The sequence below is a fragment of the Aplidium turbinatum genome, chromosome 7 (genome assembly GCF_918807975.1).
Source record: "Aplidium turbinatum chromosome 7, kaAplTurb1.1, whole genome shotgun sequence".
In the NCBI taxonomy this organism is placed as follows: domain Eukaryota; kingdom Metazoa; phylum Chordata; class Ascidiacea; order Aplousobranchia; family Polyclinidae; genus Aplidium; species Aplidium turbinatum.
Genome location: NC_137478.1, coordinates 22,982,472 through 23,120,007, shown reverse-complemented (window position 1 = coordinate 23,120,007; position 137,536 = coordinate 22,982,472). Strand labels below are relative to the sequence as shown.

The following is a 137,536-nucleotide window of genomic DNA, read 5'->3' as shown; positions in this document are numbered from 1 at the left end:
ATATCACGATAAAAATAAAGACCTTGTGGGAAATTTTCGAGAATCATAACACGGTGCAAATACCATAAACGCGTAGTTTGCATGCTGCTCTAAGCTGGCCGGTAACTACAAAGGTAGACAATACAGACAGTTTATAATTCGATAACAGCGTAATAAACATTATAAATACATAGACCGACAATTTTTTTTTACAAACGTTTTACGTCTAATAGTAAATTTTCCCCAACAATTTTTGTGAAGCGCTTGCAAACCACGGTTTTGTAAAATAATTCATTATTATTATTTTTTACTTCTCGGATGTTGTAAAACGTCATCAGCAAAATCACTATAAAACATTTCATTACTTCAATGTAGTAGGCCTATGAATTTTTTATAGAATTGTAGCCACGTTGTTTCAACAAAGAATCCATTATTTGGAAATATAAAGTTATAGAAAATAATTTGCAATCATGCAAATGTTTGGAAAGAATCTTGGAAGTCTTCTCACAATCTGGCACAAAATGATTATGTTTATTGTATCTCTGCAACATTTTTTACGACAAACTTTGAAGCTTCGTTATAATCATTTTTATCTTTGAAGTCAAAAGTTAATTTTTTTTTTGGCCAGAAACATATTCGCTACCTTGCTGATGTTGTCGGCTTTAGGCGTATTTTTTGTGCTTCAAACAATAAGGACCCAGTCACTCAGCAATCCAGTCCTTTTACATTGAAATTCAACATTTGTAAACGTTAAATTTATGTAGATTTGCTGACTGTGGGTTATTTCACATTTCTTTTGTTTACGCATGATCCTCAATTCGCTGTTGCATTGTTTCGACGCTGGCGGACTAAAAATGTATTTTCAAATTGATTGACAGAATCTTCAATAAAAAGTGAGCTTCGAACTTAGCTTTGTTGATGTAAATGCTGTATTTTTTGTGGATGTAATTTATGAGTCATGTTTATAAACAACCGTAAGCGAAATGACTTATGATGCAGCCTGCATGATATTTGTGATGCGACTTGACACAAATCCACAATTTCAAAAGCACCTAATTTGAACTTAGAAATTTCAGATAATTTCAACAACTTGTTCAATCGTCTTCTCTCTACTAAAAATATTCATACCACAAACTCAATTGTAGACCTAAAATACACAAACGAAGATGTAAACAGCTATTCAAGCAGGCTAAGGTGTTACGTATGAGAAGTTTTGTTCCCTAAAACTAGAAGCTAGCCATGAGTTTTGGAAAGCATTAGTTTAGGACAAAAATGTAAAAGAACAAACGCAGTTTTTTTTTTCAAATTCGTGTAACAATATTACTCTGATTGTAACTATTTTAGAATCAATGAGTAGCCTACAATAAGATTTGCTCGCAAGGCGTAAATCTTTATCAATGCAATGATTCGGCACACCGCACACACACTTCCGTGCGGTTGATCGAGCTCTTTGTTATTCAGAACTTTGCATGAAATCGGATTAGCATGGTAATTAAGCAGCGGCAAGATAAATCAAAATTGTCGTTTTTGGGTACCTTTGCAAAAATTGAAATATTAAGTTTAACATAATAAAATTTTGAAATAAAGATTTTTCAAACTTATAAACAAATGATTTTTTTTCATACCAGCGCAACTTCTGTTGAAATAGCACCAGCGGATAACACGTAACAACTGATTGAATTTGATCCAAAAACGGCCCCCCCTTGAGCAGTTAACTTCCAAAAAAAGGTTGAAAATCAAAGGGTTAAGTTTGTTGCATTTTCTAGTGTTAAAAACGGCAAATAAACGTATTTTCTATTTTATTGTTGAATCATCGTTTCAAAATATTGAAAGAGCTTAATACATGAGAATGAAATTAGTTGTTTTAGAAAATCGTTTGCATTACTTTTCAGCGCTGTGAACAAAGAGCGATGTTTATGTGTTTTTAACGTTGTTTTATAGTAGTCCACGTGTTGGTTGATCTCATCACGCATTGTATTACTGTTAACCACTGACCAGCCCTGTGCGGAGAGATAGCATGTAGGCGATTCTCTGTTCTAACAAACTCAACCAACTCATGAAAGTTCAAAGTTTCCTGAGACAATAAGTGACATATTATTCGATTGTCTTTTACAAATATTGTAATCAATGTATTGACTGAATTGTCATTGTTTTGTATTTCAATCGCATTTCCAAGGTTTTATCAAGCGAATTATTATAGCCTACTTACTGAAGCGCACCCGAAGAAATTATTCATATCGCTGTGTTACATTTTGTTGTGCATGTTTCTCAAAACAAATGAATGCAGGCAGATATTTCCAACACAAAAATATTTCCAACACCAAAAAAAATCAATATCCAATGTTGATCGTCTAGTAGTCCTGTAGAATTTGGTCTAAAAATGGGTCAACCTAGAAAAAATTCTTATAAAGACGAATGATATACCAATGGAAAGACAATTTTATCAGCTTTTCAGTGGTGGATTTTGTCATTTTTTTTACCTTGGGGAAAAAAAGTTACGACCAAAAACGTGTCAGGGGTGTAAAATTGAAATTAGGGAAAAGAAATTAAAAAAAAAATATTTATATTCTTATCTTTCCTATAATGGGTGAACAAAAGGCTAGAAACTAATAAATTATCAACAGAAAAGCAGGATATAGATGCAAAAGGTATAAATAAAAATAGAATTATTGGCCACACCTGTTTCAGGGGGTAAGAGTGAGAAAGACAGGGGGGCACCAGTAGAACTGTCGTTGTTCATTATAACTTCGTTATGTTATTGTTTACTTACTGCGGTCAGTTTTATTTCCCTTGCTTGCTTTTCAGATAAAGCTTAGTAAAGTAGTGTGATACATTGTAGATCAGGGGCTCTTAAACTGGGGTCCGTGGCCCCCAAGAGGTCCGCGGACTAGCTTTAGGGTGTCCATGAAGATCCAATGGAAATCTTAGTGTATAATTTCAAAAATGGAATAAATTTTTCAAACGAAAAGAGATTAAGTTCAAACAGCGCTGATGATTTCTAGTTTGGCGTTTCCAGATAATTGTTATCGCATTGTAGGCCTACTGTTTTTTCTTACGTACGTACATTAGGCTATGTCACTTTCCACATTGTTTTTTGCCGCTATTTGAACATTGCAAAATTTTACCAGTTGCAGCTAAGCTAGACATCAGCTAGGCTAGGTTAAGATTGTGAAAGGTTTCGGCATATCCTCTTTTGGTAAAGAGAGCCATGGCTGCTATAATCCCTTTTGCGGCTACATATTTATGGGAGTCAGGATTTTCATCCTTGGTAACTATCAAAACAAAGAGGCGAAATCGGTTGGATGCAAAGGATGACATGCGTGTTAACCTATTAAAGACGAAGCCACAGTTTCATGCTCTTATTGAAGACAAACAGCAGCATCCTTCACAATGAAAATAATCGAAGATATTGAAAAACAATCTGCATTCGCTATTTCTTAAATTTGATAAAACGTAAGTTTTGTTACCTCAATCAAATATAGTTAGGCCTACTACTCTCTAAACCTTTGACAACCTGTTTCATCCTAAAAGGAGGATCATCAGAAGGTCCTTATTCAAATAAAAATAAATTATGTTACCAATTCATTGTAATTTTATTGCGTTATGTCCTATTCATGTTGATTAAAAAAGTTTCTTAGACTAGGCCATAAAGGGGGTCCACGCAAACCAAAAATTTTTTTAAGGAGTCTGCGTTAAAAAAAGTTTAAGAACCCCTGTTGTAGATGGATTCAAGTCAAGAAGAAAAAGCAATTTGTGTTAAGTGTTACGTAGACAAGGCTATCGGACTGGTGATTCACTGTGTCATGTTGGAGCTTATTTCTGCGAGAGTGATAGTATCACACACTCTTTGGACACTATAATTGGTCATGCTTTGAAACTGGATTGTGAAACGCTGGTCGCAACTCTGCAGAAAAAAAAGAAAATGGCCATATTACGTACACCCATACATCATGTCATAAGTTCTTGAGAAACCATGCGAGATCCAAGAAATGTCCAGCCTCAAGCAATGAACAATCCAGTAGCAAGAGAGTATCGACCCGGTCAGATGAACAGTCGTTCAACTTTAAAAAGCAGTGTTTATACTGTGGATATATTGTTGTACGTTTGATGAACGGCACCCTGACCGAAATAAATTTGAAGAGGTGCGGACAAAATCGTCAGGAATATATTACGTAACACTTGCTTTATACCAAAGTAGAGGAGACGATGAACTTGCTAAAACTGTTCAGAAACGAATGCTTAGTGCACACGACCTGGTGGCTGCTGAAGCCAGATACTATGCAGAAAAAGGTTTGAAAATGATGCTCAGTGTTCAACACCTGGTCGTCCAACATCCATTGAAAAAATGACATTGTTTAATGCTGCATGTAAAAAACTGGAAGATTATAATATGGACTTGTACAGTTGTACACCGTTGCAGAGTTTCATTCCATGATGCAGGAACGTCCGCCCCGTTAGCTCAGTGGTTACGCGCCCGGCTCAAGATCATGCAGCGCAAGTTCGACTCTCGGGGTGTGCGCTTCAGCAACGCACTGTCAGGACTGCTCTCCATTCAGCGCCACCTAGTGAACGGAGTAATTCCCCGGCAACAACAATCGAATAACTTCACTCTGCCAATCTCGGTAACCGGCCCTACGTTAAGTACGGTATGCGAAGCTACCAGGAATAACCAGTCAAGGCTTTGTCAGTCCGAGGATAAAAATTCAAAAACCAAACCAACTTGGGATAATATATATTCATTGAAGATGACCCAAATAAAAGAAAAGTATGGAAATTCACTGCGCTTAGTCGAAAGAAATGGCAAGAGTAAAATTATTCTCCTTGACAGTGTGAGTGGAATTGTAAGTAAAAAATGGTATCAGGAAAAAGACAGCAATGTATCTCAGGAAACTGAGCGCATTGTTAAAACTGCAGCAAAACTCGTAAAGGATGCCATAAAAAATCATGAACACGAAAGCCGTACGTATCCTTCAGTTGAAGATATTCTTGGCACAGAAAATCCCCATGAACCTGAATTGCTGAAAGTATTCATGAACGAATTGGTTATGGCCCCAGTTAAACAGGTAACATTATCACAAGCCTTGTATTACTATTATACAGTAACCGTTGAGGAAGAGATATGCTGCTCACCTGCGTTAGCTTTTGATTAAGTGTCATTATGGCATTAAGGTCAAGTATTAGTAAGTCGATGCAAAACTTCAAGGAATTTTAGGGAAATGTGCTTCCCCTTAATGCAGATATAGTCAGTCACTACTTTGACTTGAAGAAGAAAGTAGCTGAAACTAATCCTAAGTTTTTGAAGAAAACACCCCATTTCAAAGATTTGAAAGATGAACTGCTGAAAGATGTAGTGTGCATATGGAATAAAGCTGGTCTTCCAGTGCTTAGCAAACAGAGAATTGAAGCGAAGTTAAAAGACGTGACAAAGAAGTACAATACAGCAAGAAAGAAGGAAATGAAACGAAGAGGTAATGAGGTAATCAAGAATGGTTACAGAACTTGTTCGATATATGTGCATGCAAGTATTTGATCTCCGAAAATCCGGTTGTTTTTCAAAAGAAACTCTCTTGCAGCTGTGAACTTGAAAACAGTAGGCTACAGGAGAAAGAAATCGCTTTCTTGAAAGATCAGCAAAAAATGTTTATCGGTGGCATAGATGTCGCCCATGTAGAAAAGGCTTTGGAACGGGAAAATCATAAAAGGAGGTGGGAAACGAGCAGTAAAGTTGAACAACCGAGCACTTGTGGCATACAATCTGCCAAATCATCGGCACTACTATGTTCGAAACAGAGAAAAACAAATGAAGCAGTTAGACATCTATGTACACGTTATAGACTCTGATTGGAATATGAATCGGGAAGATGATGAGGAATACGAGCCTCTGAAACAAGCTGTTGGGGGAAAAATGTACAAGAAAGTACATTCTTTTTCAATAAATGATAGAAGTTGTGTACTTGCTGATCGTAGCATGACTTCGGTACGCCAGCAGTCAGATCTTATGAGGCCGGTTCTTGGAAAAGATCAAATATCTGCATCACCTTCGACAGTATACCACCAACGACAAAAATCTTTGATGGAAAGTGAGAACCTTCTCAACTCAGCTTCTGCCATGCAGTTATATTATGATGGGCGCGTTGTCGATAAAATAGATCGATACGTTTTCTTGGGTCAACTTGTTGATGGTAATGACATATGAAACACGAAAGTGCGCTTGTTGTTAAATCTTTTCCCAAAATTGTGTCGATCATTGCAGAACTGATTTTTGACACCATCATTAGGGTGGATCGTTTTTCAACTTTTTTTCTTAATCGCTTATTAATAGTGCGGAAAAGTTGTGCACTGACATTGTAAGCACAACACAAAAAAAAATTTTCAAAAATTTTAATTTAAGTTGAAATATTGAAAAAAGTGGAAAATTTCCAAAAATTTTATCTTTTGTTGTTGTTTTTAATCGCTTTTTAAGAGCGCGGAAAAGTTGTCTATGATTGTGCTCTGACATTGTAAGCACAATCAAATAAAAAAAAAATTTCAAAAATTTTAATATCTTAGGATGCCCCAAAGAAGTTGAAATATTAGAAAAAGTGGAAAATTTTCAAAATTTTTATTTTTTGCTTTAATTTTTAACCGCGTATTATGAGCGCGGAAAAGTTGTGCACTGACATTGTAAACACAACGCAAAAATAAATTTCAAAAAAAATTAATATCTTGGCATGCCCCAACAAAGTTTAAAATTCAAAAAAGAATTGCAAATTTTTTAAAAATTCCATTTTTACACATTTGTAACTGCACTTCCTCCCGCGAATCATTGTAAATTACGCAGAAAATCAATATTTACAAGTAGAATTATGGTACAAGTACATGTAAGATACGCAAACCTTTTAAGAACATGATCTAAAATCTTGTTTTGTATTGAGACGGGGCATGTATGTGCTGGACTGTAGCCGACTTCTGATGAATCCAACGCGGTTAGCGGCACCACATACTGCAACAGAGGCCTCCGTGACAACCTTGACACCTCGCTCGACTGCTTGCGTGTGGCAGGGGAAATTGAGAGAATGTTGGCTTGTATTGATGTTTTTGAACGACCACAGTTCTCTGTTGTCATTTTCATAGTTATTGGAGGTTCGGTTTTGTCGTTATCGGTTTGCCAGCATATCATATCAACATAACTGACAGAATTAAAATTGAATTTTGGCAGTTTGAAGCGCCGGATTTCAGTGCAAACGGGAGTTTCTCGTGCAAGCAGTATACGGTGTATTCCCAGCTCACGCTCATGTGATTCTTTGTCAAACAGCATTGAGAAAAATCTGTTTTCGCTGTGGCCAAAAATTCATTTTTTTGAATAACAGGGTAGACAATGGCCTTTAGTTTATCCGACAGGTAGCAAGATTTGCTGATGGTTTGCCATAGATGAAAAGCACCTCTGATACAGAGTACATTGCACTTTATTTCGAACCACATAGGAGCATATACCTTCATGACAAAGGTAGCCAACGTTTTTAAATTATCAGAGGGTTCTGTGGTCCCTATATACAACCGCAGAATGCGATTCCCCGCAGTTAGCCAGCGTGAGTGATTAAGCTTACCTGGACTTCTTGTGGCGAGTGAACTGGGAATTTCTCCTGTACAAACGCAATGACAAATGTCCCGGAGGTATCTTTGGTCTGTGCTTAAATCGGTCACACCCATTTGAGGAAAATTACTTGGTATTGATTCAAATCGTCGGATAGGCATTTTATCACATGTAAGTAAAGCCTTTCCAATCTGTCCGGAATACCCACGAGGACCAGTTGTACTGCCATCCAAAAACTCAAAAAGATGCGGCAGGGGTAATTCGTTTGCGTGGAATTGACATACCAACCATTGCAGCGGTTTTTAAAACTCTAATTCCAACAGTCGGATAACACCGCCTGCATGACCCGTATTTACCACAGTACCATCACACCCCACGGCTGTTATTAAGCTGGTGTCTGTTCCTCTATCATGAACTGCTGATATTATGGAGTCGGCAATGCTTCTGGCTGTTCCCGCGGTTGGACTTACCTGGCCAAAATACTGAGATCCAGGTTCGGCGATAATAATACACACATGCTCTTCAACAACAGATCTTCTATGAGACACCCCATGATCGTCTACTTCAATCTTTAGTGTCTTGTCTTTTCTGCCCTCAAAATACAAACCGTGTAAAACGTCCGACCTGGACTCTTGCAATTCTTCTCGATTTCTACTTCTTGATCTCCGAATGGCATAGCGATCCCACATCAGTGCCATCGAACGCATCGCCACAGGTCTGGTGGTCTAGTATGGTGGGATGCAATTAGAGTCATGGTCGTCGTCATGAGATCGATTTGCGATCCGTGTAGCTGCGTGAGAGAGATACAGCTTGAAACCTGCAGTAGCTGCCCGAGAGAGATACAGTTTGAAACCTGCAGTAGCTGCCCGAGAGAAATACAGCTTGAAACTTGCAGAAAGTCAAGTGCTGTGTTGCCTACACATAACACACAAAAGGTCCGCACTAAGGGGAAGGAAGCAAACGTTGGTGAATGTTCATGTTATTAAACAGGATACAGACAACCATGACATCAGCAATGCGAAGTAAATATTGATTTTCGGAAATTTTCTGAAGCGGTTCAAAACTAAAAACAAAAAATAAAATTTTTGGAAATTTTCCACTTTTTCTGATATTTCAACTTCTTTGGGGCACCCCAAGATATTAAAATTTTGAAAATTTTTTTTTGTGTTGTGCTTACAATGTCAATGCACAACTTTTCCGCACTATTAATAAGCGTTTAAGAAAAAAAGTTGAAAAACGATCCACCCTAACCATCATCCAGGAGGCTTGCAGAGTTCACCTATCCCAAGTATAATCAGTCATGGCTGGTACGACTGCTCTCAACACAGGAAAAAAGTCCAGAGTCAATACTCGACATCAATTATTTTAATGATGAAGTTGGTCATGATATTCATACCTTAGAATGCATGTTCCACATAAACAAAATATATCTTTCCCATGTCATTTCTTTTGAGAACGGCGTCAAAAGGGTCCTGGAGCAATGCAAGATGAGGCTTTGCTTAACCAAATAGCAAGACGAGACATTAGACAAGCCAAGTACTGAAACTACACCAACTGATCAGTTAAACGTTCCAGTAACAAGAATAGCTGCTGTGCATTTAAAAGCTAAGCTGGAATGGTTCTCGCAGCAAAATTGATTGTTGATACTTTAAAAAGCACAATCGCCAGAAATACAGATAAGACTTGCAGTTACGGGACGTAGGTTACGTAAAAAAGCCGATAATTTTGCCAAAAAACTAGTATTTTTAAATACATTTTTTTCCGAAGAATGTAGACCTTAATATTCTCTACATCAGGTATATATAGGAAACCGACCCTTCTGCGCATTTTGACACTAATCAATCATTTTATTTTTCGTCATTAACGCGTCCGGACGAAAAAGATACTAACTACAAAAATCGATACAGACCTACCAGTGTTAATCGCTTTGTGGGCCCCTGGGCCAGAATAATTTTGGGCCATCTATCGTCAAGCAGACCTATAGTATTGTGCATGGCCTACTTTCACTGCACTGATATGGATATGTGGTTCACTTCAATAGACTTTCTCACCAGTTTAGAAAACAACACAAGTGTAAGTAATCGCAAACACAGGTCTATCATTTCTTAGCTACACCTTTGCTCGGAATGAAAGCCAAAAGTGTTAACAATTTCTAATAAAAAAAATACTGGCAATGGAGTGTAGTCACGACGCGGTAATACCACCGTACCGTGCAGAATTTTGACTGTTTGAACTTTGCGTCGCGGTACCGGAATAAAATCTGGGGATAAAACCGAAACTGAAGAAATTATTAATTTTCAATCAGATTTGGTCATTTGTCTGGTAACATTATTGTTTTTCATCATTTCTATGGTTTATCTGGCAACACTACTTGTTCAGTCAAGCAAGGTAAAGCATTATAATTGTGATTGTAAATTTTTATTTGTAAACAAAAACAGTGTCAAGAGTTTTGAGAATCAAGTGTTTAATTATTTTTATTTAACATTATTTCATTCCAAGGCAATGCTTTCATTATTTTATGCAGGCATTTAAGTTAATTAAAGTTTTTAGGGTATGGTAGCCTTGGTTAGTGTCAAAAATAAACACTTAAACAGGTCACTTGTGAAAGAATGATTTTTATTTTGGATCAAAGCAATTTCAGTGGGCTACCATACAACATGTGATATGCCAGGTCTATAAGGTATTTGAAAATAAGCGAAATTTCATGTGCATATATTCAGAAAAAAGTAAATACAGAAGAACGTTTCTACTAAAAGTATCCAGCATTCAATAAAAAGCAACTCAGATGAGCTATAAAAGGTGGATAACAAGTGGTGCAAGTTCCTCAATTGCCTAAATAGGCCCTAAATTTTTTCCCAAATTTGCTTTTGTTTAATAGATTCCCTTGTATTTGATGTGCACTTGCACAAGTGCACTCTTATTCTTCATGGTGCAGACTGCAGAGGCAGTATGACATTTCGAGATGTTTTGCGTTGTAGTGTATGGGAAGACATGTGCATTGTGCAGTGCGGCAGCGGACAGGTTTTTTCTGCTCATGACATCACTAGTCAAGGATATTTATGATTACGGTATTGTAAATGTTCAAAATGAAATGATAAATCATAAAATAAATTGAATATATAGATATGTGAATTCACTAAGGGCCCAACTCAATTTTTTGTTTCATTTCACTTTTGTGCTTTCCGATTTCTTTCAATCAAAAGAACTTGAATACCAGTTGAGTAGGCTATGTGAATTCAAAAAGGGCCCTCTAGTATTTTTTTCATTTCACTATTTGTGCTTTCCAATTTCTTTCAATGTATTGCAAATTATACTAAAAAAACAGCCAAATTTTTCAAACATATTGGTAAACACATAAAAAAATGCCCTATCAATATTTCCATTGATTTTGAAATGGGCCCAACTACATCAATTACACTTCAACTTCTAAATAGTTTCTCCACAGAATCTTCAACGAGTGAACTTATTAGGTATGATGCTTCTTACCAGTAAGCATAAAATCATTATCGAAGTTTCACCACAAAAGTAAATGACCAAAACAATTAAAACGGTTGTGCAAAAACACTGTGTGGCAATTGGGCCCATCTTGAATTCAATTGCATCCCACCTGTTATACAATATGTTAAATATATTTCTGCAGATCATGTTACCTGAACTAACGTTATCGCATTTTAACTTTCTTTTAAGATAGTAATGGTGTTTTTAGAGATGTTTCAGTGTAGTAAGGGCCCAAATTTGAGATGTTTTAATACAATAAGACCTAAATCATCTTTATAATGGACAAGTACACGCAGTAAACTTTAGAAAATCAAAAAAACTTCACTGAAACGCAAATGTTTGTTATTTGTGGGCCACCTGAGATGGTGGGCCCGGGGGCCGGGCCCCCCTTGGCCCTCCCCTTAACACAGCACTGGTCACCTACCAGCACGTTAATGAACGGGAAAAGGTGGCAAAACCGTGAAAGGTTTAAAACGTGCCTGAATGGATAATCATGTAGTAGGCTATATATTAGTAGTTAGCAAGGCCACAAAACCCCAAAAAAAAAACAAATAGCAAAAAATAAAACAAAAACAGAGAGAAGCACACATGTAGTAATGAATGACAGCCTAATGAAAAAGTGCTGTGGATTGAATTTGCCAGTTCCAATATTGATGTGGATGAGCAGTCATAATAATAATAATAGGAGAAAGAAAATCGGACATAAAAGAAACCCATCCTCAGGCAAAAGCTCGTTTCGATGTGGCCCAGGAGAGCAGGTGTTGAGCTCTTTCTATGGTCAGACTGCACATCACACAGTAGCCTAAGACGATCTATGATGAATGGTTCCGGAGATACGGCCAAATTTTGAGATTTTGAGGCCTAAAAATTTCAAACCTTAAGGACCACCTCAATATGACGTCATAATTAAAAAAATTGGGGTGTAAACTTTTTACCCCAAATACCACCAATGGGACCCCGGGCATTTGAATTTCAAAAATGGCGAAAAAATGAAACACCCTAGTATTGAGGCTATATTTTATTAGAACTTAAAAATTTAAATGTCGGTTTTACATCTTTACGCCTAAGCTACAGCTGGTTTAACCCTAGCAAGACCGGGCTTTTTGGCACTCCAAGACTGGGGGGAAGAGGAGAACAGATTGTTTTGGTATTTTTGTAACAAAATACCCTATGAAAGAGCATATTAACTAAAAACTTCTTCACTACCTCTTAGATAGCTTTTATTTGTTGCTTACATGTCCTTGCTTATACAAGAAAACCTTTTATATCGGTGAAATCTCTCCTACTATCTCCGTCTAGGTCAGCTTTTACCCCCTTAAACGTGTGATATATACCTCTTAATTAAGTTACCGTATATATGTTTTTATTTTTTGCTTTCCGATTGTTAGTTTGCTTTGCTGATAGTAATATTCCAATTTATGATGTTGTATTTTGTTACGAAGATATCGTATTTTAGCTTATAATTGTATCATAATGTTGGGCAAATTAGTGTTTTACCTCCTGGCACGTTTTTGGTCGTAGCTTTTTTCCCCTAAGGTAAAAAAATTACAAAACCCATCATCTAAAAATTGATAAATTTTCTTTCCAACAGTATATACTACGTTTTTGTAAGAATTTTTCTGGGTTGACCAAAAATTCTACAGGGGGCAAATTAGTGTTTCACCCCCTGGCACGTTTTTGGTCCTAACTTTTTTTCCCCAAGATAAAAAAAATGACAAAACCCATCATTGAAAAGCTGATAAAATTATCTTTCCAACGGAATATCATACGTCTTTATAAGAATTTTTTCTATGTTGACCAAAAATTCTACAGGGCTATAGTCGTGCTATCTTTATAAGAAGTAGCTCTGAGCTGCTATCCGGAATTTATGTATCTAGTTGCGGATAGATTGCTTATCCGCCGTTACTATGAGGAAACATTCTTCAAAAGATCCATCACAAGACTATGCTAAGACGACTGGTTGGTTTAGCTGGGGCGCTGTAGTAGTCACCTTGCGCACTGCTACCACAGCGATGCCTGACCGTGCTGTGGGATAATGTTCGCCTGCTTAAAACTGCTGTGCTCACTGCAATCAAAATAAATTGTTCTTTGATTCTCTTACTGAAAGAAATGTACGTAATACTGTTTAGGCCAGTGGTTCCCAACCTTTTTCATCCGGTGGACCCTTTTAGTCAATATTTTAATCTAAATTTCCCCCTATAAATTTAGTTTGTTAAAAACTCGTTTAAATTAATATTTTAATTTAAGTCTTGTAAGACTAAGCTAAACTAAATTTTCACTAGTAATAAGCTTTTTAGCCTGTAATATTCCTTTTCATACTAAAATAATTTAATTGCGGTAATGAAGAACGTTGCTAAAAAGTATTTTATTCAAAGAAAAAAAAAAAAGAGAGATACAAAGACCAGCTGAAAGTCTCCCTCAACCATGCAAACATCGCTCTGGATTCATGGGAACAACTTGCTAGTGACAGGTCAACTCTGGAGAAAAAAAACTAAGAAAAGCACGAAAATTTTCGAAAAAAGCAAGATACAAAAGGCCCATGAAAAATGAAACACTAGAAATGAAAAGCTAAAACTACCACGTCCCCCACATCCATACAATGTGATTTTTCCCACGTCCTTCCCATCATAGACTGGGCCTCCAAAGCCACATATGACATCACCGTCCAAAGCCAAATTCGATCGGACACGAGCTGGAGCCAACGACATTCAAAATATAAGAGTCAATGCATAACAGTCTGTGTGAAGCTTGTGGTTTTTTTGTTTCGACAACTCGACAACAACAAAATGTAACTTAGTAGAAGAGTATTCAAAAGAGCATAACGAATATCATTCTCCACGTCTAATCTGTTTCTCTGTTTTCTTTTCATCTGCAAGAGTTGAAAAACCTGATTCGCATAGATAAGTGAAAGAAAAAGGGAGGATACTTCGAATAGCTTTCTCTGCCACTTTGGGATAGGAATTACACATTAATGGCCAAAATCCAGTGATTGAATTTTTTTCTGAATAAGTCTCTTGTGCAAGAATCCGTTTTGAGTTCTAAAAATTCATTCTGCAATTTATCGGGAAGTTTTTTCATCAACAATGTGAATGAATTTCGTATTAAATCAAGCTCATCGTCATAAATTTCAGGAAAATATCGAATGAATTCCAATTCTAATGCTGTGAGATGTGACAAAATCAATTCTTTTCCTACTCTGGAAGAACCTGTTCTTTGCCGTCAACAACCAACACCAATGATAGTTTTTTAAATATGGTGACATGTTCAATTGTTCATTCTAACTTTTCTCTTTCAATCATCAAGCTTGCTAGTGAAAGCTTCCAAAGCATCTTTAAATGCTGAGCGGTACAGGCATTTGCTCCTGGAAAGGCCACCCAAGCCAGGCTGGTCGGAAGGTAGAGGCCAGACAAAACGTAGTCTCCCGCGATCAGGACAGCAGAGCCTTCTAGTACCTTAAGACAATCTTCTAATGACAGTGACATAAATCAATCACTCTCTTCCAACCTGCCTTGAGCCAGCATGGAAGCAGTAGCCTACAGTTTGTAAATTCACATGGGATCAATATGTCAATGGCGCATGGATACAGATAACCCATGTTGATGCGCAATCTGCTTCAAACGGAGATGGCGATTGAATAGCCTATATACCGTATGTATAGTGGCGTTTTTCCCTTGCATTTTCAGATTTAGTTTAGTCAATGAACCAAACATATTAACCAAATAAGCAAGAAATCTAATCCATCTGTCAACATTCAGCAATGAAACAAATTCAAATTTTATTTAAAGGTCAAAAAATAATTTAAGTTTGTCTCTGAGCTCAAACACTCGCTTGGTTACGTTTCCTCTTGAAAGCCATCGAGTATTTGCATGAAAGAGAAGTAGGCCTACGTGATGGTTTGCATCCATGTCAGTGCACAGTTGCTTAAATAATCGGGAGTTAAGGCTCCTCCTTAGCGCTTTAAAGCTCTGGTCTTGGCCAACTTACTAGGCTTAAAATGCTTTACAATCCTAAAACCAAATTCCCCCCTGAAAATAAATTCCCCCCTAGTGGGGAATTCCCCCCCGGTTGGGAACCACTGGTTTAGGCCTATAACTAATCGAAACTTGTGGGCTATCTGATATTTCTACTTCTTTTTCGTATATTCTATCATCAACTCATCAGTGTAATCAAAGTTTTGAAGATAATCATCAAGTTCAACCACTTACACGTTCCAGTATTGGGGTGGTTTACACGTATTTTTAATTTGAATTATTTGCTTTTTGCTTGATGGTCACTTTAACTTGAATGTTTGGTGTTGACCTTGCAATAGAACAAGTCTGCATGGTATAAAAGAGATACAGTAGCTATACGGTTACCAGAATATTTGCACGATTCCTTGATATCGGCTTGTAAATCCTTTTCAACAGGAGGATTCGAGGACATAGAGCGACACCGTTTTTCGTCGTGTCCAGGTTTACACGCGATGGTTTAAGATTTAAATGAAGTAGACGGGAAGGTGCGGAACTCTTTCGAGTGTCGTACCAGGGCTCTCACCACTCGGCAATGCTGCCGACAGCGACATCGGTGAAAGGTTGTCATCAGTTGAACGATTCGATCCACGGAAGCAAGCGTGGTCCCATTTTGCTGATATGAACGTTGGAAGACGAAACTACAACAACTGTGTTTTAAGCAAATTATTTGAGGGATTCTATTAAAACTTATGTTGTGGCAGGCAATATGTAGAATAAGACGTAGTAGAGAATGTGAACCATGACAGAGCCTGAAGCTTAATTTTACGACGTAACAAGTTACAAATACCAAAGGATTTCAGCAAACGTAGGCCTATTTCAATATGCTAATATCATATTTTCGAACTGAAGTTTGTACAGGGCACCAATATGCTTGAGCTGTTTTAAATTAAACTGTTTCATGAAGAATTTCGTTTTGGACCAGACAAAGTTTGTTTCAAGCAGTCCTAGTGCATGCATATGAAGAGTAATGAGCGACATGGAAAACACACAAAAAATTGAAACCAGCACAAAACTTTTCAGTATACAGTATACTAATACTATGCATCTTATATTCGGTGTATCCAACTCACTACAACGTAATGAGACAGGCAAGAAAAACCACATAAACAAATGGCCTTGCAGTGCAACAACTGTAAGCTAGCGACAAAAAATTGTAAAAGCAAATCTCAAGAAAATGAAAACGAATTACTCGCAAAACGTTTACACGCTAGTTAAACCGTTCAGTGACTTTTCATTGCTTTTTGCTCACATTGCCGCTTTGCCCCACCTTTTAATTCGAAAAATTGTAGTCCCGTTCTTTCCATGATTTTTTTTTAATGCAGCTGAAATTATTTGTGGGCTAAGCGTCCCGAATAAATCTTAAATTCTTCATCAAGTTCAAGTCCTTACATATCCTGTGTAGCATAGTGATTCCTAAATTTTCTTAAATGTCTTAAATATCGCATGTAGCAATAATTGTTATTTCTAAATTTTGTGTTGAATTGAGCTGATGAGGGCTGTGGAAGTGGAGTCGGAAAGTTTGTGAGGTATCTGGAGTCGGAATCGGTAGAAAAGCACGGTTTCGACTCTGGCTTGTTATATATTGGTTCCATGATTTGACAGATTCAAACGGTAAAAATCTAAATGCAAAACATGTTTGCTGAATATGAAGAAACTTGACGCATAGGGCTCTTCAGCATTATTCAATTCTTTGATGACTTCAATAGCGGTTTCTGTAAATGTAAACATCATCAACATTATCAGTATATAATTTTGTGATGTTTGGAAAAGCGCTTTTCGTCATTACCATCTTGCATTACAAAATGATGAAGAGTCACTTAGTTTATCTATTGTTTCAGCTCCAAGTTGTTTATTTGTAACATTAGCAATTTTGCTCGTAAAGCCAATGTAGAAGTATGTAGAAAACTAGTTTTCAAATAGCCTGGCTATCTTTGGATGTAAAACTGAGATGACTGACGCAAAAAGAAATATCATATTTTTGTTAAAATGAAATAGACAGATTTGAAAATGCGGTACCAAATAATCGTTGTAATTGAATAATGAATAACCAAAAATGATGCTATAAATGCAATCTTGGTACATTAGCAAAAGTGCTGAAGCCCTATTGTAGGTTCAGATCTAACGCAATCTACATGAAAATACACTCAGGACTGTCTCAGGTAATGCTTTTATGCACGGTCTCGGCATATCTCAATAAACAGATGTCTCTAGGTGTCCTTCGGAGATCTCAGATCATAGCGATATCTCATATTGACAGATTTGATTTTGAACGTGGTTTAAACATTTAGATGTGATGTTGAGAACCTATTCAGTTTTATTCAATCTTTTCTACTCCCAAGATCGCGCGAGGGTAGTTTCCTATTTGAGGAGTATGCAGTGTTGTACCAGTGCCGGTCTCTTAGGGTATTGCGGGCCCTGTGCGGAATATGTTTTGCGGGCCCCAAGGACAATGATCCAATTCAGTAACGTATTTAGAAACGGGAGGGGGTGTTGACGGCCGGCAGGCGAAGCCTGACGGCGTGCTCGCCGAAGGCGACACCCAGCGGCGGGGGGTCTGGGGGGCCTCCCCAAAAATTTTTGAAAAATTACTTTGAATTTGGTGCATTCTGAGAGCATGTTCAACAAAAACTTGGGTATGAATATTACTGTAAAATGGTGCTGTCCGGTGGCATAGCAAAACGATAAGATCATGTTTTCTTGGGCATTTTTCAGAAATAAAGCTAAGTCTCTATGTTTTCTTGTTGCTAATTCCTGGCTAAGATATTTGAATGTTTGGTAACTAGCTCTTTTAATGTAGTTTCATTTAAAATTAGGCAAACTTTGTTTTAGAGACATAGGTTGATCGCTTTTTTGCCAGATTATTACAGTTTTATTATTGATTAATTTTGTCCTTGGTTGATCAAAAACGATCTTATTCCAGTAAGCCACTAACTTTTGCGCTTTAAAGTTAACCCAAAGTTTAGAAAATGTAAACAGACGTCATACATCTCGATGAGTATCAGACAAAAAGCTTTAAGACAGTGAACTTACTTCATTTCTGATATATTCAAGTTTTGTATAACGAACCACTGTAATCAGCTATATATATATATATATAAAAGATCAGTGCAATTTTTCACAGCTGTGGATATTGCAGTGTTTCCATGGACTGTACGAGTTAGCGGCAGACTACTATGGATACTAAACAGCTGTAGAGCATTCTAGATCCTATACCATACTAATTTAGTGTTGATTAGAAAGCACAAAACACTGAAAGCATAATTTTCAATATCGTGACATCACACGCGTTCCAAGGGGGGGGGGTAACTCCCAAACTCTCACTTGGCAACGCTACTGATCCAATTTGATTTAAGAAAATCGGTTTACTTTTACTTGGTTGCATAAATATGCATACAAAGCATGAATGAAAACACATCAAACACACAATGCTCAACTTTCATGAAATGTGTGCATATTGTCTTATGGGAATATTTAAGCATGAAATATAACAATGCAAAAGAAACAAACCCAACCAAATGTACCTGTGCAGCAACCAGCAAGGACTCCTTATTATGCTTAAATTGGTCGGAATCCATCTGAACTCAGAAGTAGGTACCTAGATTGAAGTTGTTTGAAATGCTTGCAAAATGTCCAGCAGGTTCACTTCAGAAAACGTTTTTACTAAAACTGCTGGCTGCCAAACTCAAAGTAACCCTGCAACTGAAGATGGGCAATATTCTCTGTCAGAGTCAGTTTCTATACAGTGGCAGAGCAGCATTTAATTAAATTGTTTGCCTCATTCCTGCAAATGCAAGTTAAAACATAATCAAGCAGGCTAGAAATGGATTCGTACATGAAACTGAGCCACAACAGGCAGGGCAACAAGGGGAAATTTTGAAGACGAGTGAAGGTGTTATTATTGAAGACATCATGCATCAAGTACGTAAACCATGCAATCATGCATCTTAATACTTTGCGGTGAAATACCTCATGTTATACAAACATATTGAAAAATAAATACAGCTACTCAATCCAAGGAAAAAAGCACAGTGAGATGTATATCTCAATAAGTTAAATATGAAGTATCATAATATGATATAAAAAAAATGAAAACCACTGCACTTGCTATTTGCATGCCACATCTAGTAGCTCAGAGTAAAGACATGTTGTAAAACAATTTTAAGGTTATATATATGGTATAGCGCACACTAAGCATGCCATGTAGTTCATTAGGGCTATATTGTGAATGATGTAAAATACATGCAAAAATGCTATGGCCAGGGCCGTTTGAGAAAATATTTATGTGGGATTTCTTATCATCAACACCAAATTTAACTGAATAGACATTTTGTACGCACACTAGCTCTTCGAGCAAAGACTTGGCGTTTAGGTCATTTGGGTAAAAATTAGCCAGCACATCACATTTAGAGGAAATCGAGCATTTCTGCTATTGATCTAACATCATTGCAAGCAGCTGGAGTTTGAATAAGGCAAAGCTGACCTCAGAATTTTGTGAAATTAATCTGTTACCACCAGTAGTGACATCATTTAAGATGTTGTCAAAGAAGTAGATTCACTGGCGTCATTACTGCAACTAGTATATTTTAAAAACTTAGAAACTGAAGAATGCTTTGTATAATTGCTCAACAACTCTTTTTTTAAATCCTTTTTTTCTTTGCTCCACTTTTACAATGATTAGGTTTAGGTATATATAGCTAATGGATAAATCACTAATGGTACTCTATCATTGAGTTCAACAACCTTTGCTGGTACAAAAATTACATTGGTATATCATCAATCTTCTTCTTCTTGCTTATGAGGCAGCAATTCAGGTATCACAGGATTATATTACTATTCAGTGAAAAAAATCCAAGCAATGAATAAGTGTACAATGTAGCCTACTGCACAAACTGTACATATCTAAATACAATAACAAGTAGCCTATATTAAGATTTAAAAATTATTTAGGTTGGGTACTACAGAGTAATCAACTTGAAACAATTTGAAAAGATCCGGGCCCCTAAATGTTATTTTTCAACCCATGGAATAACAATGACATTTTAGTACCGTATTGTACTGGAAGTAACATGTATCTAAACACAGTTGCCACAAGATTGAAAATTTTAGTTTCTGTTGTCACTGAGCAATGTTAAACATTTGGTAGCCTACATGGCGTTTTGAAAAAACCTGGGCCCCTCAATATTAGATTTTAAAAATTACATGCATAGGGCATAATAATGATAGTTTAATACTGGAAGTAACATGCATTTAAATTTTCACAAGAGTGAAGTTTTCTGAATTCATAGAATATTAAGTGATTTGATACATGGCGTTTTAAAAATCCGGGCCCTTTAACCCTTTATCCTGTGACGTATTTTGGCCAGTTGACTTGCGGACGGGGGGGTCGGTTCGACACTATCACTTTGAGCTCGTGTAACTCAAAAACTACGCAAGATAGATCAATCAAATTTTCACATGGTGTAGATAATTTATCTGACAACATAACATCGAAACTCTTTTGCAATTTGTTCAACAGCGCAACTTGAAAAATCAAATAATTTGATGGTTGGTCATATTTTTTTATTTGACTTGAGAAATTGCTTCTTAATTAACTTATAATTGAGTGTGACGGGTTAATTCTATTGTGTAGATTTTAATCTCTTACGCGGAGACGTCGTCCACGCTTCAATGAAATCGTAATTGGCGTCCGACTTGCGTTTGCTTGTTGTTTTGCCGGAGGCATTGCAAAACAAATTTGCTTTGTTTCAACATTTGCAGAGAATGAGACATAATCACCGCAAAAAAACTATTTCAAGTGCTTTTTGAGCCACATGTTTATAGTCTACACTTTTTCAAACGTACTGTCATTACTTGATATTGGAACTAAATCAAGCAAATTTTTTTTCACATTCACACTGTCGAATTTGGTTATGTATGATCAAGAAACACTTTGCATTTCACAGCACATCTCAGGAAGCTATTTATTCGTTTTTAACATTATTTCAACGTCTAAAGAGGTTGAATCGATGTAAAAAGTGTCTGATTTGCTGTCTGGGTAGCGATTGAATACAGAAAAGTAAGGTAGCCTGATGGTGTCACGTGGTATTTGAACAACAACCTATCCAAAGGTAGTGACTTCCTTCGATAGGAGCTTGTTCCATTTTAGGCCATCATGCACTCCAAAAACAAAGAGCGTCTAAAACTCCTGACTGATAAACTATGTCACGATGCATTCCAAAGTGATATGTTTCAATACTTACCAACAATGATCACTTTGAATGAAACAATTTTGCAAACAGCTGTGACAAAATGTAGTGATAATAATCGTTTAGTCAAATCGTGTTGGTAGGTTATAGAAGAGGTCGTTTGCCAAATGGAACTCCCGTTCTGCGTAACAAACTCAAAGTCGTGACATAACGATACAAAAAATAGAAAAAAAATCTTTTTCAGGCCGAGTGCTTTTGTCGTAAAAAAACAAAAAAACACTAAAGTGTTGACTTTTTCCTTGGGCAAAATTGAAGGTTGTTGATATTTTAAAAATGCACGTTTGTGTCAAAATGATTGAAGTGTTTTTTTTCATGTTGTTAACTAGATTTGCAAAATAACGTTTTCTACATTTTTTGTCTATTTTGTTGGACATGCATTTTGTGTCAAGTTATTTATTACGCATGAGAAGATTTCTTTTTGTTCAAATTTTGAAATAGCATTTTAGATGCAGTTTGCGGTTGATGGCGTTACTGCAAAAGCCATCTTTTGTAATTGACACACATCTAAAAACAAAAGACGCATAAACTACTGCTGGCTGATAGACCACGTCACAATACATCATAATGATGTTTTTCCGAACCGAAGACCCAGAAAACCAATTTCGTCGTATATTAGTTTAGACGTCTGCAGACGTTGAACCAATGACAAAAAGTGATTTGCTGATTTGAAACAAAGTGATTGCTGTTTCCAATGTGCAAACATTTTGATAAAAAGTAATCAAGTTTTGGCTATCAGCTTTCTGGTCCATTTAGGCTACTCTGGTCAATCGACTCACGTTGCAAATAACTTGTTTTGTGTAAGGTCTTGCTTGTGAAAAAATCGAAGTAAAAACACAAAAATGAAGTAAGCTATATTTACAAAGTGTTATATTCTTGAATGAGCCATAGTTTTTAAAAAAAATAGTTTGAACAGGTTTCACCTGATAGAAACTATAATTGATATCATCGCGAAGAATCAAATAGCTGCGAAAATCACTTCAAGCAATTCTTTGGGGTGATTTTCATTATGCAAACCAAGGTGAACTTCAATACACATATTTTTATGCCAAACGATAAAAATCGTTCTTTTCTTTTTTTCAAGGATAAAGAAAACGATCCGTATAAAATATAATTCAATTCAACATATCTTCCTTATTTTGTCAGATATGCATTTTGTGTAACAATGCTTTAGAAAAATTGCTGAGTATGGTATAGCGTTTGAGATGCAGTCAGAGAATACAACTGTATGGTTGATGGCGTTATTACAAAAGCCAATCTTTTGTCAGGGAAGTGTATTCGAAAACAAAAAGGCACAAAAGCGCTGACTGATAGATTACGTTACGATACGTTACTAAAACGAGGCATTGATTTCAGATTCTTTCAACCCAACAAACAACTTTGCTCCAAATGACACAAACGTCCAAATTTATGGAGAAAAAGATATAGGCCGACACCGTTTTGTGAAAATAAGTTTTTGTAGACCAACATTTGAATGAAAAGTTTGAAATTATTGAGTTGGTCCTGATAGTGTTTCTGCTGAGATATATCAAAACTTTTCAATCCTCGTATAAAAAAATAATTTTGTAATCTCTCAAGCAACTGCAAAATTACCATTTAGGCAAAGATTCAGTGATGATACAATATGCACAATGCTTGTCAAAGCACAATAATTTAGCTGCGCGTGTTTTTCCACAAAAGCCAAGCAGTTTAGATAGTCTGTGTCAAGTTCTTTTCAGTATCCTTCAATCTCTCGTTTTCATAAAACATTTTCACAACATCCATAAATATTCATGTGAATATAAGTGTACACTGTACAGGTACATGCAAAAGTTTATTGGCGGGTCAAGAACGCACTCCTTGCTTTCCGACAAGAAATCAAGAAACTTACCACATCAGTATGTTTGTTTTATGAGATAAACAGAGTTTTGTCAAGAACTTTCCTACTGCTTTTTGTTAGAAGTTAGAAACAAAATGTATTCGCCCTAGAAAGCAACGTAAAATTACATTTTTTTCAGCATAGCTTATCCGATGCTCTCTGATAATTTCAAAGCAACTCAGATGTAATTAAAAGATTAATCAAAGCAACTCAAAACTCGAGTTTGCAAACAAAAGGCGGAATCATTACGGTTGAATGCTTTACAACAAAACCAAATCATGAGATATCTGCGTCGCAGTTCCACGCACGGCGGCGCTCAGTAATCCTATTAATCCGTATAATTTGAAAACAAAAGGGCTAGCTAAAATATCAGAGTATGTTATGAAAATCATGCCATATCTCTAAAACTATAGACAATAGCAACGTCATTTAAAGCGGAATAAATACTTGAATAATTTTTAGGAAAAGTCAAGAAATTTCAGAGCTGTGGATCGCGTAGTTCTTTAATGATATTGCTTTGAAAAGTACCAAGTCCCAACCGACCCCCCCCCCACAGGAAATAGGGTTAAATGATTAGTTTTAAAACTACATATCATATATATGGCATAATAACAATGGTTTTGTATAGAAACTAACATGTATTCTATTTAAATGCAATTGTCACAAAACGAAATTCTGTTGTTACACTGCCATGTTAACTATTTGGCACATGGTGAAATGTCGTGGGGGGCCTAAAAGCATGTAAAGGTGGCCTGACGCGACAATTTCAGTACTTGCCTCACCCTAAAGCCGCAACTGACTTCAAGGATACCGGTACTTGCTTGGGAATCGAATTGAATTTTTTCCATTGGACATGACAAAAATTACTGCATTTTCTGAGTAAATTGCGGGCCCCCTAATTTGCGGGCCCTGTGCGATCGCACGGTTCGCACACCCCAAAGACCGGCACTGGTTGTACATTGACGCCGTCAATTTATTTTTTAGTTGACGGAAGTGATAGCGCCGTCAACTATTTTGCCGATTTTAAGCGTCAAGCGCTATGCGTCATTTTTTGCTTACATGGAAAAGCTCGTTTCACAATGAAAGTTTCACAATGTATTCTGGCCAGCGCGACTCATCCGAATTACCGGGTTTCGCGTTGGTTGGAATGGCTACCTGGAATACAAGCGGAAGAAGTTCGCCAAATGGTGATCACTCATACCGTGAGCAGTAGCCTATCGAGAACGAGGGATCAGAGAGAGAAAGCAAAAAATCAATAAATGTCATCGCGGAGGTTGAAGATACTTTATTTAAAGAGCTCTATGCACCTGAAAAGAGCGATGTTGGTGCAGTGGACCTCGTTAAAATAATATTTATACATGCTAAACCATCACAGTACGCTTGGAACAGTGATACCTTTCCGAGTAAACGTTTTCAAGACTTGTTTTAAAATACAACACACCAATACCATTCAGCGCTGCTGTGGGACGCATGTTTGCGCTTGGATAGGACAAAATACGTCCCAAACACAGCAGATTGTCCGACAAACGTTTTGAAATGCTTGTGTTTCAACAAAGAAATAACCTAACTATTAAGCTAAAGCAGCTAATTACAATACAGTTTCAAAACATAAAACATGGTCTTTATTTATAGCTATTCTTAGCCTAAATTTGGTAAGGCGAAATACTTCCGTTTTGTGAGACCCTGGCTAAAATAGCGCTAGAAATTAGCGCTGATGCTGACGACGTCAATTTCTTTAAGAGCTGACGCAGTACTTTACGCCGTAAAGTTTTTAGGCAATTCGCGCTGACGCCGCCGGTTTATTTCATTGACGCGTACAACACTGGGAGTATGTATCTGCTATTAATGATTGCTAAATGTTTCCATTATATGAAGTCACTCATTGGGTCTTTGCATAAAGTGCTCAACTTGTTTTTTTGAATTACATTTATTTGCTTATCAAATTGCTTTCAATTTTTCTGTTTGTGAGAAGAAGCAAGTTTTTTTTTGTTTCTGAACCAGATCTAAATCGTTCACGTATCAAGGCTGATGATAATCTTATACTTTATGTGCTATATAGCCTAGTTTACGTGCATTTGGCTTATCTTGAGTTATATTTTTAGTATAAACATTGCATCAAAACAAATTTGAAAAAAAGACATGTATTTAATGATACAATCAGCAATAAGAGCAAAGTGCTCTTTTTAGATAAATTACGAACTTTAATGCTTGTGAACGTTAATGCTTGCAGGAGTGGCCGTGTGGTTAGCGCGTTGGGCTCGCAGTCGAGAGCCTGCGTGTTCGACTCCAGCCACCCGCACTTGCTGTTGTTTCTCTGGGCAAGAAACTTTACGATAATTGCCTCTACCCAGTAATCGATTTCGAGTAATGGGTAGTACCAAATTTAAGTCATAAATAGAGTAGACAACCGGAAACAGACATTGCAGTCGGCTGCAGCGTGGGTCAGGTGTACGTCGGAAGGCGTACACCGATGCATAGCGCTCAAGTCCGCTTTCCCGCAATGCAGGATAAAGATAATACAACAAAACAAAACAAACATTCCAGTGCAACAAAATAAGAACTTTCAAAAGCGGCTTTTACTCTGATCACAACCAACGCAAGTTGATCCACATGTTGGCAGTATTGTGGCAAGTGGCACCTTGCACTCACATGAGGACGGTTAAATTGGCAATTCCATTAATCAGGTTGAATTTCGGTGTAGGCTACGAGTTGACGACTAAACAAACTTCGTTCTGTTTTGCACCAGCCTTCGAATCGTTGCGTATTCGTTTTGTCTGTTGCTTGAACAAAAGTTGTTATTTATATTCTGAGCAACCATAAGCTGGTGATCAGGACGAATATAAAATGACGTTGCCAACGTTCACTGAGTCGTTTTAATTTTTAATCCATCACGGTGACATGAAGTTGCCACATGGCGAATAAAAGTAGTTTGCATCCATCGTAAAGTTAGATTTAAAACTTGTAAAATGTTGTTGCTGAGCGATTGCAACCAAACAGGGTTTGTTCAAGTCTATTAATGGATGAATGGATTTAAAGTATGTCAAAATGTTGTTGCTGAGCATATCCAACCAATTATGGTTTGTTCAAGTCTGTTAACGGTTGAATAGATTTAAAATATGTTTGTGGTGTCAGGGTTTATGTTGGCTTTGCTTTGCGTGTGATCAGCTTAGTTTTCTTTGGTGCCGCGCTATTCTCGCACTGCAGCAACTCGAAGAATTGTAAAATAAGATTGACTTCAAGTCAAACTCATAAGCGCTGTCAAGAAAACTTGTGACAGCAAAGGCTGTCGCGAATTCGCACCAGCATTGTTCTAAACGAATTGGGCAAAACAAAATTTCATTACAACATTTTGTTGTTTCGAGCAACTCTAATTGCAAACGAAACATTTTGTGTGAATATTTTTTGCTATGATAAGTTGTTTACAGGTATTGGTACGTTGGTAGGTAGCTGCAGTTAACGGAAAGTTATCATGTTCCCTCCAGTCAGTGGCTTATGAAATTTCATTTTTTAAGTTAGTTGTATACAGTAGCCTATATAGAATAGCTTTTAAAACGATATTTTTCTTCAATTCAACATTTAATTCTTTGATCCTCTTTCATTTCAAAATTGTAACAATTTTGTTTTTTTATGGGTTCCAAATAGAAGTAAAATGCATGAGAATATTAAAATGCAAAATTGTCCTGATGTACAAAATGAGCGGCCTTGGTCAACTTTTATTAAATTTCTCTAGAAAGTGTTTTGCACGTCATTCAATGTGTATCTAAATTTTTTTTTGTGTTCAGTTCAATTCAGCAGACCATAGGCCTATACGAAGGGCCATAGACGTTTCGTTCTAGAGCAGTGTACTGTTCATAACCATGAATAAAATCAAGGGATATAGTCGAAGAGGTGCCATTCCTCAATTGATGGCATGGATTTAAGTGTCTTGCCAAAGACACAGCCACATGCTCGAGTGGTGTCGAACCGGCGCTCTATCGAACATCAAACTAAGGCTTTTGCCACTCGGATATCTAGCAATTCCTTTTAGGTTAAGTTTGTTACAGTGTTAAAAAAATGTCTTCCACTGATTTGTTTAAAGTATCTCTATTTTATTTAGATTTGATCACATTTCATCAAAATTATTCAACTTTTTTTAGGAAAATATCACCAACTTGTAGAACAACACGGACCAACTTAATTTTGTTTTCAGTCGTTTAAAGTTGTATGATTTCGAAAAGATGTTTCCTCAAATTAACGCTATAATAATATAAAAAAATTCTTTGTCATCCTGTGTATGATGTGACATCCATTGTCAAGTTATCAATAAATTTGTGATATTCACAGAATTTATAGACATATTTCTATTATCATTGACCTTTTTTTTGGTGTTAAGTAAGCTAATAGGGACACTGCATTACGGGATGCACAGCTCCGCCTTTCCAGCAACATTAAAATGATCAAGTGCTAATTTGTCAATTTATAACTGGGACCTGAAGTGTCAACACAGTTTAAATTACTAACACAGTAATGTTGTGTAGATTTATTGAACAGAAATCTTATTAAGGAATGGGTTGTATGGTTTTTTTATCAAATCCAACTTTAGCCCTTGTTTTAAGACACAACAGTAGACTAGGTTATATTCCAAGACCTCTAGTAAACAAAAATTAAAATTTTCATTCAAACCAGTTCAATATAGTTCAATATAGGCGACTACAAAATGCCATTAAAATACGTGAAAAAGACAAATAGATCTTTCGATCTCCACCGATTAAGCAACCATCATGAGTTTACAGGAATCATTGCTTACTTTTTGTAAGTGAGTAATTTTTGATCCCGTTTTTTTTAAAGCAATTGATCTAATCCTGGTTATGTCAGCAAGAAGCTGAGCGAAGATCAAGTTTTATTGCGCAAACGGCCAGGACTAAATGTTCCAGTGAGCGGAGAGCCGCAGCTTGAAAACGGCAAACCACACCTTGTACGAGCTTATTGATTCGCATTGTAGGCTATCAATTAGGAACATGTGTGGAAGAGAAAAAAGCAGCATGCCAACGAAAAGACAAAGAACTATCTAAAATGGGAGTTTTCACTTAGCATATTTCTGTTTAAAAATAAAGTTAAAGTTTTAGATAGCCAACAATACAAGAACAGTAGTTCAAAATATTTTGCATTGTTAGGTTGTATGATGTTCACAAGCGAATCTATTCGATTTAAATAATTTAGCCTTAACAGGATAGTTCACAAGTAACCTAATTGTAAGTTTCAAAAGGCGTTGATTTTTTGCAACCTCACCTGTTTACCTAAAGACTGCAAATTTCATCTACTTTTACTGAAATTACATCTGAGGTAAGTGAAGCTGCTGTTGTTGATTCTTACAAAAAATAAAAACTTTTAAATGTTTAGCTACTTGTACTTCTGCACAGAAGGGATCATAGCAAAGTGAAACATTGAGTTGTCATTCAGATTACTGTTCTGTTGTAATAACCAAACATTTCATTACAATCACCATCGATTATTTGCATTGCTTCACAATTTGCTGATCTGCGTTTTTTCATTCCTTGTTTGTAAGTTTATCATGATGCAATTTTAGGATGACTTATTGCAACATGGTGAGGTTTCGCCGCTCACTCTGCACTTGTTGGGTGTGTACGCCACTAGCCTAGGTACTCAGATTGAACATGCGCAGTTATAGACTTAGCTTAATCTTAAATACAGAGAGACTGTTCACTAGGCATTTGATAAATAAAATGACTTGCGTTCTTCTGGTGATCATACTGGGTTACCATCTGATGTTAATATTGATGTCCAGCTTTTATATCCGACGTTTCGTCGTTCAGCACGACTGACTTTATCAAAGGGGTTGAAACAGATAAACACTAAGCTACGTGTTCAGCAGCAAATTGCACAACACAAAAACATACTGACAAAATGAATAAAGTAGCAAGAACCCAGCGCCGTAGCCAGACCGCAGAGCAAGGGGGGCCAACTTTTTGTTAGGGGGGGCCAAAAAAATTTAAATGATTTTGGCATTTTAACCTCTTAAATACCGGTATCCACAAAAATTGCAATATATCAGATTAGTGTTAATACCAACACTGGTCTCTTATTTTATCTGTTAGTTAAATCACGGCAACCATATTACAATGACCAACATAACACAGCAATTGTTGACTTGTGGTATAAATAGCGATACTTGTTATGAGCAAAAACTTTAACTGGCTCGAAGCAGCTAGTGCCAAGGATTTTGATATATGTGATTGCATTCCGCCTATAGCCTACACCCGTGAGCTAGTCTATTGCAATTGCAGTCGCGGATGTTTGGATGCAAACCGTCTCACAAACAAGTCTAAATCGATAGATTTTGATACAAAATGTTCAAAGGCCATAAGCATCAAGTTTGCCTGTCTTGGTTGTAACATGCTCCGTCTAGGGCAGTGGTTCCCAACCTTTTTGTTGTCACAGACCCCTTTAGACAAATTATTAATTCTGCGGACCCCTACCTAAATTTTGCATGAAACTCAATTAACATACAATTGACTATTGCAAAGAAATTTATATTCACACGAGTCAGTTCAATCACAGTACTATTGACTATTGTAATAATTATGCTACTCAACTACTGTACGGTACGGTATCATATTGCATTGCCGTTATGACTCCTGCGGCAAATATCAGGTTAAACAGTTGCTCAAATAAGAAAATGAATGAATTGTTCAAGAAATATCAGCAGTATTTGAATATTAAGGTGACCCAAAGTGCCATGTCGAAACTTTTTCAACGTAAATAAATTTAATGAGATGGTTGTTGTTGCCTTTCCTGGACTAAACGACTGAACTGCGGTTGAACACGCATGTCATCTTCAACGTCCACTGTCCAGTCGATTTCGATGTTGTTTTTATTGTAACAAGAGCTGAGAATCCTGCCTCGCAAAGGTTAAGTGGTTATGAATGGTAACAAAACAATAATCGCTTGCTTTGCCAAGATAGTAGGTTTGCAGTTGTGAGCACCAAAATTCTTCCACAGTTTTTGAATGAAACTCAATGCGTAATAACTCTTTTGATCTCAAATCAATTAGGTCATCTTTACCGAGATCGTCATCGCTAATGTTGTTCAAGTCAAAAAGAAAAGGATTTCGAATCCATGTTTCAACTTCGTTCGGCAGGTGTTCTAAATTAAAATAACGTTGAAATGAGATTTGCAGGGTTTCAACTGTGCGCAAAATTTTTCTCTCATAGAGATCAAAAGAGTACATTCTCTTTGAGTTTCATCCATCAAGATAAGATCTTCTAACATTGGAAAGTTAGCGTAATTACCTGCTTCCAATCTGCATTTCCAAACCGGCAACTTGGCTAAAAACGCTTTCAGTTTTTTAGCTGCATCAATTATTGTCACACCTGGTCCTTGAATGCCACGATTAACATTGTTAATATGACCGAAAAGATCGGCTAAGTAGGCCATGCCGTATAGAAAACTTTTACTCTCGAACAATTTTGAGAGGGGATTTCCTTTTCCTTTCAAAAGAGTGGATACCTCATTTTTTAGCTGCTTCAGAATGATACAAAAGTAGGCTACTTCATAATCTGACCCTACTTCTTGACAAAGCGCTTTAAAAGTACGGTGGTTTACAGCTCTGCTTTGATAAAATTAACGACTTTCACGCAATTCGTCAGAATTTCTTTGAGACTTGCTAGTAAAGTTTTTGCTGCTAAGGCGTACCTGTGCAAGAAGCAATGGGTAACAACCACACGAGGAGCTTCGTTTTTTACTAAAGCAGCAAATCCCGATTTGTTCCGGAGCATAGCTGGTGCTCTATCCGTGCATATAGAACAAAGTTTTTTTTTTTCTCCAAAATTCATCAAGGTAGTCACGGACCTCCAAATGCTTTCTCATGGACCCCCAAGGGGTCCGCGAACCCCAGGTTGGGAACCACTGGTCTAGGGGGAGCGTCAACCCTTGTTAACACTGAGAATCCACACTCACAAACGGCAGTGCTAGATCTAAATGTAGCAATATCTGCTGCAATGTTGAACACTTCACAGATCAGAAAACTAGAAACAGAAACTTTAACTTTATTTACACTGATTGGATTGAAGAGAAAAAATAAACACTGCTTAAAAGATTAAGGGTTTATATTTTGTATGCGTTGTCTTCAAAAACCACTTGCTTTACCACTGCACATTTTGCGATTTATCACTGCACAAATTTGGTTTATCACTGCACAAATTGGTTATCACTGACCCTTAGAATTAGGTATGGTACCGAGAATAGCGACAGCTGATATCAAATAGCCTAATTTGTACCGGTTTGTAGGCCTGCTGGAAAACCATTCCCTCTTTGTTAGGTTATCATTCTTTCCCAAAACACTTTCATTTTGCACAGTTTCAAACAAGTTTTCTACCAACCTAACACGTGTTGGCCTTGGTTGAATTGAACATGTTGAGGTTGCCAAAGGAAGGAGTAGGGGGGGGGGGCGAAATTGTTTAATCATCTTGGCTGTTAACTAAACAAAACAATTGTAGTTAATCGGGCCTAGGTTGGAGCTCTGCAACGGGAAAGATGAGCAAAATCATTATAATTGTAGCTGTTGCTCGATAATGTTGGGATTTTTCCAGGGGGGCGAGGCCCCCCCTGGCCCCCGGCTGGCTACGGGCCTGCAAGAACCAGAGATAAAAAACGCAACAAAATTTCCACAATTCAATTGACACGCAGTGATGCCTAAAACAGTAAGCTACTATGCGGCAGCGTAAATTTATCTATCTCTTTATCAATGTTACTCTCAATGTTACTTTTTGAAAACAAAAGGGAAAGCTTTGGCCATCATTCTGATTGAGAACACGTGCCTTTTGGTTAATGTACCAACTTTCTGAAAACAATTTTTTAGTATAACACTTTTCAATTTTAAGAATAGTAGCGTTTGTCCAAATAATTTTATGGTCTAAAGTTATAGACAAATTAATAGAGTATTTGCAAAAAGAGGATTTCTCTGGACGTTGAAATTTGAAAGCTCTTTGGTGCTCGTTGATTTAAGATTACGTTTTGTTTGTCCAATGTATATTAAATAACATTCATGACACAAAACTTGATAGATCAACCCAGAAACTTCATCCTTCTTCACAGGGCCGTTTGTAACTTGGTCTTTGGTAACCTAGTATATTCACCAGAAGAAAGCAAGTCATTTTAATTACCTTAATCTGTTAAAAAACATTTCTATTTAAAATTAAATTCCATTGTGTTGATAAAATATACATTTTGAACTTTAAAGATGGCTTTGGAATAAAAAAGTTTGGCGAAGAAAATTAAAGCAAATGTGAGTGACAGTGCTTTGTTAAGTGGCAACCATGTACTGAAAAACAATCATAGTCAATGTTTATTATATGTTGCAGAAAAATCATAAAAAAATGCGATTCAAGCAATTTAAAAGCACGCACATGGAAGACATCATGCACAAACTGAACGCGTAAATACGTTTCTTTATATTTTTTCATTTGTGCACAGTGGTTTATTGTGGTGATATTTGTGACAACTCAGTGAAACAAAAATGGAATTGAATTGCTTGTTGTTTCAAATTGAAGCTGTTTCAATTTACATTATGATATTTATATGATATCAATCGCAAACATTTAACAATTTAATGATTCTGTTTTTTATGTTCATCTTGGATTTGATGTATAACGTTGACACGGTACAAGAAATTGTAGGCATTGAACTGACACTTTACCAAACTTATATACAGTATAATGGTAAATAAAATGGCAGAAACTGTTTGCTCTGGTTTCAGTTTTTTCGTATTCGTCACACTTAACCTTGCTGATTTGACTACTTATATTTCAAATAAGTTGTCTGGTTTGAACATAATCCTATATGCATCGGGAGTTTGTTTTTACTTAAATATTCGTACTTTGTACTAAAAGTGAATAAAACAACTTTTTGTTCGGGCCAAATAAAACTTTAGAAGATTTAAGGCAGTTGGATATTAAAATGGAGACAAATAAGTGTTGCATTGAAATAAAATCTTAATCAACTTATTTAAAAATTTTCAACTCATAAATTTCAAGAATACTTTGGTTTCTATGAATTTTCACAGCAGTTGTCTACATTGTAATAAAGTTGTGTTGATGGATATTTCTTGACATGAATCTAGTCTACTGACCTTGAAAAATAAGATTAATATTTGAATTTGTTGAAAATAGAGAAAGGAAATCTGGAAATGGTTATTGTGACGTCACTTTGACTGTGGGAGATGATGAATTTTTCAGCCACAAATGTATCCTTGGAGCATTTTCGTCCTTTTATCGAAAGCTTTTTTCTTCTGAGGTGAGTTTTGTTAATACCTTATTTGTTTCTTTGTTGATGGAGAAGGGAAACTGGTTACACATAAATCTCTAACTACAACACAAAGTTTGTTCGGTTCTTTACTTAAAATGTTGAAGTTTTGCGAAAAAGTGCAAAAGCATTTTTTGGTTATCATTTGAACCAAATTTGGTAATCAACACTTTTATATTTTGTAGATAATTTAGAATTTTAATCTGTCATCGTTTATTTTCACAATACAATGTATTGATGTTTTCATGTAGCCTAAAGAAGTTGTTTTTCATATTACAGCTAAATAACCTACTAGAATACCTTAAGTCTGAACACATAGAACTACTATAAAAAACAATTAATGAAATAATTTAAAAAGAAAAAGGTTTTATGAAGATTTGCTGAATTATAAAACATTGAGCAATGCGGATATTACTTTTTTTAAAACTATTCAATCACAAAATACATGACAGTTGTATATTAGGGTCTAGGGCAAGGCCTTGCATAGAAACGATAACACGCTTCTGGACATTTTGTTCTGCAAGCTACTTTATACAACAAGTACATTGACTGCAGACAGAGACACACCACTGTTTAGACCTTAAAGTCTTCTTTTTGCAATAAACGTAGGTGTAGATTTGAGAGCATTGTTAGAAAAACAAAATTCACCAGATTAAACGTAATAACGTAAATTAAAAAATTTTTCACTTGAAATTTGAACAGAGATGACATTATTAGTTAAGCTGAAAGGTATTTTTATCTTTGTTCAGCTCTCAATTGTTTATTTGTACAACCTCATTTATTAGGCACGTCATCAACATCATAATCTTGGTAAACGCGTAATGCTGTGACTCAGCTTTGTTCGTTTTGTGAATTGTTAGATGAAGGAGAAATATGAAAGTAAAGCGAATATTCACGGAGTGAAAGAGGATACTATGGAAGTTGTTTTAAACTTCATGTATACTTGTGAAGTGGTGGTCACAAGTGAAAACGTATACGATTTGCTTGAAGCTACAAATTATTTGCAAATTCTAAGTAAGTGTCAACGAAGAATAAATTAATCTTTTTTTGTGTTCTGCGAATGTGAGGAAACGTTTGTCACAACAGCTTATGATAACTTTAATTGTTTAAAACAATCAGGTTTTTGAACATTTTTTGTTTTAGATTGTGACGAAGATGTCAATACAACGGCAGAAGTTATAATTTTTAACTTTTTGATGAATAATTTTGAAGCAATTTTTATTGTACTTGTTCATTAGTGTTGGTTTATTTCCTGAGCTCCTTTTTTCGGTCACAGTCGGCGAGGTTAACTCGAAACATTAGCAAACAATCATTGTTTTGAGTTTTCAAATTTCCTAGCAAAGATACCATGGCAGGAATTGGGAATTTTTATGAATTCATAATTTTTTCAACATGTTTCATTGTACAATAAAGTTTTTCATTGGTGTTGGTTGTTGTTTAGATCTCAAGCAATATTGCATCGAATTTCTTCTTGATGAAATTGATGTGACGAATTGCTTAACAATTCAAGCATATTCGAAAATGTATGATTTGGACCAAGTTGTGGCAAAAGCTAACATTGTCATTGCTGAGAACTTTGAATCAGTCATTGATGAAAAGAGTTAAAAGAGCTAACACCAGACGTGATGTTTGAAGTGATGCAAGTGGAAAAGAAAAAGGTTTGTAGGCCTATTTCAAATTAAGACTACAAACAGAATTCGACAATCACAAATACCACAAACAAAATTGAACCAGACTCTTCGCCAGTTATTTGATTTGTGAGCATTGTACATGTTCTTGGGCCAGTCACATAATCAAGGCAAGTGCGACCTGTGGGTGCGAAGGAATGTAGACGGCAAGTCACATACGAGCAATAATTGCCCGTTCATTGTGCAAACCATCAGTGATATCAAATACTTGTTCTCCATGGTAAACACACAGTAAGCAATATCTAATTGGGAAGTGCCTAAATAGTTAATACGAGACAAAATATCGATGTTTACATAATTTATGAAAGCTCAATAAGTGATTTCTACTTCAATGTAAGTCGATTTGAACCTGCACAGAACAGCAACTTTGAAGCTAGTAATGCTGACACTTACAGAAAAGTTAAAATTTGTGACTGCCGTTCACATTCAAAAGTGTAAAAAATGTTCGCAAGAACTGGATTTAACATTCTGGTAAATTGTTGACTTGGCCATTATCTGCTTCCCATTCATGAACCGAGCAGAAGAATTTGAAGTCGACATTTCATATCTTGTTGTTCTGTGGCGTAATACTCATTTGTGATGAAGTGCAGTAATAATTGAGGTCGTCATTCAGGTATCTTCCGAGGAAAATGTTTTTCATGCGCTCATAAGTTGGGTCAAACATGACGTCGCCACACGTAAGAAACACATGGTTAAACTTTTCAGTTTTGTTAAACTTGGAAAGCTATCCTGGAATTTCTTGCAAAATGTTGCATTGAAAGAGGTAAATCTGACAAATATTACAATTAGTAATCACTATCCAATATGTATTAACAGTGAGCATATGTTGTTGCTGATGATATTTCTTATATGTTTGTAACTGGCATGGTTATGCTCGGAACAATACTGTAGATGAGTGGAATTTAATCCTTTGAAGGTTGGGGGGGGGCTGTCAATTCAACTTTTTTGTATCAACAGTTGTATCTTTAAAACCACTGAGGCTGCGACTATGAGACTTCTTGACTTTTCCTAACTTTTATTCACCTCTATTGAGCTAAATTTTGAGCGAATAAAGGTTATAAATTGAGAGATATAAGGCATTTTTCAGCACATCCCCTGAAATATTTCATATTCTATTGATCAAAATTTTCCCACCAGCTGGATGAAAGTAATTAAATTGGCCTTGTTAATCAAATGATTCAAATTGAGATTATGTAAAAAAATTTAATCACAACATTGCAATACATGTTCTTCATTACTCTACCAAAAATTACCAAATAACCCAAACGTCATAAGTCACCTCAACATTTCAACATATATGAGCAGTTCTAAAACTCACATAGTTTTAATTTTCGGATATGCTCAGCGTGAATAATTTTACAAAGTGATTCCCAAGTTTTGAAACCTTGCTTTAAAAAATAACAGAGATATCAATCCTAAAGCATAAGAAGAATCGACAGCCCCCCCCCCCCCCCCCAAACTGAGCAAGACTCCAGAGAGCCCAATCTTCTAAGGGTTAAGAAAATATCATGAAAACTGTGCTGCCCCATGCCTATTCACTATAGCCATATGTATGATCACTTTGAAAGTTTGTAGGAGATAGCATGATGTACTGCAGTATATACCTGTACAAGCATAAGTCTAAACAAGATTGTTCAACAATAAGTAAGTGAAATTGTAAGAAGTTTAACATTTAGCTAACCATAGCAATGGGAAACGTAATACGAATTACAACAGTAACAAGAAGTTTTGGAATACAACGTTATAAAACAGTAAACTAAGGTACTGAAGTACTCAATATAAACTAAGAAAAAATGGCTCCACTCCAGCATACGGCTTCTGTTGTGGAGAAGGACTTGAGCATTTTTATCTGCAATCATTCGTTAATTTTGGTGCCGAAATCTAATTCACAAATGATTTTATGTGAATTTATGAAACCGACGTTACAACAAACAACAACTACTGTATCTGATAAATAATGAAATATTGACACTAAACTTGTGCGTGTAAATTTGCTAATAATATTTCTTTCAATTCATCAGGAATTGATTATGACTTCAGTGGAATGTGCAAATATTTTACTTCAATCTGCAATTCCACGTGCTGCTGCAAGTGAAGTTCTTTCCGCTCCTGTAACAAAGGAAGGTTTGGACAACTTTTTTAGTTTAAAATTTTTGTTCTGCATGTAAGAGTTGTTCATTGAGTCACAATGTCCAACAGTGTTTATGACCCACAAAGTTTGTGTCGCATTATTGATAAAAGTCGTTCAAAGCGGAGTCAAATGATTCAATTCGTTTGTTTATGAACGCGTAATTAAAGATTTTGAATCCAATCAAAGATTTTGTTAGGAAAATATACGAGGAGTCATTTTTGGTACTGCTATTTTGCATTTATCAAATGCAGGCGTTTGCACAACAATCTAACATCTTAGTGTAATTTATTAAGAATCGATTTCGCTATAGTAATAGCATCTTCAGCTAGCACATGTATACAAGAAAATTTGAAAAATACTGAAAACAAACATATAAAACAAACTCTGATATTATCAACACGCATAAAAATACTATTTTAAATAAATGGTTACATAAAATTAAAATCAAAAGCTGCAAGCCTAAATCTTAAAATGATGTTCTGCCACGATTTCCAACAATATAGCCTACTGGTACAAAAATTTAAGAAATACGTGAACAACTGAACATTATAATCCATCAAATAAATTACAACAGTTCAACAAGACGAATAAAAAGAAAAACACTATTTAGTTTACAATCCATTGCCATAAGTTTACATTGATATAAAGTCAAAAAGGAATAAAGTATGAATGAGCATGGTTGAAGAATCTGCACTACAGAGGTCGGAGGTTGCTGATGACAAGGGAGTAACAAAACAGACTAAGTGGTTGGTCGAATCAGTTTCTGTATGTCGTGGCTTTGATTTTATGTATCCATTTATCTTCAGCGATGTCTAAATATTGTTTGTTGGGTTATTCGACAAAAGTAACGACAAAGCAGTCTGCCAGAGTTGGTTTCTTTTTCAGTGCAATGTTGTGGAATTTTGCACAATGTTTCAATAATGCTCCTTTGTCACCGGATTTCTCAGAGTAATTAAAACTGTTCCAAATGGATCTATGCGTGGCCTAACGTGTGAAAAACTTTGGCATGGTTTATCTTACATAGTGTTTGTGACATATAGTGCACGTAGCAATGTATATCCCGTAATTTTGGCAAGTTAATTTATGTTTGACACTGAAATTTTTGTTGGGTTTACATTTAATAGAAATACATTCTTTTGTGCACTCCATGGTTACCGCATAGTGCACATTTGCCGCATGGTTTGGAGTAGCCATCGGTTGATGTTTCTATATTCATGGTATTTTTTTTTTGTATTTTGTAAGTAAATTTGCCAGCGTGCTTGGCTTTTTATATGTAATCATTTGATTAGGCTGTGGTTTTTTTTTCTGTGTTGGTGGTCTTGAGTAAACTAGGATTTGATATAGGCTAGGCCAGATTATACTCTGTTGGCTTTGGTCCCATTTTTTTCCTGGGTTTTGATAATAATCGTTTTGTCCATTTTTCAGCAAGTTGAATTTTTTCTTTGGTAATTTTAAAAGTTTGCTTTCAAAGCTTTGTTTTTTAGTTGTTCAAGTGCTGCAGTATAGTCGTATTGTGTTTCTTTCAATCTCCTGAGTCGTAATGCTTCTCCATGTATGATTGCCTTGAATGTAGATGTGAGGTGGCGTAATTTACTGTCATTTTTTTCTACGTATCATCACCAACTTTAAACATTGATTCTGCGCAAATTTAGGAAGGTTATACAATTTGAATAGTCTGTTCAGTGACTCCAAACGTCTAAAAATATCTGTGTGATTTTTCTAAAGGTTAATAAATCCAATAAATCAATAATTATTGTCCAATCAATTTTGCCATGGATCTAGTGCAGTGCTTCCCAACCTTTTTCAGTTCGCGACCCACTTTTAATGCAAGTTTTATACAGGGATATCTAAAGAAGATATCCCTGTATCTCTGCATCCCTGTATCTCTATCCTCCCTGTATCCCTGAAGATATCCCCTTCTTTAGATATCCCTTGTTTTATAGTGCGACCCACAATGAAATATGACATCTTTATTATGGTATCTTTAATACTGGCGTAGCCTACCTACTGAAATAGTTAATGCGACACAACACATGTAATTGATACATTGTTGCATAATTGTTATGTGATGATAATGAAATAATTTCCCGATCTAATAGAAAGCAGGGTGCATAATTCATGAAAATGGAAAGTCAAAAAATGAAGTGAAGATAAGAGTAGCGATAGCGAAGGCGCAGTATACTGTTCAAGACCAAACTGCGGCTTGTGAGATCCATAGAAATGTCGATATTTTTTTAGAAAATTTTAACATTCAGTAACATTTAGCAATGCTTCGGGACCCACCTGAAATAGCTTCGCCACCCACCAATGGGTCGCGACCCACCAGTTGGTAAGCACTGATCTAGTGCTAACCAACGCCCACTACTAGCTGTAACATGGTCCTAAAACAGGGGTGTCTGAAGTCCGGCCCGCAATACGTAGGCCTATTTGTATGGCCCGCGCCTGTTGCTTCACAATGTGTTACTTTTGACACGCATACCTACAGAAATCGTATCAATTCAACTTGCATTATTAAAGAATTATTGCGTACTGCATTTTCTTACAGATAAAAGCCGGCGAGATAAGTTAAAATCATTATTGCGTCATAATTGCGAAATAAACTATAGTCCTGAAGGGCAAAGTAATGAGTGATAGACGAGCATTCATTCATTTCCTTGCTACCGAATTCAACAAACGGCATTCGAAATTTTTTTGAATCGAAACGAATTGACCCCCATTTGCTAATAATACCCACTAAGTCATATTGTGTAAGATTAGCTTACCATACTCAGCTTGCATTGACGATAATTTTTTAGTCTGCTGCAACTAGTTTAATTATTTATATAGATTTTGTATTGAAAACAAAAAAATGTGAAGTAATACTCACATGTAATGTTTTACGTAGACGACATAGTTAGCTTTCTCAACCCAATGAATCACGCGTGTTGAGGGTACGTCCAGTGGCGGATGCAGAATATTCTTTCTGGCAGAGGGAGGCGTTCGATATATCGTAATTTGATATTTTTGTATCAAGAATAACCTAATGCTACTTTATAGTTTTTCTAAGATTTAAAATAGCCGAGGCTATATGTTAGTGAAATATATACTCTCACGGTCTTTGCGTATGTCTCTGTAGGCCTACTTTTGGATTAAATTATTAGATATGTAAATATGAAATACGCTGAGTTGAATGCAAAACATCCTATTTAAACAAGGTAGCCTAGTTACAATAAAATTTGGCGACGTGGATTTTCCTTCAGTATGCAACCCCTCCTCCTAAAGAGTTTTTAAATTAAAGAAATCATCTCGAATGCAAAAGTAGCCTATGTGGTGGATAGTCCCTTTCGTTTCACGAACATTTAATTTTGGACAAGTCTTATGCTATCAACCGTAGATAGATATTTACCAAGAAAGCGAGAAGCGTAGTCATAGGCGCCGACTTTTCAAAAAACCTTGGGGGGCGAGAAAGGTGATGACGTCATAACCATAACGCTATTTTACTCAATTAAAATAGTCTTTGATTAAGCTTACCGTCTTGTTTATATTGACACCTAGGTCGCAAACCGAATTTATTAGAACCGCTGCTTGAAACGATTAGTTTTACGCATACAGTACGCCTAGTCGTAATAATTTTGATATTATTAGCTCATAATCGGAAAAGTTGGAAAACAAGCCGATTCATTTCCTTTTTGTGCGAGTGAAATAAAACGCATAGAATCATGATCTCAAGCAGAGTGGAAACGCGCTATCAGTTTTATTAACTTCGTTTTGCTAATTACTTACCTTCAAAGCGTTAACGGCGAAGTGTTTTCTCTTATGTTTTTTATCGAAAGTCTTTATAGTCTTTTATCGAATACCGTATATACTCGAGTATAGGTCGAGATTTTCGCAAGTGATTTTCACCTCAAAAAGCCAGGTTCAACTTATACACGGGACAAGCTGTTGTCCCCAGCTCGGCAGTTTTCAAAATTAACGCATTTTTGCTGCGGCAAAATCATTGCCGACGTAGATTACGGAAGATGAAATGGCGTCGGCCGAAGGAAAAGTTTTGAATACGTTTATTTGCAGTGATTCGAACTTAATTTTCAAATTTAATGATTTCTTGTCAATTCTAAACTTTATGCACTTGTTGAGCAATATGCAAAGCTCACTAGACAAAACAGCAAAAAGAGCTGTTTTAAGAGATCAATTTTTTTTATTTTTGCGTGTACGATGTAATCGTTCTTATTATGTAACATTCCATGATCGTTGAAGTTGATGTCAAACCTTAGCAGTCGCATAAAACAATGATGTCAGGTTGGCTAGGTGATAATAGCGATAAGAGACGTCGTTAATGCAGGCAATATCTGCGACCAAGACCATTAACCACCTTTTCTTTTATCGGTTTTCGATTTAATTCTCACACATTGCGAACAAAACAATGCGTTCTGTGGAATCATAATTGAATCTCACAGCGGGAAGACCTCGTTGAAAATAAATCGTCTAATTTAGCTGGTTTACGTAATACTGCAGTGAATAGTTAGGTGACTATTCCAGCAGCGTAAGTTACTCTACGCTCTACTTTGAAACTTCCATACGGTATGATTTCCAAGCTGTATTCACGTAATTGTTCGGTGTGTCGTAGTTTCAACTCGATAGAGTTTGCTAAAATCGATTTCATGTTTGAAGTCACAAAAAATCTAACGGACGTTTGGATAACTCATGAAATGAGAATAATTATTCAACCTCGCATTCGCATTTTCGCTACCACACGTTTGGACTTTGAAGTTGCTCCTCACGCGCGGGAAGATAAGCAATGTGTGACTGTGAGCGTGCGTGCGGTGCGCATCTCAGTAGTAATTCACGTTCCAGAGAAAGCCATGTGATCAGCCGCTGTTTTGCGGGCAAGAGCAACGCAGGCTGTTTTTCGCTTTCGGCATTCTCTAAGTCCGTTTAAATGATCTAAATCTCTCGCAAAGTATTTTATCTTTGAAACACCACTTGTAATGGCCACTTTTGTTGCCCTTCAACCATAAATTTACGGGGGTCGCCACCCCCCGGCCCCCCCGGGAGTCGGCGCGTATGAGCGTAGTATTATCTTTTCTGAAAACTCCAACAAAATAACTTTGATTTACTGGTTTCGCTTATTTTAAAGAGTTATTCCGAATGATCATCAACAATACAAAAGAGACAGATGCAGTCTAAGCCATAAAGTGTCGAGTTTTTGTAATATTATTGTCATATTGTTTATATGAAATTACCGAAAAACGTTGCACCAACTAAATATGAATATAAGTGGGCCCCTAAACAGAGATGTGGGCCCACTAACTGAGGTTTTTGAACCGGTATATAGAGTAGGGTGGATCGTTTTTCAACTTTTTTTTTAATCGCTTATTAATAGTGCGGAAAACTTGTGCACTGACATTGTAAGCACAACACAAAAAAAATTTCAAAAATTTTTAATATCTTGGCTTGCCACAAAGAAGTTGAAATATTGGAAAAAGAGGAAAATTTCCAAAAATTTTATTTTTTGTTTTAGTTTTTAATCGCTTTTTAAGAGTGCGAAAAACTTGTGCACTGACATTGTAAGCACAACACAAAAAAAAAATTTCAAAAATTTTAATACCTTGGGGTGCCCCAAAGAAGTTGAAATATTAGAAAAAGTGGAAAATTTCCAAAAATTTTATTTTTTGCTTTAATTTTTAATCGCGTATTACGAGCGCGGAAAAGTTGTGCACTGACATTGTAAGCACAACTCAAAAATAAATTTCCAAAAAAATTTATATCTTGGGGTGCCCCAACAAAGTTTAAAATTTAAAAAAGAATATTGCAAAGTTTTAAAAATTCCATTTTTACACATTTGTAACTGCACTGCCTCCCGCGAATCATAGTAAATTAAGCAGAAAATCAATATTTACAAGTAGAATTATGGTACAAGTACATGTAAGATACGCAAACCTTTTAAGAAAATAATCTAAAATCTTGTTTTGTATTGAGACGGGGCATGTCTTTGCTGGACTGTAGCCGACTTCTGATGAATTCAACGCGGTTAGCGGCACTACATACTGCAACAGAGGCCTCCGTGACAACCTTGACACCTCGCTCGACTGCTTGCGTGTGGCAGAGGATATTGAGAGAATGTTGGCTTGTGTTGATGTTTTTGAACAGCCACGGTTCTCTGTTGTCATTTTCTGTTGGCAGTTTGAAGCGCCGGATTTCAGTGTAAACGGGAGTTTCTCGTGTAAGCAGTATACGGCGTATTTCCAGCTCACGCACATGTGATTCTTTGTCAAACAGCATTGATAAAAGTCTGTTTTTCGCTGTGGCCAAAAAATCCATTTCTTTGAATAACAGGGTCGACAATGGCCTTTAGTTTATCCGACAGGTAGCAAGATTTGCTGATGGTTTGCCATAGATGAAAAGCACCGCTGATACAGAGTAAATTGCACTTTATTTCGAACCACATAGGAGCATATACCTTCATGACAAAGGTAGCCAGCGTTTTTGAATTATCAGAGGGTTCTGTGGTCCCTATATACAACCGCAAAATGCGATTCCCCACAGTTAGCCAGCGTGAGTGATTAAGCTTACCTGGACTTCTTGTGGCGAGTGAACTGGGAATTTCTCCTGTACAAACGCAATGACAAATGTCCCGGAGGTATCTTTGGTCTGTGCTTAAATCAGTCACACCCATATGAGGAAAATTACTTGGTATTGATTCAAATCGTCGGATAGGCATTTTATCACATGTAAGTAAAGCTTTTCCAATCTGTCTGGAATACTCACGAGGACCAGTTGTACTGCCATCCAAAAACTCAAAAAGATGCGGCAGGGGTAATTCGTTTGCGTGGAGTTGACATACCAACCATTGCAGCGGTTTTCGAAACTCTAATTCCAACAGTCGGATAACACTGCCTGCATGACCCGTATTTACCACAGTACCATCACACCCCACGGATGTTATTAAGCTGGTGTCTGTTCCTCTATCATGAACTGCTGATATTATGGAGTCGGCAAAGCTGGCTGTTCCCGCGGTTGGACTTACCTGGCCAAAATACTGAGATCCAGGTTCGGCGATAATAATACACACATGCTCTTCAACAACAGATCTTCTATGAGACACCCCATGATCGTCTACTTTAATCTTTAGTGTCTTGTCTTTTCTACCATCACAATACAAACCATGTAAAACGTCCGACCTGGACTCTTGCAATTCTTCTCAATTTCTACTTCTTGATCTCCGAACTTTGTTTCTATCAATAAAAGGCTACCAGTTTTATCAGCACTAACCATTACCATACCTACTTTGTGCAATGCAGCAAACGCTACAGCGGCCGCTGTTCGATCAGAGATGGCATAGCGATCCCACATAAGTGCCATCGAACGCATCGCCACAGGTCTGGTGGTCTAGTATGGTGGGACAAAATTAGAGTCATGGTCGTCATCATGAGATCGATTTGCGATCCGTGTAGCTGCGTGAGAGATATACAGCTTGAAACCTGCAGTAAGTCAAGTGAGTGCTGTGTTTCCTACACATAACACACAAAAGGCCCGCACTAAGGGGAAGGAAGCAAACGTTGGGGAATGTTCATGTTATTAAACACGATACAGACAACCATGACATCAGCAATGCGAAGTAAATATTGATTTTCGGAAATTTTCTGAAGCGGTTAAAAACTAAAAACAAAAAATAAAATTTTTGGAAATTTTCCACTTTTTCCAATATTTCAACTTCTTTGGGGCAACCCAAGATATTAAAAATTTTGAAATTTTTTTTGTATTGTGCTTACAATGTCAATGCAGAACTTTTCCGCACTCTTAATAAACGATTAAGAAAAAAAGTTGAAAAACGATTATGTAGAGCCTTGCTTGATTTAAGCTATTGAATATCGAGCTTCTGTAGTAGCATTTACAATTTTTTTCATTTCAAATAGCTAAAGAAAACATTAAACAGACTGAAATGAGTGGGTCCCTAAATAGTCGTGTCCCCGGGGTACTAGGACAGTTAATATGGCTTTGCTACCCAAGACCAATCTTGAACAATAACATGTTTGCATTACACAATCACAAAAACGCAAACAAATATCAACATTTTTGAAGAAAGGGGGTAGGCTACTGCCCAATGGCCGCCCTCAGCGTACGCCACTGGCAGTGAACATGAGTATTTGCAGTGAGACATGCGACCGCTTGCAGACAATCGCTAGTACGTCAAACTATCACTGATTGTTTGTAGACCTACAACAACAAGGATATGCCACCGCTCTCTAAAAATAACACAAGATCCTCTATTTTGAAGTGGATAGACGATAAAGATCGCAAAGTAAAAAAGCGCCAAAAGCAAGCAAGCAAGAATGGTTTGCAAAAGTTTTTAAAAAGGTACAAAGGTACGATTTCAGAGGAAACAAAAACAATTCAACTCAAATTTTGAGAAAGTTAAGTTCCTCTTTCCTGCATAACATAATATACAATGTACATTGACATGACATCGGTTTCTTGATAACTAATCTTAACTAACCTATAGTTGTCTTGCCACAAACCTCTTTTGAGTTTTTCAAAGTTGTTCTTAACCCTATCTTAATATGAGCTGTTTTCGCACGCGGAAAGCACGTCACGGGTTATCTTAGCCCTGTGCTAATTAATCGCTAATAACCGGAGCTATGAAAATCACAGAGTCAAAATATTTTACAAGATAATAGCCATGTGTTCTGTGCGTCTAGAAATTAAATTTGTACCCAACAAATTTATTGAAACAAGTTGTTTGAGATGAAAAAACGTCAGAAAGTCGGTTTTTATTTTAATTTCCCAAAAATAGCTTCAAAATTGAAATTTTTGAATTGTAACATAAAGTAATGCTCAACTAAACAAAAAATTACATTTGCTCATAATTATAAGGCATTTATTTTCGGGCGTTTTTACATTTCAAAGTAATTGCACTAACATTTATATTGCACTAACATTAAAATATATATATCTAGCATTGCACGAAAATGTCTAGCCACTTGAGATGAAATGTTTATTGTGAAGGGCAGGAAGGTAGAAGAATTACCAGTGTAGGTTTAAAAAGTTTGCAAAGAATAAAAACTAAAAGCCAAAAAATTTCACATTTCTAGCATATTTCCTTCTGAGAAATATTTCACTACTTATAGAGTGGGGCGTCCTCGTGAAACCTCGTGTCGCTACACATACACATAGCCTACTATACACACATAAATTTTTTTAAATTCTTTTTTCAATATATTTTTTTAAATCATTTTTTAATATTTTTCATCTGTTTTACTTTTACTTATCAAAGGGCAACTTGATTGGTTATTATCGCCTCTCTTCAGTTTTCAAAAAAAAAAAAACAATTGGATTTTGCACAATAGCCTAAATGATATTGATGAATAACAAGCAAAACCAAGAGCGATTTGACCGGAAAATCCACTTTTGCTTAAGTTTGCAATTTCTTAGTTTTTATGCCAAATGGTATTATGTAACCGTTTTCTTAGAAAATGTGCAGTGATAAGAATTCCTTAGGATTCGGTATACAAGTTAGTATCTTTTTCGTCCCGGACGCGTTAATGACGAAAAATAAAATGATTGATTGATTGAAGCGCGGACTTGCAATCTTGCGCGTAATGAAAAGTCGTTTACCACCAGTTGATAATGTGTGAATGAAAGTCTTTAACTTTCCATCTCTGTCCAAGCTTGCGGGTACTAGCACTGTACCTGCTGTAAAAATCATATAGACACGCTGATTAATATTAAGTATTTTTAACTTATTCCTTTTTTGTTTGTTTCAGAATCGAGGAATCAATTGCTTGTGTTTCAGAATAAGAACGTGTGGAAGTATGACGTAAGAAAGAAAGAAGCAACTGACTTCTTGGTAAAACATTAAAAGTTTTTGGATACACTGTTACTCGGATCAGTGCATTTATTGTTTGATGGGATGTGCTAAAAAAATATTGTTTTACTATGAGTTTTGAGCTTCAAGCTGATAATATTTAAATGTTTTTGTGTTTGTAATATCTTGTTCTTCATCAAATACATCACATGCAGTTGCAATGATTGCACTCGACGTTTCACAATTGATGTGAAATTGTGACGTTGTTGATCTTACGCATTTTTAACAATCTATGTTTCTTTAGAACACAAACTTTAAACACTTGAACGGATCAGCTGTTTGTCAGAAAAGTGAGGTTTTTGTTATCAGTGGATATAAAACTAAAGTGGTTGAAAGATTCAAGTTAAATGATGAGGAATCTGGTTGGATTCAACTTGCTTCCACAAATGTTTTTAGATGGGCAGCTGCTTCTGTGATTTGCAATGGTAAGAAACCATTTGAGTTTAGATTCAATGTAAGTTGGTTCCACAACAAGCAGATAAACTCATGTTTGTGACAAAGTGATGAATATTAGCAACGATTAGCGCCGAGTGCGCATGTGACGCGCATCACACAAGTTTACCCAGGAGTGTCACATCCTTGGTAATGTTTCACCTTCATTTCACTCGCTCAACAATTTTTTACGCAAATTTTGCTGTCGATCGTTTATGTTTGATAGGTTGATGTTTGATGAGATTACTTTGGTTTGTTTGGAAGTTTGGTCCGGAATGCCACATGCTCGCCAATGTTTGCGTTGATTTAATTTTTCAAGTTTGATGTTTGATGATTTTTTTTCATTGATAACGACATTAGCGTGATAGCCACTTTTTCATATCTCGTTCGATCTTATTTTTTAAACAAGGTAGGCCTAAATTTGACTTTACAAAATTTGCACAACTTTAAAAGTTATTATTTTGCGCACTTTTTGAATAACATGCTTTCAAACAAAGTTTTAAAATGGCTTTAAAAATTTGTTGCCTTTTGCATTAAATAATGCTGAAAATAAGCATTGCAATGCTCTTGTATTTATTTAAATTAATCTCTAAAATACGTTTCAGCACGCAGTAAAAATGCGGGAAAGAATTTTCTTCTGACAGAAATCATATCTACAATAGCGTTGGATGAAAAACAACCTGGCAACATGTTGCGATATAAAATGACTTACACTTGCACGAGTCAGTTCAATCATGTTCACTGAGCTCGACAAGTTGACACTGAAACTTATTAGTTACATATGAAGATTATATGATTGGAAGTCCTCTGAGCGCGGTTGCGTTTGTCCTTAGGAAACTTACTACGTCGCTTCCTTTCCTCTTTCTGCTGAAAGTTATTCTACATCAAAATCGCCACTATTATTTCATTTAATGTCACAAAAAGTTCATCAAAATCTATTTGAAGTAGTGATTGCGAATGTCTTCACCTAATAACAGAAAAGAGGGCTGAGTGGTATCATGACAAACTAAACTAATGAAGGACGCTGACTTTCTCAACGATTTTCATAAGCCTGTTATATTTTTTGCAGAGATGCTAATCAAATTATGACGTCACGACCTGGTAAACTCTGTAATAACATAAATTGACATTGCAGGCCATTTAGCTTTCAGAACAATGTTATACGTGCTAGATACGCTGGCTTGGTGGCGTAGTCTTTGTCGGCAGCAGTAGCCGAGTGGTTAGCGCATTGGCTCACAGTCGAGAGCCTGCGTGTTCGACTCCAGCCACCGGCACCTGCTGTTGTTTCTCTGGGCAAGAAACTTTACGATAATTGCCTCTACCCAGTGATCGATTTCGAGTAATGGGTAGTTCCAAATTTAAGTCATAAGCAAAGTAGACAACCGGAAACAGACATTGTCGTCGGCTGCAGCGTGGGTCAGGTGTACGTCGGAAGGCGTACACCGATGCATAACGCTCAAGTCCGCTTTCCCGCAATGCAGCATAAAGATAAACAAACAAACAAACAAAATGTCTGCAAATGTTGAATGTTGTTGAATCAGATGTAGTGAACAGAACGCCCACCTCTTGATCGGTAGACGTGAGTTCTATACCTTGTCGGGTCGTGTCTGAGATGTTATAAAATTAGCACTAAACTTTGTCCTTACTTAGCACTAAGCATTGAAGAAATGGATTTGGTGCAACAATGTACTTGTCCGTACGGCTGCGATCGCAAAGCGCTGAGAATAGCGCATAGGACCTAATACGCACATTGATCTATCAACAATAAAGTGCAGAGTTTTATATGTCTATGTCACTTCATAAAAATTATCTGAATGATTGTAGCGAGCATCATCAATGTTGTCGTCTCCATCCCACGTTTGATTAGTGGTTTTGTCTTCCTTTAATGGCGACGTATTAGGATGGGTGTTCATTTCAGATGTAACATTGAAAGTCCATCATTCTGTGGTAACAAATTAAACGTGAGCAAAATTCACATTGTGTAGAGGTGGGATGGGCGTTGGGCAACTTCTGACTAACTAGGTGAACACGATGTTTTCAAATTTTTGTGAAACCTTTCCTCTTTTTCCAGCCACTTTCTCCCAAATATGGTTCATTATTTTGGAACGTTTGTTTGCTCAATTTTGTGTTTAAACGCATTGACATTCCACGCACTTTTCACTAACTTTTATTTGAACATTCACATAAATTATCTGTGTAGTTAAAATGATATTTCATATGTTTAGTGGCGTACAGAGAAAGTTTTCATCGGAAGCGGTTTGAAAAAAAAAGTTTTTCCTCTGGCTAAGCGAAAGTATGCTAACCTACTTTTACATGGCAGAAACAAAAGTAGGTCTGTGATACGTTAAGAAAGGTAGTTCTGTAATTGTACTGATCATCAAGGCTTCAATATGTCAAGTCAGATTCACCAACATTACAATTTTTGGTTAAAAATTTCTAAATATGTTGGTTTATATCTGATGCAAATCTGGTAAAGGAATTTCTTGAAATGAAAAGTTTAACTCGAATGGAGACCAAGGCAAAGGATTGTTTTACAAACGGAAAAAATTTTGAAGTACCGGTAGGTTACTTTGTGTGTTGCTTAAACCACCCTTGAGCAAAACAAGTTTATATACATTGACCAAGCACTTCATACACAAAACGACGTACTTTTCATTTCATGAGGCTTTCTGGGTTGTAAGATTCTAATGCATTTTATATTTGTTTCGAGCCCATAACGAAACCAAATTTCTACAAAAGAAAATATTTTTTGTCAAAATTAAACAAATTTTGTTTTAAAAACTTTTCAACATAGAACAAAACCAGGTTATTTTTTTTCAGTAATCGAGTGTAGCAAGAATTGACAGCGACAGACGCCAGTGTTTCCTCCATGTGGCTGGGCGTTTTTGCCTTTCAATCCATCGCACTTCTGAGGACGCTTATGCATATATATCTTCATGTGCAATACTTGGGTGATTGAACAATGAAAAGTTAAAAATGTTAAGAAAAGTTCAATTGTAATCCTGCTCATTAAACATTAGGCTACACTTTCCTAACCAACCCATGTGTTGAAAAGGTCGCTGCACACTAGCATAGAGGGCGAGGACGTGGTTTATTTACATTTTATTTTTATTTTTGAAAAACTGCTGGCTATATATTCCTCATCTAAATATCTTTTTCAAGAGAAGTAAGTAAGAATATTCTACACCATAAATTAGTAAAAATCTATAATTACGTAGCTTATTTTTTTATTTTTTTCTCGCTTTTCGTTTTTATTTTTGAAAAACCTTGTGCCATCGCTCATTTTTTTCCTCAAGGAAATTTTTTCTATAATGTATATATTCACACGTAGCGTTGAATGAATATTGAATAACATTCTGGTAACGAGGTGTCCACTTACCTCAATGAGTTTCTATTTCTACTTCCAAAGAATTATCAAGTTTAATTTATGTGAAAATGGTTGAATCAATAAGAATAGCAACAGAAATTGCTGTTCTGTTTTCATTCGCGTATACTACTTATTATGATTGTTATGTAATACAAACTGACAAAACTGTTAATTATGCTTTAATTCTGGCGTTTACACACCACAATTTTTATTTGCATTGTTTTACAGTATATGAAATTTGTATTATTTTAGGCAACAATTTTAGGCAGCAATTTTAGGCAATTATTTTAGGCAACAACAACAACAGCAGAGTCTCCAGTTTGAGACTCTGCTATCAAAGCTCAAATTAAAAGACTTCAGTGAAGTCCTCCAATTAGACAGACTGAGATGGCTTGGTCACGTAGAGCGCAGCTCAAGCTGGATCTCACAGGTCAGATGTGTCAACATCGCAGCACAGCGGGGTCAAGGTAGACCAAAACTTTCTTGGGAGGAACTTGTGAAGCGTGACCTTGTAGCCCTGAACATGGACTCTGCCAACTCAATAAATCGCGAGGTGTGGAGGGGAAGACTTCGTTCTCGACAGACAGGTCACACCCTCGACATGAGGATTAATTCATGGCCTGTATAATCAAAAGTGGTTGATGATGATGATGATGATGATGAATTATGAAAATGATTAAATATCTTTATTTAATTTTTTATTATTTATTTAATCTATTAATTCTAAACAAAATTACCATTGAAGAGAACCTTTGTTTATACATGGACAGATTCCATATTCACTGTTGGTGGCACGGAAGACGTTTCAACTGGTTTGGCTTCATGTGAAAGTTACAACATTGTTGAAGACAAATGGTACAACAGCGTTGATATGAATGAAGGTCGTTGTGGTCATGCTTTGGCTTCCACTGGAGGTTTGAACTTTGTTCAAAAATTAAATACGTGTAATCAGTGTGTTGTGATGAAGTAATTCATAGATGGTGCCAACACTGTTATACAGTAAAACTCATTTATTAAAGCTATAAGCAAATATTATGAGCACAGAACAATCCAATATCTCATAATTTCATTGGTTTTACTAAGAATTCTTTATTCTATTGAGAACAACAACATGATCACAATTCCATTCGATTCATGGTGGGATTGATCAATCTCATCAAATCGAATGCTTTCAAAGTGTAATTATTGCACAGTTAGTTGACTGTTGTGTCGCACGAACCGTTATTGCACAATGTTCAAGTCCTTCCGTCGTTTAAACCTCTTGCCTCGACGGAACTGCGTTTAGTTCAAAAAATAAGAAAACATAATTATCGTCCGTCATCATTTTTCACCAAATAATTCTTTTTTTTCGTTCCTTACAGCGAATTATACTGCTTAACAAGTTTAAAATAATGGACTTTACAGAATTCAGGTTTAAAAGATAATTTTTGAATCCTGATATTACACATTATGTCCGATGTTTTCTATGAGTTTGAAACGAAAACGCAAATTGAACGTTTGAAACGAAAATCTCTGTCCAAAAATAGCATGCTTTGAATGATTTTTCGCCATTTCATTCAAACTTAAATGATTAACACAAAATGAAATAATTGATAACTACCCTGAGCTCCTTTCTTTGTTCGTTATAATCATATTATTGGTTATCGACTACGTGCCTGAAAGGTGAGAACGCTTGCACGATGTTGATGACGTCAGTTCGACACTTATCCATTGTGCCTTGGCACACACAATGGCATTCTTGAAGGTGGACACGAAGGTTGGCTTTCTTGTCTTCACGCCCACTTAATCTAAATCTTCAATGACAGAGCATAAGTCTGGATATGACAAAACTGCTCACTTGGGTTTCAAGCAAATATAAAAAAAGACAAATAGTAGGAAAAAGTACCAGCTGGAAATGTTTAGAATGAACTGCAACAGTTTTGGAAACCAAGTTGATACATACAAACTAATGTCCATTGAATTAAATATTGATTTTAATATTGTTCTGAATTTCAAAACTTTTTGTGGACAGCAAAAGAAAAAATCTCATTGTGTGACGTGTTGCAGCCTTCCGTAAGGAGAAAGGAGAAGTTAGATTACAAACATTATTCTATCGGTATAAGATCTTTATTGGGTACAAGGATAATAACAATTAAGAACTCATATCATATTTTCGAATATTTGTACATGACACCATAATACTTGAACAGTTTTTAATGCCCTCTAAACAACCAAGCAGATATTAGCTTATATTTTTGGGATATTGTATTGCTTATGAAAATTATTTCCTTAAAATTAAACTTTTTTAGCTTACCTTACGCTTTTTGGAAGTCGTCACTCAGTTTGTATTTTTTTAGATATATTTTAACTTCAATGGTATTTCAATCAATATTGTTCCAAAGTGAGTTTCATTACTCTTTGTTATTGAAGCAAACTGTGGAAGTTTTCATTAATGTATTGGTTGCAAGAAATAAAATGATGAGTAATTTGCATGCATTTGCTCAATTTGCTCTTAAATTGTCACTTTTTTATGTTAAAACCAATTTTTTTTACGTCATACAGTACATGTCTTAAATAAGACGCTACGTCGGACCACTGTCCCAGTCTCCTGGCTTTGCTACTGCTTCTATGCCTTTGTAATGTGTTCATGAGTTTGTCACTTCAACCAGTTGGATTTCTTACATATGTTCGTTTTGTTTCGAATCAAAAGTATTTGTCCTTTATTTAAATTCAACTTTTTGTGAAGGAATTTGTTTCGTTTCGACCAGACAAAGTTTGTTTCAAGCAGCTCTAGTGCATACGTATGAAGAGTAATGAGCGACATCGAAAACACATAAACGCTTGAAACCAACACAAAACTTTTCAGTTTATACCATGCATCTTACATTCTGTGTATCCAACTCACTACAACGTTATGAGACATGAGATAGAAGCTACATTAGCAAAATGATGGTCTTCCAGTGCAACACACTGTTTGTAGTAAAAAGTCGTTAAAACCCGAGAAATGAAATAGATGCAAAATGTTTGCACGTTTGTTCATCCGGAATTAACTTTTCAATGCTTTTTGTTGACATCATCCACTTTGCTCCAACTTACTTTGCACCAAATGTTGGTTCGTTCTTTTGTTTGATTTTCTTTTTCAAGAAACTTAAACTAGTTTGTGATCTAAGCGTTCCAAACAAATCCTAAATCTTTTGTAAAATTCATGTCTTACATATCGCATGCAGCAATTATTATTTCTAAATTTTGTATTGAATTATTTGAGGTTATCAGGGTTGTGGAGTCGAAAGGTTTGTGAGGTATCTGGAGTCGGAATCTGTGGAAAAAGCACGATTCCGACTCTGGCTTAATATAAAACGAGGAACAATAGCACGTTTGTAGGTTGTGTTATGTTTGTGTCGCCGATTTATTGTTTCAGTTTTTTATTTTAAGTTCATTTCTTTGTCTCAATGATTGCTCTTTAATAGCAAGTACAGTAGCTTATGTTTGCTCGAAATGACGTTTTTTCTACAATGAAAACGAAATTTTTGGCTATTTTATTTGAAACGAAATTAAGACAAATCTTTTGTGTCAAAATCAAAGTAAGTGAAGTATTTTTGAAATGTTTTTGTGTAGGTCACTTTTATGCTTAAATATATGTAGCTAGTCTCTTACAAGTTTTATTTATCTTTTGTGTAAAAATTCATAACGATTTCTGGTAGTTAAGTGAAGAAATACCAAAAACATCGTTAAACCAACCACTCTTCTCACAGTTTAGCTTTGAATTTGAAAAAAGTGCCAGTTTTAGACGTTAGATTAAACTTAGACGGACAGTTAGAAATCGAGAATTCGTTAATTTTCGTTCGACTCAACAGCTTTGATTTTCATCGAATCGATTTTTATGCAAAAAGAAAATTCTGATCGGTTCATTGAGCCATTTTTGCTGTTTAATGTATGTTATGATGTTCGCCAGTTTTCATCATGGGAACGGCGACATACGCATGCAGATGCTGTCACTGATAGTTGTCGAGTTTGACATTTTGACGAGGTTGCTATATTTGTGGCGTCATGAAATATGGCGCCATATTGCTATTGAAAAAGTAGCCTATAAGGATTTGTTATAAATTCTTTATTACTTTATTGTGCATGTTTGTACAATAAACACTTGTTGCTTATCAAAAAATGTTAAAGTTACAATAATAACGTAATTGCGTAATAACGTTTTACGTGACTTTTACAAAAACTAAATTCTTTGTTACTTTAAAGTTGCCCTTTATTTGTGGTTATATTCATGTTCAATAGGAAAAAATATTTTTTTCAAATTTAAGAACTATTGGAAAGTACATATTTAATGTCAAATTTTTTACTTCACGAAATGAACGGATGTAGTTGTTGGTATGCAGCACTCCTGTAGTCGTCGCACCTTCCATCATTATATTATTGATATAGTCGCAACAATCACTTTTTGTTGCATTTTTATATTTAAAACATTGATTTATAAAGAAATCTATGGATGAAATTTGAATATTATTATTAACAAAACATCAATCTCCAACAGGATTGATATACGCTATCGGTGGTTGTAACAAAGGAGCGTTGAACACAGTGGAATGCATGGATCCACGAGAAGGTCGGTGGAGAGGAGTTCCGTCGATGAAAGTTGAAAGATGCGGTTTATCTGCAGTTGTGTTGAACGATCAAGTCTATGCAATAGGTAGGACTGATTGTGTTATTATATCAACGTTTGTTGCCATGTTTATATTGATCTGTTTGTAACAACTAAGACATCTAAAATCTGAAGTTTTCTGAGCAGCTCAATTATAGTTAATAGAACATACGCAACTAAGTTTCAGGTAAGCATGAGAAAAGCTTAAAAAATTGACAAATAAAAAAGTTAATGTAAAATTAAAAAAATTGTTTAACGAGTATTTTTTTCAATTTTTGAGATTTGACTTGATTAACCATTTCATTGGCGTGGTATCTGGATCGTTTGTTTATACAGGCTTGGGTTCCGTACCAGCGAAATAATTATGAAAAGTGTTAAATAAAACTAAATCAGGTACTCACAATCCTTCTTCGTGGCGTTCAGAACAGCGCAGTTTGGAGTAGCCTAAGTTAACACACGATTACGTCACAAGGCCATCCAGCGCTTTGAGTGTGGCGTGTACAGCGATTGAGAAGCTATGTGAACAAAGGATGACAAAACATAGACTGGCGCCACCCTACGCCTAACCAGGTACTGGAACAACTTAACTTGGCTAAGTGCTACTCAACCACTGCGTTGCTACCTAAATGCGGATGGTCTATGGATGTCAATGGTCAAACTAACATTGATCAATTTGACAGAAATCTCACCAAGTCCCAAAAACTCGAAACTTTGCAAGTTTTGTTGTTTAGTCTTGTCATTGACGACTTGCATCTGTTAAATTTTGTCTTATAAACCCGCTTGACACCAAAAGTCGTTAACAACTAAATATAAGTTTTCTACCTCGAACTTCCAGTTTACTGATTTACATTGCTGCACCTAATGACCGAGCAGATATTGTCAGATCATTACTTGAAATAAATAGCTTTCTTGAACTTATAAAGAATTGGTGGTAACTTCAATAAACAGTAATGCTTTAAAATACATTTTGATATTAAATTCCAGTAGCCTACTTAAATTTTCAACATAAAGCAAACTGAAATATTCGCTTTGTCGTTGCCAAGTACACAGGAAATTGTTGTGCGTCCACCATTGTGAACAGCTTGAAGCTTCTAAGATCACTGTCCACTTTCTTCATCTACAAGTGTATCTGAGTTTTGGTTTCCAACTAGATGAATACTTAATGAATCTTTCGGTTCATTTCATCATCATGAAACGTTTTCAGCACAATCGATCTTGCCATCTTTTCAATATTCAACTGGTTTGTAAGCTTCACTTCGGGAAACGGAATGTTGGCAAATTGAAGTTGCTTCTAGTTTTCGTCTTGGAGACTGTTTGACAGAAGTTGTTGATTTATCAACAGTCAGAAGAATAATCAGACTTCTGCAAATTGTAACAAATCAATACGTTTGAAGAATATAACGAAACACAATGGCATAGCGTTCTTGTTGATTTTGAAAAAACCGCTTGTTGTCACTGTCATCTTGCATTACAAAATGATGCAGAGTCACTTATTTTATCTATTGTTTCAGCTCCAAGTTGTTCATATGTAACATAAGCATTTTTGCTCGAAGAACCAATAGAAAACAAATGTAGAAAACTAGTTTTTAGATGGCCGGCTTTCTTAGGATGTGAAACTGAGATGACTGATGAGTGATGACAGAAAGAAATATCATATTTATGTTAAAATGAAACAGACAAATTTGAAAATGCAATGCCAAATAATTGTTATAATGAATAACCAAATAAGGTAATAAATGCAGTCTCAGTTCATTATAGTAAAGGTGCTGAAGCAACATAATGGGTTCTTATTTAGCGCAATCTACATAAACACAACATTAAGGCAATACACGCTCGCGGCATCCCCGGCTGAACAAATGTCAACCCTATGTGTCACTATAACACAGATTCAAGATGATTGCGATATCTCACCACTTATGCTTCCTAAATGTTTCCATTGCATGACGTCACTCATTGAGTCTTTGTATAAAACGCAAAAATGTATTTTTTAAATGATAATTATTTGCTTATTTTGTTACAAATTGCTATTAATGTTCGTTCTTGTAAAATGAAGCAAAAATTTTACTATTTTTGCGATTCATTCGAAATCATTCACTCACTAGGCCAATGCAGATGCTATGACAGTTTGTTCATCATAACTGATATACTTTGCGTGCATTCAGTTTCACTTGAGTTGATTATTTGGTGTAAACCTTGCAACAGAACAAGTCTGCATTGAATGAAGGAGGCAACTAAGGTTACCAGACTATACAATTTGTAAATATTAACTTGGAAACCTTGTTCCAACAGGGGGACGTGGTACCAATTTGTCCAAACTTTCTTCAGTTGAACGATTCGACCCACGGAAGCAAGCATGGTCCGATGTTGCTGATATGAACGTTGTAAGATCTTCACACGGTTCATACGTCATTGAGGGGAAGGTGTATGTCGCTGGAGGGTGAGTGGTTGTTTGTGGACGTCATCAAAGCATAGAAAGCATGAATAAGTTGAATAAATATGAGATCATTACAATTTATTGAAACATAGTTTGGTTGAATCTGTCCATCGCTGATGTAAAATTTCAAGTTTTAGTCCATTTTGCTTTTAATATTTAATATCCAACTTTTGCAAACGACGGAGTTGATTTGATTGAAATATTTCAATTACACAGGTTAACAAAATTCGAAAAAAAAAATTAATCGAGAATGGGAGTAACTTTTCTTAGGCCACAATTTGCTGCTGATTTCAAATCTGGCGCTAGTTTCGCTCCAGCACATCAGGTTTTAAAGTTATTGGTCTGAAAATTCTTGACCAGAAACGTCAATATTGCGTTCAAATACCGATTTTGTCGCTACAATTTTCAAATTTAGATGGCTTCAGAGAGCAGAGTGTTTCAGATTTGTGCATTGCTTTCACAGATTCAACACTATGTAGTTGCATATGTATGCATAGACACTAGAGTGCAAAAAATGCCTCTTAAACCTTGTCTGAGGTACTGAATACTTGAGCTAGCACAATACTGAAGTGTCAGGTTTTTAAGCTCCCTGTATTATATTACAAAAACACAAGAAAAACGTTCAGCATGATACCAAAGATAGTGTTTAGAATGTTGCAATGACACTTAGACATTGCTGCATTAAAATCGCTGGGCATAGGTGTACATGTTGGATCATCGCGATGCAGCATCCAGCAGTAATCACCCATCATCCTTTCGTTCCAGAACCCTTGATAGTGTGCTTCCATGTTTTGGATATCTTGGTGAAACCTTTCACCTTGTTCATCACTCACTGCACCAAGGTTCTCAGGGAAAAAGTCCAGGTGGGAATGAAGAAAATGAATCTTGAGGGATATGCGGCAGCCCATGTCATTGTAAGTTGAGAACCTTTCAACACCTTTTTTGAAGGAAGCAGCCTTGAAATTTCCCAAAAAGTTAAAGCATAACCATTTAAAGGATTGCCATGCTCAACATTCTGATGAAGTGAGTGACTTTTCAAAGTCAGTATCTTTTAAAACTTCTCGAATCTGTGGACCAACAAATATTCCTTCTTTAAGCTTTGCATGACTTAGTTTTGGAAATTTCTTACAGAGGTACAGAAAACCGTTTGAATTTGATTTGCCCATTGCTTTCACAAAATTCTTCATCAAGCCGAGTTTGATATGTAACGGCGGCAAAAGAATTTTGTCAGGATTAACTAGCGGGACATTTTGGACACTTTCTCTTCCAGGATTGTAGGAGCTTCTTGTTGGCCAATCCTTTTTCTGGTAGTGCTCAGTGGTAGCGCGACTATCCCACAGACACAAGAAACAACAGTACTTTGTAAATCCCCCTTGCATCCCCATTAAGATTCCAATCATTTTCAGATCTCCACAAATACTCCACTCATAATCCCTGTAATTAATAGCATTGAGAAGAATTTCGATGTTTTCATAAGATTCCTTTAGGTGCACCGAGTGTGCTATGGGAATGGATGGCTTTTCATTTCCGTTATGTAAAAGAACAGCTTTCAGGCTTCTTTTCGAGGAATCGATGAAAACTCGCCACTCATGAGGATTGTGAACTTCTCCCAATTTGTGAAAAAGTTCTTCAATATCATGACAAAAGCACAGGGGGCCATCAACTTTAAACAAAGCAGCGAGGTCTTTGTTTCGTTTTCTGTAATGGCTCACTGCAACACCTTCCTCAACCAGATTTCACTCTTTTAATCTTGACGCAAGGATTTCTGACTTTTGCTTTGAAAGGCCAAGGTCTCTAATCAAATCATTGAGGTGCTCCTGGGAAAATAACTGTGGCCTGCCTTCTTCTTCTTCTTGATACTCAGAACTTGTTGATGAGAGTTCGCTTAATGAAGCGACGTCATCACCATCATTTTCAATGGAATCTAGGCCTCCCTGTGGAGTAAAGGTGGCGACATGGTTTCATCATAAGGAACCGGCCGGCGAGCAGATTCCAAGTGGATAAGTTATTTTGTCCCTTTGCATGATTATGAAGTATCATTGTTTTATTGTTTATATCATTGTTTTATTATGACGTCACACTTAATTTGCGAATAAAAAAACTGCTTTACCTGCCTGTAAATGTGGCATGTCTTCAAAATTTTAAAATTGGAATATCTAGAAAACATGATGTGCTAGGAAAAAAATAAAGACATTTTTGAAATCAGCGCACAAAATGCTTCTAGAATCAATTAATCACGAGCTCGATTAAAATTTGCTGTTGACCAGTGTTATTATCAGTATTACTATTCAACAATGTTTTGTGTTTTAATATTATTACATCGTGTTCTTACTTTTTATTTGGTCACAATTTACAGAAGAACCGACGCAATAGAAACTTATGATGCAGCGAAGAATACGTGGGGAGTAGTTGGAAATGTTGAAGCTTTCAAAGAAACACTGTTCATTGTGGCGATATAGTTGTCATTAATTGGTCTGGTCATTATATCGATGACGATTCTTACGATGTTGATGGCATCGTACAATGTTGACCCATGCATCATTTTGATATGTTTCGTTTTGTTGCATTTTCTTGTTATAAAAACAGCAAATAAACGTATTTTTTATTTTATTGTTGAATCATCGTTTCAAAACAATGAAAGAGCTTAAACCTTAGAAGGTTGGGCTCTTGGAGTCTTGCTCAATTTGGGGGGGGGGGGAGCTATCGATTCTTCTTATGCTTTAGGATTGATATTTCTGTTATTTTTTAAGGCACGGTTTCAAAATTTGGGATTTACTTTGTAAAATTATTCACGCTGAGCATATCCAAAAATTAAAACTATGTGAATATTAGAACTGCTCATAATCGTTGAAATGTTGAGGTGACTTATGACTGTAATTGTAGCGTGAGTTTAGACATTATTTTTTGGTAGAGTAGTGAAGAACATGCATTGCAATGTTGTGATTAATTTTTGTTTACATAATTTTACATACAGCCAATTCCCTTCATGCTGTGAAACAGTTAGAATTAACGAAACATGGGACTAATTAATTACTTTCATCCAGCTGGTGGGAAAATTTTGATCAATAGAATATGAAATATTTCAGAGAATGTGCTGAGAAATGCCTTATATCTCTCAATTTATAACCTTTTATTGCTCAAAATTCCAGCTCAATAGAGGTGAATAAAAGTTAGGAAAAGTCAAGAAATCTCGTAGTCGCGGCCTCAGTAGATTTAGAGATACAACTGTTGATACAAAAATGTTGAATTGACAGCCCTCCCCCCCCACCCAACTTTCAAAGGGTTAATAAGTGAGAATGAAACTAAATGTTTCAGAAAATCGTTTGATCTATTTTTTAGCGCTATGAACAAAGAGCGATGTCTATGTGTTTTTAACGTTGTTTTATACTAGATCACGTTTTGGTTGATTTCATCACGCATTATTTTGCTGTTAACCTCTGATCAGTGACCAGCTCTGGTGGAGAGATAGCATGCGAGCGATTCTCTGTTCTAACATGATCAACAAACTCGTGAAAGTTCAAAGTCTTCTGAGACAATTAATGACATATTATTCGATCAGCTTTTGCAAGTGTTGTGATCAATACATTGACTGAATTGTCATTGTTTTGTATTTCAATCGCATTTCCAAGGTTTCATCAAGCGAATTATTATACTTGTTGAAGCGCACCCGAAAAAATTAGTCACACATTATGTAATTTGATCGTTGTGCTACATTATGCTGAGCTGCTATCCGGAACTTAAGTATCTAGTTGAGGATAGATTGCTTATCCGGCGTTACTATGAGGAAACATTCTTTAAAAGATCCATCACAAGACTTTGCTAAGATGACTAGTTGGTTTAGCTGAGACGCTGCAGTAGTCACCTTGCGCACTGCTTCCACAGCGCTGCCTGACCGTGCTGTGGGATAATGTTCAACTGCTTAAAACTGCTGTGCTTACTGCAATCAAATTAAATTGTTCTTTGATTTACTTACTTATAGAAATGTACGTAATACTGTATATAGCTAATGAAATTTGTAGTCTATCTGATAGTTCTACTTTTTCGTTTATTCCATCATCAACTCATCAGTGTAATCAAAGCTTCGAAAATAATTATTAAGTTCAAACTACTTGCACGTTCCAGCACTGGTGTGGCTCACATGCACTTTTAGTTTGAATTATTTGCTTTTTGCTTGATAGTTTACGTCAACCTGAATGTTTGTTGTTAACCTTGCAATAGAACAAGTCTGCATTGTATAAAAGAGATGCAATAACTATACGGTTACTAGAATATTTGCACGATTCCTGGATATCAGCTTGCAAATCCTTTCCAACAGGAGGATTCCAGGACTCAGCGACATCGTTTTTTGTCGTATCCAGGTTTACACGCGGTGGTTCAAGATTTAAATGAAGTGGACGGGAAGGTGCGGAACTCTTTCGATTGTCGCACCAGGGCTGTCACCACTCGGCTATGCTGCCGACAGCGACATCGGTGAAAGGTTGTCATCAGTTGAATGATTCGATCCACGGAAGCAAGCATGATCCCATGTTGCTGATATGAACGTTGGAAGACGAAACTACAACAACAGTGTTTTAAGCAATTTCTTTGCGATTCTGTTAAAACTTGTTGTGGCAGGCAATATGTAAAATTGGACGTAGTTGGAGATGTGAACCATAACCGAGCCTGAAGCCTAATTTTATGACGTAAGAATCTACAAATACCGGAGGATTTCAGCAAACGTATTCCAATATGCTAATATCATATTTTCGAACCTAAGTTTGTGCATGGCAACAATATGCCTGAGTTGTTTAAAACATGAAACATTGAACATTTAAAACATTGAAAACAACTTGTTTTCAAAGCCATCTGAACGGGAAAAAACAACTAAAAAAGGTGATCTGGTATTATGACACTTCCTCAAATGGGCGATCTACCTAATACAGAAAGCAATATCACTAAGAAAATAATTCAATAGCTTTTTTTCCTTGGTCTGAACCTTAAAACATTTAACCAGGCTAACACTCACAATAGTATTTCAATAAGATTTAATTTATGTTGTGGAACCGGTTTTCTTCCATTAGGAATCGTCAGCACAACTGAGTCGAAATAAAAATTAGCCTACATTATCAATAGATGTCAGCACAACTGGACACAAAACAAACGAGAAATTAAATATTAATATATAAATAAAAGTGTTCATGACCTCCAATCCCCCATATTCATTTCTTTATTTCTGCCTTTTCTTCTCTTCATAGTTTTAGCAAAACGCAACTATCGAATATTATATTTCAATTTGACCTAGCTTCAGCAAGTATAATGGCAAACACTTGAAAAATCAAATAAAATTTACTAAGCAGAGGATTATAGAAATACTATGTCGGTGAAATCTAGAATAAACGCTTCTATTACATCATCATGCTAAACTTGCAATTGTGCAAAAATGTAAAGCAATCAATGCGGCAGAATAGGTGACAAGGTTTGGAAAAACTAGAAAAACCATATCTATGATCAAAAATGGGAAAAACCAACTGAAAAAGGTGATCTGGTACCATGACACTTCCTCAAATGGGCGATCTACCTAATACAGAAAGCAATATCACTAAGAAAATATATCAATAGCTTAAATCAAATTGCAAGTTTAGCATGATGATGTAATAGAAGCGTTTATTCTAGATTTCACCGACATAGTATTTCTATAATCCTCTGCTTAGTAAATTTTATTTGATTTTTCAAGTGTTTGCCATTATACTTGCTGAAGCTAGGTCAAATTGAAATATAATATTCGATAGTTGCGTTTTGCTAAAACTATGAAGAGAAGAAAAGGCAGAAATAAAGAAATGAATATGAGAGATTGGAGGTCATGAACATTTTTATTTATTTAATTAATATGTAATTTCTCGTTTGTTTTGGGTCCAGTTGTGCTGACATCTATTGATATTGTAGGCTAATTTTTATTTCGACTCAGTTGTGCTGACGATTCCTAATGGAAGAAAACCGGTTCCACAACATAAATTAAATCTTATTGAAATACTATTGTGAGTGTTAGCCTGGTTAAATGTTTTAAGGTTCAGACCAAGGAAAAAAAGCTATTGATTTCTTTTCCATCTGAACGGCTAAGCAGATAGGCCCATTAAGCAATTTTCTGTGATATTGCATTTTATGGGCAAATTATTCTTGAAAACTATCCTCCATACCTTGCACATTTTTAAAGTTGTCACTCCATGCCTTTGGCTTTGCTACTGCTTTTTTGCACGTGGTTTATTCTCATGAGTTTGTCAGTTCAACCAATTAGGTTTCTTTTATATGCCCGTTTCGTTTTGAGCCAAAGTATTTGTCTTAATTTCGTTTTGTATTAAACTGTTTTTATGAAGAATTTCGTTTCGTTTTGACCAGACAATGTTTGTTTCAAGCAGTCTTAGTGCATGCATATGAAAAGTAGCCTAATGAGCAACATGGAAAAGACACAAAAAGTTGAAACCAAAACAAACCTTTCTCGTTTGTAGCCTACCATGCATCTTATATTTTGTGAATTCATCTCACTACAGCGTAATGAGACAGGAACGAAAAACCGCATAAACTAATGGTCTTGCAGTGCAACAATTGTAAGCTAGTGACAAAAAATTGTAACAGCAAATCTCAAGCAAATGAAAACGAATTACTTGCAAAACGGTTGCACGCTTGTTTAACCGTTAAAAAACAAATCAATGTTTTTTTTCTAACATTGCCGCTTTGCCCCACCTCACAATTCGCACAAAATGTTGGTCCCGTTCTTTCCATGATTTCTTTTTCAATGAAACTGAAATCATTTGTGGGCTAAGCGTCCCAAACAAGTCTTCAGTTCTTCATCAAGTTCATGTCCTTACATATCGTGTAGAGCATTGTTAATCCTAAATTTTCTTAAATGTTTTAAATACCTCATGCAGCAACTGTTATTTCTAAATTTTGTATTGAATTATTTGAGCTTATCAGGCTGTGGAGTCGGAAGGTTTGTGAGGTATCTGGTGTTGGAACCGGTGGAAAAATTCTGACTCTGGCTTAGTAGATATTTTCATCGTCTAAAAGGAAGACAAATTTTCTCAGTAACTAATATTTTACATATTTTACGCTTGACACTTTTTTTAAATAATTATAGGTGTATGGAGCAAAAAAAACAAACTTAAAACGAACAAGACAATTTTATTTGACAAGTTTGACGCAAGATTATTTTACATTTTCTTTAACGGCCTGAGTTTTTGCATTCTGCAACTTTTTCAAATTTTACCAATTTTTGATCAATGACTAAAATGAAATTTTCAAAAAGTAGTATTTTAGAATACTTTTTCTCATTTCTCCTAGTGACAATATGAGTTTCAACTTCACAATGATTGGAAAGAGAAGGTAATTTTAGATTTCGAAAATTGCAACTAGACTGTTAGTCACTTGCCGAAAGTCTGATGACACGTTTTTTAACTTATTTTTCCTCATTTTTTTACTGTTTCCCTTAGGCAGGGGTTCCCAATCTGAGAGCCATGATCCTTTTTCAAGGGGGCCATGGAAAAATTTAAAAAGTAATAATTTTTTTTATTTATCATCTCTAAGTCCACTCCAACACTATATAACAAAAGAAATAAATTAAAATTTAATACTAAATACTAGTACATTAAAACTAAGCAAATCGTACCCTAAGCTTAATGAAATTGTCATGCCATTGCTGTTGCCTTTCCCATCAACTTATCGTTGTGAATGTGGGTTTTCAACAATGTTACTTCTGAAGACAAAGCAGCGCAGTGTCTTGGATATTCAATATGACATGCGGCTTGCTCTTTCCACCACCAAACCAGCAATTAAGACATTGTCAGAGCAAAAACAAGCTCAACCATCACATTAACTGCATATGTAATAACTAATTAATGTACTATCATGTTTATTGTTTGTTGTATTTATATCATTTTATCATTCTAACTACCGGTTACTGTATAAACCAGTTTTTTAATTAAAATGACGTTTCTTAATTTTTTCAAAAGGTTGAAAAAAGTAGGGGGCCATTGATTTTACAAAATTTTCAAAGGGGGCCATGGTGTAAAAAAAAGTTGGAAACCCCTGCCTTTAGGCAACAAAGAGTAGAGCCAAAATTCACCAGCATATTATATGCAGCAGAAACGTCTATATTTCTGTCAAAACGATGTTTTAAATAATTGTAACCAAGATTATGGGAAGAAGTGATGAACGGAATCAGAAACCTATGCAATACATTAGGCTATCTCTAAATCGAAGTTCAGCTAATCATCATTTTTTGACCTGTATGCTCTGCTACATATAACAAGCTATTTTCAAATGTAATCATTCACTGCTGTAACCGTTTGTTACGAACAACCTGATTTTAGGAAGTATTTTGGTTCCATGTTTTGACAGATTCAAACTGTAAAAATCTAAATGCTAAACATGTTCGCAGAATATGACGAAACTTGACGCATAGGGTTCTTCAGCATCATTTAATTCTTTGATGACTTCAGTAGCAGTTTCTTTAAATCCAAATATCATCGACAATATCAGTTTATAATATATTGATATTTGGAAAGGGCTTTGCCAATTTGCATAACAAAATGATGAAGAGTCACTTAGTTATTTTATCCATTGTTTCCGCTTAAAACCGTTCATTTGTAACATGAGCATTTTTGCTGGTAAAACCAATGCAGAAATATATAGAAAACTAGTTTTTAAATAGCCTGGCTATGGCTATCTTTGGATGTAAAACTGAGATGACTGGTGACAAAAAGAAATATCACATTTTTGTTAAAATGGAACAGACAGATTTGAAAATGCGACTCCAAATAATCGTTGTAACTAAATAATGAATGACCAAAATGATGCTATAAATGCAATCTTAGTACATTAGCGAAAGTGCTGAAGCAATATAGTAGGTTCAGATCTAACGCAATCTACATGAAAATACACTCAGGTAATGCTTTTATGCACGTTCTCGGCACCTCTGGAAAAACAGATGTCATTCCAAGGTGTCACTATAACGGAGATTCCAGATAGCAATATCTCATTCTTCTTTATTTTCGTTTGAACCTTCTTCGCCACTTCAAGAGTCGAGGGGCTCTGCCTTTTACCACCCTTGGGCAGTGGCGGCGACGCGGTCTAGATGTTTGGGCAGGTGTCGAGCAGCCATTTAATTGATTTGTCATCCAGTTCACGCAAACCACGCACACCATTTGGCTCATGGTAGATGGTGCAGTTACAGATGGTGTAGTCTGCGGTTTGTTCCTCCTTGCCACACTCACAGATCGCGAATGGGGCCATCCCCCATTTGTGCATGTTGTAGCGGAATAGTCCAACGCCAGTACGCAGACGGTTGAGCAGCACCCAGACCTTCCTTGGCAAATGCAATCCGATTGGGTGGGGGCTGGTGTTGGAAATGAAGCTTTGGAGTCTTGAGGAGTTCTTCTTCCACTCCGAGCTCCATTGGTGGTCCGCCCAGGTAGCCGCACTGATGGATTGGTCTTCAGCGGTTTTCATCAGGAGTTGTGCGGCACATGCAAATGGGTGTCTCGATTTTAGTCGCCGAGGTTGCATGCTCGCAGACTCGTAGAGACTTGAGTGGAGAAAGTGGTTGGGGTTTGTAGCGCGACAAGAAAGAGACAGGATGGCTTCTTCGCGACGAAGCTCAGCTGGTTGGATGCCTGCAAGGACAGGGAGATTGTCCGATGGTGTAGATCGCAGGCATCCTTTCACGATACGCAAGACGTCATTTATGACAGTGTCGATTTGATGGCAGTGGGCACTGCGGCTCCAGACAGGTGCACAGTATTCTGCTGGAGCATGAACTAGCGCAATGGTGGCAATTCGCAGAGTGTCAACTCCGGCTCCCCAGCCTGAGCCGGCCAGACGCCTTAGCAAAGTTGTGCGTGTTGAGATCTTTTTGCGTAGTGACTCCAAATGTTGACGGTAAGTGAGCGACCTGTCCAGGACTACCCCTAGATATTTAGGGTTTGGGCAGAAAAGCAGGGTTTTTCCATTGGCTTAGATCTTGAGCTCACGCTTCGCTTCCCGGTTGTTTAAGTGGAAGGTTGTCGTCACTGTTTTGGTTTCACTGAGCTTCAGTCTCCATCTCTGGAGGTATGCCGAAAGTGTCGACATGTCAAGCCACCTAATGGAGCGGAAGGTCTGCGTGTCATGGATGATGAAACCAAAGACTGGCTGCTCTCTAGTAGCCTTCCAGTGTAGTCCGGGAACATCGTGAGTCTGGGGTGGTAAAAGGATAGACCCTCGGCCCCAGAGGCTCACACGACGACGAAAACAAGAACTTTCAAAAGCGGCTTTAAACTCTGATCACAACCAAGGCAAGTTAACCCACATGTTGGTAGCAAGTGACAGCTTGCACTCACACGAGGATGGTTAAATTGGCAATCCCATTAATCAGGTTGATTTTCGGTGTGAATCGTTGCGTATTCGTTTTGTCTGTTGCTTGAACAAAAGTTGTCATTTATATTCTGAGCAACCATAAGCTGGTGATCAGGACGAATATAAAATGACGTTGCCATCGTTCACTGCGTCGTTTTAATTTTTATTCCATCACGGTGACATGAAGTTGCCAAATGATTTCGGCAAATAAAAGTAGTTTGCATCCAGCGTAAAGTTACATTTAAAAATTGTGGAATGTTGTTACTAAGCGATAGCAACCAAACAGGGTTTGTTCAAGTCTATAAATGGATTTAAAGTATGGCAAAGTGTTGTTGCTCAGCATTTGCAACCAAATATGGTTTGTTCAAGTCTATTAACGGTTGAATAGATTTAAAATATGTTTGTGGTGTCATGGTTTATGTTGACTTTGTTTTGCGTGTGATCAACTTGGTTTCTTTCTTTGGTGCCGCTATTTTCGTATTGCAGTAATTTGAAGAGTTCTAAAATAATATTGACTTCAAGTCAAACTCATAAGCGCTGTCGAGAAAACTTATGACAGCAAATGCTGTCGCGAATTCGCACCAGCATTGTTCTAAACGACTTGGGCAAAACAAAATTTCATTTCAACATACATTGTTGTTTCGAGCAGCTCTAATTGCAAACGAAACATTTTCTGTGAGGATGAGCAAGTTAACACAGGTTGAGAAGTGATAGTTGAAAACAATAATAATAAGATTTGTATAGCTCCATATGAAAGTTGTTCTGGGGCAAAAAACAAAAAAGCAAAAAACTTCCAATCAGTGGCTTTTGAGTTTTTTTTGTTAGTTATTATTGAATAGCTTACAAAACAATATTTTGCTTCAATTCAAAATTTAATTCTTTAATCCTCTTTCATGTCGAAATCATAACAAACTTTTTTATGCGTTCCAAACGGAAGTGAAATGCATGAGAATCTTAGAATGCAAAAAATGTCTTGACGTACAAGTGTGCGGCCTTGCTTATAAACTGCTTGATCAACTTTCATCAACTTTTTCTAAAAAGAGTTTTGCACGTCATTCAATGTTATTTTTAAAATTTTGGTTTGTTTTGGTACTGAACTTCTTTGCAATTTTTGTGTGCAGTTCAGCAGGCCATAGCCCTAAGAAGGGCCATAGACATTTCCTTCTAAAGCAGTGTAGCCTACTGTTCATAACCATGAAAGAAATCAAAGGAAATAGTGGAAGAGGTGCCATTCCTCAATCGATGGCATGGATTTAAGTGTCTTGCCAAAGACACAACCACATGCTCTTGAGTGGTGTCGAACCGGCGCCCTATCGAGCATCAAACTAAGGCTTTTTCACTACTCGGCTATGTGGTAAATTCTTTTTAAGTTAAGCTTGTTACAGTATACAAAAAATGTCTTCCACTGATTTGTTTAAAATATCTCTATTTTATGGTGACTTGATCACATTTCATCAAAATAATTTAACTATTTTTAGGAAAATATCACAAAATTGTAGAACTACAAGGTCCAACTTAGTTTAGTTTTCAGTCGTTTGGAGTCGTATGCTTTTGAGTCGATGTTTCCTCAAATTAGCGCTATTATAATTTAAAAAATTCTTTTGTCATCTTTAATGATGTGACATCCATGGTCAAGGCATCAACAAAATTGTGAGATATTTACAGAAATTATAGACATATTTTTATTATCACTTGACTTATTTCTTCTGCTGTTGAGTAAGCTAATAGGGCTATTGCATTACAAGACGCGCAGCTCCGTTTTTCTGGCAACATGAAAAGGATCAAAACGTTGTGTAGATTTATTGAGCAGAAATCTTAAATTAGGGAGATGGGTTGTTTGGCTTTTTATCAAATCCAACTTTTGCCTTGGTTTTAAGGTACAAAAGTAAGCTAGGCTATATTCCTAGACACCCATAGTAAACGAAAATTGAAATTTTAATTTAAACCAGTTCAATATAGGCAAATACAAAATACCATTAAAATATGTGAAAAAGACAAGAAGGCTAGATCTTTCCGATCTTCACCAACCAAGCAATCATCATCAGTTTACAAGAGTCATGGCTTACTTTTTGTAAGCGAGTAGTTTTTTTTCCCTTTTTTTAAAGCAATTGATCTAATCCTGGTTATGTCAGCAAGAAGCTAAGCGAAGATCAAGTTTTATTGCGCAAACGGCCTGGACTAAATGTTGCACTGAGCGGAGAGCCGCAACTTGAAAAAGGCAAACCACACCTTGTACGGGCTTATATTGATTCGCATTGTATCAATTAGGAACATGCGTGGAAGGGAAAAAAGCAGCATGCCTACCAAAAGACAAAGTATTATTTAAAATGGGATGTTGCATTTAACATATTTCAATTTTTTATTTACGTTAAAATTTTAGGTTGCCTACAGTACTACACCAGTACTTTAGTAGTCCAAAATATTTTGTATTTTAGGTTGTATATTGTTCACAAGCGAATGTATTCGATTTAAAGAATTCAGCTTTTCCAGGATAGGCTATTTAGAAGTAAGCTAATTGTAAGTTTCAAAAGATTTTGAATTTTTGCAACCACAACTGTTTACCTAAAGACTTCAAAGTATTATCTACTTATACTGAAATTACATCTGAGGTAAGTGATGCTGCTGTTGTTGATTCCTACAGAAAGATAAAATGCTTAAATAACTAGCTACTGTTGAGAAATCTATCTACTTGTATTTCTGCACAGAAGGGATCATAGCAAAGTGGAACATTGATTTGGTATTTAGATCACCATCGATTATTTGCATTGCTTCACATTTTGCTGATCTGCGTTTTTCACCCCTTGTGTGTAAGTCTATCATGATACAATTTTAGGCTGACTTATTGCAGCGTGGTCAGGTTTTGCCCCTCACTCTTAACTTTTTGGGTATGTATGTCACTACTCTGATTGAACATGCGCATTTGTAGACTTAGCTTAATCTTAAATACGGAGAGAGACTGTTCAGTGTTCACTATTCACCAGGCATTTGATAAATAAAACGACTTGCGTTCTTCTGGTAACCATACTGGGTTGCCAATTGCCATCTGATGTTAATAATGATGTCCAGCTTTATCGACGACTGACTTTATCAAAGGGGTTGAAACAAGTAAACACTAAGCTACCTGTTCACCAGAAAATTGCACAACACAAAAACATACTGAAAAAGTGAATAAAGTAGCAACAACCAGAGTTAAAAAACGCAACAAGATTGCCACTCAATTCAATTGACACGCAGTCATGCCTGAAACAGTAGGCTACAATGCGGCAGCGAAAATTTATCTATCACGTTATGGCTCAATGTCAACAAACGTAAACATAATGTGAGACATGACAGATAAAGAATCAGCAAACCAATTTTTGTGGAAAAGCTCTGAGTAAAGGAGAGTAGTTGCAACATTAAAATAATTTTTTGTAAACAGAGGAAAAGCTTTGGCCATCATTCTGGTTAAGATCACACGCCTTTTGGTTAATGTACCAACTTTCAGAAAACAATCTTTTAGCATATCCTTTTCAATTTTAAGAATAGTAGCGTTGTTCCAAATAATTTTATGGCCTAAACTCTAAAGTTATAGAGTGTTTACAAAAAGCGGATTTCTCCGTACGTTGAAATTTAAAAGTTCTTTGGTGCTCGTTGATTCTTGATTTAAGATCACGTTTAGTTTGTCCAATGTTTATTAAATCACATTCATGACACGGAACTTGGTAGATCAACCCAGAAACTTCACCTTCTTTCATGGGGTCTTAGCTAATTAAAATGACTTGCGTTCTTCTGGTATAGTCACCAGAAGAACGCAAGTCATTTCAATTAACTTAGTCTGTTAAAAACAATCACATTTAAAATTACATCTCATTGTGTTGATAAAAGATACATTTTGAAACTTTAAAGATGGTTTTGGGATAAAAAGGATTTGACGATGAAAATTAAAACAAATATGAGAGAAAGTGATTTTGTTAAGTGACAACCATGTACTGAAAAACAATTTTCTATTTATGTTGCAGAGAAATTATAGAAAATGGGATTCAAGCAATTTAAAAGCACGCATATGGAAGACATCATGCACAAACTGAACGAGTAAATATGTTTCTTTATACTTTAGCATTTCATTTGTGCACACTAATTTATTGTGGTGATATTTGTGACAACTCAGTAAAGCAGAAATGGAATTGAATTGCTTGTGGTTTCAAATTGATGCTGTTTCAATTTACATTATGATATATATATGATGTCAATCGTAAACGTTTAAAATTCAATGATTCTGTTTTTTATGTACATCTTGGATTTGAGGTATAACGTTGACACAATCTTATAATGGTAAATGAAATAGCAAAAGTTGTTTGCTCTTGTTTCAGTTTTTTTTCTTATTTGCCACACTTAACCTTGCTGATGCTGGATTTAACTACTTATATTTATAAGTTGTAAGCTTATATTAAATATTTACTACTTATCAGCTGTCTGCTTTGAACATAATCCTATATTCACCGGAAATTTGTTTTTACTTAAATCTTTGTACTTTTCACTAAAACTGTTTAAAACAACATTTTGTTTGGACCAAATAAAACTTTAACGGATTTAAGGCAGTTTGGACATTAAAATGGAGACAAACAAATATTGCATTGAAATAAAATCTTATTTTAACATATTTAAAAAAAATTCACTGTATCAGTTTCAAAAATGCTTTGGTTTCTATGAAGTTTTACAGCAGTTGTCTAAATTGTAATGAAGTTTTACAGCAGTTGTCTAAATTGTAATGAAGTTTTACAGCAGTTGCCTAAATTGTAATGAAGTTTTACAGCAGTTGTCTAAATTGTAATGAAGTTTTACAGCAGTTGTCTAAATTGTAATAAAGTTGTGTTGATGGATGTTTCTAGGAGTGAATCTACTAACATTTAAAAAAAATGATATTGAAATTTGTTGAAAATAGAGAACGGAAATCTGGAAATGGTTATTGTGATGTTACTTTGACTATGGGAGATGATGAATTTTCCAGCCACAAATGTATCCTTGGAGCGTTTTCGTCTTTTTATCGAAAGCTTTTCTCTTCCGAGGTGAATTTTGTTACTTTTTTTATATTTTTTTCTTTGCTCATGGTGAGAAGGGAAACTGGTTACACATAAACCTCTAACTACAGCACGAAGTTTGTTTGGTTCTTTACTTAAAATGTTGAAGTTTTTGCGAAAAAGAGCAAAAGCTTTTTGTGATTGATCATTTGAACCAAATTTGAGCATCAACGCTTTTATATTTTGTAGATAATTTAGAAGTTTAATCTGTCATCGTTTATCTTCTCAATGCAATGTATTGGATTTTTCATGTAGTCTAAAGAAGTTGTTTTTCCATACTGTAACTAAATATTAGAATACCTAAACTCTGAACACATAAAACTGCTATAAAAAAAACAATTCATGAAGTGATATAGAAAAAAAGATTTTACAAATATTTACTAAATTATAAAGAATAAATGCGGTTATTATTTCTTTCAAAACTGTTCAATCACAAAATACATAGCAATTGTATATTAGGGTCTAGGCCTTGCATAGAAAAGATAACACGCTTCTGGACATATTGTTGTGTAAGCTGCTTTATATAACAAGTACATTGACTGCAGACAGACACGCCACTGTTTCTACCTTAAAGTATCCTCATTGCAGTAAACGTAGATGTAGATTTGAGAACATTGTTAAAAAATCAAAATTAACCAGATTAAATGTAATAAAGTAAATTAAAATTGTTTTCACTTGAAATTTGACCAGAGATGAGATTATTAGTTAAGCTGAAAGGTATTTCCATCTTTGTTCAGCTCTCGGTTGTTTATTTGTACAAACTCATTTATTAGTCACGTCATCAACATCATAATCTTGGTAAACGCGTCATGCTATGACCCAGCTTTGTTCATTTTGTGAATTGTTAGATGAAGGAAAAGTATGAAAGCAAAGCAAATATCCACGGAGTGAAAGAGGATACCATGGAAACTGTTTTAAACTTCATGTATACTTGTGAAGTGGTGGTCACAAATGAAAACGTCTACAATTTGCTTGAAGCTGCAAATTATTTGCAAATTCCAAGTAAGTATCAACGATTGTTTTGCACAACGTGGAAACGATGGAAACGTTTTACACAACACCTTATGATAACTTTAATCTTTTAAAACAGTCAGTTTTTTGAAGCAATTTTTGTTTTTAGATTGTGGCGAAGATATCAATACAACGGCAGAAGTTATAATTTTTAACTTGTTGATGAATAATTTTAAAGCAAATTTCATGATACTAAAAGATTGTTTAGTGGTGTGGGTTGTTATTTAGATCTCAAACAATATTGCATCGAATTTCTTCTTGATGAAATTGATGTGACGAATTGCTTAACAATTCAAGCATATTCGAAAATGGATGATCTGGACCAAGTTGTGACAAAAGCAAACATTGTCATTGCTGAGAACTTTGAATCAGTCATCGAAGGAAAAGAGTTCAAAGAGCTAACACCAGACGTGATGTTCGAAGTGATGCAAGTGAAAGAGAAAAAGGTTTGTAGGCCTATTTCAAATTAAGACTCCAGACAGATTTTGATGATCACAAATTCTACAATAAAAATAAACCAGACTGCTCGTCAAGGCATTTAATTTGCAAGAGAGTATGATTGTGTTCTTCTGCAAGTCACATAAACATGGCCTGTATATTACGCAAACCATTCCATAACATCAGATGCCTATCCTTCATACTGAACACATTAAACAATAGCTCATTTGGCACTATCCTGACAAAAGCTCCAATAAGTGAATTCTACTTAATGATGAGTCAGTTTGAACCTGCCCAGAACAACAACTTTTAGGCTAGTAATGCCGACACTTACAGAAAATTCCAAAACAAAACTTCGTTCCTAAACTTTTCATCAAATTTTCCTATAATTCAACTGATGATCCACTGGGATGCACGGTGTGACAAAACATTTTAAATAAAGTAAACAAAATCACACCAAATCAGAAGAATCGGTTTATTTAAATACAGAGCTTTCGCCACACAAGTGTGGCTTCATCAGTATAAACTTCTATTTTATTTCTAATTTTCTATATTTATTTCTAAACTTTTTCAAGATTCTACTTGAATAAGTTTATACTTGATGAAGCCACACTTGTGTGGCGAAAGCTCTGTATTTAAATAAACCGATTCTTCTGATTTGGTGTGATATTGTTTACTTTACTTACAGAAAAGTTAAAACTTGTGACTGCCGTTCATATTCAAAAGTGTAAATAATGTTAGCAATTACTGAACTTAACATTCTGGTAAATTGTTTGCTTGGCCATTATCTGCTTTCCATTCCATGAACTGAGCAGAAGAATTTGGATTCGACATTTCATATCAGTTTGTTCTGTGACGTAATACTCATTTGTGATGAAGTGCAGCAATAATTGATGCCGTCATTCAGGTATCCTCTGAAGAAAATGTGTTTCATGCGCTCATAAATTGGGTCAAACATGAGGTCGCCACACGTAAGAAGCACTTGGTTAAACTTTTTAGTTATGTTGAACTTGGAAAACTATCCTGGAATTTCTTGCAAGATGTTGCATTGAAAGAGGTAAATCTGACAAGTATTGTGATTAGTAATCGCTATCTCATATGTATGTATTAACCGTGAGCATATGTTGTTGTTGATGATAATTTTTGTATGTTTGTAACGGGCATGGTTGTGCTCGGAAAAAAGGATGCAGTAGAAAATACGTGAATATCATCAAAACAGTGCTGCCCAATGCCCATTCAATGTAGTCACTAATTTGATCACTGATCACTTTGAAAGTTTGTAGGAGATGGCATAATATACCTGTACTTAGTGTACTATATACGTGTACAATCATAAGTCTAAACAAGATTTCTCAACAATAACTAAGAAGAATTACGATAAGTATTACATTTAGCTCACTATAGCGATGGGAAACCTAACACAAGTTATTACAATAACAAGAAGTTTTTGAATACAACGTCACAAAACAATGATCTAACGCACTGATGTAATCAATAGAAACTAAGTAAAAATGGCTCTACTCCAGTATACGGCTTCTGTTGTGGAGAAGGACTTTTAAATGGAGAAGGACAAGGACAACTACAGTGGAGGACAACTACAATGGAGGACAACAAGGACAACTATTGTGGAGAAGGACAACTATCTGATAAATAATGAAATATTGACACTAAACTTGCATGTAAATTTGCTAAAGTTCTTTTCAATTTTTCAGGAATTGATTACGACTTCATTGGAATGTACAAATATTTTACTTTTATCTGCAATTCCACGTGCTGCTGCAACTGAAGGTTTGGACAACTTCTTTTAGTTTAAAATTTTAGTACTGCATGTAAGAGTTGTTCATTGAGTCACAATGTCCAACAGCTTTTATGACCCACAAAGTTTGTGTCGCATTATTAATGAAAGTTATTCAAAGCGGAGTCGAATTATTCAAGTCGTTTGTTTATTGACGTCACCAATCAAACGTTTTGTTAGGAAAATATACGAGGAGTCATTTTTTTCTACTTTTTATCAACAACTTCAAACGTTAAGTCAGCCCAAATTGAGGGAAGGTCATACAATTCAAATTGTCTGATCAGTGACTAGAAACGTCTAGAAATATATGTGTGATTTTCCTAAATGTTAATAAATTCAATAAATCAATCATTATTGTCCGATCAATTTTGTCATGGATCTAGTGCTAAACAAAGTCCAGTACTAGCTGTTACATGGTCCTAAAACAGGGGTGTCTGAGGTCCGCGCTCGATATGTATTTGTATGGCCGCGCCTGTTGTTTCACAATGTGTTATTTTTGGCACACGGATCCACAGAAAGCTTATCAATTTAACTTGCATCATTAAAAAAATTATACAGTATTTTCTGGAAAACAAAAGCCAGCGCGAAAAGTTGAAATCATTATTGCGCCATAATTGCAAAATCAACTATTGTCGTGAAGAGCATAGTAATGAGTGATAGACGAGAATTCATTCATTTCCTTGCTACCGAATTCAACGAACGGCATTCGAAGTTTTTTTCGAATCGAAACGAATTGACGTCCATTTATTAATAATAGCCACTAAGTCGTATTATGTAAGATTAGCCTACCAGATACTCAGCTTGCATTGACGCTAATTTTTTTAGTTTGCAGCAACTAGTTTACGTATTTATATAGTAGATTTTGTATTGAAAACAAAAAACTGTGAAATAATAATCGCATATAGGCCTACTGTAATGTTTTACGTACATGACGTAGATAGCTTACTCAACGCAATGAACCACGAGTGTTAAGGGTACGTTCAGTGTCGTACGCAAAATATTCTTTTGGGGGGTCCGGGGACATGCACCTCCGAAAATTTTTTGCAAAATTACACTCAAATAATGAATTATAGTGCTTTCTGGAAACATTTTTAGAGTAATATTTTTATGAAATTTATTAGCAGACAAACAGTATGAAATTTATTAGCAGATAAACAGTTATTAACTTAATAAAGGTAGCTCTTACACACGAATGGGCAAAAAATGCGGCTAAAATTAGAAACACCAAAAACTCAACTACAGCTACCTACTGCTGTAGTAGCAGCCAAAATTCATTTCAGTCAAGTTAAATCTAGCCTAGACCTCTCATATCCTGTCTTATGCCAAACTCTATCCAGCCAATATTACACTGTAAAGCCAACATTTGGCTCAAACTTTTGCTTACTAGGCCGATATTATAGCCATAACAGCGCCTTAGATTTTCTCATTACATAGCCCACTGGCACAACATCCAGCAGAGTAGAGTTGCCAGACTATGAAAAGGTTTTAAAGTTAAAATAATACAAAAAAAGGCCAAAACAAGGAAAATATTAGGCAAAAAAGCCAAGTGGATATATTTACCTGTTTCTATTAAAAATAATAAAATGTCCATATATTTTATGACTTGTAACGGATTTTAATAAATTGTAGCAAAAATAATTCTGAAAGTAGCCCGAAAAATAGCAAGTATAAAAGTATTCTAGCAGATGAGTTTTAATCCGCTACATTACGAGTATTAAGCAAGTATGGAACATGCATTGAACAATGGTAAATATGGTTTCATCTGGTAAGGTTACGATATTAGAGAAAAATTGATTATTATGCATTTTGAAGAGTTAATTTAAAAAAAAGCATAATTCGAGGAATTTAGCCACGTTGGCAACTCTGCGACCGAGTTTTAATTGATTTTTAAATTGCTTCCACAGATTAGTTAAAAGAAACGTAAATCGCGCAAACTTCGTGCTGCTTTTTTCCTTTTTCTTTCACTTGTTTCTCCTTATAACAAAAACGAGAGCAAGGGAAGCGATACGAATCTTTGCTTCCGTAAGCTTCCAACTTTTTTAAAACTAAAACCGTGCTGATATCATACAGGGACATGAGTTAGAAACTGTTCTAATTCGTATTCAGGTAAAGAAATTACGAAATCGTTTGACTGAATACTGTAATATCATCTTCTCTTTTTTCAATTTTGATAGGGGAAGCAATGCTTCCCTTGCTTCCATTGAGGATACGCCCCTGTCATATAGACACGCTGATTATTATTAAATATTTTAAACTTATTCATTTTTTGTTTGTTTCAGAATCGAAGAATCAATTTCTTGCGTTTCATAAAAAGTATGTGTGGAAGTATGACGTAAGAAAGAAAGAAGTAACTGACTTCCTGGTAAAACAATAAAAGTTTTTGGATTTACTGTTTTTTAGGATGAGTGCATTTATTGTTTGATGGTGTGCACTCAAAAACAAGATGTTCTTTGACTATGAGTTGTGAGCTCCAAGCTGTTAATATTTAAATGTTTTTGTGTTTGTGATATCTTGCTCTTCAGCAAATACATCACATGCAGTTGCAGTGATTGCACTCGACGTTGCGGAATTGATGTGAAATTATGTCGGACATTCAAGCAAGTCTTGTGAAATCGTGAAGTTATTGATCTTGTACACTTTTTTACAATTTATGTTTCTTCAGAACACAAACTTTGAACACCGGCGTGGATCAGCTGTTAACCATGAAAGTGAGGTTTTTGTTATCGGTGGAAGTGCAACTAAAGTGGTTGAAAGATTCAAGTTAAATGATGAAACATCTGGTTGGACTCAACTTGCTTCCACAAATGTTGTGAGATGTCACGCTGCTTCTGTAGTTTGTAATGGTAAGAATTTACTTGAGTTTTGATTCAATTTAAGTTGGTTACACAAGCAGACAAACTCATGTTTGTGACAAAAATAGTGAATATTAACAACGATGAGTGCCAAGTGCGCATCTGACGCGCACTACATAAGTTTGCTCTGGAGTGCCACATGTTCGCTAATGTTTCACCTTCATTTCACTCACTCAACAATTTTTTACGCAAGTTTCGCTATCGAGCGTTTATGTTTTATAGGTTGATGTTTGATGAGATTACTTTGGTTTGTTTGGAAGTTTGGTCCGGAATGCCACATGCTCACCAATGTTTGCGTTTAATTTTGCTCACTCAACAATTTCTCTATCGTTGTTTTAATTTTTCAAGTTTGATGTTTGATGATTGTTTTTTCGTTGATTATGACATTAGCGTGATAGCCACTTTTTCATATTTTTTCATATTTTTCATATTTTTCATATTTTTCACATATTTCATATTTTTCTAATTTTTTAAACAAATTAGGCCTAAATTTGACTTTACGAAATTTGCACAACTTTAAAATTTATCATAGCTTTGGCAGAGAGATACTTTTTAAATACCACAGACAGATAATCGATAACAGCTGAATTGCATAATTCAAAAAATAAGACATAAAATAAAATACAGTAGCTACATAACTTTAAACGTTTTCGGCAAAGCTTTATGCCCTCGTCAGGAAAATATCTTCATTCATCTAAACAAAAACAAATATTCGTGAAATGTTAATCATAAATGACTGAAAATAAATAAAACTGCACTGACCTGCGTACAAGCAACAACTGATGAACAAACACAAAAGGTGGTAACAATCTGTTATAAACTATGCGGGAGTGTGGTCATGAGACAAGATAGTGAGCGGAACGACATAAAGGCAATCAAGGAAAAATACACTAAGCAACATAAAACAAACGTAATCTAATACAAATTCAACAGAACAGATGCTCCTCCAGCGAATAATTGTTTGTTGTGCCTGGGGTTGTGCTGCTTAATTTGGAGTGCCTCATGAATTTTAGTTTCAAACTCTAATTGACAGTTGCGAATTATTTTGAATGAATCTAATGTAAATTTGATGTTGGAACAAATACTGCAGTCATAGATGTGGTCTTTAATTGCACTGTGTTTGTTGATGTCTTTTAAATTTAGGTGTTCCGTTGCTCTAATAACCAAGTGTCTTGTGGACATACCTATGTATGTCATTGTGAAGAAAGGGGCATTCTTCCCGGCTATCAGCACAAGGCTGAGCACTCACTAGTACAGCGAGCAGTTGCGATTCGCTAACCATAACGGTATAGCTTCCACGCTAGCCATTGACTGCAAGTCCTGTCTATCGCTGTCAATTCTTGCTACAAATCGGCTGCCGAGAAACATATTGTTGATTGGATGGTCTGAATGGCTAGCGTGGAAGCTATACCGTTATGGTTAGCGAATCGCAATTGCTCGCTGTACTAGTGAGTGCTCAGCCTTGTGCTGATAGCCGGGAAGAACGCCCCTTTCTTCACAATGTCCTCTGCCCTGGCGCCTGCTGGTTTTGTTAGCGCGAACCCTTTTCTACATGTACCTCTGCGCAAGCCGACCACCACCGGAGCCGTGGCAGTGGACTCGCTCGGTTTATCCAAGCCGGCTTCGCGTCCCTCTTCTTCTTCTTCTCTGCCTCTGACGGCTTCCACCGGAGCTGAAGCTGGGGACTCAATCAGCTCTTCCAAGCCGCCCATGCAGACTTCTTCCAAGTCTCTCCAACGCTACCTATCTCACTCCTCCTTACCCTTTAATCCTGTTTCCATCCCTCTAATACAACCTTGTACCTCGACGCTGTCTGCTGAAGCCCAGCCTTTTACCCCACCTACCCAAACCACCCACTCTAATTTCCTGTCAACTATCCCTTTCCAAACCTTGACTCGACCCCGAAGTGACGCCATGGCATGCAACCAAGCCACGATTGACTCCGGACTCCCGCAGACTACCCCAGGGATGTCCACCACACCCAACACTCAACGATCCATCCAAGACTCTGTTGAACTTGTCAGGGAAAGTAAGACGAAGAGCTCCAGGCGGGCTCTTTGCAGTTTAGTGAACCTTACTTTAGCGGGTGGCATAAATTTCGACCAGTTCTGCATTGAATTGGAAGAGTGGACCGTTGGCACTTCGCCGCCCAAGAGGACACGTCCTCGCAAACCACGCTTCAATCGTGGCGCCCGGGCTCGCGCGGCTCGCCGTCGTTCGAACGGGGGTTCTCCTCGGTCGGGCGGCGGGGGTTCGCGCGGGAACGGAGCCCGATATCGTAAGGGCGTGGGGTTGCGAGCCGCCTTCTCGCGGGACGCGAAGGGAACGGTCCGCCGGATCGTTGAAGGCAAAAACAGTGACCGTGGTTACGAAATCCCACCTCAAGAAATTGAGAAGAGATTTCGACGCGACATGACCGCTGCTGAAGCTGGGAGTTGCTCGCAGATGCCCGAGTGGATGAACTCCCACCGTTACGAGCAGGATGGTGTAAACCTCTTCCCCGTCGATGACGGTGAAGGTCCCATTACGGCCCGGGAGGTGGAGGCGGTCCTCCAGTCGCTTGATGTCGGTTCCGCCCCTGGTTTTGACGGATTGTCCTACGGTTTCTGGAAGACCCTGGACCCAAGAGGGGGACTCTTGGCCAGCCTTTTTGAGACCTGCCGGATCAACCGTCGTGTACCGGACCAGTGGAGAACCAGCAGGATCACACTCATATGTAAAGACCCTGAGGGTGACCTGCACGACGTCAGCAACTGGCGGCCCATCTCCATCTGCCGAAACATTTATAAAATCTACGCCGCCGTATTGGCCCGGCGCCTGCAGCGATGGGCGGTGGAGGGGAATGTTATCAGCCGAGAGCAAAAGGGATTCATGCCCACAGAGGGCGTCTATGAGCATGTGTTCATGCTCGACACCATCCTCTCGGATGCACAGTCACGCAAAAGGCCTGTGTCAGTTGCGTTTCTGGACATTCGAAACGCCTTTGGCAGTGTCCGGCACGAATGCATAGCCGAGGTCCTGCGTCATTTCGACGCCCCCACAGACCTTATTGAGTGCATCTCCAACATATACGTCGACAACACCTGCACCGTCCGCTGCGGCAATGGTGAAACCGATCGTATCCCTGTGGGGCGGGGAGTCCGTCAGGGCTGCCCGTTGTCGGGGCTGCTATTCAATTTGGTCATCGAGGTGCTCCTCAGGGGCGTCCGTGACAAAACGGATTGCGGCTACAACCTTCCTGCCAAAGAAGACGACATCAAAGTGCGTTGTATGGCTTATGCGGACGACATCTGTCTCGTTTCTTCCGATCGCGAGCAGATAATCTCTCTTCTATCTGCTACTGAACCCTTCTCTTCCTGGTCCGGGCTACGGTTCAACCCACGCAAGTGTGGCACCCTTTCCTATGGGAAAGTGTCGGCGTCCCGTCTGCGGGTCGACCCGAAACCTTTCTCCCTTGCCGGGGAGGAAATTCGAGTCATCCCCAAAGGCGAGACGTATAAATACCTGGGCGCTCGAACCGGTTACGCCTCGGACGCATCCCTAACCCAACCCTTCATCTCCATTCTGGAGAAGCACATTTCCTTATTGATGAAATCCTTTCTTACCCCAAGCCAGAAACTTCTGGCACTCACTTCCATCATTCTCCCGTCCGCGTCATACCATCTGCGAGTGCGGCGCTTTAGACAGTATGAGCTTCTGAAGCTTGACCGACTGGTTTTGCGGTGTTTGAAGGTGGCGTGGCGTCTTCCCAAGTGGGCCTGCAGCGCGTTCTTTTACTGTAAGCCTGCATTGGGAGGTTTGGGCATCACGAACTTGTGTCGCGAAAGTGACACGCTTTCGCTAGCTCATGCTTTCAAGATGCTGACGTCACCTGACAGCATTGTCTCTGCCGTCGCTCTCGGGCAGCTTAGGCGTCATGCCTGTCTGAGGTTCGGCACTCCAGATCCCACGACTGACCAACTGGCCAGTTATCTGAATAGTGACCCCCCTCCTGACGGCGCCCGTCCTAGACCGTGCCCTACAGGCGAGAGCCTGTGGGGCCGTGTCCCTGCGGCCACCCGTCGCCTGAACGTCGTTGGTCCGCCCGCCCGGATGGCGGCCTTGAGTTGGCCGCGGGGAGCTCCACAATCACCCCTCCTATAAGGAAAAAAGTGGTGCCGACCCTCCATCAACACAATGACTTGTGGTGGAGGAGACAGTGGGAATCCAAACCTGACCAAGGCAAGACGGTCAGTGCCCACTGCCTGTCCGGATTTTCAAATTCCTGGACCCGGCGCCCGGAGCTCCTGGATCACGCGGACCGAGTATTTGCGTACAAAGCTAGATTGAATCTAATGCCACTTGAATCAAAACCAAGCCATGGCCGCCGTTACCTACCTTCCATGTGTCGTGCGTGTGGGAAAGCGGAAGAGACTCTCCCCCACATATTGAATCACTGCCCTACCGTGATGACTGTCGTCACGGAGCGACACAATTCAGTATTGAGGGAGATCGTGGGGCACGTGCCTGCCGAATGGCAACCCGGGCTTTCCATAGATAGTACGGTTCCACAGCACGTGGAAGCGGGCGGTGCCGATCTGCGTCCTGACATCGTCTTGCAACGCCCTGACGGTGTCACGGTCGTATGTGACGTCACATGTCCGTTCGACAACGGCGCGGATTCTCTTCGAAAAGCCGCTGACAGGAAACACGACAAGTACGGCGAGTTATGTGTCAACATAAAGGAAGACAGGAAGCGCCCTTGCAGGGACGTCCTGTCAGTTCCGTTCGTCGTAGACTCCCTCGGGAGCTATGCCCCGACGAGCTCTCGAGCTCTGACGGCCTTGGGCGTTCCTTCTCGTGGGGTAGCAGAAGTGGCTAGAAAAGTGGCTTCCCTCTCAATCAAAGGATCCTTCCGCGTCTGGAAAGCTTGGAACGCCGGGCTCACTTGTGGAGGGGCTACGTCATAGAAAAGACGACTTCAGCGATCAGAAACTTATTCCCCAATAACAGAAACGTTGCAGTAAGTATCCGAGCGCGCAAGACAGCAAACCGTTTAGACGTCATAACCTTATATCAATTGTCTTAAAATTTATCACCTTATATCATCAACATATGTCTATAAACCAGTGTCATCTTTTTTATAACGCTCCAGTCTCATCAAACCCAAGCATTCAAAAATGAACAAAGGAAAGGAATAAAACGTCTAATGTACATTGTGAATCGAGACTGGTCAGCAATTAAGTAACTTCAATCATCACTATATCTCTATGTATTAATCAATCAATTGTTTCGAATTATCTTACGCTGCCTTCGCCTTGTAACGCTGTTCTTGCCCGCTCGGATCAACCTCGCTCTGCTTTCAACGCATTGATCAACACGATCCCCTGATCAACTCGATGCAGCCTCAAAATTTCCACCCCAATTTTCTACTTTTTCTTGGTAATGTAGCCTCTGGTTTCAATCGCTAGCCTCCCCGACCCAGCTGGGCGAACCTGCGTCAACGTCTGGCCAGTGCACATCCGTGCTCGCCGAATCAAAGCTTACTCTTCTCCAGTGAGTATGTATTACATTTCCACCTATATTTTTTGTTTCTATTGATTAATCGAGCCTCTGCTCCACATTTTTATTTGAATTTTGTTTGCCACGAGAGCCAAATTATCCTTAAATAGTTGACTCTCTTTCTCGTGGTAGACCCCAATTTTATCCGCTCTGCCTACTGGCAGACCGGGTATAAGAGTCAAGTACCTGCGCCGAGGTCGCGTGAGGGAGACGTGGGCGCCGCCCGGCGGTCAATTACTGCCGGTTCCAGCGTCCACACGCGACGGGTGGTCCGTCGCGACGGCCCGTCGCGACGGCCCGTCGCAGGCCATCTTTCTGGGCAATGCAGAAGGAGCCTGTCTCCCTGGCCCGCTCCGCCATTCTAAATTTGCGGACGGGTCATGTAACGTTTTCGATCCACACTCTCCCTCCACAGGTACCTCGACTCCCCAGCCTGGCCCCCGCGACCTAAGCTGGTGGACTTACCCCTCCGGGTGCATCGTCACCCCTAAATCACGTCGCTCCCCGCCGCCGTGGGGTGTGGCAGGCCGGTTTCTGAAAGTCTTCGACCTGGCTATGTTTGTTTGTGCTCTCTCGCCGTGTCAATTATTTGTACCCGTGCGCTGTTGATGCAAATAAAACAGTTTAACACTACGGTGCGATACTGATGAGCCCAGCCTCATGGGCGAAACACGTGTCTATCGCTGTCAATTCTTGCTACAAATCGGCTGCCGAGAAACATATGTATGTCATGTTCGTGTCACACGAACAAATGAATTTGTAGACAATGTTGGAACGAAGAGACTGCGGAACGGGAGATTTTAGCGAAACATATCTACTTATTTTAAAAGTTTTGTACAGAGGAACAATGTCGATATCAAATTTACACTTAAAGAGTTTAGAAAGTTTTTTAGCGTATACGAGTGGTTCCTTTCCTAGGAAAGGTATGAAAGGCTTAAAAGTTATTATTTTTGCGCACTTTTTGAATAACATGCTTTCAAACAAAGTTTTAAAATGGTTTTAAAAATTTGTTGCCTTTCGCATTAAATAATGCTGAAAATAAGCATTGTAATGCTCTTGTATTTAATTTGATCTTTAAAATACGTTTCAGCACGCAGTAAAAATGCGGGAAACTATTTTCTTCTGACAGAAATCATATCTACAATAGCGCTCGATGAAAAACGACCAGGCAACATTTTGCGATATAAAATGACTTACGCTTGCACGAATTAATTCAATTCTGTTCACTGAGCTCAACAAGCTGATATTGAAAATTATTAGTTAGATATTATGAAGATGGTTTGGTTGGAAGTTCTCTGAGCGTGGTTACGTTTTTTTTTAAGGAACTTACTAGGTCGCCTCTATCCCCCTTTTGCTGAAAGTTTTTCTACATCAAAATCGCCACTTTTATTTCATTTAATGTCACATAAAGTTCATCAAAATGTATTTGAAGTAGTGATTGCGAATCTTTTCACCTAATAACAGAAAAGAGGGCTGAGTGGTATCATGACAAACTAAACTAATGAAGGGCGCTGACTTTCTCAACGGTTTTCACCAACCTATTTTATTTTTTGCAGAGATGCTAATGAAATTATGTCGTCACGATTTGATAAACTCTGTAATAACATAAATTGACATTGCAGGCCATTTAGCTTTCAGAACAATGTTATTGGCTTGATGGCGCAGTGAATAGAACGCCCACCTCTTGATCGGTAGACGTGAGTTCTATACCTTGTCGGGTCGTGTTTGAGACGTTATAAAATTAGCACTGAATTTTGTTCTTGCATAGCACTAAGCATTGAAGAAATGGATTTGGTCTAACAATCTGCGGCTGCGATCGCAAAGCGCTGAGAACAACGCATAGGATCCAATACGCACATTAATGAATCAACAATAAAGTGCAGAGTTTTATATGTCTATGTCGCTTCATGTTAATAAGTGATAATAAACTCAAAAATGGAAAATAGACTTGTAAAACACTCTGCCAATCAGTCAACTCGACATCTAGATTTGTGATTTAAAAATTATCTGAACGATTGTAGCGAGTGTCATTGTCATCGTCGTCTCCATCACGCGTCCGATTATCGGTTTTGTCTTCCGTTAATGGCGACGTATTAGGATAGGTGTTGAATTGTTGATGTTAAATGTAACTTTGAAAGCCCATCATTCTGTGGTGAAATTAACGTGAGCAAGAGTCACATCGTGTAGAGCTGGGATGGGCAACTTGCGACACCGGATGAACACGATGTTTTTAAGTTGTTGTGTAACCCTTCCTCTTTTTCCAGCTATTTTTCCCCAAATATGGTTCATTACTTTGGAACCTTTGTTTGTTCAGTTTCCTGTTTAATCATACAAACATTCCACGCACTTCTCGCTTTTATTTGAACATTCACATTTCTGTGTAGTTAAAATGATATTTCATATGTTTAGTGACGTACGGAGAAAGTTTTCATGGGAAGCAATTTGAAAAAAAAAACACTTTTTCCTGAAGTTAAGTGAAAATATGCTAACCTACTTTTACACGGCAGAAACAAAAGTGGGTCTGTGATAGGTCACGAAAGGTAGTTCTGTAATTATTGTACTGATCATCAAGGCTCCAAGATGTCGATTCGGCTTCACCAACATTACGACTTTTGGTTAAAAATTTGTAATTATTTTGGTTTAGTGGGAAGCGCAATGTATTCTACGAATGCAATCCGCTGTCAACAAATATCGCACGCGGTGTTTGGTTGGTCTTCACTGTGAAGTACGAAAACAGTTTCCATCTAATGTTCATAGCAAAGGGGTAGTTTGAATACTTGTTTTAGTGGTTAACTTTTAGTCTGCTGCAGAAAAAATTAGGTCCAAGATGAAAGTTTTTATAAACCCTGTGATTATCTTATACTCATGTTGATACATCACCTCGACCCCACATGTCATATTGACTAGCATATTAAAACACATTTAAATAACCTAATAATGGATTCAGAATTGTTACTTAGAGTGAGCATTGTCACTACTGCGCAAACAAGTTTTCAAACAGGCAAGGCGAAATCAAATTGAACCCACTGATCTGCAATATTTCAACAGGCCTATTTTGTTGAAAACAGAGTTTGAATGTTTTTTGCTGAAAGGTGATCAAATAGTTATAAACAAGGAATGTTTGAAGCAAGTCTGGTGAAGAAATTTTTTGAAATGAAAAGTTTAAAACTCGAAAGCAGACCAAGACAAAGGAATTTCGTACAAGCGAAAACAACTTAGAAGTACTCTGTGTGTTGCTTAAATCATCCCTGAGCGAAACAAGTTCATATACATTGAACAAACACTTTATACGCAAGACCAAGCATTTTTCACTTCATGAGGCTTTCTGCTTTGTAAGATTCCAATTCATTTTATATTTGTTTTGAGCGCATAACCAAACCAAATTTCTACAATTTTAAACAGAAGAAAAGGAAAAAATTTCTGTCAAAATCAAACAAATTTTGTTTTAAAAACTTTTCAAGATAAAACAAAACCAAGTTATATTTTTCAGCAAGCGAGTGTAGCAAGATTTGACAGCGATAGACACCAGTGTTTTCCCCATGAGGCGTTGTTATCTTCTAAACCATTCCAGCTCTTACGACGCCTATGCATATATATCTTCATCTGCATTACATTTAGTGATGGAAAAACGAAAAGAAAAAAAAATTAAAAAGAGGTCAATTGTAAACCTGCCCCCCAGGAAATATTAAACTTTCCTAATAACCCCTTGTGTTGAAACGGTTGATTGCCCTAAGTATAAAGGGCGAGGACATAGTTTATTTAAAGTTTTGTTTTATTTATTTTTTTAAACTGCTTGTCATCCCTCACTTTCCTCCGCACAATATCGTTTGTTCGAGAAGTAATAAGCATAAAGTATAATATAGCTTAGTAATAGTCTATAATTGCGTAGCTCATTTTTTCGTCGTCCGTTTTTATTTTTAAAAAACCTTGTGCCATCACTTATTTTACTCATCCAGAGAATCTTTTCTAGAGAAGTAGCAAGCATCATCTATGTAGTCACACGTAGCGTTGAATGAATATTGAATAACTTTCCGGTAACGAAGGTGTCCACTTAACTCAATGAGTTTTTCGTTCCTACCTACTTCCAGAAAATCATCAAAATTCTTTTCTTGAAGATCTTTGAATCAATTAGAATAGCAACATAAATTATTGGTTTGTTTCTGATTGTTATGTAATAAAAAATAACAGGATTTTAATAATGCTCTATTTCCAGCGTTTATACTTAACAAAATTTGTTCGTAAAAACAGAGAGAGACTGTTCACCAGGCATTTGATAATAAAATTAATTTGCGTTCTTCTGGTGACTATTTACTAGGTTACCTCGTGATGTTAAAGATGATAACTAGCTTTTTTTCCGACGTTTCGTCAGTCAGCACGACTGACTTTATCAAGGTGGCTAAAACAGGTTAATACAACCTGTTCAGCAACGATGGCACAACACAAAAATTTGTTCGCATTGTTTAATATAAAATTAATATCCATTTTGCAATAATTATGAAAATGCTTAAATCTATTTATTTAATTTTCTATTGTTAATTTAATCTAATTATCCTAAACAAAGTTACCATTGAAGAGAACCATTGTTTATACATGAACAGATTCCATCTTCACTGTTGGTGGCTGGGAAGATGGTAGCACTGGTTTGACTTCATGTGAAAGTTACAACATTGTTGAAGACAAATGGTACAACAGCGTTGATATGAAAGATGGTCGTTGTTGTCATGCTTTGGCTTCCACTGGAGGTTTGAACTTTGTTGAAAAATTAAATAAGTGTAATATCATAGTGTTTTGATAAAGTAATTCATAGATGGTGCCAGCACTGTTATATTGTATAACTCATTTATTATATCCCATGAGCACACAAAAATCCAATATCTCATATATTTATTGGTTTTGCAAACCATTTTTTATTCTATTGAGATCAACAACGTGATCACAATCTCATTCGATTCATGGTGGGATTGATCAATCTCATCATATTGAATGTTTTCAAACTATAATTATTGCACAGTTAGTTGACTGTTGTGTTGCACGAACCATTACTGTGCAATGCTCAAGTTCTTCCGTCGTTGAAACCTCTTGTCTCAATAGAATTGAAAAAAAAATAGATCAGTTTTAGTTTAAAATTCAAGAAAAGATAATTAATTATCGTCCGTCATCACGTTTCACCAAATAAATCTGTTTTTTTTTCGATTTTAGCAGCAAATTATATTGCAGTTTAAATGGACTTTACAGAAATTTAGGTTGCAAAGATAATTTAGGTTGAAAATATAATGTTCAGGTCGTTTTGTCATTCCTCTTGCCTCGACAGAACTGCGTTTAAGGACGTAAATCAGTCTTAGATCAAACGGCAAGAAATCATGCTTATTGTCCGTCATCATTTTTCACCAAATAAGCTTGATTCTTTTTTTTTCGTTCGTAGCAGCAAATTATACTGTTTAACAAGTTTAAATGGACTTTGCATAAATTAGGTTTAAGCGATAATTTTAGAATCCTGATACTAAAAAGTATGTCCTATGTTTTCTATGCGCTTGAAACGAAACGCACAAGAATCTCTGAAAGCTTAACACTCAAATTAACATGCTTTGAATGATATTTCGCCATTTCATTCAAAATTGAATAATTAACACAAAATGAGATAATTGATAACTCCCCTGTGCTCCTTTGTTTGTTCATTATAATCATCTTATTGGTTATCGACTACGTGCCTGAGAGGTGAGAGCGCTTGCACGATGCTGATGACGTCGGTTCGACGCCTATCCATTGTGCCTTGGCACACATAATGACATGCTTGAAGGTGGACACGAAGGTTGGCTTCCTTGCCTTCACATCCACTGAATCTAAATCTTCAATGACAGAGGATAAATTAGCCTGGATATGCCAAAACTGCTTACTTGATTTTCAAGAAAATATAAAAAAAACAAATAGTCAGAAAAAGTACCAACTGGAAATGTTCAGAATGAACTGCAACAGTTTTGGAAATGCAATGGATGCGTACACATTAATGTAATTTGAATTAAATATGGATTTTAATATTGTCGTGGGCCTTAAACGTTTTTGTGGACAGCAAAAGAAAAAAGTTTTTTTTGTGACTTGCTGTAGCCTTCTGTAAAGAGGGAGGAGAGGTCAGATTGCAAACATTATTATATCGGTATAAGGTCTTTATTGGGGACAACAATAATAACAATTAAGAACTTATATCATATTTTCGAACATAATTTGTACATGACACCATAAAATTTGAATGATTTTAAATGCCCTTGCCCTCTGTACGGCCAAGCAGATATTAGCTTATGTTTTTAAGATATTGTATTATCTATGAAAATCATTTCCTGAAAACTAAACTTTTATATCTTACACTTTTTTGAAGTCTTCACTCAGTTTTGAATTTTTTTAAATACATTTTAGCTTCAATGGTAATTTCAATCAATATTGTTCGATAGTGAGTTTCATTGTTTTTTGTTTTTGAAGCAAACTGTGGAAGGGTACATTAATGTATAGGTTGTGAGTAATAGAATGCATGCGTAATTTGAATGCATTTTATTTGCTCAATTGGCCTTCAATCTGTTGCTTTTGTACGTTAAAACCAATTGTTTTTACGTTACACATGCCTTAAATGAGATGCTACGACCCACGAATGTCCCAGTCCCCGCTTTGCTACTGCTTCTACGCATTTGTAATGTTCTCATGAGTTTGTCAGTTCAACCAGTTGGGCTTCTTTTATATGTTCGTTTCGTTTCGAATCAAAAGTATTTTTTTGATTTTGTTTTGAATTAAACCTGTTTGTGAAGGAATTCGTTTCGTTTTGACAAGACAAAGTTTATTTTAAGCAGTGCTAGTGCATGCGTATGAAGAGTAATGAGCGACATTGAAAACACAAAAAGTTGAAGCCAACACAAAACTTTTCTGTTTATACCGTGCATCTTACATTCTGTGTTATCTAACTCCCCAGACAGCAAAATCTGTCATTTATACAATGATTCAACATCTGCAGACGTTCAATCAATGTAAAAATGACAGATTTTGCTGTCTTGGTCACTCCAGCGTAATGAGACGAGATAGAAGCTACATTAGAAAAATAAGGGTCTTCCAGTGCAACAAGCACTGTATGTATTAAAAAAAATCGTTGGAACACATTTGTTCATCCAGAAGTTAACTTTTCAGTGCTATTTGTTAACATTATCCACTTTGCACCAACTTACTTTTCACCAAATGCTGGGTCTGTTCTTTTGTTTAGTTTCCTTTTTCAATGAAATTAAAATAATTTAAGATCTTAGCGTCCCAGCAAATCTTGAATGTTTTATAAAATTCATGTCTTAAAAATTGCATGCAGCAATTGTTATTTCTAAATTTTGTAACCTATTATTTGAGCTTATCAGGGTTGTGGAGTCGGAAGGTTTGTGAGGTATCTGGAGTCGGAATCGGTGGAAAAAGCACGATTCCGACTCTGGCTTGATATAAAACAAGGAACAATAGTACGTTTGTTGGTTGTGTTTTGTTTATGTCCTCGATTGATTCAATTTTCTGTTTTAAGTTCATTCTTCTGTTTCAATGATTGTTTTTTGTTGACTTAGTGGTAGGTACAGTAGCTTATGTTTGTTTGAAATGACGTTATTTACAATGAAAACTAAATTCTTGACAATTTAATTTGAAACGAAATCAAGACAAAATCTTTTGCGTCAAATCAAAGTAAGTGAAGTATTTTTGAAATGTTTTCGTGTCGGACACTTTTATGCTTAAATATATGTAGCCACTCTCTTACAAGTTTTATGTATCTTTTGTATAAAATTAAATAACGATTTCTGGTTGTTAAGTGACGAAATACCAAGAACATCATTAAACCAACCACTCTTTAAATTTATCTTTAAATTTGAAAAAAGTGCCAGTTTTGGACGTTAGATTGGACTTAGCCGTACAGTTAGAAATCGAGAATTCGTATATTTTCGTTCGACTACACAGCTTTGATTTTCATCGAATCGATTTTTATGCAAAATTAACTCAATCCTAGGTTGCTTTATTGAGCTATTTTTGCTCTTCTAATATATGTAATGATGTTCGCCAGGTTTCATCATGGGAATGGCGACATATGCATGCAGATGCTGTCACTGATAGTTGCCTAGTTTGACATTTTGGCGAGGTTGCCATATTTGTGTTGTTAGGAAATATGGTGCCGTATTGCTTTTGAAATAGTAGCCTATAAGGATGTGTTGCAACTTCTTTATTACTTTTTTGTGTATGTACAAGCACACTTGTTGCTTATCAAAAGATGTTGAGCTTACAATACTACCGTAATTGCGTAATAACGTTTTAAATGACTTTTATGAAAACTAATTTCTTTGATGCACTTTATCTTGAGTTATAGTCATGTTTAATAGGAAAATTTAAGAACTTTCATAAAGTAAATATTTAAAGTCAAATTTTTGAGTTCACGAAATGAACGGATGTAGTTGCTGGTATGCAGTGCTCCTGTAGTCATCGCACCTTCCATCATTATTATTATTGATACAGTCGCAACAATCACTTTGTGTTGCATTTTTATATTTAAAACATTGATTTATAAAGAAATCTGTTGACGAAATTGGAATATTATTATTAGCAAACCATCAATCTCCAACAGGGTTGATGTACGCTGTCGGTGGTTATAACAGAGGGGTGTTGAACACAGTGGAATGCATGGATCCACGAGAAGGTCGGTGGAGAGGAATTCCGTCGATGAAAATTAAAAGATGTAATTTATCTGCAGTTGTTTTGAACGACCAAGTCTATGCAATAGGTAGGATTGATTATGTTACTATATCAACGTTTGTTGCCATGTTTGTACTGATCTGTTTGTGACAACTAGGACATTTAAAATTTGAAGTTTTTCTGAACAGCTCAATATAATTAATAGAACATACGCAACTAAGTTCCAGGCGAGCATGAGAAAAACTTTCAAAGTTGACAAATAAAAAAGTTAATGTAAAATTTAAAAAAATTTTCAACTTTTTTAGCTTTTAGCATTTAGCTTTTTTTCTCAAGTTTTCAGATTTGAGTTAACTATTTCATTGGCGTGGTATCTGGATCGTTTGTTTATACAGGCTTGGGTTCAATGACAAGCAAAACAATTATCAATAGTATTAAAGCAAACCAAATCCGGTACTCACAATCTTCCTTCCTGGTGTTCAGAATAGCGCAGTTGGAGTAAGTTAACACACGATTACGTCACAAGACCAGTCCAGCGCATTGAGTGTGGCTTGTACACTTTATGTACAGCGCTTTGAAAAACTATGTGAACAAAGAATGACAAACCATAGATTGGCGCCACCCTCCGCCTAACCAGGCACGGGAACAACTTTAACTTGACTCAGTGGCAGGGGCGCCGGAACAATTTTTGACTGGGGGGGGCAAAATTACGAAAAAAGGGCACTTTTGTTTACTAAAAGGCCAATTTTTTTTCAAGTTTTAAGATAAGATATAGCGATAATGCTAATCTATCAGCTCACTATGTATCGAGTAATGATAGTCTACAATTGTCCGGTATACAAAGAAGGGCATCATGCTATGTTATAATGATGTAATTGTAACCTACTGTCAAGCCTAAAAGCAGCCTGCGGCCATGGCCGCTAAGTAGTGCTTGAATGACCACCGGTGCTACCTCCTCAATCGGCCAAGTTTGGCCGCCGGTCTCTTCTAGCCAATTATTTAATTTCGCAATAGAATGATCGTGGATTAACTGTCAAAAATATGTAGTGTTAAAGAGTTACGCAAAATTAGGTCAGCGCGTCATAATCGCCACTGTTGCATTGTGCGGGAATATTTGTTATTGATGGAATATATCCATCTGCGATCACCAGCTATAAGTCTTGTTTGTAAGTCCCGACGTTTATTTTAACAAAGTGTTATCCGAAGTGCTAATTTACATCGGCTGGCAATATTGTCGTTTTTATGTCGATTCGATGTTGTCGGACATTGAATCGTTGTTAAAAAGGAGAACTAGGTTAATTGACATCCGAAGGGAAAACATTTTTGATCATATTTTGCAAAAATTATGCTTATTTTAGTAATGTCCTTCACATCATTGAAATACTTATTTTATTATCTTGCCGTCATCGTCAACACATGTCGAACGTTGTTTTTCGTTGCTAAAAAGAATTCTAGGGGAGTGATGAACTTCTTTAAAATCAGCCACATTGGAGAGTTAGATGGTCCCGCAGTACTGAATTACAATCCCGATAAAGCAGTTATTGTGTGGTGCAACGATTCTATTGTAGGACGTCGCCCAGGCTTCAACAACGCTAAGTGATCATTTTAGCATTGTTGCAAGTTTAATTCTATTTACTTGTGCTATCGTTTAGGTTTGGTGGCCGTGCTTAAATTTACTTTCATCGACGCATCCTTTAAATTTACATCGCATGCACGTTTTAAACTTCTTTGGTTTTGCCGCCGTTTCCTTTTGTTGGTTTTATTCCCGTAAACTGTTGGTAACTTTATCATTGCTGTTGTTTTCCGACAAAGAAAAAAAATAAAAAAATTAATTAATTGAAAATCGTTATTTTTATTTTGACCTCCAAGCACGCAGATTTGGCCGCCGAGAAGGAGCTTCCGGTAGGCCACGATGGCAACCGAAAAAAAAAAAAAAACGAGTTTTAAGGCCTGTACTGTGTTGCAAAATTTTGTGCCGTAAATATTATTTTGAGGCAAAAATGAAAGATTATAATTAGGCTAAAAGCGAATAGCAGAAATTGTTAGGCTATATTGCAAAATGTGCAGGAGCTTACATGACTTTAAAAGGGCACCATTGCCCCCCCTGCCCCTCCATCTGCAGAAAAATTGAGGGCAGGGGGGGCATCCGCCCCCCTTGCCCCCCCGCTTCCGGCGCCCCTGCTCAGTGGCACTCAACCACTGGGTTGCGACCTAAATGTGGATGGCCAATAAACAAATCAATGGTCAAACTAACATTGATCAATTTGACAGGAATCTCACAAAGCCTAAATATTCGAAACTTTGTAAGTTTTGCTGTTTAGTTTTGCAAAGTTTTAACAAGTTCTATTGATCATGAGTAGACCTGCTGCATTGCATTAACTTCTCTTCTGCTTTGAAAAGTTTTGAAACAAACCATTGCCAGTATGACGACTGCCAGTATGACGTCACAAGGCTACATGGGTTGGCTTTCCATGTTTCGATAGTTTTTGATCAGCTTGCATCTGTTAAATTTTGTCTTATAAACATGCAACAAACACAAAAAGTCAAGGGCGTTGACAGGGAGGTCTAGGTGGTACTTTTGGACCCGGGCCCGGAATATTTGGGGTGCCCGGATTTTAAAGATTCCCCGTGACTTCAAGCATTATCAAGATCTTATTATAATCACATCCAAAGGAATTGCCATCAGAGGTTAAAACAGCCACTCAGCCGTCAGATGGTAAAGTACTGGGCCCTCTGCACACCAACATTGGCAAGAACGACTTCCTAATTCTAAGTTTTTTTGCATTTTCGTGGTCCCATTACAATTGTAAAAGGAATACCATGAAGCAAACTTAAACAATTCTTCGAAGGTATCTTCAATTAAAATATTTCAAAAGTTGGCAAAACTACACTACCCTCAGCCAACCCGAACAACTGTCAGCCAACCTTGAGCCAAGGAAAAATGTTTGCTGGGAACTTAAATCCGAAATCACACATTCCTCTAGCTTGCTTTACCAAATACTGAACCCAACACAAAGGCAAATGGTGTCCAGAAACAACAGCTCCCGGCACGCGGCAAAAAGCGACAATCAGAAGTGAAACGTCTTGGCAGTCAGGCAAGCCACGTTCAGGACCTCTGAGAGAAGTTTTCACTAAGGGTACGAAGAGTCATTCCTGGCCCCCTTCGTCTTGGGCAAAGCGCGTGATGTTTGCTTAGGCGTATTGCACACCATACAACATTTTACTGCAGAATTAGACATCTGTGCGAAATAATAGTATCAGATTGCAATAAAACTTGTACAGCTTTGATGTAAAATTTTCAAACTTAGTTATTTATCTTAGATGTTGCTTATAATTTTTCCAAATGAGGACACTATGTGATGTCGAAAACGTTGGATTTAATAGTGTTTTATTGTTTTTTTTTGTGTTTAATAAAAAATGTTAAATCCGTTAACGTTAGGCTACTGAGTGTTACATGTATCTGGTACAACAAGTCAAGCTCGCTACCAAGACTCAAACATAATATCTGGTCAAAACATATATCAAATTAATCATCTGACCAATAACCTTTCTTCATTAACTCTCGCATTCACTACATGCTTAGCACAGGTAAATGAAATCATTTTTCTTTTACTTCGGCTCCGCCTGCGAAAGTATTGACTCTGGCTCCTGCTACAACTCCTAAATTCATTTTGAAGTAAAAGAAGCGTGAAACTATCATTTTCAAATAGTTTTTAAACAACACAAAAAAGCCCAAAAGCACCCGGGCTTTCACTCTGCCCCTCCCCGGACAGGAGAATAACCAACTTTTATGATTTAATTTAAGGTGCTTTTAACAGAACATTTTTAACGTAAAACATTAAAACACCACTTTGGGCCCCTAATTTGCGCCCAATGCACCTAGTTACCTATCCGGACCCTCTTGCTACATTACCACTAAAGAATAACAACTTTTATGCTTGAATTTAGTTGCTTAGGATGGTTTTAACCAAACATTTTTGCTCGTAAACTATAAAATCACAATTCCGGGCCCCCCAACAATCACAGGCCTGGGCCTTCAAGGGTACGCCGTATCCTGCGTAACCCCCTCTCATAAGCCCTGGCCACGTCACGTAGAATACAGAAACAACGCAAATTCAACGTCAAAAAAAGTTCATCACAATTTCAATTATAATCAAGAGGGCAATTGACCCGCCGGAACAAGACCCAAACCGCTTTTCAGACTTCAGCAATCAGCAAATGTCAGCCCTAGACCCAAAAACCTTTTCCAAATCAAATTCAAAACTTTCTGACGATCTGCACTAACTTTGCTGTAAATTCTCTTCTGCTGAGCCTAGAATGACCAGTGAAACGTCAATGGGATCGGGAAGTAATACTCTAGCGCTATGTGACAAATAAAAGTTTAAAAAAGCAACCGCTAGATAAAGATAGTAAGTTTTGTGGTTCATGAAATTTTAAGATTGCGCAAGATTTGTTAAACGACCATGTTTTTGGCATATTGGGTTTGATTGAGCACAGAATAACAAAAAGCTCTACATCTGACAAGACTGACACTACAAACAAGAGCAAGCTACGGCATTACAGGCTACCAGCAGCGCCAAGATTGTGATAAACGCATAGTGGAATGAAGAAAAATTTTAATGCCCTTGAGAATATAATAATATATATAGCCTATAAACAATATTCCTCTTAATTTTTTACTTTGAATGGCATGTGTCATTCTCATTTTAACAACGCATCAATAAAAGTTTGTACACAACCTTTATATTCATAACATTATTATCGATGGAGGGGGCCCGAAAATAAATTGGTACCGGGCCCGAGAAATCCTGTCAACGGCCCTGCAAAAAGTCGTGAACAGCTAAATATAAGTTTTTTAGCCTCCAACTTTCAATTTAGTGATTTACATTGCGGCACCGAATCACAGAGGAGATATCGTCAGATCATTATTTGAAAAATGAAACACATTTATAGTTTCCTTGAAGTTATAAAGAATTGGTGGTAACTTCAATAAGAACATGCACTAAAACACACTTGCTTTCTTGATTTTATAAAAAATTGGTAGTAACTTCAATAAACAGTAATGCTTTTAAAAATAAATCTTGATATTAAATTCCAGTAGTCTACTTAAATTTTCAACATAAAGCAAACGGAAATATTCACTTTGCCGTTGCGAAGTACACAGAATTGGTAGTAACTTCAATAAACAGTAATGCTTTTAAAAAATAAATCTTGATATTAAATTCCAGTAGTCTACTTAAATTTTCAACATAAAGCAAACGGAAATATTCACTTTGCCGTTGCGAAGTACACAGGAAATTGTTGTGCGTCCACTATTATGAATAGCTTGGAGCTTCTGAGATCACTTTTTTACTTCTACGAGTGTATTTGTGTTTTGCTTTCCAACTGAATGAATACTTAATGAATGCTTCGGTTCATCAACAAAACATCGGCTTTCACCACCAGTACATGATTTGCTAGAAGGTCGCCATTAATGAAAAATTCCCAGCATAATCGATCTTGCCACGTTTTGAATATTCAACTGGTTTGTAAGCTTCACTTTCGGAAACGAAATGTTGGCAAATTGAAGTTGCTTCAAGTTTTCATCTTGGAGACTGTTTGACAGAAATTGTTTATTTATCAACAGTCGGAAAAATTAGCAGAATTCTGCAAACTGTAACAAATCAATAAAACAAGTGAACCAGAATTCCACCAGCATACTATATGCAACACAAGCGTTTATATTTCTGTCAAAACATTATGACCAAGACTATAGAAAGAAGTAAAAGTGATTATTGGAATCAGAGAGACTTATGCAATTCAGTATCTCTAAATCAAAATTTAGATCAGCATCTCTTATTTTAAATTCTGCTTCGTGTGATAAGCTATCACATGTGACCACTCACTACAGCTATTTTTGCTAAGCAGCCTGATTTAGAACTATTTTCTGAGGAATTTTTATTCTTTTTTTCTTGACAGATTCCAACTGTAAAACATGTTTGCAAAATATAACGAAATTTAACGGCATAGCGTACTTTAGTATAACCATTTAGTTCTTTCATGACTGTGGTATCGGCTTTTGAATTGCAAATATCATCGACATTGTCAAGATATAATAGTTGATTTTTACAAAACCACTTGTTGTCACTGTAATCTTGCATTACAAAATGATGTAGAGTCACTTATTTTATTCATTGTTTCAGCTCCAAGTTGTTCATATGTAACATGAACATTTTTGCTAGAAGATCCAATACAGAACAATGTAGAAAACTGGTTTTTAAATAACCTGGTTATCTTTCGATGTAAACTGAGATGACTGATGACGGACAGAAAGAAATACCATGTTTATGTTAAAAGGAAACAGACAAATTTTGAAAAGGATATGCCAAATAATTGTTATAATAATAAATAACCAAAATAAGGTAATAAATACAATCCCAATACATTATAGAAAAGGTGCTGAAGCAACATAGTGGGTTCTTATTTAGCGCAATTCACATAAACACAACATTCAGGCAATACACGCTCGCGACATCCCCGGCTGAACAAAAGTCAACCTTAGGCGTCACTATAACGCAGATTCAAGATGACTGCGATATCTCACCACTTATGATTCCTAAATGTTTCCATTACATGACGTCACTCATAAAATGCAAAAATGTGCTTTTTAAATGACAATTATTTATTTGCTTATTTTGTTACAAATTGCTATAAATGTTCGTCCTTGTGAGATGAAACAAAATTTTTCCATTTTTAGAACTCATTTGAAATCATTCACTCAATAAGCCAATGCAGATGCTATGACAGTCTGTTGGTAGCCATTTTAACAAGTCGACATTCTGCCACTGAAATTGACTAGAATGAAACCACCAACCAATCATAAGCTACGGTTTAAGTGACGTAAAAAATGGCGAAAAAAAGATGATAGAAAGCAAATTCAGTGATGGATTTTTTGTCACCTGGTTGGCTTAGGGGTTAAGGTTAGGGCTTGAAAGTAGTCATTTCATTGACGCGGGTTCGATTCCTGCTACTGTTATTGCTCTTTTTCTTCTGTAATTACCAAATAAAGTTCAAAACAAGCATTGACTCTCTGGATGAGTGCTAGAAGGACGGTAGCCTCTCAATTGAACGGTAGCCTCTTATAACATGTTCTGATTGGTTGGCGGTTGCATTGTAGTCATTCGCAGTGGCAGAATTTCGACTTGTTAAAGTGGCTACCCAATTTGTTCATCATTGCTAATATATTATGCGTGCATTTGGTTTACCTTGAGTTGATTGTTTGGTGTAATCATTGCAGTATAACAAGTCTACACTGCTTATACGAGGCAGCTAAGGTTACCAGAATACTTACACAATTCATGAATATTAACTTGGAAACCTTATTCCAACAGGAGGATATTGCAATGGCGATCTATCTTCAGTTGAACGATTCGATCCACGAAAGCAAGCGTGGTCCGATGTTGCTGATATGAACGTTGCAAGAAGTTTCCACGGTTCATGCGTCATAGACGCAATGGTGTATGTCGCTGGAGGGTGAGTGGTTGTTTGTGAACGCCCTCAATGGATAGAAAGCATGAATAAGTTAAATTAATGGAGTTTACCAACCTGTGAATACAAATATACGAAATTCTAATATCTCAATATGAGATCATTACAATTTATTGAAACATAGTTTGGTTGAATCTGTCCATCGCTGATGTAAAATTTCAAGTTTTAGTCCATTTTGTTTTTAATATGTTAAATTTACAACATCCAACTTTTGAAAATGACAGAACCGATTTCACTGATATTATTTAATTATAATATCAGTGTTTTGCAATATTACGTTTTTCAGTTTTATTGCTTCGTGTTTTAATTTTTATTTGATCACAATTTACAGAAGAACCGATGCAATAGAAATTTACGATGCAGTGAAGAATACGTGGGAAGTAGTTGGAAATGTTGAAGCTTTCAAGGAGACACTAGTCATTGTTACGATTTAGTTGCCATTAACTGGTCGCGTCATTACATCGATGAAATGCAAAGTTTGTTACTTTCCTGGTTATGAGAACAGTTTTGTTTGTTGTCTTTTTTGTTGTAAATATAGCAAATACTGTAACTTGTTTTGAAAGTTGTGGTATTCTTGAATCATTGTTTATTAATTCTTAGTTTACTAAAATTCAATATGATGAAAGTGCGTAATGTGTGAGAATGACATTAATTGTTTTAGAAAATCCTTTCCTTCGTTTGTCAGCGCTGTGAACCAAAAACAATCTTTTATGCGTTTTCAAGGTCGTTTTATATCAATTCAGAGCAAGCCAGAAGTAGTCTTTGATCTCATCACGCATTGCTTTGCTGTTGACGTCTGACCAGCCCTGGTGGAGAGATAACATGCATGCGCTTCTCTGTTCTAACATGCTCAACCAACTCGTGAAAGTTCAACGTCTTCTGAGACAATAAGTGACATATTATTCGATTGGCCTGTGCAAGTGATGTAATCAATACTTTGACTGAATTGTCATTGCTTTGCATTTGTATAGATTTACCACAAAACCGTAACAAATTTGAAATCTGATGTTTTTCGTCTAGTTGCGTTAGCTCTATGATAAATAACCCTGAAGTACTTAAAATCGGTTATAGGTAAATTGTTCGTAAACAATTGTTCGTAAAACAATTGTTCGTAAACAGTTGATCGTAAAACAATTGTTCGTAAGCAGTTGTTCGTAAAATTAAATCCCTAAAACAATTCTTCGTAAAGCATTTCTTGGTATACATCAATTCTCAACTGCATGCACGAAGAAATGCTTTTCGAAGCATTAATTTTACGAACAATTGTTTTACGAACAACTGTTTACAAAAAAACGTCGGACACCCTTAAAATCTAACTATCTAAATAACGATAGTTGTGGATAAGTTGCTTTCTCACCGTTAAGATGAGGAAACATTGCATGAGAGGATCCATCTCACAAAGCTCTGCTAAGATCACTGGTTGGTTCTGACTGGGTTGTTGGAGTAATCGCCTTGCTCACTGCTGTAACAGCGCTGCCTTGCTGTGCTGCAGGACAATACCTTTTTTAAACTGCAGTGCTCACTGCAATCAAATTGAATTGTTCTTTCATTGATTCTCTTACTTATAGAAATGTACGTAATAGTCGAAGTTTGTAACTGACATTTCTTGTCTTCTTTCGTTCAGTGATTTAATTCCATCAACAACTCATCAGAACAATCAAAGTTTCGAAAATAACAATCAAGTCACAATTACACTTTTGATTTAGCTTATTTGCTTTTTGTTTAGTGATTAACTTTAAGATGAGTGTTTGATGTAAACCTTGCAATAGAACAAGCCTGCATTGAATATAAGAGCCAGTTAAGGTTACCAGAATATTTGTATCATTCATGGATAACAACTTGAAAATTCTTTCCACAAGGAAGACTGTGCGACACCGGTGAAAAGTTGTCATTCTTGAAGTTTAAGCTTGTTGAATTATAATTACCTGCAAGCTATTTTATCTACTCAGTGCAGTTTAATAGAAGTAACGTTAACCACCATATTATGCTTTTCAGCAACATTTTTACAAACATTTATTAGGTGTTTCACACCATCTAGGCTAGACAAAAGCAGCGAATGTCATCGGAAAAAGGGTGTGATTTAGAAATTTATGAGCAAGTGTACATCCAGCATTGACTTTATTCAATTGAATTGATAAATCATCAAAATAATTATATTGAAAATAGATGTGGACTGAAAACACCACTTTGCTTCATCCCGTTCAAAACGTGAAACAATTCAGATACATAAGCTTTCCCATTTTACTTGCATCGTTTGGCCTGAATACCAGGAGAATAAAACAGGGTGGCACATTTCGATTACCGTCCTTAATTTATCCAACAGAACATTATGGTCAATTCTATTAAAATTATTCAATACTTTGTTCTTGAGCAATTTAATTGACTGATATGCGATCATTTGACCGGACAATTTGCCGCATAATTAAATTTACGTCACTAGTTTTGAGAGCTTCGGAAAAAAGCGTCGACTGCCGAAGACAATTTAAAAAAAAAACAATGTTTCAAAAAATGCTTTTTAATTGTTTTGATAAAATACTTTTGAAAGTGGACTGGTTTGTTGCAAGAGATTTTTGAAGTAGCCTATTAAAAATAGCCTAGTGCTAGAAAACTATGCTACAACTCGAGCTGTTCAAAACAAACACGTTTTAAAATTTTGTTTCGACTCAAAATTCCTTGTTTTCGTTTCAAAATAATTTTCTTAGTGAAAAATTTTTGATAGAAGGATGTTCTTGAAGTGCATTGCTCAAGCGTACACCCTAAAAATAGAACCATCGTTTTCTAAGCTTCCTACTTCTTTGCAAAATGGTTTGTTCAAATTGGATAACTGCGATATCGAGGAAGAAAGGTGAGGCGAAGCAGGGCAACACTAAAAGGCGGTTTGAATACAAAGTTTAATTGCACTAAAGATCTCGTCATTGGTCAGTTTTCTTTTTATTGATTCAGCATACTTCACGTTTTCGCATTGTTTCAGGTTGCGTGGTCGATCAACAGCCATTCTACTTTGATTTTTTGCTTGGCTCATGGTGGCCTGTATGTTATTATACACTCGGGTGGCACTTTTTTTCTGTGTTTGTTCAACGACGGTGTCCAGTACTGCTTTCAACGTTGGAACATATATCCCCGTCTTTTTGTTGGAGTTTCCGTGTTTGATATCTTGATGACATTTTGAATCGTCCAAATAATGTATTAAGCACAGTGGACATTCATCTGTGGTCGAACGAAGCGTGAAAACATGGCGTTGAAACTGTGCCAGCTGTTCCTTGCCTTTTCCTAATGGGTTTTTGATTTTATAATATCTTTTTTCGATATTGATGCTTGGGTGTTTGTAACATCCATCGTAAATAAAACGGTACTGATCACATTTAAAATCAATTTTTGATGCTAATGAAATACCTTTAAAAAAATATCAATATCCTCCCGGTGGTTGAACAACAGGTAAGTGACAGATGTTCGTGGGGTTCTGTAGAAGCTGCAAGGCGTGCTCATATGCAAGAGAGGCGTTTTCAAGATGAAAAAGGTGTTTTTCTTTATCTTCCATATCCAACGTCGTTTGATATTAAGGGTTGGATGCAGCAAACGTGGTTAACTGCTGGTTAAGTTAACCAATCTGTTAACTTTCATTTAACCAAAATGTGATATGCACCAACGCTGACAATGAGTTAACCGCAGGTTAACTTGGCTGACTTAACCGAAAAGTTAACCCAACAGACGATGTGGGTTAACCATTGGTTAACTTGATGAAGTTGTTTGTTTTCGCTTCAGTTAGCTTACTGGTGCTGATTGCTGAGTTTAATTATCATTAGCTGTATTTTACCACATGTTTGTATTATATAAACAACAAGTTTGTACATCGCGACATCAACATTAAAAATGAATTTCAATAATTCAGTTATGGTCACTGTAAATTTTCTTTTTCAGCTTTCTCTAATTTTCATTTCAGAATTTTCATTTTCACTTCATGTTCTTCCCTCTTCCAATCAAGTTCTTTCTTCCTGCAGTCGATTTCATGCTCTAACATTTCCATTTTTCTTTTCAACAGATCATCCATTGTTATTTTCTTTCGTTTGTGTAATGATTCCACAATCTCTGCACCGGTACTTGCTTTTAGCTTCTATGATTTGTGTGGTGTTTATGAGGGTACTGCTGTTTGCCACAGGGCTATCATGTATGAACACCAGTTCCACTGGGTCTGTTGCTTCTTGTGGACATTTTGCAATAAAAAAATTGACATCACAAAGATTGTGCTTCAGGTGTTAAGTAAAATGACTGTTACAGTCACTTGAATTTGAACTAGCAGTATTTATTAATGGTTCCTTGAAATCTGTGAAAGCATTGACTTTTCTGCATATGATGGAAGGTTGGCATGGCACAACTTTTCACTACCTACACCTAATATAAAAAAAGTTGGGGGCCTCAAAAACCAGGGGGCTGAGGTCTGTGTCTCATGGTTAATTGGGCCCTGGTTACAGTGAAGTGATTCAGCTATTTACCTCCACAATCTTGTACTTTAAGATTTCCAGCATCAAGCACTGCGTCGTCATCATATTGAGTGGGTAAAGGATTTATTTGTTCGGCTATCATACCTGTTCCACAAATACAATATTGTATTATACTAAGCATTAAGGCTGCATGAAAATAAAGTGTTGAAAATGTATGCATAAATCCACTCACCTTCAACTTCATCCAAAATCGGGTCATCAAGTTTCTGGGGAGGACCACCACCAGTTTTGTATAGCTTAGTGAACGCCTTAGGTCTGCTGTGCAAATGAATTAGCCTATTGTTAAAGCTACTACATCATGTTAAATGTAAGAACATAGCCTACGGTATCAAACGGAACGACTCGCTGCCATGCTTTCTTGTATTTGATAAAAGTGACTGTGTAACCTTTAAAATGATATTAACAAAACACGTAATGCCTCTGAGAACGCAATAACAAACTGTTTTCTGGTTGACTGCTGCTGATGACTCAGCAAATTCCGACTGTTCGCGCGGTTACCTAACCAGCGGTTGGTGCATTCGGTGGTAACTTTAACCGGCGGTTAAGTTAACCGGTGGTCAGCTAACCACCGGGTAAAGTTAACCGCCGGTTAATTTAACCACGTTTGGTGCATCCGACCCTATAGTGTAGGCACATTTGTCATGAAAAAAGGTTTCGTGTTTTTTTTTTGTTAAAAGCAAAAACTTTCTTGATTTTGTCAGATGATACAATAAAGATGAAAAAAATTAGGGTGGCATTGTTTCTGTGCACTCTAATGACCAGAAATCCCCTATCAAAATGGCCAAAATGAAATTTTGGCCCCATTCATCAACAGTAAAAAATTTATAAAAGTACTTTATGACGTAAATACTTTGTAACAAAGTTACTTTGTGACGCACATACAGCAAGCTTATTGAATCATTTTAATCAGCTGTTTTTTATAATTTGTGACGTCATAGATGAATGACAGTAGGCTACCAGAGAGAACCCAAGCTTGTCTAACGGTTTTTACAGGTTTACTCAGGCTGCTGGATAAAAATAACAAAGAAGTGATGCTGGAGTAAAGGGCGAAACAGCCTGTTAAAATTTTTCAATACATTGAAGAACTCATAGTAGCTGCTTTTTATGTAGAAATAATTTCTGGCGATGATTTGCGAAGCAAACAGTCTGCGAGTAGCCAGAGTGTCTAATGATAACATGTGATGCACAAATAAACCACTATTGCCCATGATCATTTAAATTATGCACGCCTTTTACCACTTTACATTTCTACAATGCAGCAAGCAGAAAAGGAGCACCCAGAGATCTTGGTAGAGTTCATGAAAGGGAATTTCTGCGTAACCAAAGGTGTTGCTGGATTCACATCAATACGTGCAGACCACGGAATTGAACAAGAAAATCGTGAACTCAAGGGTATTGGAGGCATAGTTGGAATTGCACAGAATCAAAAGTCACTGAACAAATACTTTTTCATCGCACCCAAACTCTCAAATTTGCAGCATGACTTTGAGAAAAAGTACTACTCTGGTAGCAAAGCAAAGAGAACGCAACACCATGAGCTCACAGGAGGAAAACTCTCTCGAATAACGCAAAATGCTATCAAACTCAACGTAGTATTTCACGAGCATAGAAACCCATTTGAATCCTCTGACGGAGATGAAATTTACAATTTGCTCACCAAAGCAGTTATGAACGAAACTGCTACCAACGACATCCTTCGGCGTGATGAGATTGGGCAACAGATTTTCGAAAATTTCGTCATTGAACGAGTGAACGTCTTGTAGAAGGAAAACTTTCCGTGTGGGACAAAATGACCAGAAAGAAACTGTCTATATTCGAAAGTGCCAATGCAATTGCAAAAATCAGCATGGGAGACAAGGTAATCAAAATTAAAGAAGAGCGAGGACTGTTGCAGCGTTTCATTGTAATATCAAGAAGTCGACCGGAGATGGACCTCAAGGAATGAATCGGAACGTATGAGTTTGGTGTGGTGCCCCGATCCCTGTTTGCTTCAGATGGATCCCTTCTGCTGGCATATGATAAGGCATCAATACTCAGTCATCTTGAGAAGCTGCTGGATACCGGTAGTAACAGACAACGGGTACAAGTTGACAAGAATGAGGTAACTGTTACTCAGCGGTCTGATAACCGTTAATTCCAAGTACTTTTAAAGATGACAGACACAGCAGTTGAATATACCACTGTGGACCTACCAGATGAACTGACAACTCACCAAGTGATCATCATTGATGGGAGGGCTACGGTAAACGCAGTTACCAAAACGGAACAAATGAAAACATGCCAAGACTTTGCCGAAGCCTTTCTTTAAATAATTTGTAACATGGGTACATAGCATAACGAGATCAGGTTGGTGTTTGACCGGTACATCGAAACATCACTCAAGCAACAGATGCGGACAAAGAGGACCAAGTGTTCCCGACAATTTTCACCAAATCAAACGTCATATAAAAACCGTTCAAGTCTACTGAATATTACGTCATGGAAATTCCTAAAGCATGTGCCAAAATTGCACCATCGTTTATAAGACCTGTTTGGACCTGTTTGGGCCTGTTTAAACAGGAAATATTACATCAGCTTAAACACCTGTTGGAATGACTTCATAATTGTCTTTCATTTATTGCGTCACAGTTACTTTCTACGTGAATTTGAGATATTGATATCTATTCTGGTCATTCGTAAAATGATTGTTTGAAAGTTGGCCGCACATTTAACTGTTGGCTTAGTGCTTGCTAGCTGGACAAAGTTCCGTCTTTTATCCAAGTAATTTGTATTGTAGTGACAGTTTTTAGGTGTACGGCGTTGCACCAGTCATTTCGATAGCCTCGGGCTAATTTTATTGGAATACACTTTTGAATAGACGTTTCGAAAGTGTGTTTATTTTTGGGTCATTGCATGCAGACGAACGGATTTGGGAATCTTACGTTACAATTTTCCCACGAAGAGATTATGGTTTACCGCTGTGACCATAAAAAATAAAAGACGAAGTTGTTGGTTGGTAGGCTACAAAAGCAAAGAAATAATAAAAGAAGATCTTGTTGGTTGGTAGTCTAAAGAAACAAAGAAAATTAAAGACATTTCTTCTCGGTAGGCAACTGAAGAACTTTAAGCTAAAAAGTAAAGACATTTCTTCTCAGTTTGGTACAGAAGAAAAATAACTTTGACATTTATTGGCAAGAAAGAAGATTAAAGGCAATCCATCTGTGCTTGAAGATTCAAGTGGAAGAATCCAAGCAAGTTTTGTGGACGTTTGGACTTCACATACTCGTACAGCTACGGTATCGTGCATTTAAATTCTTTTTTGTATTTTTACGGTCTTTGCAGTTAAGTTTTTTATAACTACTGTAATTTTGTGTGTTTGTGTAACTTAATTTTTTAATTGTTAAATTTAGCCCTAACATTTAATATGTCTACACTCGGTGGTGACAGGGACTCGACCGCCGTCGACTCGACTGAGTTTAAGCCTGATGATGTTCTTTGCGGTCGGGCAGGCCATTCTGGGGAGGGACCCATTAACGATGAGGCTAAGTCAGTTCGAGAGGCCCGGCATCTTAGACGGGATATTTTGACTCAAATTGGGAAACTTTCTGTGGCCCTAGGTTCTTTGAGTGATAAGCAGGAACTGTTAATTTTTAGATCTAACTTATCTACTTTAGAAGAGGAATTAAGGCATTTCCATGCTCTTTTGAGTAAAATTGTTAACTCTGCAATCTTGGCAGAACTTTGTGATAGGGTAGATCCCGAATTTAACTCGTTAAAAAATAACTTCGAACAAAAAGAAAGTGAGTTGTCAGATAGGTTGGATGCTGACATACATCCTGAGGATAGCGCCTCAAATGTAAGCACTAGGATGTCTGAGAGCTCGTCACGGATAGTTGCACAAATTAACCTACAGTTAAGACGAGAGGAGCTCCAGATCCAAGCTGAGGCCGAAGCAAGAGCTGCTGAGGGCATCGCAAGAGCTGAAGCCATACGAGCTGAGGCTGCCGCACGAGCAGAGGCTGCCGCAAGAGCTGAGGCCATACGAGCTGAGGCCATACGAGCTGAGGCCATACGAGCTGAGGCTGCCGCGAGAGCTGAGGCCGACGCGAGAGCTGCTGAGGCCGAAGCGAGAGCTGCTGAGGCCGCCGCGAGAGCCGAAGCTAGAGCTGCTGAGTTCGCACTCAAAGACGCTCAGTTGAGGGCCGAACAACGTAAAGAGGTAGTTTTAGCTGAATATCGTTCTGAGTTGGGCTCCCGGCGTAGCTCTAGGAAGGGCTCTTCTAGGCATTCCAGAAGTGAACATCAATCACAGTTTAATTTACCTAACCTTTTCCACACGCCTGTTCAATCCGTAAGTGGACCTGTACAATCCACATGTTTTCCAGCTGTTTCAGGAGGTCTCGGGGCCGCGGCTAAGGATCTTCCGAAGGCTGTAGAGCCAAGGTCTACAAATTACAACCGAACTCCTCCCCCAGAGCGTACAGGTCACGGGGCCGCCATTAGCAGTAATGCTTTGCCCCCTTCACAGTTTTCAGCGCCGCTAGTTTTTGATCGCCCAGCTACACGTAATTTGGGTGGTTGTGAGAGGCGTATCGTGTCTCCTGATTTTAACGTATGTGAGGATCGTGATCGGGCTGTGCATGTGACTGAGCCCACTCAGCCTATTAAGGGATATAGCTTGTCTTCTCCCGCTAAATCGAGTTCTCAACAGCAGGATTGCTTTTTTGAATACCAAAATAGTAGGACGTTCTTCGATAAGGCGGCCTTGATTGGTTACGATGGTAATAATATGCCATTTGTCTTCTTTAAAAATCGTGTTATGGCCTTGATGGCAGCTTCGCCCTTTAAGGGAACTCGTTTGACTTTGTTGCAAGCAGCTTGTGTTAGAACAGCTGCACAAACGATTGCTAATTTGGTTTCTGACACTCCTGGCTTGTCAGAGGAAGACAGGATAGAAATGTCGTTAGCTCGCTTGTCCCAACGTTTTGGGGTTCGTGGAGGTCTTTTCGCAGAACCAGAAATTAGAAAGTATCGCTATGGTAGCAAATTGACTTCTATCTCTTCCAGTGATTTGAAAGAGTTTAAAGATGAATTGTCGCAGTGTTTGCTTTACGCGAAAGCTTATGGTCAGCGTGATAAATTAGAAGGACGTTTTGTTTTGGATTTGGCTAAGCGACTCCCGTTTGACGCTAAGCAGCGTTATCTTGACTTTTTAGGTGATCAGTATGGTAGCACTGAGGAACCTACCTTTCAGAGTTTGTTTGATTTTGTAGTACGGGAGGAAACGCGCAAGTCGACTGATTTTAGCATTATGCTAATGGGCGATTCTGGTGAGTCGCAGCATTTTAAAAAGTTTGGCAAAGGAAAATTGCCTTCATGTCCGGTTAGGCAGACGTCGGTAAAGCCCCATGATAATGTGATTTCAGGAAGTTCGCAGTACTCGACTGCTGTTGGCGCACCGCGCGGCGGTGTGGCCAGACGTAGTGACATACCGGCATGTTTTTGTTGTTCGTCACGTGGTCAAGTTGAATATCATTTTTTGTCTAATTGTAAAGAATTTTTGCGCTTGACACCTAAAGATCGGAGAGATGTCATTGTGAAAGCTGGCAAATGCTTGAATTGTTTGCGCCAGCATATGGTTAGAGACTGTAATCATGCAAATAACTGTCGTAAGTGTGGACCTACCAACGATAGGAAACACTATTTTCTTCTGCATGATTTTTATGTGACGTCACGTGATTCTCTGGATTTGGTCGGTAAAGATGAGGCTGGTGCCAGAGTTCCTGTGCGTAATGTTAAGATTGGAAATGTTAAAGCAGCCTTTAACCGCGTTACTGCTGCTCGTGTTTTGAATCCAATGACTGGCAAATCGAAGTTGGTGTATTGTCAGCATGATCCTGGTTCGCAGTTGACCTTTGTTTCGAGTGATTTGGTGTGCGAACTTGGCCTTAAACCGTATGATAAAGCGTCGTTTAAAATGGATACTCTGGCTGGTCAGAAACCTACTTGTGCTGACCTTGTTAAACTCAACATCCAGTCGTTAGAGACTGATGAACTGTTTTGTGATATAACCTCGGTGGTTAACCCAGCTTGGGCTGACGATGTTAAGACTTTACCACATAAGCAGGATTTAAGTAGTTTCCGTCATTTTCATGACGTGAATATGTTTCATTTGAATGATTGTAGTACTGTAGATGTACTGATTGGAAACGACAACGCTTATTTGATGTGGGCAAAAGAAGAACGTGTTGGTGAAAATCGCAGTGAACCGCATGCTTTACTCACTCCTCTCGGTTGGTTGGCTTGTGGTGGTAAGTCACCCTTAGTTGAAAGCGTTGCTAAAGTGTGCAGAGTGCAGACGTCTTCAGAGTCGGATGTCATCTCTGGCTTTCAGCGTAAAATTGAGTCTCGTGATATGGAAATAGCAGACCTGAATAAAGTCATTCAGGATTTGACTTTGCAAAATGAAACCTGTGAATTGTCTCGCAATGATATTTTGGCTAGAGAACTTGTCGAACCGAATATTGAGTTGAAAGATGGTCGATTTGAGATACCTGTTCCGTTGAAGGAAGATATTGATCTACCTAACAATTTTGTGTTGGCGTCAGATAGAGCTGCTGCTTTAACGGAGAAGGCTTTAAAACAATCTGAATTTCGAGGAACTTGTGTTAATGAAGTAATGTCTTCTTGTCCTGATTTGTCTGCCTTGTTAAACCCTCTGGCAGATGTCTTGGCTAGATTTCGGCTTGAAAGATTTGGTTTCATGGCTGATGTGACCAAATACTTTTTTCACATTTTGGACTCTTCAATTCGTAAGCCCAGTTTTATTGAACTGCTTACGTACACAGGTAGTGCCGTTCGGATCGTGAACGAACGCCCTTTGGTACCTTTGAGTGACGACCCTAGGGATTTTACTGTCATCGCCCCTGCCTCACTTTTGACCCCATACTTAGACCCATACTGTGCTGTTGGGCAACCACATGATCGTGACCAATTAAGAAGGGATTATCGGTTCAATTTGTCACTTTCTCATCAGTTTTGGAATAAATGGATCGATTTTTACTTGCCAGGTCTTCAGGGCCGGAAAAAATGGCTAAAAATGGCCGAGAATTTGGAGCCTGGTCAACTTGTAGTGGTAGGTTCTCTCCAAGACATTGGTAAACGTGGGAAGTATCAACTTGGGAGGGTGCATGAGGTAGTTCCACAAATTAGGAAAGGGAAGCCTGTGGTTCGTAGAGCCAAAGTTGCCGTCTGCAACTATGATGAGAGTACGGGGAAAGTGAAAGTAGACTACGTGTTGAGGGATATTTCGTGCCTCGCCCCCGTAAAGAACACCTAAGTGTTAGGGTTTGAGCCTGGTTTTGTCTGCGGTGGCCGACCCTTGTCTGAGCCCGGAACAGTCGGTTATTATCGCAACTATTGTATATAGCGTCATTTAGCGTGTACCTATGGTACCAATTTCATGTATCGTCGTGTTTATTCTTATTGCTGTTCATTCTTTGCATGCCCTTTGTATTTGCGTATTAACTTAAACGTGAGTGATTCAAACAATTTGTGTATCATGTGTTTTTATTCATTGGCTCACAATTGTCGTCATTTCTTTTTAGTTATGCCATGTCAGACTGTCATAACTAGGGGCCGCTATGTTCCCGACAATTTTCACCAAATCAAACGTCATATAAAAACCGTTCAAGTCTACTGAATATTACGTCATGGAAATTCCTAAAGCATGTGCCAAAATTGCACCATCGTTCATAAGACCTGTTTGGACCTGTTTGGGCCTGTTTAAACAGGAAATATTACATCAGCTTAAACACCTGTTGGAATGACTTCATAATTGTCTTTCATTTATTTCGTCACAGTTACTTTCTACGTGAATTTGAGATATTGATATCTATTCTGGTCATTCGTAAAATGATTGTTTGAAAGTTGGCCGCACATTTAACTGTTGGCTTAGTGCTTGCTAGCTGGACAAAAGTTCCGTCTTTTATCCAAGTAATCTGTTCTGTAGTGACAGTTTTCAGTGGTGTACGCGTTGCACCCCCTCGTTTTTGGTAGCCGTGGGCTAATTTTTACAGAAATACACTTTTTGAAAAAAAGTTCAAGTGTGTGTTTCTTCGGTCATTATATGCAGACGAAAGGATCCGGGAACTTTAAGTTACAATTTTCCCACGAAGAAATTATGGTTTACCGCTGTGACCACCAAGGGAAAGTCAATATATTACCACGTGAAAGACAACACTTTAATCCAGAATATTTCCCTGAAGGACTTTCTCTCAGATATCCGCACCAAAGGAGAACTGACCGAGTATTTACCTGAAAAGGTTGTACATTACAGCAAGAGCTCCAACAACAGGCTGAAAAAAACTACTGGTGACATCGGAAACACAAACCAAGGGCAATGTTAATATTCCAGACTCGCTCCTGACTCACAGCCAAGAACAGGCAAACACTTTGATTGTTCTGCGCGCTCTAACTGTTCCCAATAAAACAGAACTGGCTGTCAGTTCCCCAGACTCGGACATCTTGTTGTTGCTCATCTACATGTATCCACACTTACCCGGGTCTAAAACTTTCCTTACGGGAAAGGGCAGATTAAAGAGGGACATTTGTGTGCGAAACATATACAACAACTTGGGACCAAAGTGTGCTTCTGCACTTCTAGGTTTTCATGCTCTGACTGGTTCCGATATGACTGAGAGATTTGCTGGCAGAACCAAAGACTTGGATGCGAAGATGCGAAGGAAACGTAGATGCGAAGGAAGGTGCAGCTGCCACAAGAACAATATTCCATGTAGCCTACAGAAGTCTGTGGCTGTGGTCTCAGCTGTAAAAACAAAACTATCCAACCAGTGATAAATGAAGACTGAAAATTTGAAGATGAATTGCTTTCTTTGACATTCAATAAATATTATAAATTCCGTAGATGTCGGTTGTTAACGATAACTGCCATTTAATCAGAAGGCCTAAGACTTCTTACATCTTTCGCGTGTAATACGACTTAAAGGATCGAACATTAATTCAAGTTTCATTGTATTTATATCAGTTCATTGGCTTTCTAGTTGCGTATTCTTTGTGAAAATGCATGCATTTAAGTTAATACAGTCCTTGGGGAAAATTACAAAATTACGTAAGTAGCTTAGCATACGTTTCGGGTGCACAGGGGGTATTTTGAATAACATTTTAAAATTTGGCACATGTATATCATTTATATGAAACATAAATTCGATGATCCCATTAGATTTCCTGGCTCAGAAAACATATATTCAGATATTTTATTTGTAATTGTGGCCTATATATAATTGTAGCCATGTTTACTTGCGAAAACATTGCATAATTATTGTTGTGCCCCATTTTGGACGCCCTCTTGGATTTCGTGGTCCAAAAATGTTCAGAAAAAATGCCACCCTAACTTTTTTTAAGCTTGTCATGTTTTCTTTCAAAAACAAGTGAGTTTTGCTTTTAACAAAAAAAAAACACGAAATTACAAATATGCCTATACTACTAAGTATTTTTATCCGACCATAAAATATTTAACTGCCAACTTATTTCACGGCATCTCAACTTCACACACAAATTGTAAACTGTAAACTGCTTGGCTACCACCACTCAAACTGTTCTGATCAATGCGTTTGGATTTAGACAGAGACATGTGAGTGAGCTTACGATAATTAATTGAAGCGTAGAAATTACGTTAGTAGACGACACAATGATTCCTTTAGTTGTAGAAAGAGAGAAGGAAAAGCTTTCCAAGCGACGCTTTCGAGCTCGACTAAGCAACGACACAAATTAACGAAAACGCGTAAACGACGACACAAATTATGGAAAACGCGTAATTACATAATAATACGTAACACACTGTAAACGAGATGTAACCTGTACAATAAACAGGCTTACATTTGTTAATTGGAAGTCTTACGGCTAGCATGGAAGCTACTCCAATATGGCTAGTGAAACCTAATAACTGGAATTTTAGACAGTTTTCAATTGTGATGTCATTATATAAATGAACTGTCATTTTTAGCCACAACTCAACACCAAACATTTTCTTATGTTGAAATATCTTTGAAAGATATTGTTTAGAAGCAATTGTGAGGTCATTACAGTAAATACTTGGTCAAAATGATCATGGAACTCATCCACAACAGGAGTTTTACCCTTACCACCGGAAGCGGAAAACCAAGTAGACTGCGGCGACTCAAAAACGGTGTCCCACAGGGATCAGTCTTGGCTCCTCTCCTTTTCAACGTCTATACGCATGACCTACCATCAACAACATCTCACAAATATGCATATGCTGATGACTTGGCCATCTTGCACTCTGCGAAAGACTGGCAATCATTACAAACGACGTTAAGCCAAGACATGACGACCATATCTGGATACCTTCATCAATGGAAGCTGAAGCTCAGCGAAAGTAAAACTGTGACGGCAGCCTTCCATCTCAACAACAGGGAGGCAAAACGTGATCTGAAAGTGACCTTTAACGGCAAAATTCTGCCGCCCTGCCCAGAACCAACGTACCTTGGGGTTACACTTGACAGGTCACTCACGTACCGTCACCATTTACAGTCACTACGCAAAAAGCTGACATCTCGAGTCGCCCTGCTGAGACGTTTGGCAGGTACAACTTGGGGCGCAGGTGCTGACACCTTGCGCACTGCAACCCTGGCTTTGGTTCACTCCACTGCTGAATACTGCGCCCCTGCCTGGTGCCGCAGTGCCCACACCCGCCTCATCGACAGCCCAATCAACGACGCATTGCGAATTGTGACTGGATGCCTGCGCCCAACTCCAACAGAGTATTTACCAATCCTTGCAGGCATCCAACCTGCTGAGCTTCGCCGAAAGGGAGCCATTATACACCTGGCTCGCCGGGCGGGGAATCCTGACCACTTGCTCCATGCAAAACTCAACATCCCACCTCAGGAATCTCCCCGGCAACTAAAGTCAAGACACCCCTTTGTGCCAGCTGCTGTTGAATTACTACAACCATTCAGCAATCGTGCCATCAGCGCAGCACACTTCATGGAAGACACTTGGAATGCAGCATGGTGCGCCACCGACACCAAACTACATGGTTTTATGCCCCACCTGGTGGCGCGCCCCCCTGGTATGGACCTTCCTCGGCCGACTTGGGTCAAGCTCAACAGAATCCGAACCGGAGTCGGTCGCTTCCACTCCAACATGCACAAGTGGGGTCTGGCTCCCTCATCGGCCTGCGAATGCGGCGCGGAGGAACAAACTGCTGACCATGTCGTTCTCGAATGTCCCATCTACAAGGCACCAAATGGAACGCATGGTATAGCAACGCTGGACGAAGCTACACTCACCTGGCTCTCCACCACCTGCCCTGAAATTTGATCTAGTCTCAAACGAAAGAAGAAGAAGTAAATACTTTGACTCTTTTAATTCCACAGTTATTGGAGTAAATTTCAAAAATGTAAAAGAATTCTTTAATATAAGAAAAAGGCGGAAATGCGATTTTTGGCCACAACTCAACAGCGAACTATTTCTTATGTTGAAATACCATTGAAAGGTATTGTTTGAAAGCAATTGGACTTCATTGAATTGTTTGATTTTTTTTAATGCCATAATTATTATTAAAAGTATGGTTTGAAAACAATTGTGACGTCAATGATATCTTTGGTTGTTTTGTTTCCAAATACGAACGGATGGAAAATACAGAATTACATTTCTTTTCTCTTGTCGCAGTTAGATTCAGTTTTTTTCTACTGTTGACGCAAGCACGCACTAAATGCAATGGTGAAAACACAAATTTGGCATGTGCAGTGTTATTACAGTGTACAGTACAAAAGAATGGTTGTCATAACCAGTCACTACCACACCAACTGCCAACAGCTCAAGAGAAGACATTTTGTAAAGTTGAAACGATAGTAAAGTACAAGTAGAAGTTAAACAACGACTTTAATTTATTATGAGAAACAACACTTTCAAATGCGCCACATTAGGCAGGCTTTTGAGTAAGCAAAAAACTCAACCAAATAAAAATATATATACAATTACGAAATCTCATATATTTGCTTTTTGTCATAAAATATATTCACAAAATTGTCATTTAGGACTGCATTTGAAATATTGCACCATCCTTCTTATTTTTTAGAAGCAAAATGCAAATGTTGCAACATTTCATTCTTTCATGATGGAGTTATCGCCATGTTAAACAATATGGACGCCAAGATCGTATTTCCGCGTTTTCTACATCGGTGTTAAAGCGCTACTTCTGCGGACAATACGCCATTTCACGCCCGGTTTATATCCGCGTTTCGCATTTCCGCTTTTTAGTGTTGCCCGACGAAGCACAGGAACAGCAGGACAGAAACACAGGATTTTTGTAAAAGCACAAGATTCGGTACTATACTTGATCGTTGATTCAGCGTTGTTAAACAAACTTTCAACTACCGGTTCTCAACCTTTTAAGCCAAACATGCAATTTGTTTAGTTTAAAGGTAAAGTAAAATTTGCTAAATAGGTTTTATAACTTGAAATTTATAACACAACACTTGTTAATGTGATACCGTGCATGTGTATTGGCTAGCAAACAATCCACTTATAAAAAAAAGTTTTACAACGATATCTAAGATGTAGCTTTGTAGTCTTCTTCTTCGTATGTTGCACCAATGAAGCCTAGACTTTGGAGCAGTGGTTCTCAAACTTTATGTAGGCCTACTGTCGCCCCCTTACAAAAATCTATACATCATCATCGACCTCCAGCAACGCTAAAAACATAAAGTTACAAGTTCATTACAAATATATTAAACAAGTAGACTAGTCACAGCTAATGGTATTTCTTCAATGAGATGGATGAGTTTGGTAATCTTTAAAGAGTTTGTTAATATTGGAAAACATTTTGGTCAAGTACAATCGTAAATCACACCGTTTGCTGATGGAAAAGCAATTTCTTTGTTTTAATAGCAGTAACGTCAAACCTGATAAACACTGTTGTACAAATAAGACGTCGAATATGAAAGATTCAATGGTCTTATCTCGTTTCATATTAGCTGGTATTTAAAAAGTTTTGTGATCATTCAAACTTTTTGAGAACACCCCTTTCTGGGTTTTCTCGCATCTATTGTATGTTTTATTGCAGACCCCAAAGGAGCAATGTGGTCCAATAAGATAATCACTGGCTTAGAGTACCACATAAGCTCTTGCTTTATTTTTGAACTTGGTCAAGTCTTGTACCGAGCATTTCACTTTTCGACCAGACCATTGCAGTGATAACTTGCGAATGACACATCATTGGTAAGTATCAATGTTACGTTTACCTCATTGTATAGCATTGCAAGGTAGGTCTACAGTATCACTACATTAGGTTTGTTTGTCAACTTAAAAATTCTGTGCTTATAATTGCAACATCACAACAAGCAACAACTATTATTGTTACGTTGTCTTAATGTTACGGGATGGTATGATGATGTAAAAATGACAACTGAACAAGAAGTAGACCTAGAATCAATTATAATATCATAATTAATTATTATAAAAAAGATAAAAAATTTATGTATTTAATGATACGACCAGCAATAAAAGCAAAGACAGATTAACTACAAACTATAATTGTGGTGAATGTTAATGCTGTGCGTTAATGCCTGCATTCCAGTGCAACAAAATAAGAACTTTCGAAAGCGGCTTTCAACTTTGATCACAACCAACGCAAGTTGATCCACATGTTGGCAGTATTGGGGCAAGTGGCACCTTGCACTCACATGAGGATGGTTAAATTGTCAATCCCATAAACCAGGTTGACTTCGGTGTACGAGTTGACCACAAAGCAAACTTCGTTCTGTTTTGCACCAGCCTTCTACTCGTTGCGTATTCGTTTTGTCTGTTGCTTGAACAAAAGTTGTCATTTATATTCTGAGCAACCATAAGCTGGTGATCAGGACGAATGTAATAACATGACGTTGCCAACGTTCACTGCGTCGTTTTAATTTTTATTCCATCACGGTGACATGAAGTTGCCAAATGATTTCGGCGAATAAAAGTAGCCTAGTTTGCATCCATCCTAAAGTTCAATCTAAAAATTGTGAAATGTTGTTGCTAAGCGATTGCAACCAAACAGGGTTTGTTCAAGTCTATTAATGGTTGAATGGATTTGAAATATGTCAAAGTGTTGTTGCTGAGCATTTGCAACCAAACATGGTTTGTTCAAGTCTATTAACGGTTGAATAGATTTAAAATATGTTTGTGGTGTCATGGTTTATATTGACTTTGCTTTGCTTGTGATCAACTTGGTTTCTTTGTTTGATGCCGCAGTATTCTCGTATTGCAGTAATTTGAAGAGTTCTAAAATAATATTGATTTCAAGTCAAACTCATAAGCGCTGTCAAGAAAACTTGTGACAGCAAAGGCTGCCGCGAATTCGCACAAGCATTGTTCTACACGACTTGGGCAAAACAAAATTTCATTTCAACATATTGTTGTTTCGAGCAGCTCTAATTGTAAACGAAACATTTTGTGTGAGGATGAGCAAGTTATCGCAGGTTGAGAAGTGACAGTTATAAACAATAATAATAAGATTTGTATAGCTCCAAATGAAAGTTGATCTTGGGCAAAAAAGAAAAAAGCAAAAAACCTCCAATCAGTGGCTTTTGATTTTTTTTTGTTAGTTATTATTGAATAGCTTTCAAAACAATATTTTGCTTCAATTCAAAATTTAATTCTTTAATCCTCTTTCATGTCGAAATCATAACAAACTTTTTTATGCGTTCCAAACGGAAGTGAAATGCATGAGAATCTTAGAATGCAAAACATGTCTTGACGTACAAATGTGCGGCCTTGATTACAAACTGCTTGATCAACTTTCATCAACTTTTTCTAAAAATAGTTTTGCACGTCATTCAATGTTATTTTGGTTTGTTTTGGTACTAAACTTCTTTGCAATTTTTGTGTTCAGTTCAGCAGGCCATAGCCCTAAGAAGGGCCATAGACATTTCGTTCTAAAGCAGTGTACTGTTCATAATCATGAAAGAAATCAAGGAAAATAGTCGAAGAGGTGCCATTCCTCAATCGATGGCATGGATTTAAGTGTCTTGCCAAAGACACAACCACATGCTCTTGAGTGGTGTCGAACCGGCGCCCTATCGAGCATCAAACTAAGGCTTTTTCTCTACTCGGCTATGCTGTCAATTCTTTTTACGAGCTTGTTACAGTATTCAAAAAATGTCTTCCACTGATTTGTTTAAAATATCTCTATTTTATAGTGACTTGATCACATTTCATCAAAATAATTTAACTGTTTTTAGGAAAATATCACAAAATTGTAGAACTACACGGTCCAACTTAGTTTAGTTTTCAGTCGTTTGAAGTTGTATGCTTTTGAGTCGATGTGTCTTAGTTTCCTCAAATTAGCGCTATTATAATTGAAAAAATTCTTTTGTCATCTTGTATGATGTGACATCCATGGTCAAGGCATCAACAAAATTGTGAGATATTCACAGAAATTATAGACATATTTTTATTATCATTTGACTTATTTTTCCTGCTGTTGAGTAAGCTAATAGGGCTATTGCATTACAAGACGCGCAGTGCCGTTTTTCCGGCAACATGAAAAGGATCAAAACGTTGTGTAGATTTATTGAGCAGAAATCTTAAATTAGGGAGTTGGGTTGTTTGGCTTTTTTTCAAATCCAACTTTTGCCTTGGTTTTAAGGTACAAAAGTAAGCTAGGCTATATTCCTAAACACCCATAGTAAACGAAAATTGAAATTTTAATTTAAACCAGTTTAATATAGGCGACTACAAAATACCACTAAAATATGTGAAAAAGACAAGTAGGCTAGATCTTTCCGATCTTCACCAACTAAGCAATCATCATCAGTTTACAGGAATCATGGCTTACTTTTTGTAAGCGAGTAGTTTTTTTTTTCCTTTTTTTAAAACAATTGATCTAATTCTGGTTATGTCAGCAAGTTGAGCGAAGGTCAAGTTTTGAGAGCTTCAGCAATATGGAAATCAAAACGTATTGTTTTGGCAACTCTTGACTTTCTGATTTTTCATCCTGTTTTTTTTTCATACGCAGCTCTGACCGAGTCTGACATCAGCATGACCTTTTTCTAGTGAGTTGAAGGATTGCCAGGTTGGCCTTTTCGGGGCCAATTTCAGAAATTTGGCCTTTTGGAAACCAGTTGGTTCCTTAAATTTTAGTTTAGCCCTTTAGTTTTTTTTGGACCTTGTTTGGCCGTTTTCAAAGTGTTATTATTATTGTGTTTGTTGGACTTGATCCAGGAAGACTAGGATGCCAAAGAAGTAGAAAGCAGGATATGAGAGCGGTAGGAAATACAATAGTACGGTAATTGGGGAAAAACTTAACCACAGACATTGTGTATGCTGTGAACTCGAATGGGAGGATGATGGTGAATTGAATGAGGAAATGTTTATTGAACTGTTAGATAACTTGCTCGGTGGAATTAGTCGGATCACATTCTCTGCATGCCTTGTTGTAAATTGTTTATTTGTTATTGTTGTGTCTCTCCAGAAGCATGATCTTACATGCTGTATGGTATGTTATGTTTCAGTACTGCAATGTCTGTGCTACTTCTGGAAATAACGTTAAACTGGCTGATTGATTCCTATGTCAAACAATAATGTTTGTCGATTTTCCTTGTTTTTGTGTACACAGTAACTATTTACTAAGGTATTACTTTAATTATTTTGTTTACAGGTGAAATATGTGGCTATATTGCGAAGAATGTGTTGCTAATTCAGTGAAATTGCTTCTGAGTACTTGAAAATTGAGTTGGCCTTATTTTTTACCCCTTGTTTTAAAAGTTGGCTCTTTTATGGCCCTTTTTGAACGTGCAGTTGGCCCCTTGCCAAATTTACATCTGGTAACCCTGGCCCATTGATCGTATTGTATCAACTAGGAAAATGAGTGGAAAAGACAATGGCAGCATGCCTACCAAAAGGCAAAGAATTATTTAAAATGGAATTTTGCATTTGACACATATTTCTGTTTTTAATTAACGTTAAAATTTAGATAGCTTTCAATACAACACCAGTAGTCTAAAATATTTTGCATTGTTAGGTTGTATGGTGTTTACAAGCGAATCTATTCGATTTAAAGAATTTAGCCTTTACAGGATATTTAGAAGTAAGCTAATTGTAAGTTTTAAAAGACGTTGTTTTTTTGCAAGCACATCTATTTACCGAAAGACTTCAAAATTTCATATACTTTTTACTGAAATTACATCTAAGGTAAGTGATGCTGCTGTTGTTGATTCTTACAAAAAAATAAAAACTTTTTAATGTCTAGCTACTTGTAATTCTGCACAGAAGGGGTCATAGCAAAGTGGAACATTGAGTTGTCATTTAGATCACCATCGATTATTTGCATTGCTTCACGTTTTGCTGATCTGCGTTTTTTCATCCCTATTTTTAAGTTTATCATGATAAAATTTTAGGATGACTTATTGCAGCATGGTGAGGTTTCGACCCTCACTCTGTACTTTTTGGGTGTGTACACCACTACTCAGATTGAACATGCGCAGTTGTAGACTTAGCTGAATCTTAAATACAGAGACTGTTTACCAGGCATTTGATAAATAAAATGACTTGCGTTCTTCTGGTGATCATACTGGGTTACCATCTGATATCCAGCTTTTATTTCCGACGTTTCGTCACTCAGCACGACTGACTTTATCAAGGGGGTTGAAACAGATAAACACTAAGGTACCTGTTCAGCAGCAAATTGCACAACACAAAAAACATACTGACAAAATGAATAAAGTAGCAAGAACCAAGTTAAAAAACCCAACAAGATTTCCACTCAATTGAATTGACACGCAGTGATGCCTAAAACAGTAGGCTACTATGCGGCAGCGTAAATTTAGCTATCTCTTTAAGACTCAATGTTACTTTTTGAAAACAAAAGGGAAAGCTTCGGCCATCATTCTGATTGAGAACACGTGTCTTTTGGTTAATGTACCAACTTTCTGAAAACAATCTTTTAGTATAATCCTTTTCAATTTTAAGAATAGTAGCGTTGGTCCAAATAATTTTATGGTCCAAAGTTATAGACAAATTAATAGAGTATTTGCAAAGAGCGGATTTCTCCGTACGTTGAAATTTAAAAGCTCTTTGGTGCTCGTTGATTTAAGATCACGTTTAGTTTGTCCAATGTATATTAAATAACATTCATGACACAAAACTTGATAGATCAACCCAGAAACTTTATCCTTCTTTCACGGGGCCGTTTGTAACTTGGTTTTTGGTAACCTAGTATAGTCACCAGAAGAAAGCAAGTCATTTTAATTAGCTTAATCTGTTAAAAAACTATTGCATTTAAAATTAAATCTCATTGTGTTGATAAAATATACATTTTGAACTTTTAAAGATGGCTTTGGGATAAAAAGGTTTAGCAATGAAGATTTAAACAAATATGAGTGACAGTGCTTTTAATAAGTGGAAACCCTGTACCGTACTGAAAAACCACCATAGCCAATGTTTATTACATGTTGCAGAGAAATCATAGAAAATGGGATTCAAGCAATTTAAAAGCACGCACATGGATGACATCATGCACAAACTGAACGAGTAAATACGTTTCTTTATATTTTTTCATTTGTGCACACTGGTTTATAGTGCTGATATTTGTGACAACTCAGTAAAGAAGAAATGGAATTGAATTGGTGGTGGTTTCAAATTGAAGCTGTTTCAATTTTCATTATGATATTTATATGATGTCAATCGGAAACATTTGAAATTCAATGATTCTGTTTTTGATGTTCATCTTGGACTTGATGTATAACGTTGACACGGTACAAGAAATTGTAGGCACAAAACTGACACTTCACCAATCTTATATATAATGGTAAATCAAGTAGCAAAAGCTGTTTGCTCTGGTTTCAGTGTTTCGTATTCGTCACACTTAACCTTGGTGATGCTGGATTTGACTACTTATATTTCAAATAAGTTGTATGCTTTGAACATAATCCTATCTGCATCGGGAGTTTGTTTTTACTTAAATATTCGTACTCGTTTCTAAATGTGTTTAAAACAACTTTCTGTTTGGGCCAAATAAAACTTTAAAAGATTTAAGGCAGTTAGACATTAAAATGGAGACAGAAAAATGTTGCATTGAAATAAAATCTTATATTGACTTAAAACAATGAAAACTATTAATACTACAAAAAGTGCTCAATGCCAAGCAAAAAGGCAAAGCAGAGCGAATTAAATCAAATATAGTTATTACTATCTGAAGCCTTTACAAATTGTTTCACCTAACGGATCATCAGAAGGTCTGAAAAAACATGCAACCAGTTAAGAATCGATAATTCTGAAAATATATTGAATATTACAACTGTAATTTATTACGGTTGTAATATTTAATATCTTTTCAGGAATTCAGGTTTAGAGGTTTTTTTTGCAGATTAAATTACAGTTGTAATATTTAATATCTTCTCAGGCAGTACAGGTTTAGAGGGGTTTTTTGGCAGATTAAATTACAGTTGTAATATTTAATATATTGTCAGAATTATCGATTCTTAACTGGTTGCATGTTTTTTCAGACCTTCTGATGATCCGTTAGGTGAAACAATTTGTAAAGGCTTCAGATAGTAATAACTATATTTGATTTATATTGACTTATATATTTAAAAATTTTCAACTCATTAATTTCAAAAATACTTTGGTTTCTATGAATTTTCACAGCAGTTGTCTAAATTGTAATAAAGTTGTTTTGATGGATATTTCTTGACTTGAATCTAGCCTACAAACCTTGAAAAATAAGATTAATATTTGAATTTGTTGAAAATAGAGAAAGGAAATCTGGAAATGGTTATTGTGACGTCACTTTGACTGTGGGAGATGATGAATTTTCCAGCCACAAATGTATCCTTGGAGCGTTTTCGTCCTTTTATCGAAAGCTTTTCTCTTCAGAGGTGAGTTTTGTTAAGATATTTGTTTTTTTGTTCATGGTGAGAAGGGAAACTGGTTACACACAAACCTCTAACTACAACACAAAGTTTGTTCGGTTCTTTACTTAAAATGTTAAAGTTTTGCAAAAAAGTGCAAAAGCATTTTTTGGTTATCATTTGAACCAAATTTGGCAATCAACCCTTTTATATTTTGTAGATAATTTAGAATTTTAATCTGTCATCATTTATTTTCGCAATACAAAGTATTGATGTTTTCATGTAGCCTAAAAAAGTTGTTTTTCATATTGTAGCTAAATATTAGAAAACTTTAACTCTGAACACATAGGACTGCTATCAAAAAAAAACAATTCATGAAATGATTTTGAAAGAAAAAGGTTTTATGAAGATTTACTGAATTATAGAAATTTGAACAATGCGGTTATTATATTTTTCAAAACTATCAATCACAAAATACATAACAGTTGTATATTAGCGTCTACGCCTTGCATAAAAACTATAACACGCTTCTGGACATTTTGTTGTGCAAACTACTTTATATATCAAGTACATTGACTGCAGACAAAGACGCCACTGTTTCGACTTTAAAGTCTTCTTTTTGCAATTAACGTAGGTGTAGATTTGAGAGCATTTTTAGAAAAACAAAATTCACCAGATTAAATGTAATAACGTAAATTCAAATTTTTTTTCACTTGAAATTTGAACAGAGATGATATTATTAGTTAAACTGAAAAGTATTTTCATCTTTGTTCAGCTCTCGATTGTTTATTTTTACAAACTCATTTGTTAGTCATCAGCATCATAATTTTGGTAAACGCGTAATGCTGTGACCCAGCTTTGTTAATTTTGTGAATTGTTAGATGAAGGAAAAGTATGAAAGTAAAGCGAATATCCACGGAGTGAAAGAGGATACCATGGAAGTTGTTTTAAACTTCATGTATACTTGTGAAGTGGTGGTCACAAGTGAAAACGTATACAATTTGCTTGAAGCTGCAAATTATTTGCAAATTCCAAGTAAGTATCAAGGATTGTTTAAAAATAAATTAATCTTTTATGTGTTGTACGAATGTGAGGAAACGTTTTTCACTGCAGCTTATGATAACTTTAATCGTTTAAAACAATCAGGTTTCTGAACACTTTTTGTTTTTAGATTGTGGCGAAGATATTAGCACAACGGAAGAAGTTATAATTTTTAACTTGTTGAATAATAATATTGAAGCAGTTTTTATTGTACTTGTTCATTAGTGTTGGTTTATTTCCTGAGCTCCTTTTCGGTCACAGTCGGCTAGATTAACTCGAAACATTAACAAACAATCATTGTTTGCAGTTTTCAAATTTCATAGCAAAAATACCCTGGCAGGAGTTGGCAGTTTTATTTATTCATAAATTTTTTTCAACAGGTTTTATTGCACAATAAGGTTTTCATTGCTGTTGGTTGTTGTTTAGATCTCAAGCAATATTGCATCGAATTTCTTCTTGATGAAATTGATGTGACGAATTGCTTAACAATTCAAGCATATTCGAAAATGTATGATCTGGACCAAGTTGTGGCAAAAGCTAATATTGTTATTGCTGAGAACTTTGAATCAGTCATCCATGGAAAAGAATTCAAAGAGCTAACACCGGACGTGATGTTTGAAGTGATGCAAGTGAAAGAGAAAAAGGTTTGTAGGCCTATTTCAAATTAAGACTCCAAACAGAATTTGATAATCACAAATTCCACAACAAAAATGAAACCAGACTACTCGTCGAGACATTTAATTTGCAAGATAGTAAGTTCCAATGGTCTTTTGCAAGTCGCGTAAACATGGCCTGTTCATTACGCAAACCACTCCATGACATCAGATGCCTATCCTTCATATTGAACACATTAAACAATGGCTAATTTGGCGGTATCGTGATTCCTGATACTTAATGCAAGAGATTGAATGTTAACGTACACAGAATTAATAAAAGCTCACCAATAAGTGAATTCTAGTTAAAGATAAGTCGATTTAAACCTGCGCAGCACAGCAACTTTTAAGCTAGTAATGCTGACACTTACACAAAAGTTAAAATTTGTGACTGCCATTCATATTCAAAAGTGTAAAAAATGTTAGCAAGTACTGAACTTACCATTCTGGTAAATTGTTTGCTTGGCCATTATCTGCTTCCCATTCCATGAACTGAACAGAAGATTTTGGAGTCGACATTTCATATCTTGTTGTTCTGTGACGTAATACTCATCTGTAATGAAGTGCTACCGGTAATAATTAATGTCGTCATTCAGGTATCTTCTGAAGAAAATGTTTTTCATGCGCTCATAGGTTGGGTCAAATATGACGTCGCCACACGTAAGAAGCACATGGTTAAACTTTTCAGTTTTGTTAAACTTGGAAAACTATCGTGGAGTTTCTTGCAAGATGTTGCATTGAAAGAGGTAAATCTGACAAATATTATACGATTTAGGAATCACTAACTGGCATGGTAGTGGTAGGAAAAATGATGAAATGAATATCATCAAAACAGTGCTGCCCAATGCCCATTCACTATTGTCACAAATGTGATTATTTTGAAAGTATGTAGGAGATAGCATAATGTACTATATACCTGTGCAAACATTACGTCTAAATCAGATTCTTCAACAATAAGTAAGAAGAATTACGAGAAGTGTTACATTCAGCTCACCATAGCGATGTGAAACATAACACAAGTTATTACAATAACAAGAAGTTTTTGAATACAACGTTACAAAACAATAAACTAACGTAGTGATGTAATCAATGTAAACTAAGCAAAAGTGGTTCCACTCCAGTGTACGGCTTCTGTTGTGGGTAAGGACTTGAGTATTTTTATCTGCAATCAATATCCTAAAGTTAAAACATCTGTACAACTTTGAAATTGCTAAATTTATGGGCCAGTTTAGTTTTAATTCATTGCCCGGCACTTTTCAAACCTGCTTTAAAAAATGCAACGAAATTTAGAACCTTACTACTGGAAACTCGACCAACCTAGATTACTATTCATTATTGTCGGCAGCCGTGGCCGAGTCGGCAGCCGTGGCCGAGTGGTTAGCGCGTTGGGCTCGCAGTCGAGAGCCTGCATGTTCGACTCCAACCACCCGCACTTGCTGTTGTTTCTCTGGACAAGAAACTTAACGATAATTGCCTCTACCTAGTGATCGATTTCGAGTAATGGGTAGTACCAAATTTAAGTCATAAGTAAAGTAGACAACCGGAAAACAGACATTGCAGTCGGCTGCAGCGTGGGTCAGGTGTATGTCGGAAGGCGTACACCGATGCATAGCGCTCAAGTCCGCTTTCCCGCAATGCAGGATAAAGATAAACAAACAAACAAACATTGATACACAACCACTAAATTGCAACGGTCTATAAAATACTCTGGCGCAGAAATTTGGAATAATATACCAGTTGAAATTCGCAAATCCTCCTTCGCAACTTTTAAAAGAATGTACAAAAAGATAATTATTGACACGTTTTAGGCAAATGCCAAGTTACTAATCAGACTTGCAATTGTAAGATAGTCTGCGTTGGGCTATTCATGGCCACCTGGAGATGCGGCCTGATTTGTCACATTTTGCAGATTTTGATTACAGCTATACTGCTAGTACTTGACTGACATTTTTTGAGATGTTTTTACTTTTTGCGGTTTCCTAATGACAAAAAAATTTTTGTTGCCTTGGGGGCAGAAGCAATTGAGAAAACGTAAGTTGAAAAACGCAAAATCAGACTGTTATTGAAAATTAACAGTCTGACTAAAATCTAAAAAATCAAATTTTCTTTGTTTTTCAACATGTGAGGATGTTAAAACCAATTGTGTCATCTGGGGAAAAGAATAAAGCAAGCGTAAAAATCTAATTTTTAGAAAAATTTATTTATACGTTCGCCCAAAGTTAGAAAAACTTGGAAATTTCTGCAAAATATGACAAATCAGGCCGTATCTTTAGGTAGCCATGGGCTACTTAAATTTTTAATTTCTTATCATCTTGGACAGCTTCACTACTATTTATTTATTTGTTTCAATTAGCCAATTACAATTATCATTGATGAGTTTAAGGGTGGGTGAGACTTGAAGCTTGGCTTGAAGACCTTGAATGGAAACTTCGCGGCATTCCGTTGCTGTGATGCAATCATTCTTTTCTTTTTTTAATTGTGATATTTTCAACAGTTTTAAATTCAATTCACAAATATTTTGATGAGAATTTATCAAACCGATGTTACAACAAACAACAACTATCTGATGAATAATGAAATATTGACACTAAACTTGCGTTTAAATTTGCTAAAGTTCCTTTTAATTCTTCAGGAATTAATTATGACTTCAGTGGAATGTGCAAATATTTTACTTCTATCTGCAAATCCACGTGCTGCTGCAATTGAAGTCCTTCCCGCTCCTTCAGAAAAGAAAGGTTCGGACAACTTTTTTACTTTAAAATTTTAGTACTGCATGTAAGAGTTGTTCATTGAGCCACAATGTCCCACAGCTTTTATGACCCACAAAGTTTGTGTCGCATTATTGATGAAAGTTATTCAAAGAGGAGTCAAATGATTCAATTCGTTTGTTTATTGACGTCACAAATCAAAGGTTTTGTTAGGAAAATGTAAGAGGAGTAATTTTTTCTACTTTTTATTAACAACTTCAAACATTGATCCAGCGCAAATTGAGGGAAGCTGCTGAATAATAATAAATTTCCAGAAATGCTAACGTTTGCCAAGAGAAACATGCTTGTTTACCAATAGTCTTGAACCAAATTTGATCTGGGTTTTGAAATCAAGACGTCAGTTTCGTCTTTCACATTAACATCGCTGTGTATTACAAAAATTCTGGACATTTCAATCGTGGACGACGCTATGCTATTGTAGCGACGTCCACGTTTCAATTTATAATGGAAAAGCAGATAACTGACATTCTAACTCATCACATCCGGTGATATGTAACTTTTTTTAAATACTTAAACCTGCAACCTGCATATTGTTTTTTTGTATGTATATGACACATCACATAACACAATGTTACTATGCTATCATCTGAGTGAGTATTGAAGTTGTCTCAGCAGCATTTCTAAGGCGCAGTGATAAACCAGAATTTTGCAGCGCTAAACTGCAAAATGCGCATTGATAAACTGCAAAATGCGCAGTGATAAAATAAGTGTGTTTTGGACGAATATAATAAGCAACGCATACACACCACAAAGCAGATTTTTATTATGATGTCACTTTCTTTTTTTTCAAAAAACCAATCAGTATAAAATAAAGTTCGTTTGAAGTTGTCTGATTTATGATGTAATAATGTCAGTGTGGGCGTTTATCAGGTCATGCAGTGACAGTGGCGTACGCAAGATTTTCTGAAAGTGGAGGGCCATTCAAAATTTTTTCGAATGAAAACGAATTAAAAAACGTCCACTTGCTAATAACAGCCACTAAGTCATATTGTGTAAGATTAATAGGTGGTTGGTGAGCAATTAACTGCAATCAATCAACATTTTTGACAAAAGGGGGCACTGCCCAATGGCCGCCTTCAGTGTACGCCACTTGCAGTGAACATGAGTATTCTCAGTAATAAGACATGAGACCACTTGCAGGCAACCGCTAGTACGCTAGTACGTCAAACTATCAGCGACTGCTCGTACATCAACATGATTATGCCATCGATCTCTGAATACAACACAAGATCTGCTATTTTGAGGTCGATTGACGATAAAGATCGCAAAGTAAAAAACGCTAAAAGCAGGGAAGCAAGAGTGGTTTGCAAACATTTTTAATTATTACTATTATAACAATGACAAAAGTGCGCTTTCAGAGGAAACAAAAACAATTCAACGCAAATTTTGAGAAAGTTAATTTCCTCATTCCTGCATAATATAATTTACAATTAGAGATGTAAATGCAAAAAACTTGAGCCAAAAAAAACACTCGTTTTTTGTTTTTTTTGTTTTTTTTCATATTTTTCTGGAAAAGTTGCAATTTTTTTGCAATCTGCAGCTTAGTTTCATTATAGTGCTCTTGAAAAACATTAAATTACTAAAAACAGTTTTATTGGTGTGCTGAAATTCCTAAGTGTTTGTGTTTGGCAGCATATGTTTTTACATAGTCCTACGTTATTTCGCTTTCTTCTTCATTCTCTGGCATGTTTGTGGCAGTAGACCTGACAAACATTAAATTAATGAAATTTGATACATGACATAATGTAGATGAGTTAATTTCTTTTTCCTTTTATGGAAGTTAGCCTATGATGTTAGTATACTGTGGTACTGGTTATTCTTGTACACACTCAATGGGTTGACAAAATTTTGGCAAAAACAAGATGGCACTATTCAGAACACACATTGCCTTGTTTGTGGTAATTTACTAATGCAAGCTATTGCCAATAGCTTGTTTAAACATGTTTTGTAACTGATAGCTTACCAACGATGTATATGCTTTAGGCTTTTTAAATGTTGAAACAGAAGTATTCTTTTCGTGTGTTGTAAGATCTTGGACACTTCGTCATTGATGCTTCTTGCAGATTATTTGTGACATATAATGCAAGAGATCTTATCACTGATATTTTTAGCTGTCAAAATTTAGTGCATTTGTCAGAAAAGGTTTAGGTTAATGTTCCTTTCAAATGCCCACCACCCATGTTGACTATTACTAGTAACTACCAACATAGGCGCCGACTTTTTAAAAAACTTTGGGGGGCGAGAAAGATGATGACGTCATAACCATAACGCTATTTTTGCTCAATTAAAATAGTCTTTGATTAAGCTTAGTGTCTTGTTTATATTGACAACTAGGTCGCAAACCGAATTTGTTAGAACAGCTGCTTGAAACGATTAGCTTTACGCATGTAAAACGCCTAGTCGTAAAAATTTTCATATTGTTACCTCATAATTGGAACAGTTGGAAAACAAGCCGATTCATTTCCTTTTCGTGCGAGTGAATAACAACGATCAAGACAGTGAAGTTATCGAAATAAAACGCAAAAAATCATGGACAAGCTGTTGTCTCCAGCTTGGCAGTTTTCAAACTGAACGCACTTAAAATCATTGTCGACGTAGATTAAGGAGTGTGAAATCGCGTCGGCCTCAGTAGAAGTTTTGAATACGTTTGTTTGCAGTGATTCAAACTTAATTTTCAAATTTAAAGATTTCTTGTCAATTCTAAACTTTATACATTTGTTGAGCAATACGCAAAGCTCACGAGACAAAACAGCAGAAAGAGCTGTTTTAAGAGATCATATTTTAATTTTTGCGTGAAGGTTGTAATCGTTCTTATTATGTAACATTCCATGATCGTTAAAGTCGATGGCAAACCTTAGCGGCCACATAAAACAATGATGTCAGGTTGGCTAGGTGATAATAGCGGTAAGAGACGTCGTTAATGCAGGCAATATCTGCGACCAAGACCATTAAACACCTTTTCCTTTATCGGTTTTCGATTTAATTCTCACACATTGCGAAGAAAACAATGCGTTCTGTTGAATCGTAATCGTCTCACAGCGGGAAGACCTTGTTGAAAATAGCGCGTCTAATTTAGCTGGTTAACTTAATATTGCAATGAATAGTAACGTGACTATTCCAGCAGCGTAAGTTACTCTACGATCTACTTTGAAATTTCCATACCGTATGAGAAAGCCATGCGATCAGCTGCTGTTTTGCGGGAAAGAGCAAAGTAGGCTGTTTTTTTGCTTTCGGCATTCTTTAAGTCCGTTTAAATTATCTAAATCTCTTTCGCAAAGTGTTTTATCTTCGAAACACCACTGGTAATAACCATTTTTGTTGCCCCTCAACCATAAATTTACGAGGGGCGCCGCCCCCTGGCCCCCCCCCGGAAGTCGGCGCGTATGACTACCAACCCTCAATGAAGAAATTTTTCCTTTAAAGTGGAGTTTTTCTGCACTGCTCAGTGTTCACATAGTGAATAAATGCTTTATAATACTATTCCTGACAAGTATAAAATTTTACCCATATTCCCGCAATGCAGGATAAAGATACAAAACAAACATCAAAGATGAAAACTTATTTTATTTGAAAAATAGGCCTACTACTTTTTGAGATAAAAAGAAATCGACCTCTTATCGTTACGCACCAATAAAACCATGATGCAAAACTTTAATTTTTTTTATTGGGTAGAGGAAACATTGACGAAAAGTTTGGCAAAAACAGAAAAGTGCTAAAGTCTCAAAGTCCTGCAAACTAGTTCAAATTGGATGGATTAAGTGCAACCATACTTCTTTTAAACATGTCAATGACAGCACAATGGCGTGATTAAGGAAAAACAAACATGACTATGCCATTACAAAGGAGTATTGAACCTCTTCAGGGAAAATAAAAAAAACATCAAAATGTTTCCATCTTTCACTACATTTCAATGTGATTTGGGCTAAAAGTTGGGACTTTAGCACTACACTGCTTTTGCCAAACTTGTCATCAATTTTTCTTCTACCCAATTAATTTTTTTTTTAAATTAATGCATCATGGTTTTATTGGTGCGTAACGACAAGAGGTTAATTTCTTTTTATCTCAAAAAGTAGTACCCAAAACTTGTTTTAGTGTTCATAAACAGATAGCCCACTCCAAAAAATATGGGGGTAGAGCTAAAAATTATCTAAATATGTAGAGCGGTTCTTGAGATATTGCCGTTTTTCTATTGCTCCTTATCTATAAAGCCACCTAGTGGCTAATGTTATTTCACTTATAACTCGAGAACCGCTTGTGTGATTTTCATCAAGTTTGCACCAAATGCACATCAACTAGAACAATCTCTTGACGTTGTACTGGAAAAGGTGTGGTGTGCTGGTGAAAAGTGCCTTTGTGAAGTAGAGAAACAGGACCCTGACCACCTGGTCCTAACGTAACATGCCCATTAACCAAAATCCCAGGTGGTTTCGAAACTGTACACAAGTGTGGTACTGTATTTAACAACTGGCTGGACCTAATTACAGACAATACTTAAGATGTGCCAACCATAGGACACTGTGTTACTATTACTATTTGAGACGATGAGAAATCGTTATCGCTCTTGTGTTGAGATTTGAGAGACATATTGTCTCATTTGAAATAAGTTACACGAGTTATGAGAGTGCTTTTTTGTTGAAAGAGACGTTATTGCAATGAGTTTATCCTAATTGCTGCTTATTGTGACATTTAATGTCAAAATAGGTAAAAAAAAAAAAAAAACGAATAAAAAAAAAAAGCTCGTTGTGTTTAAAAACAAATAAAAACGTTTTTTTACATCTCTATACAGTATACAATGTACATTGACATGACATCGGTCTATTGATAACTAACCTACAGTTGTCTTGTCACAAATCTCTTTTATGTTTTTCAAAGTTGTTCTTAATGTGACGTCACATCAAAAGCGGTTAATTAAACCAATCAAGCGCTTTGACTGACTTGAAAAAAAAATTAAGTATTTTTTAATATTTTTCATCTGTTCAACTTTTACTTATCAAAATGCAACTTGTTTGGGTATTCCAGTATTGGCCTCACTTTAGTTTTCACCAAAAACTTGGATTTTGCACAGTAGCCAAAATGAAACTTTGATACATAACAAGCAAAACCAAGAGCGAGGTAACCAGAAAAGCCGCTTTTGCTTGAGCTTGCAATTTTGTAGTTTTCATGCCACATGGTATTATGTAACTGTTTTCTTAGAAAATGTGCAATGATAAAAATTCGTTAGAATTCGGTATGCAAGAACGGAATCGCAATCTCGCATGCAATGAGAAGTCGTATACCACCAGTTGATAATGTGTGAATGAAAGTCTTTAGCTTTCCATCTCTGTTTAAGCTTGCGGGTTCTTGCTGTGTACTTGCTGCAAAAACCATGTAGACACGCTGATCATTATTAAATATTTTATATTGTTAAATGTTTTAAACGTGTTTCTTTTTTGTTTGTTTCAGAATCGAGGAATCAATTTCTTGCGTTTTATATAAAGAATGTGTGGAAGTATGACGTAAGAAAGAAAAAAGCAACTGACTTTTTGGTAAAACATTAAAGCTTTTCGGTTTATTGTTACTAGAATGAGTGCATTTATTATTTGATGGTGTGCGCTCTAAACAAAAAATATTGTTGTACTATGAGTTGTGAGCTCAAAGCTGTTAATATTTAAATGTTTTTGTGTTTGTAATATCTTGCTCTGCAGCAAATGCATCACATGCAGTTGCAATGATTGGACTCGACGTTTTACAATTGATGTGAAATTATGTCGAACATTCAAGCAAGTCTTGTGAAATTGTGACGTTGTTGATCTCACGCATTCTCAACAATTTATGTTTCTTCAGAACACAAACTTTGAACACTGGGGCGGATCAGCTGTTTGTCATAAAAGTGAGATTTTTGTTATCAGTGGACATAAAACTAAAGTGGTTGAAAAATTCAAGTTAAATGATGAGGAATCTGATTGGACTCAACTTGCTTCGACAAATGTTGTGAGATTTGGAGCTGCTTCTGTAGTTTGCAATGGTAAGAATCCACTTGAGTTTAGATTCAAATTAAGTTGGTTTCACAACAAGCAGATAAACTCATGTTGTGACAAAAGTGATGAATATTAACATCAATGAGTGCCGAGGGTGCATGTGACGCGCACCACACAAGTTTGGTCTGGAGTGCCACATCCTCGCTAATGTTTCACCTTCATTTCACTCGATCAATAATTTTTTACGCAAATTTTACTTTCGAGCGTTTATGTTTTATAGATTGATGTTTGATGAGATTACTTTGGTTTGTTTGGAAGTTTGGTTCGGAATGCCACATGCTCGCCAATGTTTGCGTTTATTTTTACTCACTCAACAATTTCACTATCGTTGATTTAATTTTTCAAGTTTGATCTTGGATGATTTTTTTTTCACTGATAACGGCATTAGCGTGATAGCCACTTTTTCATATCTCGTTCGATCTTATTTTTTAAACAAGTTAGGCCTAAGTTTGACTTTACGAAATTTGCACAATTTTAAAAGTTATTATTTTTGCGCACATTTTGAATAACATGCTTTCAAACAAAGTTTTAAAATGGTTTTAAAAATTTGTTTCCTTTCGCATTAAATAATGCTGAAAATAAGCATTGCAATTGCAATGCTCTCGTATTTTATTAAATTGATTTCTAAAATACGTTTCAGCACACAGTAAAAATGCGGGAAAGAATTTTCTTCTGACAGAAATCATATCTACAATAGCGCTCGATGAAAAACAACCTGGCAACATATTGCGATATAAAATGACTTACACATGCACGAGTCAGTTCAATCATGTTCACTGAGCTCAACAAGCTGACATTGAAAATTATGAGTTACACATGAAGATGATATGATTGGAAGTCCTCTGAACAGGGTTACTTTTATTCTTAGGGAACTTACTATGTCGCTTCCCTCCCTCTTGCTGCTGAAAGTTTCTCTACATCAAAATCACCTCTTTTATTCACTTCATGTCACAAAAGGTTCATCAAAATGTATTTCAACTAGTGATTGCGAATCTTTTCACCTAATAACAGAAAAGAGAGCTGAGTGGTATCATGACAAACTAAACTAATGAAGGGCGCTGACTTTCTCAACGGTTTTCACCAACATATTTTATTTTTTGCAGAGATGCTATCAAATTATGACACCACGACCTGGTAAACTCTGTAATAACATAAATTGACATTGCAGGTCATTTAGCCTTCAGAACGATGTTATATGTGCTAGCCACACTGGCTTGGTGGTGCAGTGAATAGAATGCCCAGTCCCACCTCTTGATCGGTAGACGTGAGTTCTATACCTTGTCGGGTCGTGTCTGAGACGTTATAAAATTAGCACTAAACCTTGTTCTTACTTAGCACTAAACATTGAAGAAATGGATTCGATGTAACAATGTACCCCAGTTTGTTCGGCTGTGTCACAATCAATGAGCAAGGCCTCGCAATGGACTGCTTTGTGTCTTGAGCTAGCGTGTTGTTTTG

At 36.8% G+C, this 137,536-nt stretch overlaps 3 protein-coding genes and 1 pseudogene across 4 annotated transcripts; all 4 read left to right on the top strand.

Moving 5' to 3' along the window:
- Positions 1-3,701: 3,701 nt before the first annotated feature.
- Positions 3,702-5,129, top strand: LOC145773851 (uncharacterized; annotated as a pseudogene).
- A 27,421-nt stretch (positions 5,130-32,550) lies between these two features.
- On the top strand, positions 32,551-35,869 carry LOC145774043 (kelch-like protein 12). The gene is made up of 5 exons (XM_082585181.1): positions 32,551-32,593; positions 33,327-33,450; positions 34,320-34,473; positions 34,901-35,117; positions 35,761-35,869. Exons 1-4 carry the CDS (start codon positions 32,565-32,567, stop codon positions 35,062-35,064), a joined length of 471 nt encoding a protein of 156 aa, XP_082441307.1. The 5' UTR covers positions 32,551-32,564; the 3' UTR covers positions 35,065-35,117; positions 35,761-35,869.
- A 9,618-nt stretch (positions 35,870-45,487) lies between these two features.
- LOC145773850 (uncharacterized) lies at positions 45,488-62,339 on the top strand. Its single transcript, XM_082584974.1, has 7 exons — positions 45,488-45,620; positions 47,019-47,101; positions 47,364-47,544; positions 51,689-51,832; positions 55,435-55,590; positions 57,832-57,979; positions 60,333-62,339. Exons 1-7 carry the CDS (start codon positions 45,488-45,490, stop codon positions 60,433-60,435), a joined length of 948 nt encoding a protein of 315 aa, XP_082441100.1. The 3' UTR covers positions 60,436-62,339.
- Positions 62,340-70,829: 8,490 nt separating this feature from the next.
- On the top strand, positions 70,830-103,564 carry LOC145774465 (kelch-like protein 12). 2 transcript variants are annotated; one of them, XM_082585721.1, is made up of 14 exons: positions 70,830-70,950; positions 72,340-72,412; positions 73,263-73,386; positions 74,247-74,400; positions 74,638-74,855; positions 75,755-75,904; positions 76,560-76,635; positions 78,922-79,004; positions 79,305-79,485; positions 89,634-89,777; positions 93,653-93,808; positions 101,088-101,229; positions 101,576-101,720; positions 101,988-103,564. In XM_082585721.1, the coding sequence occupies exons 2-13, from the start codon at positions 72,354-72,356 to the stop codon at positions 101,676-101,678; spliced, it is 1,590 nt and encodes a 529-aa protein (XP_082441847.1). In that variant the 5' UTR covers positions 70,830-70,950; positions 72,340-72,353; the 3' UTR covers positions 101,679-101,720; positions 101,988-103,564. The 2 variants fall into 2 exon arrangements, with proteins under 2 accessions (XP_082441847.1, XP_082441846.1); XM_082585720.1 differs by having other exon boundaries at positions 101,576-103,564.
- The last annotated feature ends 33,972 nt before the right edge of the window (positions 103,565-137,536 follow it).

Excerpts from the sequence above, each read along its gene's own strand:
- LOC145773850 (XM_082584974.1), top strand. The coding sequence starts at position 45,488 with ATGCCACCGCTCTCTAAAAATAACACAAGATCCTCTATTTTGAAGTGG. Across the intron at positions 45,621-47,018 it reads GTTTTTAAAAAGGTACAAAG|AATCGAGGAATCAATTGCTT; the intron begins GTACGATTTCAG and ends TGTTTGTTTCAG. Across the intron at positions 47,102-47,363 it reads AAGAAGCAACTGACTTCTTG|AACACAAACTTTAAACACTT; the intron begins GTAAAACATTAA and ends ATGTTTCTTTAG.
- LOC145774043 (XM_082585181.1), top strand. The coding sequence starts at position 32,565 with ATGGAAGACATCATGCACAAACTGAACGC. Across the intron at positions 32,594-33,326 it reads ATCATGCACAAACTGAACGC|AGAAAGGAAATCTGGAAATG; the intron begins GTAAATACGTTT and ends TGTTGAAAATAG. Across the intron at positions 33,451-34,319 it reads GAAAGCTTTTTTCTTCTGAG|ATGAAGGAGAAATATGAAAG; the intron begins GTGAGTTTTGTT and ends GTGAATTGTTAG.
- LOC145774465 (XM_082585721.1), top strand. The coding sequence starts at position 72,354 with ATGGGATTCAAGCAATTTAAAAGCACGCATATGGAAGACATCATGCAC. Across the intron at positions 75,905-76,559 it reads AAGATGTTGCATTGAAAGAG|GAATTGATTACGACTTCATT; the intron begins GTAAATCTGACA and ends TCAATTTTTCAG. Across the intron at positions 79,486-89,633 it reads TGCTTCTGTAGTTTGTAATG|ATTCCATCTTCACTGTTGGT; the intron begins GTAAGAATTTAC and ends ATACATGAACAG.